Here is a 144,179-nt window from a genome sequence, read left to right on the forward strand (position 1 = left end):
CACATTGTTGGAGGTAGGTGGCATGAATCCCAGAAGGAAAAGGCTAAGAATGATAAGCGTTTGAAAGGTGCCAAGAAAGGCAAATGCTCATTCAGAAACAACACCACAGAAGTTTGGTCTCCATGTACCAGGATCACTCCAGGCTTTGGCACTTTTCCCAGAGGACAATACCAGACATTTTTTCCCTTTATGTCAGAAGTGGGCAGGGAGATATTATATGTGGGACTTCTGGTAGAGCCCATAAGAGGAGCCCTACTTCAGTCCCCCATCTAATTTCAAGGAGGAGATCACCTTGTTTATGGGTGGGCCTTCTCTTAGAAAGGTTGGGGAAATACTATACCAGGGGCTACCCCTTTCCACAAAGATATAAGGATGCCAAGCCACCTGGGAGGGGGATACCATTTAAGTCTCCAAGGTGGGAGGTCCTGTGACACTCTTAGGACAATATCCGTATCCTGCTAGATGGGTCGCAGTCCTCCTTTCAAGACTTGTACTTTTAAGGTCCTAGCTGATAGAGCAGGTGCAGTCAGTGTCTCATAAATAGGTGTATAGCCTGCTGTGGGTTGCAGTGTTTAATAGCTGGATGGCCTCTAACAGTCGTGAAGACCATCCTCTTAAAGACCTGTCCAGAGAAGTCTTCTTCAATGTCTCTTTCAGTAACCCATTAACTCTTTCTACCCACCTTGCTGCTGCTGGGTTATAAAGCAGATGGAAGGTTCATAAAATCTCACAGGCTTCTGCCTATTCTTGTACATCATGTCCAGTGAAATGGGTCCTTTGGTTGCTATCTATGTGAGTGGGGTCTCTTATACAGTTTCCAACTTGGTCAAACCCCTTGATCTGTCCATTCAGTTTGTAAAACCAGGTGGACAAAGAACAAGAGGATGGTGGTAGCCACACCATATGTTTATGTCTGGCCAACCAGGTATGATTTTTGTCCCTCTTTACAAAAAGGAGCAGTATGTCCCAGTTGATTATGTTTGGCACATAACCATCCCAGATTTGCTCTTTTACTAGCAAAGGATTGCATCAGACCAGAGGTGGTAATGTGTGTTTGTGTCTCTCTGATAAGGGTAGTAGGTCGATATAGTGCACTTTCCATCCAGTCACTGGGTCAGAGGCTCATTCACTGTGACCAGGGGTATGTCTCAGAGGTTATTGCTGCAGGTTTCAGTGGGGGCAGTCCCAATCCCATTTTTGTCCCTTTTTAACTAGAGAGTATAGAGGTTGTATTATTAGTGCCAGATGAGGTATGAACAGATGCCAATAACCTAGTAAGCCCCCCCTCCAAAGATTGTAATTCCTTGACCAACTGTGGAGTGGGCAAGGCTCGGATTTTATCAATAACTTCAGCCAGCGTAACTTTTGTCTTACCCAACCAGACAATTCTGAAGAACTTTACTGATTGCTCAGGTCCCTGGATCTTGTCAGCGTTTATTTCCCATCCTTGGTTTTGGTTTGTGTAAATGTGTCTGTAAAGGGGCAGCAGCTTAGGAGAGGAGAGATAAGTCATCACAGGTTAACATAATGTCATCAATATAAGATAATTCCAACTCAGAGTGGGGCTTTTGCCAGATTTCCAGGTCCTGGGAGACCATACCGTGACAAATGGTGGGACTATGTAAACAACCCTGAGGCAAGACCTGAAAGGTCCCTTGCCTCCTGTCCCAGGTGAAGGCAAATTGATCTTGAGGGCTAGCATCCAAAGGAATTCTGAAAAACGCATTAGACAGGTCAAGCATACAATAAAACATTTTCATCACAGAGATATTCTAAAATAGTAGCATTATTGGGACCTGCCAAATGGATGGGAGGGACCACCTTATTTAATTGGCTATCATCAACAGTCATCCTCCAAGTCCTGTTGGGCTTCTTTAGCAGCCACACTGGGCTATTATAATTGCTGTGGGAGTGTCTGATAACTCTCACCCTTTCTAGTTCTTTAACAGTAGCAGTAATCTCTTCATAGCCCCTAGGCAGCCTATACTGTTTGACATTAACAATACAGTGGGGTGTGGGTAAACGGACATGCATGGCCTACCAACATTGGTGTCACCATTCTGGTGTGAAGGCGACACTCTCCAGTGGTGGTGGTCAAATCTAGGTCTTGTAAAACATCAACACCTAGGATATATTCTGGTACCAGGGAAATGTATACGTGGAACAGTCAGGTTGGCAAACAGACAATTTGGAAATATAATCTGATTTGTCTTATTTGAATAGTTTGACCCCCATGTCTGTCTGTAGCCCATATTTCTCCCTGAAATTTAGAGGGTTTGCCATACAGCAAGGTACACTCAGCTCTAGTATCTACCAATGCTAAGACTGTTTGTTTATGTGGGACCAATAAACTGTCAATTCTACATGAAGCCTCCAGTCACTCCCACACTGCATGCACTACAGGGAAACGTTGGCCCTACACCTAGTTCCTCAGTGAGAGGACAATCCACCCCTGGCATTCTACTTTTAGTGGGGGACACTGGGATGCATTGCCACATGTTTATTGTCAGTAGAAAGAGGAGTAATTTGTTTGTCTTCTGCTAGGGACTTCCACAAAGATGACAGGACTGAATTAGGTTTTCTGTTCTTTGGTTTTGCTGTTGTTGCTGTTGTTGTCATTGTTTTATCACTGTTTTCCTTTGGAGTCCCTGCTAACATTAAATCCTGTCAAAGTTGTTTATGTGATACCTGGGTTGGTCCTTTCCCCGCTTATTCTCCACCCTTTGTTTGTTTATTTTTGTCTACTTTTCTATTTCCTCCATGGAGGACTCTTTCTGTTTCACTGAGATCTGCTATAATGGCAGCTACAAGAGCTATCACTTTACTGAATATAGGTGCCAGAACTGATACTAAGGTGTCATACCAAACTCCAGGAGCAGACTGTAAGATGCAGCCCTTCATACCTGAGATAAATTATTCTTCATCTGGCCCCATAAAGTTGTCTGGATATATAGCATGTCTCATTCCCAGTTCTCTAATGATGTCTTGTAGTTCTTCCATGGAGTTCCAGTGTAATGGAGGAGATGGGACATCTCCTTTGTTAGGCCAGGGCAGCTTTACCCCAGCCCTAATCCAAGTAACCAAGTCAGCCACCATCCTCAGTTCCCTCCCATTCCAGCAGCATATAACCTTTGTCTCAGGGCTGGCTGTGCTGTCACCAAATCCAGTTTAGATATCTCCAGGCCATTTAGCATGATACTATCTGTTCCTCTGTCCCACAGGCAGAGTAACCATGCAGTTACTCCTTTCCTGGTCTTTTGTTTGAACCTGGCTGTCAACTCAACTACTTCTGCAGAAGAATACTCCCTCATAGTTATCTTTTGGCTAGTTGGTATCACTTCTTGTTCATCTTTGGGCTCACGGGTTGCCTGAGTCTTTGTTTGAATGAGGGGGCAAGCCCTTAGGTCATCTTCCCCTTCAACAACTATATTTCCCTTCTCAGAGAAATCATTACACCATAGATCCCATCATTTGGGATTCCAATTTTCCTGTGAGATAATGGTCCTCACCCTGTTGGATGGTGCCACCCTTGCATTTTTGCCACTTTGCATACCATGACCTCTAGGTGTTCCTCTTGTTGTTGTACCTTTTTGGCTAGTAGGTCTGAATTAGAGAAACAAACACTCTTAGATCCTTTTCTAATGCCAGGGCCTCTTTAGTTTTCCCCTAGTTCCTGCCTGAGTCGGAGTTCTTTTTCTGCACTCAGTCACAGGGCCCAAAGCAGCAGCCATACTACTGCGGCTATAACATGTTCAATTTCCTACCTTAGCTTCTCTTTACCTACTGCTTTGGTTAGAATCTCCAGTAACCCTTATAGCGTTTTGGGGGTGTCCCTGTACTCACACACTAGTCTGAAGCGTTCCAAAAACTTGGCTAAGTCTACCCACATGGAAGAGGCTGGCCATCCTGGGATTTCCCCCACTGACAACAGGCTGTCTCCCAACATGGTCCCCTTACCCATGCCTATTTCATTTTTGGTCTCCTGGCTGGCTCGCCAATTCTTTGAAGACAGGGTTACTGAATAAATCCCCTGAACTGAGAAGAAACTTTGAGACTGAAAAACAAAGCAGGCAACTCCATAAAGTGCAATTATGAAGTTTATTGTGGGTAGGTTACATACAGGTAGGATCGGGCAGATTTCAATCCGGAATCATTCACAGCTGCACTATACACCTCCAAATGTGGTACAGGATTATTTAAAGGGGCCAAAGCTAAGGATAGAATCTGACTACTGTTACCAAGCCAGATTCATTTGCCTGTATGCAGCAAGCCAAACGCTGAGATGCCAAGCTTTGTAGTAGAGAAAAGCTTTACTCACAAGGCAGCCAAACAAGGAGATGAATCTCAAATCCACCTCCCAAAGATAGGTTTTAGGAATATTTATGGGATAAAGAGGCAGGATGGTCTGAGGCATGGGGAAAGGTGATTGGAAATAAGAAAAGCGAGGTAATCAGTGATCTGTGCAAGTGTAGTCAAGCTTCATGGTTCTTCATAGGACACATGTTCAAAAACTGGCAGTGTTAGCATGTTCTGAGGGTGGAGTTTTGGGCCTTCTGATGTTAAAAGGTCATCATGCAGGTCCAGTTAGATTGTCAGTAGTCTCAACCGGTCTGAATCGGGCAAGAACTAGCTCCAAGTTCCTGAAAAACAACTTAAGCAACCATTACTACAGTGACCCATATGTCAGGGATGTTATATATAAGGAAGCTAGTGGGAGTTTAGTTTAAAATCAACTAAAAGCAAACTAAAAGCAAGTGAGGCAGGTTAAATTTGGTGGGCCTACTCAGGTTAGCCCTCTGTTTCACTACTAAGGGATAAGCACGTCCATGCCAACGGGAACCAGGGTTTTTTCTCTCCCCAGGGGTCTCAGGACTATTATTCCTCACAAATCATTAACCATCTGCGTCAGCAAAAGGCATTCTTCGAATTTTCATATCAGATGAAGGCAAGGGTAAAAGCTGATAGAGAACTTCTCTGGCGCTCGTGCATTCCTTCTGAGTAGGCTAAAGCTCCATCACAGAGAAAGGGGAGGAGGGTAGGACTGTGGGCCTATGATGGAACTGAAAAAATGGAGTCAGTGTGGTTCAGCCATACCGCACCTTTGGCTAACTTAATGTAAAGTGTCAGTGCTAGGCATCCCTGGTGGCGCAGTGGTTGAGAGTCCGCCTGCTGATGCAGGGGACACGGGTTCGTGCCCCGGTCCAGGAAGATCCTACATGTCGCGGAGCGGCTGGGCCCGTGAGCCATGGCCGCTGAGCCTGCACATCTGGAGCCTGAGCTCCGCAATGGGAGAGGCCACAATAGTGAGAGGCCCGCGTACCGCAAAAAAAAAAAAAAAAAAGTCAGTGCCATTTTGATGTTTGATCCTTTGTCTCAAAGTTGTACATAACTGTGCCTTCCATTTCTAACAGATGGAACAGTCCTCAGAGTTTTCCAAAACACTGTCTTTCAGATTATAATCCTCAAGTTGGCTCAAATAAAATTTTCTATTTCTTCTTTAGATCGACTATTGATTAATTTTTCCTTGACAGGAGGAACGGTAGAGCATAGGCGCGACCAACGTAACAGGCGCGAGAGGAGTGCTCTGGCACGACCCCAGCCTTCTCCGCTCCTCCCTCCCAGTTACTCCTTGTGGAGATCGCCAACCAACCAGAGACCAGGACCAACCCCAATCCCCCTCCTCCCCTTACGTTGGGACTGGAGAGCGCAGGCGAGAACGAGATGGACGGAGGGGCGCGAAGCGAGGTGCGCAGGCGCTGCAAGTCTCCGATGAGGCGCGGGCCTGAGTGGGACGTCGGCGCGCAAGCGCAGCAGGTCCCTTCAAAAGAGGCACGCTCCTCCACCGGACTCAGCACGCAGGCGTGGACTCTTCCCCGCTAAGGGTTCGCGCAGGCAGGGTATTAGTGCGCAGGCGTCCCGCCAGGGGGCGGAGCCCGAGAGTTGGGCGGCGGATATCCGGTTCCTGGAGCAACGAACGGCGGCGGCTGCGGCGGCGGCGGCGGCGGCGACGGCGACGACAGCTACAGCTTCGGAGGAAGCGGCTGCGGAGGAGGAAGCGGCTGCGGAGGAGGAAGAAGAGGAGCTGGTCAAGGCGAGAGCCACAGGCGGGACCCTCGCCATGGGTCAGCGGACCTAGAGCGGTGGAAGGTACCGGCCGGGAGCCGAGCTGGTGAGACAGTCGTGGGGGTGGAAATGGAGACCGCTCAGGCGGAGAATGGGGAAGAATTGAGGCTCAGAACGCTGACGGAGAGCAGTGAAGGGCCCTCAGGCCGATGAGTGGGAGGAATGGCGGCGTCGGAATATTGAAGGGGAGTAATGGGGGAATTTAGGGGAAGGACGGGGAGGAATGGGCTCAGAAGACTGACAGGTGGAAGTGTCGGGATCTTGGACGAGGACGGAGAGGAATAGGGGAGGATCCGAACGCTGAGGGCAGATATCGGGGCCTCTCAGGTTAAGGAGAGAGAAATGGGGGTCCAGAACGCTCAAGGGGAGAAATTAGGGGCTCTCAGGCTGATGACGGGGAGAAATGCGTTGGAATGCTGAAAGGGAGGCACGGGGGTCTCATATGGAGGACGATGAAAAATAGGGGGTCAGAGCGCTGACAGTTAGGGATGGCATGATCCTGGCCCAAGAGGAGAGGAATGGGGTGGGGGGGTTCAAACGCGGAAGGGAGAAATCAGGGTGTCTAAAGCTGATGGGAGGATGAGGACGCTGAAGGGAACTTTTTAGCTGCAGAAGAGCGGAATAGGGAGGTTTGGGGGCTTGGGAAGAAATTGTGGCTTAGAGCACCGACAGAGGGAAAATAAGGTGGGCGAGGTTGTCAACGATATGGAGGAGCTGGGGGCTCTGTGGCAGAGGACACAGAGGAAGTCGAGGCAGTAATACTGAGGTAGCAGGATAAGAGGACAGCAGACAGGGAAGGAATGGGAGAGTTAAAAGACTGAAAGAGAAAGATTAGTGACTCCTGGGTCAAGGAAGGGAATGAATGGGAGGTTAGGATACTGAGGGAGAGTTTGGGACCTGGGTCTGGGGACGAGTCATATGGGGGCCTCTTGCGCTGAGGATGGGAGGATTGAGGTCTCTCAAGCTGAGGCTGGGGGGGAATTGGGGAGTAGGACGCTGAGAGTGAGGAATGCATTGAGGATGGAGACCCTTAGGTTGAGGATGGGGCTACCCGGTCAAGAACTGGGGGGAATGACAAGCTCCTGGGCCCAGGACAGGGAAGAATGGAGTGGGGATGGGGTTTTTTCTCTTTCTTACATTGGCCAGTTGCTTGTGGCAGGTCCTAGATCTTAAACAAGCATTAATAGATCCGTGGGTTTGTGCGGCCTGGGGCACAACATGTTCCTCCCTAGAGCCTCAGTTTCTCCCACTGCCCCCTCCATGTTGCAGGCCGCTGCTCCTTCTTGTGGCCCCATGGCTGAGGACTGGCTGGACTGCCCGGCCCTGGGCCCTGGCTGGAAGCGCCGTGAGGTCTTTCGCAAGTCAGGTGCCACCTGTGGACGCTCAGACACCTATTACCAGAGGTACTGGGTGGGTTGTGGACAGAGTCAGGGGTTAGCGCTGAGCCTGGTTAGGCAGGGTGAAATCAGGGGGTGGGGTTAAATTATGCATATACAGTTGGTCCTTATTATTTGCAGATTCCATATTTGCAAATTTGCTTACTAAAATTTGTTTGTACCGCCAAAGTCATACTCACTGTGCTTTCATGGTCATTTGTGGATATGCACAGAGCAGCGAAAAATAAGTCGCCTGATGCATGTGTTCCCAGCCGAGGTTGTACGAGGCTTTCTTATTTTAGCTCTTGTACTGTAAACAAGTATCCTTTTTGAGGTCTATTTAGTGTCTGTTTTTTGCATTTTTGTACTTTTTAATGGTGATTTTGCTGTTTGTAGTTGCCCCCAAGTGTAGTGTTGAAGTGCTGTCCAGTGTTCTAAGTGCAAGAAGTCGGGGATGTGCAATATGCAGAAAATACATATTAAATAAGTTTTGTTCAGGCATGAGTTGCAGTGCTGTTGGCTGTGAGTTCAATGTTAATAAATCAAAAAGGCAGTATATCTAGAAAAAGAAGAGGAAATTTGCCAATTAGTACATGAGGCTGCTCCAGAAAGTGCTAAAGTAACATCTATAGTATCTGATGAAGCTAAGGAAAAGGTGTTAAAGTGGCTAAATTCGTGGAACCATGAGATGATGATTAAAGTGTAGTGGACAGCATTGTGAGGCTGAAAGCAAAGGACGTTGACAGTCATGTTACCCAGGGTTGTGAAAATGTTAAGCCTATCTCAGCTAGTGCTGGCTGGCTCACACGTTTCAGAAGGTGATACATCGTGAAAAGTGTTAAATTTGCAAGTGAGGCAGGTTCTGCAGATAAGAGACTGTGGAGGAATTTAAAAAACACCTGATAAGTGTTATACGGGAAAAGGGTTATGTAGAAGAGTAGGTTTTCAGTGCTGATGAGACTGGCTTGTTTTACATCGACAAAGGAACCTATATAACACAGATGGCTTCCAAAGCTCCTGGCTTTAAATCATTCAAAGGCCATGCAGTTAATTATTTGTAAGAGGACTGTATTAAGCAGGGTGTCTTTAAACAGAAACACACATAAAACAAGGTTACATACTGATCAGCTGACAAAATGTGACCAGAGGCTTACAGGAACCTAACCTGTAGTTCCATTAGGAGCAGTGGTCCTGTACTCACTAATTCAGTGTTCAAGGTGACTTTATAGAACAGATTACTGTGAATAATGAGAATTGACTGTAAATACATGAAAATACATTTTTATAAACCAGTTACATTTAAGGATTTAAGGTCTTTTAGAATATGTTAGTGATATAGTTATTAAATTTCTTAAACTTTTTTTGTATGTAAGTTGTTGTTTCCTTGGAGGAATATAGTAAAATTGTACCTACAATTACACTTATTTATATGTTTATAAATAAACGTATGGTATTTTTAAAATGTTTATATTAAATGTTTATATGTTTATTTATATTAGTTGTACGTTTATCCACATATTTACAATTTTCATAAAACTTTCAAAATTTATAAATATAAGTGCAATGATCAAGAACTGAAAAGGCCAGAGATTTTACCCTAATTAAGGCAAGATAGCAAGTGAATGTGTCGCGGTTCTGTGGATGCTAGTAGGAGACAGGAGGCTTCTGGTTCAGAGATGAAAGACAGTTTATTACTCACAGCATTAGCAGTATCCAGTATGTCATCGTTATTGTGCCAGTTCACCAAATGCCAGTTCCCACAGGGTGACATGAAGAGAGTAGTTAATTAGCACCTACACACGCACTGTGTTGTGTTGTAGGAGAGGAACCTTGAGCTTAAGGAATCCAGTCTTTTATAACGTTAGGACAGTAAGGATGCCTTCCCTTTGCTCTGGAAGGACACCCTATCTCTTGTCTTCCAAGGCTGATGCTGTACACATATCCTTGAAAAGATAGTTCATAACAAAGGATAGTCAATGCTGCTCTTGAAAGACATGTAGAAATATGAGAGACCTGTGGAATATTGTCTCCCAACATCAGTTACTTATACTTTGTTTTGTATGTAGTTGCATTTATTTGTTTACATATGTATTTGTATGTATATCTATATGTACACTTACATGTGTACAGTTGACCCTTGAACAATGTAGGGATTAGGGGTGCCAATCCCCTGTGCAGTCGAAAATCCACATATAACTTTTGATTCCTTAAAAAGTTAACTACTGGGGACTTCCCTGGCGGTCCAGCGGTTAAGACTGTGCACTTCCACTGCAGGGGCATGGGTTCAATCCCTGGTGGGGGAACTAAGATCCTGAGTGTCACGTGGCACGGCAAAAAAAACAAACACACAAAAAAATTAACCACTAATAGCCTACTGTTGACTGGAAGCCTTACTGATAACATAAATAGTTAACACGTATTTTGTATGTTGTATATATTATATACTGTATTCTTACAGTAAAATAAGCTAGAGAAGAGATTAAGAAAATCATAAGGGAGTTCCCTGGTGGCCTAGTGGTTAGGATTCTGGGCTTCCACTGCTGTGGCCCGGGTTCAGTCCCTGGTCAGGGAACTGAGATCCTGCAAGCCGTGCAGTGCAGCCAAAAAAAAAAGAAAATCATAAGGAAGAAAAAGTTCATTTACAGTACTGTACTGTATTTATCAATACCATAAGTTTACATCATCTGTTTACAAGATGAATTGCTTGTATGTCAATACCTACATCAATATTGTCTTATATGATACAAAACATTGTAGATATTATACATATTACTAATACCAGACATCAAAAATGAAAAGATAATTGAAAAACTTACGTTTACTTACAGGTATAACAATTCATGCATTGATAACTAAGAAGGAGCAATATGATTGCTTTATGGTAGGGTACGATAATTGATACGATTGCTTCATGGATTGCTTCATGGTAGCCTCACCTGTACACTAATGAATGAATTGTAAAATTTTTATGGCATACAGTATTATAATCATATTCATAATACAGTATTGGGAACATTGTTACATTTTTAAAAACCACTTACCTGTGACGATAGGCAGTTTCCCTGATTGCCAGAGAGAGAGGCATACCATATGGTAATGTAATTCTTTGAAAGCAAAGTTATAAAACAGTAAGAAAACTAACATGTTAAGTTTGTATTAAATATCACTCACCTTATGCCTGTGTAAGTATAGGCAATCCATTTCAAGTCTCGCACAGATGAATACGTGGGAGATGAAACGTCTCATACAGTTCTTGCCGTACAGTTGTTAGGTTTTCACACAAAGATACTCACGCACAAACACGATAGGTAAGTATTAACTGTACAGCCTGATGATTATTTACTGTTCGTTAAGTGGAAGTGGATCATCATAAAGGTCTTCATCTTTGTTGTCTTCACGTTGATTAGGCTGAGGAGGAAGAGAAAGAGGAGGGGTTTGGTCTTGCTGAGGAGGGCGGCAGAGGCAGAAGGAGAGGAGGTGGAAGGGAAGGCAGGAGGGCCAGAACACTCGATGTAACTTTACAGAAGTACATGGTAATTTCTTGTCTGACCTTTTTGCTTTTTCACTTTTCCAAAAATGTTTCTACACAGTACCAATCTTTCTTCCACTGTTTGCTTTAGTTTGTGTCCATATCATAGAAGGGTCCGTGTTGTAAAATAAGTCAAAGAATTCTTGAATATCGGAACCCTTCTGCTAGATTGTCTAATGTCAGTTTTTTTCTGGCACTCCTTTTTCTTCGTCTTCTTCCTCATCATCTGGCACTGGTTCGGCAGTGTTCATCTCCATCAGGTCGTCTTGTGTTAATTCCTCTGGTGTGGTGTCTGATAGCTCTTGAATCCAAGATCCATGTCTTGAAACCCTTCATCCCCTCCCCCCTTTTTGCCATATCCACAATCTCTTTCATGATATCCTTGATTGACTTGGTCGTAAATTCTGGGATGTCATGCACAACATCTGGACACAGCTTTCTCCAGCAGCAGTTATTGTTTTGGGCTTGATGACTTTTCACAGCCTTTTCTATAACGATGGCGTCTTCAGTGGTGTAATTTTTCCAGACTTTCATGATGTTCTGTCTATGAAGGTTCTCTTCCATAGTGTTGACAGTCTTTTCTATAGAGTACTGTGTGTAATGAGCCTTAAAGGTCCTTATGACCCCCTGATCTAGAGGCTGAATTAGAGACATTGTGTTTGGGGGCAGGTGGACCACTTCGACGCCTTTGGTGTTGAATTCATGGGGTTCTGGGTGGGCAGGGGTGTGGTCCAATATCAAAAGAACTTTAAAGGCTGTCCCTTACTGGCAGGGTACTTCCTGACTTCAGGGACAGAACATCAATGGAACCAATAAAAAAAAGGGTTCTCGCTGTCCAGGTCTTCTTGTACAACCAAAAGACTGGCAGCTGGGGTCTGTCTTTTCCCTTCAGGGCTCTAGGGTTAGCAACTTTATAGATAAGGGCAGTACTGAACATAAACCTGACTGCATTTGCACAAAGCAGTAGGGTTAGCCCGTCCCTTCCAGCTTTAAATCGTGTTGCTCACTTCTCTTTCTTACTAATATATGTCGTTTCTGGCATTTTTTTTTGCAGAATAGGGCACTTTGATCTGCATTAAAAACTTGTTCAGGCAGGTATCCTTTCTCCTCAATGATTTTCTTAATGGCGTCTGGGAACTTGTCTGCTGCCCCTTGGTTGGCAGAACCTGCTTCTCCTGTTATCTTGACACTTTCAAAGCCAAACCTCTTTCTACAATTATCAGACCATCCTTTGCTGGCATTAGATTCTCTGGCTTTAGAGACTTCACCTTCCTTTTGCTTTAAGCTGTCATTATAGTGACTTCATTTTTTCTTGAATTATATTGGAATTTATAGGTGTGGCTTTCTTATAGCAATCCTGCATCCACATAAGAGCTGCACTTTCAGTGCGAGATAAAGGTGTTTTGCAAAAAATACAAGGTTTTCGAGCTGCTGGTGTAGCTGCAGCGATAGATTCATGAATTTCCTTTTTTTTTTTTTTACAATAGTCCTTACAACTGGATTCATTAATCTTGAATTGGAGGGCAGCCACCTGCAGATCTCAGTCTATGGTACATGTCAAGCAACTCTGCTTTTTCTTGTAATGTCACGACTTTTTTCTGCTTCTTGGGAGCACTTCCAGCATAACTAGTTACACTTTGTTATGGGTCCCATGATGTTATTCAGGGTTTACGGTATTGAGCTAAACGCGATGAAAATGACGTGAGAACCACCGCAAGGGGTCACTTTCTACTGTGACGTGCAGTTTACTGGAGAAGCAGCCTGCTCACTCGGGGACGATTAGCCTTCCGTGGCATTTTAAGCAGATACTCGCAACACTTGAGCTCACTGCAGTAGCAACAGGAGGTGGCTGTTAGATGATTATAGTAGTACAATATGTACTCTAGTTAATTTTATGCAGTTATGGTATAATACTGCATCTTTATGTTTGTTTACATTTCTCTTGACTGCGAACGGTACCACATACAGTCTTTAAGTGTGTGATAAATAAGTTTTGATGTTTAAACTTTTATAATAGATTTATGTATATTTTACGGTGGTAAAAGATGAAATAGACTAGTACTACATATATTTTATGCATTCATGACACACCTTTTTCTTAATTTTTTCAATATTTCTAGGCTACGTGGTTCATTGAGTCTTTTTAAATAGTCACAAATCTCCAAAAAATTTTCCAGTATATTTATTGAACAAAATCTATGTATAAGTGGACCTGCGCAGTTTAAACCTGTGTTGTTCAAGGGCCAGCTATATTTAAAACATTTGTTTGTGTCTTATATAAGTTTTCTTTGTCTATGTATTTAGTATGTAATGCTAACACAGTTACATTATTCAGTGTATTTGTGCTCCTATTTGTGTTTATTTTCACTTACATAGAATACCACTAGTAGCACACGTTATAAATACATGCACATCTGTTTACATTTATATTACTTATTACTGTTTGTATACTTGCTGGTATTTATACACCTTTTATCTTCCTGCCGTTCAGGATTATTTGGGGTAGTTACTTGGTCGGGGCTCGTAGGCTGATCCCAGGCTGCCTCCTGTATCCCACCAGCTCTGCAGGCCTATTCAGCAGCCCAGTGGGAGGGTTGTGGGGGTGGAGTGGCAGTGGTTCCACCTAGGTACCAACCCGTCCTGGCCCACCCCCAGCCCCACAGGAGACAGGATCCGAAGCAAAGTTGAGCTGACCCGATACCTGGGCCCTGCGTGCGATCTCACCCTCTTCGACTTCAAACAAGGCATCCTGTGCTATCCAGCCCCCAAGGTACTGTACAGTGTGGGATACCCAGGCAGGAGTGGCTGAGCCACCTAACATCCACCCGCTGACTTACATCTTCCTGCCCTTGCTCTTATCTCCAGGCCCATTCCTTGGCCATCCCCAGCAGGAAGAGGAAGAAGCCTTCGAAGCCAGCCAAGGCTCAGAAACGTCAGGTTGGACCTTCGAAGAGTGAAGTGAGGAAGGAGGCCCCAAGGGATGAGACCAAGGCTGATGCTGGCACAGTCCCAGCCTCACTTCCTGCGCCTGGGTGAGTGTCAGCCTCAAGTGAGCCCGGTCCACGAGGGCTGTGGTTGGGGGTGCACTCGGCCCCACGCCCATGTTTCCTGTCCCAGGTGCTGTGAGAACTGTGGAATCAGCTTTTCAGGGGATGGAACCCGACGGCAGCGGCTCAAGACTCTGTGCAAGGACTGCCGAGGTGAGTGGCCCCTGGGGCACTGGGAGGTAGAGCCGGAGCAGGCTTGGCGTCAATCTAGGACACAGGTGTCTGGCTGGAGATTGAATGGTAGATGTCAGGATGGAGGCAGTCATGAGGTCAGGTATCTGATGCTCCCTTCACATTTCTGTTCTACTCCCTCCCTCCCTACAGCACAGAGAATTGCTTTCAACCGAGAGCAGAGGATGTTTAAGGTAAGCACGACCTGCTTCCTCCTCACAAGTGTGCGGTGGGAGCAGGATGTGATAGGGGCTGGTGAGAGTCCGAAGGAACAGTGATGGATCCACCGGGTGTCAGAGTCATTTTGTAGGGAGCTAGCTACAGTCAGCTGACAGTAATGGGAGTTAATCAGTAGACACAGTGACGAGGTTCACAGGGGAACAGTAGACATCGTTATGGCCTCAGTGATGGTGGCTAATCAGTAGTCATCAGACAGTGAGTGATGAGACAAATGGGGGACGAGCAGACATGATGGGGGCCAGTGTGGGGTCAGTAGACACACGAGGGGCAGTGCTCCTGGAGCCACTCTGCCTGGACCTGTGACCTTGCCCCGCCCATTCCTGGCAGCGTGTGGGCTGCGGGGAGTGTGCGGCCTGCCAGGTAACAGAAGACTGTGGGGCCTGCTCCACCTGCCTTCTGCAGTTGCCCCATGATGTGGCCTCGGGGCTGTTCTGCAAGTGTGAGCGAAGACGGTGCCTCCGGATTGTGGAAAGGGTGAGTCGGGCAGGTGGGGTGGGCCTGAGGCTCACCTGCACTCCTGACCCTCATAGCCCTGGCCCCATGCGTCACACCTCCGGCCCCCCACAGAGCCGAGGGTGTGGAGTGTGCCGGGGCTGTCAGACCCGAGAGGACTGTGGCCGTTGTCGAGTCTGCCTTCGCCCTCCCCGCCCTGGTCTCAGGCGCCAGTGGAGGTGCGTCCAGCGGCGTTGCCTGCGGGTGAGTCAGGCTGGAGGGGCCGGCGCTGGTGGGCCGCGGCAGAGCTCATTGTACTGTTACAGCTGCCGCTGCTTTGTCCCAACCTGGCCTTGCCCACCTCATGTCTTCTTTTCTCCCCCGTCCCGTGCTCACCTCCTCGGCCCCGCCTGCCCCTGTCTGCCAGCACCTTGCACACCGCCTCCGCCGCCACCATCAGCGATGTCAACGACGCCCTCCCCTAGCTGTGGCTCCCCCTGCTGTGAGTGCCCCGGCCCACCCTCTGTCTGCCTGTCCCACATGCATGCTTCCTGCACACCTCGGGGGAAGCAGGTGGTCCTGTGTCTACCTGGTGCCACCAAGCCTAAACTGTCCTTCTGGCTTTCTCTCAGGGTAAACACGGCCGCCGCAGGGGAGGCTGCGACTCCAAGGTGGCTCCCCGGCGGCGCCCCCCCCGAACCCAGCCACTGCCTGCACTTCCGCCCTCGCAGCCTCCAGAGTCTCCAGAGCTGGTGAGGCCCTGGTGGGCAGGGGGAAGGCACAACCGTAACCTCACCCACTACCTGCCCTGACCCCACCCCATTTGCCTCTGCAGCACCCCAGAGCCCTGGCCCCCTCGCCACCTGCTGAATTCATCTATTACTGTGTAGACGAGGACGAGCTAGTGAGTGGCCTCACCCTACCTGGACAAGCCTAGACTCTCCCAGGGCACTTGGTTAACCCCAAAGAAGCAGATGCTGCCATGGGCCTAATAAGGGAATAGTAAGGCACAGTGATGGGTGCTAGTGTGGGATGAACAGACAGTGGGGTAGGCACTAATATGGGATCAACAGGTGCATTGACAGCACCTAATGTCGGATGAACCAGCACTCTAGTGGGACTAATAGAGGAACAGCTGGCATGGTGACTGAAGTTCACGCAGGATGAGCAGATGTTGCAGGTGCCGTGATGGGAGCTAAAAGAGTGTCAGCAAAGTCCTGCTGGAGGTGGGGTCAAGACATTGTCTTGGTAGCTAGTGGGGGACTAGCAGATAGAACGATGGATACCGTGCTGGGGCAGCCACAGTCCTCGTGGTATCAGGGGCCATCCGGTACAGTGATACTGCCTGGTGCTCGACTAGCAGACACTGAGGTGTGACTAGTGGGGAGTCAGGCTAAGACCAGTGTCCAGCCAGTTCCGTCCAGTGGGGCTAGTGGAGGAGTAACAGGAGCAGCATTGTAACTGTCCTAGTGACAGCATCCCCTGTCCCTCTGCTCCCCAGCAGCCTTACACGAACCGTCGGCAGAACCGCAAGTGTGGGGCCTGTGCGGCCTGCCTGCGGCGGATGGACTGTGGCCACTGCGACTTCTGCTGTGATAAGCCCAAATTCGGGGGCAGCAACCAGAAGCGCCAGAAGTGTCGTTGGCGCCAGTGCCTGCAGTTTGCCATGGTGGGTGCAGCAGGATGGGTCAGGTGGGTGGGACGATCAGTGCCAGGCCCCCCGGTGCCTGAGAGGGATGGGCCGGCCTGGTAGGTGGGTGGGGAGCGGCCAGATGGGTCCTGCAGCTTCAGAGTGGTGGGTGGGGCAAGGGGTTCGGCCAGCAATTAGCAGACATTGTGCTGAGATAAATGAAGAATCTGGGTGGCACTGGCATTGCCAACAGGAGACTAGCAGGCTTGGTGACGAGGGGCTCATACCTGAGGAGACTCTGTGCTGGGATTAAAGGGGGTGGGGGAAGCGGAGTCACAGGCACATTGATCGGGGCAGGGTAGTGTGGTTGGCCATTGTACCCAGCGGCCATAACACCCCATCTCTCCTCACAGAAGCGGCTGCTGCCAAGTGTCTGGGCAGGTTCCGAGGATGGTGCCGGGCCACCTGCACCTTACCCGCGTCGAAAGAGGCCTGGCTCTGCTCGAAGGCCCCGTCTGGGTCAGACCCCGAAGCCTCCCTTGGCCACGCCCATGGCCCAGCCAGACCGTGCCCAGACTCCAGTGAAGCAGGAAGCAGGCAGTGGATTTGTGCTGCCCCCGCCTGGCACCGACCTCGTGTTCTTACGGGAGGGTGCAAGCAGTCCCGTGCAGGTGCCTGGCCCAGCTCCAGCCTCCACAGCGGCTCTGTTACAGGTGAGGGTCCCACCTTATCCTGCCCTTCCCGACCCCACCCAGCCTCGTGTGGGGAAGCTGGGACCAAGTCTGCTGCCATCCTCCTTCACGCAGGAGGCCCAGTGCCCTGGCCTGAGTTGGGTCGTGGCCTTACCCCAGGTGAAGCAAGAGAAGGCGGATGCCCAGGAAGACTGGACACCGGGCACAGCCATCCTGACTTCTCCTGTATTGCTGCCTGGCTGCCCCAGCAAGGTGGGGGTCAGTGGTGGGTGGTCTGTGAGCAGAGTGACGGTGAGCCATGATGGTGGTTCTGAGAGCAAAGTAACAGTGTGCTGATGACAGCCTCTCACAGAATCATCCCGCCTGTCTGACAGGTGCCCCACCCTCCCCAGGCAACTAGTTTTGCCTGCTTTGCTGCCCAGCTAACAGAAGAATGGAAGTCTGTGAGGAATGGGAAAGGTTTGTAGGCAGAGAGATGGTTTTTCTGTGCTCAAGTGTGACAGAAGTGGGATTGTCAGCACAGTGACATGTTGGCTGATAGAGACACTTTCCTCAGGCCAGCCCTACCCTTCTGACAACTGCCCGTTTTCCACCTCCCCCAGGCAGTAGACCCAGGCCTGACACCTGTGAAGCAAGAGCCACCTGACCCTGAGGAGGACAAGGAGGATGAGAACAAGGATGACCCCACCGCTGACTTGGCCCCAGAGGAGGAGGCAGGAGGGGCTGGCACGCCCGTGGTCAGTGCTGGGGGACACCTCACTCTCCTGACCCTGTTTTAGCCCCACCAGCCATGTTGACCCTGGTGTTAATTCTTCCCCAGATCACGGAGATTTTCAGCCTGGGTGGAACCCGCCTCCGGGACACAGCAGTCTGGTTGCCAAGGTGTGCCCTCCACAGGGAGGGGTGGGGATGGGATTGGGTGGGGTGCCTGTCAGATGTGGGCCCTGAGTCTTAAAAGTACACTCAGCATTTTGGCATGGTGTTGTGGGAGGTAAAGGCCCCACACCACTGCTCTTGTCACAGTCAGTGACGGGGTTTGTACAGGACCTTAGAGATTTCTCCTGAGGTCCAGGTCAGGGCTGTTCTTGAGGAGGGTTACGGGAGGTGATGGGGGGAGAGGATTTGGTGACCTGTGATGAGATTTGAAAGAAGAAGAAAAGGAAAGCCTTGTCCCCATATCCCTAAGAAAATCCACAGAGGTCAGGCTTAATATATAAGTTCTTATTCAGAGAATTATCATTCGGGGTCTTGAAGGCCTGTGGAGTCTCCAAAAGATGAATGGGTGGGCTGGGCAATGGTGGGTGGGCAGGAGACCTGGGTCCTAAGATGGCTTTGTGATCTGGGTCCACATACAACTGGAGTATCCTCTGTGGACGGGATTAGGCTGTGTTTCTTCAGCCTTTCCAGAGCCCGTTGAGGTCATTTACTGTTTTAGCTGCTGCACAGGACTGTCCCCACAGGCGTGGCAGTAGAAGGCAGGATAGGTGCCTGTAAGGACTGGGACGGTGGGAGGAGGACAGGGGGATGCTGCCTCCTGCAGAACTGCTGACGGCCCTGAACAGAGCCCCAGACACAGGCAACAAAAACCTGTTGGCCTAAACTCCTGGATTCCTTTGTTCCTGCAAACTAGTGTCTGCAGGCCAGAGACTTCTCCACCTGCACCTGGGCAAGTACTGAGGTACTGATTGCGGCCCTTCTGGGTACACTGCAGTGTGGCAGATACAGTGGTGAATCAATGACCCTGGAAGGCTTATCCTTCAGAAGATACAGGATTTCTGCCGTCAGGGAGCTTATAATCCAACTGGGGAGACTTATTTCCCCTGTGCATGAAGTCATTACATATTACCGGAGAAGGTAATGATGTGCTTGATGTGCTACATTGTCTGTAATGGAAGATTTTAGAAGAGAGAAGGGAAAATTAAGGGGAAATTTAAGAGTAGGGAATGGTTTGTGATGCTCCATTTTGCACATAGGGAACCTCATTCAACATACAGACCTGCTCCCTCTTCTCTAGGTCCAAGGACCTTAAAAAACCTGGAGCTAGAAAGCAGTAGACTGGAGGCTTCTGCAGACTGTAGGACTCAAGGTGATATTTACAGACCGACTTTATGAGAGACAACACTGATCTGCTCAGAGGCTGGACCATAGATGGATTGCCAGGGCTTGTGTGGGAGTCAGTAGGAACTGGGAAAACCTACCACCAAACCAGAGGAGCAGGCCTGTTCAGTACTTTGAGCTTATAGAGGAAGTAAGCAGAAAAGGAAGGAAAGGAGTAGAAAGTTGGTGCACCTGCTCCAACCGGTGCAAATCCCAAGAGCCTGAGAAGTGTGGATATTAAGGATGGGGGAGTTGGGATGGGATGTAATTAAAACCACCTTCAGCCTAAACAAGCCATCATCATAAATAATTTTAAATACATTTGGATGAGACCTGGCCGTGACTCTAAACATTTCCTCAGGGAGACAGCAATTGGGAATGTAATGTGAATAAATGAGGAAAGGAACTGCTATTTGGTGAGTTCCTCCCATGGACCTAGTTTAGTTCTCAGAAACATCTTTCTAGAAAGGCATTGGTTTTGCCCATTTTTGCAGACAGGAGAACTGAGATGCAGAGAAACTACATAACTTGTCCAGTGTTGAACAGCTAATATTGATAGAGCCTAGAATCAGACCCAGGTTGTAAAAGCCTTGTCCTAAGTTAAGCCACTAAACTGTTAACTATAACCTATATCTAATAGTGTGTAATAATGTTATATTAACGCAAGTTTCCAGTGACCTTGAAAACAAGGTGGATTACTCTAAGCTTTATAACAAATCCCTTAACACTGCTGCCCTTAGGGTGGTTTAGGGAGCACCAGGGCATTGTGGATGGTGCCACCTTATCAGAGCACCCACGACTCCTGAGACTGGGTTCTTCCCAGGCCTTGGGTGCTGCATAGGATCCCTCAAACCCAAAGGGCATCTTCCCCCATTGGCGCTGCTTGTTACCGTCACTCCCCGTCCTCAGCCAAAGCAGCCTTCAGAAGTAAAGCTCCTGGCCTGGCGCATCATTCCTCACAACTCGAATCCCCTGTCCCTTGGTGACCTTTGTGCTTGGTTTCTGCTCTCAGCCCCTATCTACTAGGTGTCTGAGTTCCTGCTACAAGTCCTGCCTAAGGGCCAGTCTTGGCTCAGCCCTGCCTCACTTTCCAATTCTGCATAAAGTGCCAAGAAGATTAGACCTGTGATTCGTTACTTAGTTAGCTTTACAGTGGCAGGACTGAGTGCATGCCTCCCTCCTTAAATTTTGTAGCCTGTGTGCTTTGCTTGCCTTACTCTAGTCCCAGCCCTGCAGCTTTAGATAATTCAGATGTAGATTAAACTTTTCTCTAGTTTAACTCATTATATAGCCCTCTGCCACCCTCCTCTGCTCCTTCCGTTGCCTCACCCTGCCTACTTCAGCCAGAGGCAAGACTGGATAATTTTATTGATACTGTTTTGCTCCCCCCCCAAGGATCCAACCACTCAACCCTAGTATTCTAGTGGTATTTTGACAGTGATGTCCTAAGTGAAGTTTATTTGAATAGCATTCTGATTCATGAGATAAGAGTTTGGTTATTGTGTGTATGAGGATACAGTCAGAAAAGCAGCATCACTAATATAAAGATTTTATGTGTATATGTACATATAAATATGTATATTAAAAGATTTATTGTAGGGATTTGACCTTATGCAGTTGTGGGAGCTGGTTGAACAGTCTCTGTAAGGCTGTTGTTTTTACATCTAATGCTGGAGCTTGAAGTCTGCAGGGCAGGCAATCGGGAAGGGAAGATGGATGTAAAGAGTGGGAGACCGAGGAGACACTGGCGCCCACGAGCACGAGCTGCAAACCACGCGGATGGCCCGGAACCCATGTCAGCCTCTCACCACCTCCAACTTCGATGATGTGGGTTTCCTGCAGAAGAAGCTGGTGCCCTTCATCACAGAGTTAAATATGCATCTGGGCCAGGAATTAGAGAAGCCGAAGGAAGATCCTGGGGAAGGTGGAGCAGCTGCAGGCCTGGCTGCAGGCCTGACTGCTGCCCCATACCAACGAGGTGAGCCAGCAGATAAATGACATGTGTGAACTGCAACAGTGCCTGGTGCCCCTGCACCAACCTTCCGAGTGTGCTGCTGCTTCACTTCTGCCCTCCAGATATCACGCAAAATGTCTCTTGTGGCCCATCCTAACCGGAAGCGTACGGGGAAGGGAGTACTGGGAAACGTAGCCTAGTCAAGGTGACACGTTACAAAGCCACCCTGCCATGAATCAGCTCCCAAGGGTCTCACTACTCAACTGAGGATAAAGGATAACTTGATAAAGCTGCGTTGCTGAAAATGCAAAGCTGAAGACCATGGATTTCATGGTGACCCCAGCAAGTACAGAAATTCTGTCAAGCCCACCCAGAAAAAACTTGCTGGTCTCGGCTATTTTTGTGTCATTCAAGTATTGAGAACCTGGCCCATGGTAGGCACTGTACTTAATACTGGGATTCAGGAATGAAAAAGATATAGTCCATGCAGTTTTATTAAATACATCAATATGTATTTACAAATGGTGAATGGATTTCCAACTTTATCGTGGAATTTAATGGTGAAAACACAGAATTCAGGAAACTGTTGGGAGGACAGCCCTTGCGTGAACCTTGTTGGGGCACGATAGGCATTGGAAATAATATAAATAGTTTCTATCTCTATGCTGTTCTATTTTAAAATTATTTTTAAATGATTTTTATTGTCCCGTTTACTGATTTATACACTTAGTGTTTCTTTTGGAGAGTCTTGATGGTGCTTAAGTGTTGATTGACTGCCTCTGAGAAAGTGGTATAGTGGGTGGCAAGAGCAAGGTCAGGTTCTGTCCATGGACCTTGGGTGAATCACTTCTCTTAGGCCTCCCAGGAGGTTGAGACTTGGTTGGAAGCCTCGTCTCACCGGGCTTGGCGCCTGGCCCAGCCCCTCCACCCACTGAATAGGCCCGCCAGGGAGCTCCGGCGCCCGGACCGCAGTCCTCCCACCGGGGCTCGGGAGACGCTGCCCCTCACCCGCCTGCCTGGGCGGCCCTGGGGCGTGGGCGTGGCCTCTGCTGGGTCCAGGCTTCTGTTCCCAAGCCGAGCCGTCACGGTGGGAAGCCGAATCCCCTCTTCACAAAGTGGCTCAACAGGTAAAACCGAAGCGGAATTAAGTTACGGGACACGCTCAGGGTGAGGGCGCGGCAAGACGAGCTCAGGACCAACGCTGGGATGTGCAGGGCAGCCGGGTATTGCCAAGGGTCCGCTTCCCCTGTCTGTCGCTGAAAACTCCAGGGTGTAGACCTCGGAGGTTACCGACGGGCGCCCAAGGATCTCAGTGGCTTTTACCAAAACCCGCTCCTAGGCCGAGGGCGTTTTCTTCGCCTCTCTTGCCCAAGGGTGTGGTGTCAGGGTGCTTCCACTCAGACCAGCCGGCGGGCCAGGCATCCGTGGGAATCGAAGATCAAGGAACTGGCCCTCAGGACCGTGTCCAGGGAACGGAGACAACCATCTAATTTCTTTCTTTTTTTGTTTGTTTCAGGCTACGTAAACTCTTAGCAGTAAATGAAAATGAGTATTTTTCCGAACTGCAGTTGAAGGAAGAAGCTTTATAGGACATAAAAGACAAAATGAGAGAATTATTAAAAGAAATTTTGAAAGAGAAGAGAGACACTGTTTTGTGGCTGAAAGCCTGAACCAGCAATTCAGGAAATGGAGTCCAAATCTAGAAACATTACTGCCTACAAAATCCGAAGTGGGCGCATTACAAATGATTAAGCAATGCTAATTTACCGTAAATTGCGGTCTTAAGATGGGGTGCACAGTACTAGTTGTACTTTGGTTATTACACGTCAGTGACCGACTAGGTGCTGATGTTTTTGTGTTGTGGTGTTGGTTCTATGTTCACCCCCACTGTAGAAAGAGTACCACAGTGTTATTTGGCTTTTAGGTATTAACTACCACCTTGCTCTTGACCAGAAATATAGCTGTGGTCTCCACCTGTGCTGAGGGCCCCTTCTAGGTTTCCTGACCTGTGTTGTTTTCCTGCCTGGGATCTGGAATCTCAGAGCCCGATCACCTGCAATTCTAATCCACATCCTACCCCTGGCCCTAGTTTTTATTGTGCCCAGCCAGGTCGTGTCACTGCTGTACCAGCCCATCTGATTGCCCCCCATCCTAGGGTACCTCAAGTCTAAGCCCCGGTTTCCTGATTTTATTAACAAATTTGTCATTACTGGTTGAGTTGGCTGACAAAACAGGCTCTCTCAGCTTTAATTGTTTAGCTGTAAAATGAGGATAATACCCGCTGTTCCATCAATCTTGTAAGATATTTGTGAGGCTCAGAGGTTTATGTGTGAAAATAACTTGTAAATTCCTGTAAAGAACTACGCGAATAAGGTTGTCTTGTGATGATTTATGTCATGAAGATTAACTTAGAGATGGCCTCAAATTTTAGCCTACCAACAAAATGCCCACTAACCTTTCTCATGCTTTTAGACCGATTACAAGATATAAATAGAAAAGTCAATTGGAATGTAGTTAGATCTTCGACTAAACTTCGGGTTAAGGAGGCTCTTTTTCTGCTATTTGATGAACCCTGGAAGAAGGGAGTGAGGTCGGCGGGAGGCCTGGCGGAGGGCGGGGAGAGGGCTGCGCAGGCTCAGCTTTTCCACTCCCAGAGGAAGTCGTGAGTGCTGGAGTCTATGGTCACCATGGTGACGGAAGCAACTTCCGCCCCACTCACCTGCCCTGATCCCCGGGAGGCGCACCATGGCAACCGGACCTCTGCGTCGCGGAATCTGGTCCCTCAGGTCGCTGTGGTTGGGGAAGCACGGCGGGTGCCGCCCCCAACCCGAGGGGACTCGAAAATGTACAGCCAGCGATTTGGCATCGTACAGCGGGAGGTTAAGGGCCCCACTCCCAAAGTGGTGATCGTGGTAAGCACGGGATGTGTGTGCGGGACCCTACCGCTTTCTGCATCTCCCCCAACTCAGCGCAGCCCACTCTGGCCCCCAACAGGGGCTCTCCGAGGGAAGCAGGTGCTTGATGCAGCAGCTTGAATTTTGAAAGAGGGAAGGAAATGGTCTCTTGCCTAGCTCTCGTACTCCGTCCCTCCCTACCCCCCAACCCCCCGCGTCATATAATATTTACTTTCTGTATTTGGAGAAACACCACTTTAGATCTTGAGAGTTTTCAGTCTTCCAAGACTGCTGAAAGAGGTCGTCCCTTTGCAATGCGGAGGGTGTGTCAAGGAAACGGTGCTGGGTCAGGCGGCAGGAAATCTGGGGTCTGGGCTGGCAGTGATGCAGCTGTACGGTCTTGGGCTAGTTCTACACGCCTAGGAAAATCGTCTGTTGAAGGAGTATTGGGCTGTGAGGGGTTGTGAGTGGTTATAGAGCCCTTTCTCTGCTGACTCAACCATAACAGAAGCGTCCCTGCAGGCCTGGGAATAGGAGGTTGGTTGCCTTTAAGGCAGGGGAGGTGGTAGGAGGCCAGGGGAATGCTGCGTGCTGCAGATCCAGCTCAGAACCCCAGACGCTTGGTCCATGCACCTTTGTTTCTACACACTGGTTTCTACAGGCTAGAAAACCACGTGTAGGCAGGCAATTATAGAGGTATTACTTGAGCCCCTGCTGTGTGCACAGCTCTGTGGAAAATACAGAGGTGAATACAGTGACCCTGGGAGGTTTACCCTTCTTTAGAAGTCTGATCCCTGCCTTCACGTTGCTTATCATCTAACTGCAGAAACAACTTGCTCATGCACAAAACCATCAAAGGTTAGCACAGTAGATAATGATGTGCTATACTGTCTGTGTTGGAACATTGTGGAAGAAATATCAGGGATAATGAAGGGTGCAGTTTTATTATGCTCCATAGTGCGCATAGCAGTTCTCAATGCCCCCTCTATTTTAGGTCCAGGGACTGTTAGGATCTGGGTTTGGAAATCAGTAGAGTGGAGTCTTTTACAGTCTGTACGGTTCAAGGTGATCATTATAGACAGACTTTATGAGGGACAGAAATTGATGTACTTTGGGTTCTGTATGCGAACACTGAGCTCAGGGGCTGGGCCATTGGTCAGGTGATATTACTTGTGTTGGGAACCAATAAGGATTTCCGTTCCACCAAATTACCACCAAATCAGAGAAGGAGGCCTATTGAATACTTTAAGTTTATAGAAGAATAAAGAGGAAAAGGAAGAGGTCAGAGCTGGTGTATCTCAGATGTCAGAGTGTGATAAGAAGTGTGGATGTTAGAGGTTGCAGAGTTGTGGTGGGAGAAGAATTAAAGCCACCAGAGATGAGACTTGGATGCTAAACAATTCCTCCAGGAGAAGTTGGTGAAAGATGAAATGTCTGAAGTAATGGAGAAGCAAAAGGAGCGGCTATTTGGTGAGTGCCTCCTAGGAACCCAGTTATTTACTTCTTGAAATAATTTTTTAGGAGAAGCAAAAGGAGCGGCTATTTGGTGAGTGCCTCCTAGGAACCCAGTTATTTACTTCTTGAAATAATTTTTTAGGAGGACATTTATTTTGACAGGTGAGAAAACTGAGACTTAAAAAGATTAAGTAACTTGCTCAAGATCATACAATTAGTAATCAGTAGAGGCCAGGATCAAACCTAGGCTGTAAGACATCATTCTTTAAGACATTAAACTGTAATAGTAGAAAGTAATTTGAGATGTTGCAGTAACAAAAGCCTTCAGTGACCTTGAAAGTACAGAGTAGTTATTAAACCCTTTGTTCTGAATTTAGTATGGTTTAAGAGTTGCAGTGTCCATTATGGTGGCCACTAGCCACAAATGGCTTTTGAGCACTTGAACTATGCGTAGAGTCACATGTTGAAATGATAATATTTTGGATATATTGGTTAAATAAAAATATATTATTAAAATTAATTTCCCCTGTTTCTTTTTACTTTTTAAAATACAGCTACTAGAAAATGTTATTAAATTATATATCTGGTTTATATTATATTTCTGTTAAACAGGACAGGTTTTGATTACATAATGCTAAGACTGCATGGATTGGCACCACCTCGTTGTTAGAGAACTCCAGATCATACCTGTTCATCCAGAGATAAGGTCCTTCCTGATCACAAAGTCCTACACAGGATGCCCAAGCCTTAAAGGGCTTCCTAATCCCCAGCTACTGCTCAGGCTGTTTCTCACCACCCTCCACCCCCATCCCCCTCTTCAGTCAAAATGTACCTCAGAACCTGGTTCTTGCCCTGACAATTTGACAATTGATTCCTTATGACCTTGGTGCTTGGTTCCTGTTCTCAGCCCATCTGTCTACTGGGAGTGTGAGTTCCTATGTATATCCTGCCCAGGGTGCAGTCTTGATCCAGCTCTGCTTTGTTGTCACTGAATCCACATTCATAAAATGTTTTATGTATTAGAGAACAGTAGTTTGTTAACTAAATCTAGGCTCTAAATAATTTGGATATGAATTAGCTATTTCCCATGGTGTAACCCTCAGTATCATCTTTTGTCTCCAACCTACCTCAGTTTTGTATTATCTTATTCAACTAATCTAGGTGTGTGTGTGTGTGTGTGTGTGTGTGTGTATATATATATATATATATATATATATATATATATATATGTATATATATACCCTGAGCCCTGAATCTTTTCATGAAGCTATCTTCAAATGTTGATTTTCTTTCCCTAGGAGATTCCCTTACCAAGTCCCAATTCTAAGTGTAAATGATCAGATTGACTCTGCCACATGAGTTAAAAGTTTTGTTACTGGGCTTCCCTGGTGGCGCAGTGGTTGAGAGTCTGCCTGCCGATGCAGGGGACACGGGTTTGTGCCCCGGTCCGGGAAGATCCCACATGCCGCGGGGTGGCTGGGCCCGTGAGCCATGGCCGCTGAGCCTGCGTGTCCGGAGCCTGTGCTCCGCAACGGGAGAGGCCACGACAGTGAGAGGCCCGCGTACCGCAAAAAAAAAAGTTTTGTTACTGTGAATCAGCACACCAGAGCCTCACTACTCACCTAAGGATGATTTGCTAAAACTGGCTGAAAATACAAAGCTCAAGACCATGGATTTCATGGTGGCCCAGGAAGAGCAGGAATCACATCAAGCCCACCCATAAACATTGTTTCATTCATTCATCTTTCCCATTCATATTGAGAACCTGATGCTGGTAGGCATGTTCATTGCTAGGAATACAGAAATGAAAAAGATATAGTCCATATGATTTTATTAAATGTGTCAATATGTATTCACAAAGATGTATGCATTTCCAACTTTCTGGTGGAAGTTTGTATAAAATGAACATATTTACAGAAATTCAATTTACCCCAAAATGTCAGGAGCACAGCTCTTACATTAAACTTCTGGGCACAATAGAAATAGGAAAAAAGTTCTACCACTAGGGTTTTTTTTTTCCCCCCTTTTCTTTTCCTTCTTTCCCTCCCTCCCTTTCTATCTTCCTTGCTTCCTTCTTAGTAAAGGGTTTTTCATTGTCACAACTTGTTATATATTGATATATCCTTACACTTAGATAGTAGTCTCTTAATTGAAAGAATTTTTATGTCGGTAACTATGTTGTCCACCCCTGAGAAACAATGTGGGGTAGTTGGTGGCAAGATTAAGGTCAGGAATTAGAAGACCTCTAATTCTTGTTCTATCCAGGTCTGCCCTAACTATTTAAAGCACTTTGAGCAAATAACTTATCTATTGTTAAGTTATAACTTATCTAGATAATCCAGAGATTATCTAGTCAATTATCTATTGACTAGATAATCTCTGGAGCCCTGTTCAAATTTTTAACTATAATTCCATGAACTTTTACTCAAATGGCATTTGAGAAATATTTGAGACTGATTTGATGACATCTTAGGTATAGGTTCAAAGAATCAAACAAGTTACATCTTAGGCACCTAAGTTGTTTGCAGTTGTAGCAGGATGTATTAGTTTTATATACCAAGTTTTGATTAATATGAGTGTTGGTGGAGGTCATGATTAATTGAAAATATGCAATTGATTTTGGGTCTATCATAAGTGATAGTTGCTATTTGTTTTCAGAGAGCCAAGCCTCCCAAAGGCCAAGGGGCTGAACATCATCTGGAAAGAATCCAACGCAGCCATCAGAAGCATCATGCTATTTTGGCTTCCATTAAGTCAAACGAGCGGGATCGCTTGAAAGTTGAGTGGGACCAGCACAATGACCGCAAGTTTGTGGACAGTCTTGTGAAAGCAAGAGTCAAGGATGCCATGCAAGGGTTTATCATCAATACTGAAGAAAGACGAAATAAGTAAGGCTCGTAAACCAGCTGATCCAGACTCTGAAACATTCCTAAAACCACAGTTTGAGATTGATCAATCAAAAATCAAGTGAATTTTTACAGTAAGGATCATGGCTGAGCTATGCATATTCCTACCAAACCAATAGCTATTGCTTGTTTCTATTTTCACTTGTGATAACCTATGTTTGATAGAAAGCAAAAGAACATATTGTTTCAGATTTCTTTATTTTTAATTAAAATCTGCTCATTTTGCTTTTTTGTTGAAGATATACATTACATATCTCATCTGTATGTGATCAAATAAAACATGGCATAGATCAGTATCTTTATTGCTTTAAATGGCAACTAGTCTTATTTTATGGAATACTGTAATGATCTTTCCTTCTTACAAAATTTATGACTGAACGTGTACTTCTGAAATCAGATTTAACAAAATAAAAATCAGTTAGTGAAATGGTACATGTGGCATGATAGTTTTAATTTCCTTTTCTCTTGTCATTTTGTTTTGTGAACTTAGGTTACGTGAACTTTTAGCATCAGAAGAAAATGAATATTTTATTGAAATGCAATTGAAAGAAGAAACAATTGAGGAGAAAAAAGATAGAATGAGAGATAAAATCAGATTATTAAGAGAGAAGAAAGAAAAAGAGAGACAGGATTTTGTGGCTGAAAAGCTAGACCAGCAATTCAGGTAATGATATCAGAAAAACACACACACAGAATCTGAAGTTGGTATATTAAAAATTATTTAGGAAAGCTAACTACAGTAAAGTGTAGCCTTAAGAGGGTATACACAGTTGTTGCACCTTTAAGTCTTGTTAATTATATATACATCATCGCATAATGCAGATACTGAGGAGTTTTGTTTGTTTTGTGGTGAGAATGCATAAGATTCACTCTCTTAGCATATTTCAAATATATAATACAGTATTATTGCCTGTAGTCACCATACTGTATATTAGATCCCCAAAACTTATTCATTCGTCTGATAACTGAAAATTTATATCCTTTGACCAATATGTTCAGATTTCTCCCACCCCATAACCCCTGAGAACCAGCATTCTACTCTCTGTTTCTATATATTCAACTTTTTTTCTTAGATTCCACATTTAGTGAGATCACACAGTACTTGTCTTTCTCTGTCTGGCTTATTTCACTTAGTATTATATCCTCCAGGTTCATCCGTGTTGTCTCAAATGGCAGAATTTTCTTTTTTATGCTGAATAATATTCCATTTCATACTTTCTTTATCCATTCATACATCAATGGACACTTAGTTTGTTTCCATATGGTAGTTCTGGTTTTAATTTTTTGAGGGATCTCCATACTGTTTTTCAGAACGGCGATACCAATTTATATTCCCACCAACAGTGTACAAAGGTGTCGTTTTCTCTACATCCTTGCCGACACCTGTCACCTCTTGTCTTTTTTATAATAGCCATCTGAACAGGTGTGAGGTGATATCTCACTGTGGTTCTGATTTGCATTTTTCTGGTGATTAGTGATGTTTTCACATACTTGTTGGCTATTTGTATGTCTTGGAAAAATGTCTATTCAGGACTTTTGCTCATTTTTTTAGTCAGATTATTTGGTTGTTTTTTTTTTTTTTGCTATTGAGTTAAATGAGTTTCTTATGTATTTTAGATATTAACCCTTTAACAGATATATGGTTTGAAAATATTCTCTTCCATTCTGTAGGTTGCCTTTTTATTTTGTTGATTGTTTCCATTGCTGTGCAGAAGCTTTTTAATTGGATATAGTCCTACTGGTTTATTTTTCATTTTGTTGCCTTTGCTTTTAGTGTCATATCCGAAAAATCATTGTCAAGACCAATGTCAAGGAGCTTTTTCTGTATGTTTTCTTCTATGGGTTTTACAGTTTCAGGTCTTATGTTTAAATTTTTAATCCATTTTGAGTTAATTTTCTTTTTTTTTTTTTTTGCGGTACACGAGCCTCTCACTGTTGTGGCCTCTCCCGTTGCAGAGCACAGGCTCCAGACGCGCAGGCTTAGCAGCCATGGCTCACGGGCCTAGCCGCTCCGCGGCATGTGGGATCTTCTTGGACCGGGGCACGAACCTGTGTCCCCTGCATCGGCAGGCGGACTCTCAACCACTGTGCCACCAGGGAAGCCCTTGAGTTAATTTTTTTGAATGGTGTATATAGGGATGCAATTTCATTCTTTTGCATGTAGATATCCAGTTTTACCAAGACTGTTTATTGAAGAGACTATCCTTTCCTCATTGTGTGTTCTTGGTCTCCTTGTAAAAGATTGGTTGACCATATATGGCTGGATTTATTTCTGGGCCCTCTATTCTGTTCCACTGGTCTATGCAACTGTATTTATGCAGCTACCATACTGTTTTGATTATGATAGCTTTGTAATATAGATGGAATCAAGTATGTGATGCTTCCAGCTTTGTTCTTCTTTCTCAAGATTGCTTTGGCTATTCATGGTCTTTTGTAATTCAGTTGGAATTTTGGGATTTTCTTTTTCTGTTTTTGTGAAAATGCCATTCGAATTTGGATAAGGATTGCATTGAACCGGTAGATCACTTTGCGTAGTATGGACATTTTTAAAAATTAATTAATTAATTTTATTTTGTTTGTTTATTTTTGGCTGTGTTGGGTCTTCGTTGCTGCGTGTGGGCTTCCTCTAGTTGTGGCAAGCAGGGGCTACTCTTCATTGTGGTCCGCAGGCTTCTCATTGTGGTGGCTTCTCTTGTTGCGGAGCACAGGCTCTAGGGTAGACGGGCTTCAGTAATTGTGGCTCAGGGGCTTAATTGCTCCGTGGCATGTGAGATCTTCCCAGACCAGGGCTCGAACCCGTGTCTCCTGCATTGGCAGATGGATTCTTAACCACTGCACCACCAGGGAAGCCCCAGTATGGACATGTTAAAAATATTAATTCTTCCAACCCAAGGGCAAAGGATATCTTTCCATTTATTTGAGTCTTCAATTTCTTTCATCAGTGTCTCATAATTTTCAGTGTACAGATCTTTAACCTCCTTGGTTAAATTTATTCTTTCGTATTTTATTGCTTTTGAAACTGTTGCAAAAGGGATTGTTTTCTTAATTTCTCTTTCAGATCGTTCATTATTAGTGTAAAAAATGCAACTGATTTTGTTTGTTGATTTCAAATCCTATAGCTTTACTGAATTCATTGATTAATTCTAACAGTTTTTGATGGAGTCTTTAGGGTTTTCTATATGCAAGATCATGTCATCTGCAAGCAGATAATTTTACTTCTTCCTTTTCATTTTGGATGTCTTTCATTTCTTTTTCTTGCCTAATTGCTCTGACTAGGATTTCCAGTACTATGTTGAATACAAGTGGCAAGAGTGGGCACCCTTGTCTTATCCCTAATTTTAGAGGAAAAGCCTTCAGTTTTCTACTTTTGAGCATGATGTTAGCTGTGCACTTGTTATATATGGCCTTTATTGTGTTGAGCTACGTTCCTTCTATAAGTAATTTGTTGAGAGTTTTTTTAATCATGAATTTGTCAAACCTTTTTCTGTATTAAGATGATCATATAATTTTTATCCTTCATTCTGTTAATGTGGTATATCACATTTATTGATTTGCATATGTTGAACCATCCTTGCATCCCAAGGATATATTCCACTTGATCATGGTATCTGCTTCTTTTAATGTGCTGTTAAATTTGCCATGCTAGTATTATATTGAGGATTTTTGCATCTGTGTTATTCAGGGATATTGGAAGTGTTTTCTCTTCTTCAATTTTTTTGGAGGATTTGAGAAAGATGGGTATTAATTCTTCTTTAAATATCTGGTAGAACTCACCAATGAAAGCATCTGGTCCTGGACTTTTCTTTATTGGTAGATTTTTTTCTTTTGCAGTACGTGGGCCTCTCACTGCTGTGGCCTCCCCCGCCGCGGAGCACAGGCTCCAGACGTGCAGGCTCAGCAGCCATGGCTCACGGGCCCAGCTGCTCCTCAGCATGTGGGATCCTCCTGGACCGGGGCACGAACCCGCGTCCCCCACATCGGCAGGCGGACTCCCAACCACTGCGCCACCAGGGAAGACCTATTGGTAGATTTTTGATTACTGGTTCAATCTCCTTACTCATTATTGGTCTTTTCAGATTTTCTATTTTGTCATGATTCAGCCTTGGTAGTTTATATGTGTCTAGGAATTTATCCATTTTTTAGATTATCTAATTTGTTTGCATATAATTGTTCATAATAGTCTTTCATGATCCCTTGTATTATTGCAGTGTCAGTTGTAATGTTTCCTCTTTCATTTCTGATTTTATTTATTCAAATCTTCTCTCTTTTTTCCTTAGCTAGTCCAGCTAAAGGTGGTCAATTTTGTTTATCTTTTCAAAAAACCAGCTTTAGTTTCATTGATATGTTTTATCATTTTTCTAGTCTCTACTTCATTTATTTCTGCCCTGATCTTTGTTATTTTCTTCCTTCTGCTTACTTTGGGCTTAGTTTGTTCTTTTTATAGTTCCTTGAGGTTTAAAGTCAGGTTGTTTATTTGAGATCTTTCTTTTCTCTTAATATAGATGTTTATTGCTATAAACTTCCCTCTTAAAGCTGCTTTTGTTGCATCCCATAAGTTTGGGTATGTTGTATTTCTGTTTTCATTTAAGGTATTTTTTGATTTCCCTTTTCATTTCTTCTTTGACCCATTGGTTATTCAGGAGTGTGTTGTTTAATTTCCACATATTTGTTAATTTTCCAGCTTTCTTCCGGTGTTTGGTTTCTAGTTTTATGCCATTGTGGTCAGAAAAGATACTTATATGATTTTAATCTTTTAAAATCTGTTACAACTTTTTTGTGACCTAGCATGTGATCTATCCTGGAGAATGTTCCATGTGTACCTGAGAAGAATGTGTATTCTGCTGCTATTAGATGGAATGTTCTGTGTATGTCTGTTAGGTGCATTTGATCTAAAGTATGGTTCAATCCAGTGTTTCCTTACTTATTTTCTGTCTGGATGATCTATGCACTGTTGAAAGTGGAGTATTGAAGTTCCCTACTATTACTGCACTGCTGTCTGTTTCTACTTTGATATCTGTTAATATTTGCTTAACATATTTGAGTGCTCTCATGTTGGGTGCATATATAGCTGACCCCTTGAACAACACAGATATGAACTCTGCAGGTCCACTTAAATGTGGTTTTTTCAGTAAGTGCAGTACTACATGATCTGGGATTAGTTGAATTCGCAGATGTGGAGGGCTGACTACAGGACTTGAGCATCTGTGGGTTTTGGTATCTGTAGCAGGTCCTCAAACAAATCCCCTGCAGATACCAAGGGATGAATCTGTATTTATAATTGTTATATCCTCTTGATGAATTGCTCCTTTTATCATTATATAATGACTTTCTTTCTCTCTTATTACAGCTTTTGAGTTAAAGTGTATTTTATCTAACATAAGTGTAGCTACCTCTGCTCTCTTTTGGTTTCTACTTGCATGAAATATCTTTTTCCATCCCTTCACTTTAAAGATATGTGTATCCTTAAAGCCGAAGCAAGTCTCTTGTAAGCAGCATATTGTTGGATATTGTTTTTTATACATTCAGACACGCTGACTAGATAATTTCAAATTACCTGTCTTTGAGTTCTCAGATTTTTTTCCTCTGTTTTGTTTGTTCACGCCTGATGTTGATGCTGTCTCTTGGATTTTTCGTTTCATTCATTGTATTCTTCAGCTCCGGAATTTCTGTTTGGTTCTTTTTGATTTCTATCTCTGTTGAATTTCTCATTTTGTTCCTGTGTTGTTTTCCTGATTTTGTTACATTGTCTATCTGTGTTCTCTGGTAGTTTACCAACCTTAAAACAATTGTTTGGAATTCTTCATCAGGTAATTTGTAGAGCTTTATTTCTTTAGGATTGGTTATTAGAAAATCATCATGTTCCTTTGTTGGTGTTTGTTTCCTTGATTTTTTGTAAGCTTCGAAGTCTTGTGTTGCTGTCTTTGCATTTAAAGAAGTATTTACCCCCTCCAGTTTTTACTAGCTGGCCTCAGGAAAGAAATACCATCACCAATCAGCCCAGCTAGGGATTCTGAGACCTTCCTCAGACCTTTTCTATGGATGCACCTGCTCTACACTTCTTGTTCTCTCGAGTGTATGTAAAGCATACCCTCACATCCTGTCTTTGGCAGGATCTGGATTCTCCCTACTGGCTGCTAGAGGAGAAGATGCTGTAAGGGGCAAAGGGGACACTGGGAAGTGAATTTCAATGGACCATTAATATATTTTCCACTCTCTAGTAAATGTTTTTTGACACAGTAATAAAAATGAAGTTTCATAAGTGGTTTGTGCTCTTAAAATACGTATTAATCTGGTAACAATTTTTACAGATTTCATAGAGAGATCTTATATAACTAAGTATACAGCTTCAAGTTGTATAACTTGCTAGTTAGATGAATTATTAGAATTTTTGAAGAAACAGTTATATCCTGCAACAATATACAGTAGCCCCCCTTATCCATCCCCAGTAAATGTCTGAAACTGGGGCGAGTACCAAATTCTCTATATACTATGTTTTTTCCAATACATACAGACCTATGATAAAATTTAATTTATAAATTAGGCACAGTCAGGGATTAACAACAATAATGAAATGGAACAGTTATAACAATATACTGTAATAAAATTCATGAATGTGGTCTATCTCTCTATCTCAAAATATCTTATTGTACTGTACTCACCCTTCTTCTTGTGATGATGTGAGATGATAAAATGTCTATGTGATAAGTAAGATGAAGTGAAGTGAATGATGTAGACGTTGTGATGTAGCATTAGGCTACTGGCCTTCTGACCACATGTCAGAAGCAGGATCACCTGCTTCGGGTGATCCTGGATCATTGATCAATGACGATGTTGATGGTTGATGTCAGGAGCAGAAGATGTTGACGGTTGGAGATCCCAAGTGGGTGCAAAATTTCATTACACTACTTAGAACAGAGTGCAGTTGAAAAATTTATGAATTGTTTATTTCTGGAGTTTTCCATTTAATGTTTTCAGACCACAGTAGATTGTGGGTAATGGAAACTGTAGAAAGTGAAATGGTGGGTAAAGGAGACTACCATAATTCATTTGAAATCCAACTGTTTTTAGTGTTTTTAATGTAATACCACCAACTCTTTAATACAGAGCAGCAAATATAGTTTTAATTCATTATAACGGTGAAGGGGCAGTGTTAAATTTTGATCAAGGATGCTAAATCAGGCCCCATTACTGAAAATATAATTGAAGCTTTAATGTATACATAAAGTGAGATGAAATTTTTCCTCTTCCTCTCCTTTCCCTTCCTCTTCCTTTTAGTATTCCATTGTGTGAATATACCACAATTTATTCATCTTCCAGGTTATAGGCATTTCAGTCATTTCCAGTTTATTCCTATAAATAAAGCTGCTGTGGACATTCTTGTACATGTCTTCTGGTAGACAAGCACATTCATTTCTTTTAGGTATATTCAGTGGCATACCTAGAATATTTGACACTCTAGAACGGATCATTTTTATTGCTCCAGGTCTTCCAAACAGCAAAATTATTTTCAGTAATAATAATGAAATGAAATGAATAACAGTGACAAGATAACCAGTGATTTTAAATTTATTTATTTATTAATTTATTTTTTGCGGTACGCGGACCTCTCACTGTTGTGGCCTCTCCTGTTGCGGAGCACAGGCTCCGGACACGCAGGCTCAGTGGCCATGGCTCATGGGCCTAGCTGCTCCGTGGCATGTGGGATCTTCCTGGACCGGGGCACGAACCCATGTCCGCTGCATCGGCAGGCGGACTCTCAACCACTGCACCACCAGGGAAGCCCAAAATTATTTTTATTTTTAAATAATTATATATTCACAGAAATTGAAAAGATAGTACAAAAATCTCATGTATTCTTACAGTCCCAGTTTCCTCCAATGGTTATATCTTATGTAACTATAACACAGTATCCTACAAGGAAATTGACATTGGTATAATGTATGTATATAATTCTGTGCCATTTTAGCACATGTGTAGATCCATCTAATCCGCCACCACAATCAAGATACAGAACTGTTCCATCATCACAAAAGTCTCCCTTGTGCTCCCCTTTATAGTCACAACCACCACTGTCACCCCCATCATTCCTAACCTCAGGCAACTTCTAATCCCTTTTCCGTCTCCATAATTTCATCATTTCAAGAATTTTATATAAATGGAATCATACAATATGTGATCTTTCGAAATTGGCTCTTTTCAGTCAATGAATTGCCTTTGAGTTTCATCCAAATTGCTGCATGTATCAATAGTTTGTCCTTTTTATTGCTGAGTGGTATTCCATTGCATGGATGTACTTAAGTTTCTATAAATCATTCACTTATTGCAGTACATTTTGATTGTTTCTAGTTTTTAACTATTATAAATGAATCTGATATGAACATTTGTGTACAGATAGTTGTGTGAACATAATTTTTCCTTTCTCTAGGATAATTGCCATATGCTGGGTCTTATATGTATGATTAATTTTGTAAGAAACTGACAAATTGTTTTCCATTGTGGCTGTACGATTTTATATTTCTACCAGTAATGTGTAAAAGATTAAGTTTTTCCATATCTTTGCCAGCTTTTCATACTGCCACTAGTACAGCAGAGGTGTGTAATGATATCTCATTGCCACCTTTACTGGCATTTCCCTAATGGGTGGTGGTGTTGAACAACTTTTCATATGCTTATTTGCCATGTGTACATTCAATTTGGTGAAGTGTCTCTTCATATCTTTTCCCATTTTCTAATGGGATTAGCTGTTAAGTTTTGAAAAGTCTTTGTATATTCCAGATATGAGTCCTTTGTAGGATATGTGGTTTAGAAATAGTTTTTCCTAGTCTGTAGCTTGTTTTTTTTTTCCTCTTAGGGGTGTCTTTCACAGAGAAAAAGTTGGTACATCATGAAAAAAACTTTTTAAATCCCCTACCCCTGTATTGCCTTTCCCCCCTTCCCTCTCCCCACTGGTAACCACTAAGTTTGTTCTCTGTATTTCTGAGTCTGCTTCTTTTTAGTTATAGTCATTAGTTTCTTGTATTTTTTTGGATTCCACATGTAAGTGATATCATGTGGTATTTGTATTTCTCTGTTTGACTTATTTCACTTAGCATAATGCTCTCCAAGTCCATCCATGTTGCTGCAAATGGCAAAATTTCACTCTTTTTTATGGCTGAGTAGTATTCCATTGTATATATATGCCATATCTTCTTTATCCATTCATCTGTTAATGGACACTTAGGTTGCTTCCATATCTTGACAATTATAAATACTGCTACTATGAACATTGTGGTGTGTGTGTCTTTCTGAATTAGTGTTTGTTTTTTTATTTTTGGATATGTACCCAGGACTGGAATTGCTGGGTCATATGGTAGTTCTGTTTTTACTTTTTAGAGAAACCTTCATGCTGTTTTCCAAAGTGGCTGCACTAATTTACATTGCTACCAATAGTGCAACATCCTTGCCAACATTGTTATTTATGTTCTTTTTGATGATAGCCATTCTTTTTTTTTTTAACATCTTTATTGGAGTATAATTGCTTTACAATGTTGTGTTAGTTTCTGCTTTATAAGAAAGTGAATCAGCTATACGTATACATATATCCCTATATCCCCCCCTCTTGCATCTCCCTCCCACCCTCCCTATCCCACCCCTCTAGGTGGACACAAAACACTGAGCTAATCTCCTGTGCTATGCAGCTGCTTCCCACTAGCTATCTATTTTACATTTGGTAGTGTATATATGTCCATGCCACTCTCTCATTTCGTCCCAGCTTACCCTTCCCCCTCCCCGTGTCCTCAACTCCATTCTCTACGTCTGCATCTTTATTCTTGTCCTGCCACTAGTTTCTTTGGAACCATTTTTTTTTTTAGATTCCATATATATGTGTTAGCATACGGTATTTGTCTTTCTCTTTCTGACTTACTTCACTCTGTATGACAGACTCTAGGTCCATCCATCTCACTACAAATATCTCAATTTCGTTTCTTTTTATGGCTGAGTAATATTCCATTGTGTATATGTGCCACATCTTCTTTATCCGTTCATTCGATGATGGACACTTACATTGCTTCCATGTCCTGGCCATTGTAAACAGAGCTGCAATGAACATTTTGGTACATGACTCTTTTTGAATTATGGTTTTCTCAAGGTATACACCCAGTAGTGGGATTGCTGGGTCATATGGTAGTTCTATTTTTAGTTTTTTAAGGAACCTCCATACTGTTCTCCATAGTGGCTGTATCAATTTACATTCCCACCAACAGTGCAAGAGGGTTCCCTTTTCTCCACACCCTCTCCAGCATTTATTGTTTGCAGATTTTTTGATGATGGCCATTCTGACCCGTGTGAGCTGATACCTCAATGTAGTTTTGATTTGCATTTCTCTAATGATTAGTGATGTTGAGCATCCTTTCATGTGTTTGTTGGCAATCTGTATATCTTCTTTGGAGAAATGTCTGTTTAGGTCTTCTGCCCATTTTTGGATGGGGTTTTTTGTTTTTTTGTTATTGAGCTGCATGAGCTGCTTGTAAATCTTGGAGGTTAATCCTTTGTCAGTTGCTTCATTTACAAATATTTTCTCCCATTCTGAGGGTTATCTTTTGGTCTTGTTTATGTTTTCCTTTGCTGTGCAAAAGCTTTTATGTTTCATTAGGTCCCACTTGTTTATTTTTGTTTTTATTTACATTTCTCTAGGAGGTGAGTCAAAATGGATCTTGCTGTGATTTATGTCATAGAGTGTTCTGCCTATGTTTTCCTCTAAGAGTTTGACAGTGTCTGGCCTTACATTTAGTTCTTTAATCCATTTTGAATTTATTTTTGTGTATGGTGTTCAGGAGTGTTCTAATTTCATACTTTTACATGTATCTGTCCAGTTTTCCCAGCACCACTTATTGAAGAGGCTGTCTTTTCTCCACTATATAGTCTTGCCTCCTTTATCAAAAATAAGGTGACTGTATGTGCGTGGGTTTCTCTGTGGGCTTTCTATCCTGTTCCATTGATCTGTATTTCTGTTTTTGTACCAGTACCATACTGTCTTGATTACTGTAGCTTTGTAGTATAGTCTGAAGTCAGGGAGCCTCATTCCGCCAGCTCCGTTTTTTGTTTTCAAGATTGCTTTGGCTATTCGGGGTCTTTTGTGTTTCCATACAAATTGTGAAATTTTTTGTTCTAGTTCTGTGAAAAATGCCAGTGGTAGTTTGATAGGGATTGCATTGAATCTATAGATTGCTTTGGGTAGTAGAGTCATTTTCACAATGTTGATTCTTGCAATCCAAGAACATGGTATATCTCTCCATCTATTTGTATCATCTTTAATTTCTTTCATCAGTGTCTTATAGTTTTCTGCATACAGATCTTTTGTCTCCTTAGGAAGGTTTATTCATAGATATTTTATTCTTTTTGTTGCAATGGTAAATGGAAGTGTTTTCTTGATTTCACTTTCAGATTTTTCATCATTAGTGTATAGGAATGCCAGAGATTTCTGTGCATTAATTTTGTATCCTACTACTTTACCAGATTCATTGATTAGCTCTAGTAGTTTTCTGGTAGCATCTTTAGGATGTTCTATGTAGAGTATCATGTCACCTGCAAACAGTGACAGCTTTACTTCTTCTTTTCCGATTTGGATTCCTTTTATTTCTTTTTCTTCTCTGATTGCTGTGGCTAGAACTTCCAAAACTATGTTGAATAAGAGTGGTGAGCGTGGGCAACCTTGTCTTGTTCCTGATCTTAGTGGAAAAGGTTTCAGTTTTTCACCATTGAAGACGAACTTGTCTGTGGGTTTGTCACATATGGCCTTCATTATGTTGAGGAAAGTTCCCTCTCTGCCTACTTTCTGCAGGGGTTTTATCATAAATGGGTGTTGAATTTTGTCTATAGCTTTCTCTGCATCTATTGAGATGATCATATGGTTCTTCTCCTTCAATTTGTTAATATGATTTATCATGTTGATTGATTTGCGTATATTGAAGAATCCTTGCATTCCTGGCATAAACCCCACTTGATCATGGTGTATGATCCTTTTAATGTGCTGTTGGATTCTGTTTGCTAGTATTTTGTTGAGGATTTTTGCATCTATGTTCATCAGTGATATTAGCCTGTAGTTTTCTTTCTTTGTGACATCTTTGTCTGGTTTTGGTATCAAGGTGATGGTGGCTTCGTAGAATGAGTTTGGGAGTGTTCCTCCCTCTGCTATATTTTGGAAGAGTTTGAGAAGGATAGGTGTTAGCTCTTCTCTAAATGTTTGATAGAATTTGCCTGTGAAGCCATCTGGTCCTGGGCTTTTGTTTTTTGGAAGATTTTTAATCACAGTTTCAATTTCAGTGCTTGTGTTTGGTCTGTTCATATTTTCTATTTATTCCTGGTTCAGTTTCGGAAGGTTGTGCTTTTCTAAGAATTTGTCCATTTCTTCCAGGTTGTCCATACTATCCGCATATGGTTGCTTGTAGTAGTCTCTCATGATCCTTTGTATTTCTGCAGTGTCAGTTGTTACTTCTCCATTTTCATTTCTAATTCTGTTGATTTGAGTCTTGTCCCTTTTTTTGCTGATGAGTCTGGCTAATATTTTATCAATTTTGTTTATCTTCTCAAAGAACCAGCTTTTAGTTTTATTGATCTTTGAGACCGTCTCCTTCTTTTCTATTTCATTTATTTCTGTTCTGATCTGATCTTTATGATTTCTTTCTTTCTGCTGACTTTGGGGTTTTATTCTTTATTCTTTCTCTAACTGCTTTAAGTGTAAAGTTACGTTGTTTATTTGAGGTGTTTCTTGTTTCTTAAGGTAGGATTGTATTGCTATAAACTTCCCTCTTAGAATTGATTTTGCTGCCTCCCCTAGGTTTTGGGTCATTGTGTTTTCATTGTCATTTGTTTTTAGGTATTTTTTGATTTCCTCTTTGATTTCTTCAGTGATCTCTTGGTTATTTAGTAGTGTATTGTTTAGCCTCCATGTGTTTTTAGTTTTTACAGATTTTTTTTCTGTAATTGATATTTAGTCTCATAGCATTGTGGTCAGAAATGATACTTTATACTATTTCAGTTTTTTAAAATTTACCAAGGGTTGATTTGTGACCCACAGTATGATCTATCCTGGAGAATGTTCCATGAGCACTTGAGAAGACAGTGTATTCTGTTGTTTTTGGCTGGAATATCCTATAAAATATAAATTAAGTGCATCTGTTTAATGTATCATTTAAAGCTTGTGTTTCCTTATTTATTTTCATTTTGGCTGATGTGTCCATTGGTGAAAGTGGGGTGTTAAAATCCCATATTATGATTGTGTTACTGTCGATTTCCCCTTTTATGGCTGTTAGTATTTGCCTTATGTATTGAGGTGCTCCTATGTTGGGTGCACAGATATTTACAATTGTTATATCTTCTTGGATTGATCCCTTAATTATTATGTAGTGTCCTTCTTTGTCTCTTGTAATAGTATTTATTTTAAAGTCTATTTTGTCTGATATGAGAATTGCTACTCCAGCTTTCTTTTGATTTCCTTTTGCATGGAATATCTTTATCCATCCCCTCACTTTCAGTCTGTGTGTGTCACTAGGTCTTAAGTGAGTCTCTGTAGACAACCTATATATGGGTGTTGTTTGGTATCCATTCAGCCAGTCTATGTCTTTTGATTGGAGCATGTAATCCATTTACATTTAAGTTAGTTATCGATATGTATGTTCCTGTTACCATTTTGTTAATTGTTTCGGGTTTGTTATTGTAGATCTTTTCCTCCTTTTGTGTTTCCTGCTTAGAGAAGTTCCTTTAGCATTTGTTGTAAAGCTGGTTTGATGGTACTGAATTCTCTTGGTGTTTGATTGTCTGTAAAGGTTTTAATTTCTCCGTCAAATCTGAATGATATTCTAGCTGGATAGAGTAATCTTGGTTGGAGGTTTTTCCCTTTCATCACTTTGAATATGTCCTGCCTGTGCCTTCTGGCTTGTAGAGTTTCTGCTGATAGATCAGGTGTTATCCTTATAGGGATTCCTTTGTATGTTATTTGTTGCTTTTTCCTTGCTCTTTTTAATGTTTTTTCTTTTTATTTAATTTTTGATAGTTTGATTAATATGTGTCTTGACATGTTTCTCCTTGGAATTATCCTGTATGGGACTCTCTGCGCTTCCTGGACTTGATTAACTATTTCCTTTCCCATATAGGGAAGTTTTCAACTATAATCTCTTCAAATATTTTCTCAGTCCCTTTCTTTTTCTCTTCTTCTTCTGGAACCCCTATAATTTGAATGTTGGGGCATTTAATGTTGTCCCAGAGGTCTCTGAGACTGTCCTCAGTTGTTTTCATTTTTTTTTTTTTTATTCTGCTCTGCGGTAGTTATTTCCACTATTTTTATCTTCCAGGTTACTTATCCGTTCTTCTGCCTCAATTATTCTGCTATTGATTCCTTCTAGAGAATTTTTAATTTCATTTATTGTGTTGTTCATCATTGTTTGTTTGGTCTTTATTTCTTCTAGGTCCTTCTTAAACGTTTCTTGTATTTTCTCCTTGTATTTCCAAGATTTTGGATAATCTTTATTATCATTACTCTGAATTCTTTTTCAGGTAGACTGCCCATTTTCTCTTCATTTTTTTGGTCTGGTGGATTTTTACCTTGCTCCTTTATCTGCTGTGTGTTTCTCTGTCTTCTTATTTTGCTTGACTTACTGTGTTTTGGTGTCTCCTTTACATAGGCTGCAGGTTTGTTGTTCCTGTTGTTTTTGTTGTCTGCCCTCAGTGGCTAAGGTTGGTTCAGTCGGTTGTGTAGGCTTCGTGGTGGAGGGGACTAGTGCCTGTGGTCTGGTGGATGAGCCTGGATCTTGTCTTTCTGGTGGGCAGGACTGCATCTGGTGGTGTGTTTTGGGTCGTCTATGAACTTTGTATGATTTTAGGCAGACTGTCTGCTAATGGGTGGTGTTGTGTTCCTGTCTTGCTAGTTGTTTGGCATAAGGTGTCTAGCTCTGTAGCTTGCTGGTCATTTAATGGAGCTGGGTCTTAGCATTGAGATGGAGATCTCTGGGAGAGCTTTTGCTGTTTGATATTACATGAAGCCAGGAGGTCTCTGGTGGACCAATGTCCTGAACTCGGCTCTCCCACCTCAGAGGCACAGGCCTGACACCTGGCCAGAGCACCCTGTGAACCACATGGCTGAGAAGAAAAGGGAGAAAAAAAAGAAAGAAAAGAAAGAAAGAAAGAAAGAGAGAAAGAAAGAAAGAAAGAAAATAAAGTTATTAAAATAAAAAAATTTTAAATTATTAAAAATTATAAAGTAATTCAGAAAAAGAAAGAAAGAAAGAAGAGAGCAACCAAACTAAAAGTCAAATCCACCAATGATAAAAAGTGCTAAAAACTGTACTAAAAGAAAAAAGGGACAGACAGAACCCTAGGACAAATGGTAAAAGCAAAGCTATGCAGACAAAATCACAGATAGAAGCATACGCATACACACTCACAAAAAGAGAAAAAGGAAATATATATATATATATATATATATATAGAAGGAAGCAAGCAACCAAATCAATAAACAAACCTACCAATAATAATAAACTCTAAATATTAAACTAAGATAAACATAAAACCAGAAATGAATTACATGCAGGAAGCCAACTGCAAGTCTACAGTTGCTCCCAAAGTCCACCACCTCAATTTTGGGATGGTTCGTTGTCTATTCACGTGTTCCACAGATGCAGGGTACATAAGTTGATTGGGGAGGTTTAATCCGCTGCTCCTGAGGCTGCTGGGAGAAATTTCCCTTTCTCTTCTTCATTCACACAGCTCCTGGGGTTCAGCTTTGGATTTGGCCCCGCCTCTGTGTGTAGGTTGCCTGAGGGCAGCTGTTCTGCACCCAGACAGGACAGGGTTGAAGTAGCAGCTGATTCGGGGGCTCTGGCTCACTGAGGCGGGGGGGGAGGGAGGGGTATGGAATGCGGGGCAAGCCTGCAGCGGCAGAGGCTGTCGTGAGGTTGCAACAGCCTGAGGTGCACCGTGTGTTCTCCCCGGGAAGTTGTCCCTGGATCACGGGACCCTGGCTGTGGTGGGCTGCACAGGCTCCCAGGATGGGAGGTGTGGATAGTGACCTGTGCTTGCACACAGGCTTCTTGGTGGCTGCAATAGCAGCCTAAGCATTTTATGCCCATCTCTGGGGTCCGCTCTGATAGCCACAGCTCACGCCTGTCTCTGGAACTCGTTTAGGCGGTGCTCTGAATCCCCTCTCCTCATGCACCCCGAAACAATGGTCTCTTGCCTCTTAGGCAGTTCCAGACTTTTTCCCGGACTCCCTCTCGGCTAGCTGTGGTGCACTAGCCCCTTCAAGCAGTGTTCACGCAGCCAACGCCAGTCCTCTCACTGGGATCCGACCTCCGAAACCCAAACCTCAGCTCCCAGCCCGCACCCACCCTGGCGAGTGAGCAGACAAGCCTCTCAGGGTGGTGAGTGCTGGTCGGCACTGATCTTCTGTGTGGAAATCTCTCCGCTTTGCCCTCTGCACCCCTGTTGCTGCACTCTCCTCCGTGGCTCTGAAGCTTCCCGTCTCTGCCACCTGTATCCACCAGTGAAGGGGCTTCCTAGTGTGTGGAAACTTTTCCCCCTTCACAGCTCCCTCCTAGAGGTGCAGGTCCTCTTCCTATTCTTTTGTCTGTTTTTTCTTTCTTTTGCCCTACCCAGGTACGTGGGGAGTTTCTTGCCTTTGGGGAGGTCTGAGGTCTTCTGCCAGTGTTCAGTACGTGTTCTGTAGGAGTTGTTCCACATGTAGATGTATTTCTGATGTATTTGTGGGAAGGAAGGTGATCTCCACGTCTTAATCCTCTGCCAGCTTGAAGGTCTCCCCCGATGATAGCCATTCTGACAGGTGCAAGGTGATATCTCATTGTGGTTTTGTTTCTTTCATTTTTTTTTGGCCATGCCTCGTGCATCGTGGGATCTTAGTTCTCCAACCAGGGATTGAGCCTGGGCCCTCAGCAGTGAAAGCATGGAGTGCTAGCCATTGGACCACCAGGGAATCCCTTCATTGTGGTTTTGATTTGCATTTCCCTGATGATTAACCATGCTGAGCATCTTTTCATGTGCTTTTTGGCCATTTGCATATCCTCTTTGGAGAAATGTCTTCAGTTCTTCTGCCCATTTTTTAATCGGGCTTTTTTTTTCTTTTCTTTTGATGTTGAGTTGTATGAACTGTTTATATATGTTGGATATTAACCCCTTATCAGTCATATCATTTGCAAATATTTTCTCCCATTCAGTAGGTTGTCTTTTCATTTTGTCGATTGTTTATTTTGCTATGCAAAAGCTTTTAAGTTTAATTAGGCCCCATTTGTTTATTTTTGCTTTTATTTCCCTTGTTTAAGGAGACAGATCCAAAAAAATATTGCTATGGTTTATGTCAAAGAGTCTTCTGTCTATGTTTTCCTCTAGGAGTTTTATGGTATCCGGTCTTACATTTAGATCTTTAATCCATTTTGAGCTTACTTTTATATACGTTGTTAGAGCATGTTCTGATTTCATTATTCTACATGTAGCTGTCCAGTTTTCCCAACACTTATTGAAGGGACTGTATTTTCTCCATTGTATATTCTTGCCTCCTTTATCATAGATTAATTTACCATAAGTTCATGGGTTTATTTCTGGGCTCTCTATTCTGTTCCATTGATCTGTGTGTCTGTTTTTGTGCCAGTACCATACAGTTGTGATTATTGTAGCTTTGTGGTATAGTCTGAAGTCAGGGAGCATGGTTTCTCCAGCTGTATTCTTCTTTCTCAAGATTGCTTTAGCTATTTGAGGTCTTTTGTGTTTCCATACAGATTTTAAAATTATTTGTTCTATTTCTGTGAAAGATGCCATTGGTATTTTGATAGGGGTTGCATTGCATTTGTATATTGCCTTGGGTGTGGTATGATCCTTTTTTAACAATACTAATTCTTCCAATCCAAGAACACAGTGTATCTTTCCATTTCATTGTGTCATCTTCAATTCCATTCATTAGAGTCTTTTAGTGTTCCAAGTACAGGTCTTTTACCTCCTTAGGTAGGTTTATTCCTAGGTATTTTATTCTTTTTGATATGATGGTAGATGAGATTGTTTCCTTAATTTCTCTTTATGATAATTTGTTGTTAGTGTATAGAAATGCAACATATTTCTGTATATTTATTTTGTATCCTGCAACTTTACCAAATTCACCATTGAGCTCTAATAGTTTTCTGGTGGTGTCTGTAGGATTTTTCTATGTATAGTATCATGTCATCTGCAAACAGTTTTACTTCTTTGTTTCCAATTAGAATTCCTTTTATTTCTTTTTCTTCTCTGATTGCTGTGCCTAGGACTTCCAAACTGTTGAATAAAAGTGGGCATTCTTGTCTTATTCCTGAGTTTAGTGGAAATGCTTTCAGTTTTTCACTGTTAAGTATGATGTTAGCTGTGGGTTTGTCATACATGGCCTTTATTATGTTGAGGTATGTTCCCTCTGTGCCCCAGACTTCTTTTTAAATGTCCTATATTTGTACACAGTGATTGGACCCCAGATTAAGGAAGGAATTTTTTTGGCTTTTTAGTATTTTGTGGTGTTTTTATTAAATGAATATCCTAGGATGTGTGGTCAGAACACTTGATGATATAATGAAGTACCAAGGAACTCCAGGACCAGACTGCCAGGTCTTCAGTCCCTGCTCTACTACATATTGAATGTATGAAATTACGTAAGATACTTAACAGCTCTGTGCCTTCATTTCCTCATCTGTAAACTGGGGATAAAATAATAATAATAATTAGCTTACAATAGTGTTTGTTGCAAGACTGGTTGTTATGAAGATCATAAGAGTTCAAATATGTAAAGTGCTTAGAACAGTGCCTGGCAAATAGTAAGCACTTAATAACTGTTGCTAATAATATTACTACTCCTGGCTCTGTGGCTTGGAAAGATACTTAGGCTCCCTGAGTTTCTATTTCTTTCTTTCTTTTCTTTTATTACTATTTTTTATTTATTTATTTTTGGCTGCGTTGGGTCTTCGTTGCTGTGCGCAGGCTTTCTCTAGTTGTGGTGAGTGAGGGCTACTCTTCATTGCAGTGCATGTGCTTCTCATTGCGATGGCTTCTCTTGTGGCAGAGCATGGGCTCTAGGTCCACGGGCTTCAGTAGTTATGGCACACGGGCTCAGTAGTTGTGGCTCAAGGCTCTAGAGTACAGGCTCAATAGTTGTGGCACATAGGCTTAGTTGATCCGCAGCATGTTCCCAGACCAGGACTCGAACCTGTGTCTCCTGCATTGGCAGGCGGATTCTTAACCACTGCACCACCAGGGAAATCCCTCCTTTTAAAAAAATTTTTATTTATTTATTTGGCTGCGCCAGGTCTTAGTTGTGGCATGTGGTATTTTCATTGCCGCATGCAGGATCTTTAGTTGCAGCACGTGGGATCTTTTAGTTGCGGCATGCGGGATCTAGTTCCCTGACCAGGGATTGAACCCAGATCCCCTGCATTGGGAGTGTGGAGTCTTAACCCCTGGACCACCAGGGAAGTGCCAGGTTTCGATTTCTTTAACTCTAAAATGGGGATGATACTTGCTGCCCCATCTAAGTTATAAGGCACTTATGAGGATGAAATAAGATTTTATGTGTGAAAGTGCCATGTGAAGCACTGACAAAAAGTTTTCCTCTTATTAATGATTATTATCATTAAAATAGATAGATATTCTATTTGATGTTTTTTAGCTCATCTATTTTAATTTTTGCATATAAATAATTTATATGATATAGTTACATATTAATAACCTCATGTAATTTATAAACAATGTTGTGGGTGCTTAGAAGTTTTTTTACTGAAAGACATACATAATCAAAAAAGCTTGAAAACCTACTGATCTAAAGAAGTGTTTATGATATGAGCTCATTCATGCAGTGTTAACACATTATTGACTGAGGGATTTTTGCATAAACTAATGCCTGTGGCCAAAGATTTGTTTTGTAAGTGAATATTGAAACACCCACGTTTGAGTAAATATCAACAACTTTTTTTGCACTTAATGTATTTATTTGAAACTTTGTACATGTCTTATGAAAGCATTCTAATATTTTGTTAGAGTGTGATAGGCCCTAGCAGGCACCTCTGTGCAGGGGAACAGAACATCTATTACAAATATACCATGTTTCACTGCACTTTCCCCTGGAAGAGCAGACTCTACTTTCTGGTGACTTTTTTTTTTTTTTAGTCCTGTGGATATTATTTCCTCTAGAATACATTATTTTATTTTACTTGATAGTTGACAAGGTGGATCTTTGCAGGGGACTCTTTTAGAAACGCCACAAGAAGGACCAGGTGCGGGACTACCACTACATTCACCAGAATGGTCAGTTACCCATTCTCTAACTATTGCTAACAAAAGTTGCTTGTAAGTCATTTTATTCTGTGCGTTAAAGCTACAATTAATTTTAAACACATTGAATAAACCGCAATTACTCAAATAGAAACCCATTTTCTTATACCATTTTTGAGTTTTCCAGAGGATATTGAAGTTTTCCAGGCATTGATCAGATCGATCAACTCCTTATATATTTATTATACTCTATTAGACAAGTGGGCTTAGTTATCTGATGGCCACTCCTCCTGTCTTCCTTTCCTGTAGATGCTATGGAGGCGTCATGAATAACTGTCACCATGCGGACTAACCTCTTGTCTTTCCATGTAAGAAGAATCACTTCTCCCTTCCATAAGAATGTCATTTCTCCCCTCTGTAGATTTTTAGATTTATCCTTTAATTGGTTTGGTAGACCACAATTATCTCTTATAGTCCCACAAACTCTGGTTTTATTTTTCAACAGTATTTCAGATGTGGACACACTGTTGTAATAATTGTCTTGGTAAATATGGTGCCATGAACTAAGATAAGGTTGTAGGACTGAAACCATTTCTTGAAGTTTCTTTTCTTCACCCATGTAAATCTCAAGGTTACATATATATCCGGTTTCACTTTTGCTAACCATCCTGACCGAAATTCCATATTTTGTAAGTTTTCCGTAGGTTTTGAATCTGAGTCGTCCTCTCCACTTTATCATTGCCTCATCAAGTGATAGCTCTTGTTCGAGTATATAGATCAATTGAAATTTTGGTAGAAAATAATCCAAAAGAGCTTTAACTTTTGAAATTCTGTCTGCAAGAAGTGGAGTTTCCAAGTTATCGTTAAAGTGAAGAAATGTCATTATTTGTTTGAACCTTCTTCTGGTCATAATCTTCGGAAAGATAGGTTTCAAGTAAGGGATCAACCGACTATTCTTTCCAGTGTGACTTTCTTATTTGTCCCATCAAAATTATTAATCCAAGAAACTTCTTCATGTCACTATTGGTTACATCAGTCCATTTTAAAGCCTTATCATACTTTTTATATGATTTTTCATTCTGTTGGTGATACAAGTTTGTTTGAGAAGCGACCAACTTGAAAAAGTCATTACCAAAAATTAATTCTGTTATTTTGCTAATACTTTGCGTGTTATTACATTCAATAGTTATACCTGACACACCTCTAAAGTCTTCTAATTTTTGTTATGAAATGTTGTCCTCAGTCCACTCTTCTGTAGAAGCAAAGGAGCATTCTCCAGCACCGTGAGTTTCATTTTCACTTTCTGTATCAGAATCAATCACTAAGGTTTTTTGCCTTTTTGTTGGTCTAATATTCACATCATCTGAATCAGAACTGTATTCTGAAGAACTACCATCTTCTGAGACACTCGCATATATGTCACTCAGGCAATCAGAGAAAGTGTCTGCATAAAATTCACTGAAAAATTCTTCTTCACTCAAAATTTCGCAAGGCGTTATTTTTGAAAATTTTATGATAATAAACTTGCATTTATAATATACACAGGGTTGGAACAAAAACCTAACTGAGCAAAATGTGAATGATAATGACAGTCATAAGTTGTGATCAATTTTAAGCTCTAACAACTTCGCATGGTGATGTTAATTGTATCACTCTCTAAAACCATATTGATACGTCTCTGGTCAATAATGTTCGGGTAACAAAAGACGTATATTAATACATCTCTGGTCAATAATGTGTTAATTCTGGCATTCTTGGCAGCATGCATCATCAACTGCCTTAAGAATGTCTTTGTACTCTTAGATTTCATATTAAGGAAGGAATTACCTTAAGAAAGTCATTAGCAATAAACAGAAAGAGCTACAGAAACAATGTTCATTGCAACATTGTAATAAAAGTTAGACATAACCTATATGTTCATCAAATAGGGGAGTGTTTAAGTAAACTGTGATATATTTATAGGCTGTAGCCTGTTATGCAGCTTAGTAAACTATAATAAAGTTCTAAGGTTAGGAATTGTTTTAAAGAATATTTCATGAGGAAGCATTCCCAATATAATGGTAGGTAGAAAAATTAAGATACAAGGAGATATAGATATGCAGAATAACTCCAGTTCTAGTAAAAATGCACATACATAAGACTGGAAAGAAATATATTAACATGCTAATAGTGATTATCTCCTGACAGTAGGATTACATGTTATTTTTAGTGTCTTCATACTTTTCTATATTTTCTAGTTTTTCTGCAATGAACATGTATTAGTTTTATACTTAGGAAGAAAGAGTTGATTTTAAATAAAAATTTAAAAATATAAGCCATACTTATTATCCTTAGGCTTTAAATTTCCATTAATTGAATACCTTTGTTAGAGTATGAATCATAGGATTGGGAAGGACTTTAATAAGTTATCATGGCCAATTCTGAGAATTTCACTGATGAATTTCAGACAGCTGAATTCGTTTTTTTAAATGTTAAAGTGTATTTTGGGGGTTTCATTTTGTGTGAAATTGACCACTCTTGCAATAAGAGCTTAGACCTCATCTTTTCTTTCAGTCTTAACAACTCGAATTTCTTTAAAAGTTCTTTATTGAGCCTATTCTCCAAACTTTAGCTTCTTGGTGTAGAATTTGATTTAGAAACCAGGAAGACTTGATGTTTATAAAAAACATTGCCTTCCATCACAGTTCTCAAACTTGGCTATATGTCAGAACCATCTGAGGAGCTTTTAAAAAATACAGATGTGTTAAACATTCTGATTTAACAAGTCTGGTCTGGGAGGGGGTAGGGAGGAAGAGGAGAGTAGGGTTTTGAAAATATTCCTAAATAATTTCACAGCTCTTAAATTAAAAATGGGCTCAGTCAAGAACATTTGAAGAAATTTAAATTACTGAGGCTGAAAGAAAGGATGAGGTCCAAACACTTACTGAAATAGCATTTCTTCTTGAATGGTGACACAAGCCTGGTTGTAAAAAGGCAACAAGAGGACTGTTTTCTCAACTCTAGCAGAAACCCCTTCAGTGGATGTGTGCCCTGCCAGGAATCTAGATGCAATGGGGAAACATCACCATGATATGCTAACTCTATCCTTGGGTCTTTTCTTGGATGTACATGCAGGGTCTCTTTCTACCAAAGCCTTAATCTACTTGTAATGTTGCAGGGACTCATCCCTCTTCTATTTCCTCTATAGTAATAATAGTAGTTGCCATTTACTGAGTTCCTGTTACCTACTAGGTATTTATGTCCATCTATCTCTGATTCTTACCAGAACCTTGAAAGTCAGTTCTTTCACAGATATAGAAACAGGCTCAGATAGATCGAGTTTTTGATCTAAGGTCACATAGGAAATATCAAAACTAGATTTCAAAGCCTGCTCTGCTTGACTCCAGTGCTTGTGCTTTGTCTGTGGGATCATGGTGCCTGCCTCCTTGCTGCTCCCTCATGTGTTTCCGGTGTTCAGATGGCCTACATCCAGGTCTTTAACTTTCTTACTTCAGTGTCTGACTGTGCAGATTTGTGCCTACAGAGAGCAATGTCTTATGAAAGGCTGGGTTTCTTTTTAAAATTGTCCTTTCAGGGAACGCTGTGAGGAGCTCCGTGTTGAGTTGTCCTGTATCCATCAGAAGGCAGTGAGCAAGGATCGGAAAGCACAGATAGCATTTAATGAGGAGCTGAAAAGGCAGGAGCTGGTGGAAGAGCAGATGTTCTCAAAGCTCTGGGAGGAAGACCGACTGGCCAAAGAGAAGCGAGAAGCCGAAGAGGCGAGGAGACAAAGAGAGCTGGTGGAGAACACACGGCTGGGGCTGAATGCCCAGATCACCAGCATCCAGGCGCAAAGGCAGGCAGGACGGCGGCTGAAGGAGGAGGAGGCGCGCCTTGTGGTGGGTCTTTTGAAATGCTTGTGATAGGACAATGAAATCAGTGGCTAGAATACAGTTTGCCGGCCTGCTACTATAGTTTGCCTGATGGCCAAGGCTCATTCACAGAGCAACAGACCATGGTCAGAGCCTTGGATTTCAAGGCCCAGCTGACAGTGCCATCTCATTGTATAGGGCAAGTTACTTCACTACTGTGATTCAGTTTCCTCATCTACAAAATGAGGCAAAGGGCACTTGTCTTTGTTGTGAGGATGAAATGGGATAATCATCGGCAGTGCCAATGAAGCCTAGTGGCAATTTGGCAACATCCCCCCATTCTTTGATACGGATAATTGATAGTTTCCAAATCCTATATAAAGTGCTTATACAACAGCTACAGTGACCCCCCCAGACCACCAGCATCAATAATTTTGTTCCTACAAGATCACTGCCCCTAGAATATACAAATTAGAGTTGTCAATGGAAATGTGTGCAAGCACTCAAAAAGGTAGCAATTTTATACGTATATAAAGCTTTCAACATCTGATACTTTAATACCACTAAATTTAGGAAGATGGTAATATTTTCTTGGGGAATCCCAAGTATTGAAATTTGAAACCGTAAGAAACATCAAAGGTAAGGTACATGTAGAGCCCAGAAATCTTCTCTGGGTTTAAGATTGTTTTATTTTGAACAGTTTAGTATAAGATCTCTAAGAAAATCAAAATAGTGGCCCCCAAATGGCCTTATATATACCCCCTCCTCTGGTGTAAGATACTTAGTGAGCCAGTTTTACTCACAACACTTCTGACACCAAATGTGTGGGTTTTTTTCTCACATCAGACAATACTCTGATGCTCTGCAGACACTGATTAGGTGTCCTACAATTTGATTCAGTTCTGATACTATATGGAGTTAGTGTCAGACTCCATAAGTTGAAGGGCTTAGTCCCACAAGACTGCCCTCACTTCAGATACCCATCACAAGTAGTGGGTCCCTAGGTTACCCACACTTCTGTCCAGCTTGGCTACAAAGTCCAAGGTTCTCAAGACTCCCCCTCAGTTTCAGTAATTCACTAAAACAGCTCATAGAACTTAGGAAAGTGCTTTACTTACCATTACCAGCTTATTGTAAGATATACAACTCAGAGATGGTCAAATGGAAGAGATGCATAGGGGAAGGTATGTGGGGTGGTACACAGAGCTTCCATGCCCCCACCACCTTGATGCGTTCAATCCAGAAGCTCTCTGGACCTCATCATTTGGGGGTTTATGGAGGTTTCATCACATGGGCGTGATTGATTAATTCAATCACCATTGGTGATTGAACTCAATCTCTGGCCCCTCTTCCCTCCCTGGAGGTCAAGGGGTGGAGCTAAAGTTCCAACCCTCTGATCACATGGTTTGGTCTTTCTAGTTATCATCTCCCATCCTGAAGCTATCTAGGGGGTCCAGCCACTGGTCATCTCATTAGGCTACAAAAGATAATCTTATCACTTTGGAGATTTCAAGGGTGTTAGGAGCTATGTGCCAGGAACCAGGGACAAAGACAAAATATTTATTTTTTATAGCACACCTAGCTATCTCTATTTCTACCTTACTTTAAAAAAAATTTTTTTTGGAAATAACTTTAACAAGGAGTTGCCAAAAATATTAGAGTTTCTGTGTACCTTTACATGACAAAATATTATATATAGAGACTTATAAAGACTTATACTCGTATAATACTTTCAACTAAAGTTACTCCCTTATTTAACTAAACTAAAAAACCCTCTTTTGGATTTCACCAGCTTTTACATGCACTCTTTGGAGGAAGGGGTATAGTTCTATGAAATTTTACCATATGTAACCACTACATTTATGTAACCACTACTGAATCAGGATATAGAATTGTTCCATCATTCAAAAAAACTCCTTCCAGCTACTCCTTTACTGTTATAACCTCTGTCAAAGAAAATTCAATTAACAATCAAGTTAAGAAGGAAAAGAGAATTTTTTTCAAGCCAAACTAAGGATTATATAATACAAGAGACAGACTCTCAGAAGCTCTGAGAATTGTTCCACCTGTTAGTAGTTGAAGGCACAGTCATATACATTTTCAAGACAGAGGATCATACATCAAAATGACACACTGACATTTTACATAAGTTCACCAAAGATACATAGTCCGGGTAAGCACATACGAAGCAAGCAGTAAGTCACCATGACCCCTTACAGAGTTGGGAAAGAATATTAATCTTCTATAAAGTTCTATTGCTGGCATCAGAAGAAAGAAAAAAGAATTGATCTTTGCCGTGAAGTAGGCATTCCCATCTTTGAGGAGGTCTGGTTAATGTATAATGAAGATGCACATTGCACTGTAAAGGGGGAGGGAGGAGGCCCAAACAGAGAGAGAAAGAATTTTATGTTTACATTTTCATCCTACCTTAAAATATAAATTTTATTTCATCACCACCCTCAACCCTAACCCCTGGCAGCCACTGATGGGTTCTTTATCTCTATTATTTTGTAATTTCAAGAATGTTTTTACACCCTTTTTAATGTTATAACATTTGTTATAATTATAACAGTAATGTCATATTAAATAATAATATGAACATTTTCAAATGCACAGAAGTGGAGAGTACAATGATCATACTCATGTACTGATCTCCCAGTTTCAGCAGCTGTTGCATTTTGACATGTTGATTTCCTATATTCTACCCCCTTCTGTTTTTGTTTTAAAATATGTCCCAGGGACTTCCCTGGTGGTCCAGTGGTAAAGAATCCACCTTACAATGCAGGGGACGCAGGTTCAATCCCTGGTCAGGGAACTAAGATCCTACATGCTGCAGGGCAGCTAAGCCCGTGTGCCACAACTACTGAGCTTGCGTGCCTCAGCTAGAGCCCGCGTGCCCCAAACTACAGAGCCCACGTGCTCTGGAACCCAAGCACCACAACTAGAGAAGAGAAAACCCACATGCCACAACTAGAGAGAAGCCCGCATACCACAACAAAGAGCCCGCACGCTGCAATGAAAGATCCCGCGCGCCTCAGCAAAGATCCTGTGGGCCACAACTAAGACCCGATGCAGCCAAAAATGTGTGAGTGTGTGTATCCCAGACATGTCATTTCTCCCTTAAATACATCTCTAGTATGCGTCTCAACAACATGATTAAGGATATTTTCTTATACAATGCCAATATCAAACCTAAAAAAATTAATAATAATTCATTGCTATCATCTGAAATCAGCATCAAATTTCCATCACTGTCTAGGTTATTTGACATTTAAATCAGGATCCAAACATTGTTGTCCTCTTATAAGTCTCTTTTAGAATGAGTCACTGTTTATTATTCAAATCTGGTCACATTTGAGATTGAAAGGGGTGCATTTAATTCAGTACATAAGCGCAACGGTGTAAAATCAGAACTATCCTGGGGAAACCAAGACATATTAAACTGCTTTTAGGTCTCTTAATTTTGAGCAGTTCTCCCCCCATACCATCTTTACCTGCTTCATAGTCTGATTTGGCTGATTGCTGCCTCCTGGTATAGTCAACCTTACTTTTTAAAAAGTGTGGCCTGGAACTTCCCTGGTGGTCCAGTGGCTAAGACTCCACACTCCCGCTGCAGGGGCCCCGGGTTTGATCCCAGGTCGGGGAACTAGATCCCACATGCCACAAGTAAAAGTTTACATGCCGCAACTGAAGATCCCGCATGCCGCAACGAATGTCCTGCACGCGGCAACTAAGACCCGGTGCAGCCAAATAAATAAATGAATGAAAAATAAATAAATAAATAAAAAGTGTGGCCTGCTATCCCACTGGCTTTCATGTTTGATATCCATTGTTTTTCCTTAAATATTGCAGAGCATTTTTACTTTTATTGTCTCATTTGACCCTCACAATTCAGTGTGGAATTACTCTCATGACATTAATGGAAAAGTCTAGCATATAACTTCCCTCTCACAAGCCAGAAATCATGGCAGTCATGGCTGTTGTGAGTCTCAGTTAGATCAAGTCAATTGGGGATTATATCCCTCCTTACTATCAATGTGTCATCTCCTGTCCCCGCTGGGCAAGGACTTATCCCTCCAGGAGAGTGCAAATGCCTTTGACAGGAGGATTAATGCCTCAGTTTATACCAAGCTCACAGCACCCAACAGCAGTGGTACCCCAGTTAAAACTGATTGGTCAGGCAGTTAAGCTAGCCAGGAGGGTCAGATAGATAAGAAAATGAGAGGAATGGGGGAGAGCTTTTAAAGAACAACATGCTTAATTTACTTTTGTATATTTAGCTGATGTGGACATCTGCATTTCTGGACTCTTATTGCTGGTTAATAATGTATCCAAATCTAGATGTGCAGATGTGCATAGAAGACTAAAGTCTGGAAGGTCAATACACCAAAACGTTGAGAATGGTAGTGGGTGAATGGGTATTCAGAATAAAAGTGATTTATCCTTATACTTTTCTGCATTTTGAACTCCACAAGTATTTATTACTTTATAATCACACACAGACAGCAATTTCACAGAGCCGTATTGCTGATTCAGCAATGAAAAGGCAAGTTTTATTTCTTATAGTACCTTTTCACCCAGGAGTGTGTGTTTCCAAGAAACCATTTATTCTCACCTCTTAAATGAAATGCATTAACTTATTTGTTTTGTCCAACTGTACTGATACAGTATCTTCACTATTGTTCTGCCATAGGAAAATGACAAAACACAGGTGAAACTTGAGAATGAACAGGATAGGCTAAAGAAACAGAAGACAAAACAGGAAATAAGGGCTGCTTTGCAAAAAGCCCTCCAAGAGAAGATGGAGCATATTCAGCAGGAATACAGAGAAGATCAGGACTTGAACATGAAGCTCATGCAAAGCGCCCTTCAAAACTTACAGGAAGAGGCTGATAAAAGGAAGCAAAAAAGAGTAAGACATTTATTCAGTGCCTACTGTGTGCTGGATGAGGTTCCTTGTTGAGCTCTCAGTCTTACGGGAGCCAGCCATGTGTAGAATAAAGCATAACTGCTACTGTAAGTGTGGTCCATGAACCAACAGCATTAGCATCATCTGGGAGGATGTTAGAAATAGAAATTCATAGGCTTCAGACTCAGAATCTCCAAATTCAGATCTTGGCCAGGACAAGAAACCTGTTTTAACAAGTTCTCCCAGGTGATTCTGATGCTCACTAAAATTTGAGAACTCCTACTCTATAACATGGTATTAGTACTGTGATAGCAGGATGGGATCGCAGGAAGTGGAGTGACTAAGTATGTCCAGAAGTTGGGGACGACATCACTGAGAAAGTGGTGTTCAAGTTGTACTTTGAAGGATATGTAGTTTTGACAGGCAAAGAGAGTAGAGAAAATCATTCCAGTGTTTATTTAGCTGTTTCTTTAAAATTTGTATTGAACTCTTTCGGGTGTTGTTCTTTTCCTAAAGGTACTATGATTTGTTTTATTTTGTTTTGATAGACTTTATTTTTTAGAGCAGTTTTAGGTTCACAGCAAAATTGGGCAAAAAGTACATATACCCCCTGCCCCAACACATGCGTAGCCTTCCCCATTCTCAACATCCTCCACCAGAGGGTACATTTGTTACAATCGATGAACCTACATTGACACATTATCACCCAAAGTCCATAGTTTACATTGGGGTCCATTCTTTGGTGGTGTAGATCTATAGGTTTGGACAAACATATGATGACATTTATCCACCATGAGAGTATTATACAGAGTGATTTCACTAGGCTAAAAATCCTCTGTGCTCCACCTGTTCATCCTTTCCTCCACCCCAAACCCCTGGAAACCACTGATATTTTTACTATCTCCATAGTTTTGCCTTTTCCAGAATGTCATATCATTGGAATCATATAGTATGTAGCCTTTTCAGATTGGCTTCTTTCACTAACTAATATGCATTTAATTTCCCTCCATATCTTTTCATGGCTTGATAGCTCATTTACTTTTAGCACTGCATCTATTCCATTGTGTGGATGTACCACAGTATATTTATCCAGTCACCTTCTGAAGGACATCCTTGGTTGCTTCCAGGTTTTGGTGATTATGAATAAAGTTATTGTATACATTCTTAGGCAGGTTTTTGTGTGAACATAACCTTTGGGTAAATATCAGCATAACCTTTGGGTAAATATCATTTCGGTAAATATCAAGAAGCGTTATTGCTGGATCATATGGTAAGAGTATGTGTAGTTTTGTAAGAACAGCCAAATTGTCTTCCAAAGTGTCTATACCATTTTGCATCCCCACCAGCAGTGAATGAGAGTTCCTGTTGCGCAGCATCCTTTTCAGTATTTCGTGTTATCCGTATTCTGGACTTGAGCCATTCTATTAGGTGCGTGGTGACATATCATTGTTTAATTTTAATTTCCCTAATGTCATGTGATATAGAGCATTAAGGATTCTGAACCCAATTCCAATATGTAGAGTGGTATCCAAGCAATGCTCGGGACACGAGCTGGGTGTCCTACAATTCCGTTCAATTCTGACACTATCTACCCAGAGGTAGCATCGGATTCCGCAGGGAAAGGGCTCAGTTCTATAAGACTGCCCTCTACTTCAGTTGCCAGTCACAAGCCCAGATGGTTACCTGTGCTTCTGACCAACTGGCTACAAACTGGAAGTTCCAATGATTTCCCCCTCAAACTCAGGATGCCAATTGCAAATCCAAGTTGTTACTTGACAGACTGGCTGTAAATCAGAGGTTCCCATGACCCCCTCCTTGAGTTCAATTGATTGGCTAGAGCAGCTCACAGAACTCAGGAAACCAGTTTGCTCACTAGCTTACCAATTTATTACAGAGTATATTAAAGGATACAAATAAATAGCCAGATGAAGAGACATATAGGATGAGGTCCTGAACAAAGGAGCTTCTGTCCTCATGGAGTTTGGGGCCTGGCATGGTGGAAGTGTTCTGGTTCCCCAATTCTGAACCCTCTCCTTTGGGGTTTTTATGTAGGCTTCATTACATAGACATGATTGGTTAAGTCACTGGCCATCAGTGATTGATTTCACCCTCCAAACCTTCTCCCCTCCCCAGAGGTCAGGGAACTGGGGCTGAAAGTTCCAACCCTCTAATCACATGGTTGGTTCTCCTGGCAACCAGAGGTGTGGTCCAAAAGTCACCTCATTAACAGAACAAAAGACAACTTTGTTGCTCTCATCACTTAGGAAATTCTAAGGGTTTTAGGAGTTCTGTGCCAGAAATGGGGATGAAGACCAAATACATATTTATTAGAAATCATAACATCACGAGCATCTTTTTATATGTTTGCCATCTGTATATTTTTGATGCGGTGCCTGTTAAGATATTTGGCTCATTTTTTGAGTTGTTTGTTTTCTTCTTGTTGAGTTTTAAGAGTTCTTTGTATATTTTATCGCGAAAGCACCCTTCCTACCGTCTTGTTGTAGCTTCTTCTTTGTCTTTGGACGTAGAATATCTCTTCTGGTAGGTCCCAGTCTTTTTTTGTTAATGGTTGTTCAGCAGTTAGTTGTGATTTTTGTGTTTTCATGAGAGGAGGGGAGCTCAAGTCCTTCTGTTCCACCATCTTGTCTCCAATGCTCTCTGTATATTTTAGATAACAGTCCGTTATCAGATAAGTTTTTAGCAAATATTTTCTCCCAGTCTGTGACTTGTCTTTCATTCTCTTGATCAGAGCTTTCATAGAGCAAAATTTTTAATTTTAATGAAGTCTAGCTTATCTATTCTTTCTTTCATGGATTATGCCTTTGCTATTGTATCTAAAAGCTTATCACCAAACCCAAGGTCACCTAGATTTTCTCCTTTGTTATCTTCTAGGAGTTTTTTTTTTTTTCTTTTACAACTTCTAGGAGTTTTATATTTTATGTTTAGATCTTTGGTCCATTTTGAGTTAATTTTTGTAAAGGTGTAAGGTCTGTTTCTAGATACTATTTTTTTTTTTTTTGGCATGTAGATGTCCAGTTGTTCTAGCACAATTTGTTGAAGAGATTCTCTTAACTCCATTGTATAGCCTTTGCTTCCTAGTCAAAGATCAGTTGACTATATTTATATGAGTCTATATTGGGGCTCTGTGTTCTTTTCTATTGATCCATTGATCTATTCTTTCACCAATTCCATACCGTCTTGATTACTATAGTAAGTCTTAAAGTTGGGCAGGGTCAGTCGTCTGACTTTGATCTTGTCCTTAAATACTGAGTTGGCCAATTTGGGTCTTTAGCCTCTTCATATAAATTTTAGAATCAGTTTGTTGATTTCCACAAAATAATTTGCTGGGATTTTTTTTTAAATTACATTGAATCTATAGATCAAGAATGGAAGAACTGACATTTTGACAATATTGAGTATTCCTATTCATGAACATGGACTATCTCTCTATTTAGTTCTTTGATTTTTCTCATCAGCTTTGTGCTTTTCCTCATATAGATCTGGTACATATTTTGTTAGATTTGTACCTATGTATTTCATTTTTGGGGTGCTAATGTAAATGGTATTGTGTTTTTAATTTCAAATTCTACTTCATTGCTGGTTTATAGGAAATCAGTTGACTTTTGTATGTTAACCTTGTATCCTGTAACCTTCCTTTAATTGCTTATTAGCTCCAGGAGTTTTTTATAGGTTCCTTCAGATTTTCTACATAGACAACCAAGTTATCTGTGAAAAAAGGCCAACTTTATTTTGTTCTTCCCAATCAATATACCTTTCATTTCCTATTCTTGTCTTGTTGTTTCAGCTAGGACTTTCAGTATGATGTGAAAAAGAGTGCTGAGAAGGGCCATCCTTGCCTTGTACCTGATTTTAGTGGGAAAGCTTCTAGTTTTTCATCATTAAGTATGATGTTAGTTGTAGGTTTTTTGTAGATATTCATTATCAAGTTGAGGAATTCCCACCTTTATTCCTGGTTTACTGAGAGGGTTTTTTTTTTATTTTAACATGAGTGGGTGTTGGATTCGGCCAAAACTTTTTTCTGCATTACTTGATATGATCATGTGGTTCTTCTTCTTTAGCCTGTTGATATGATGGATTACATTAATTGATTTTTGCATGGTGAACCAGCCTTGCTACCTAGGATAAACCAATCAGAGAAGAAAAGAAATAAATGGAATCCAATTCAGAAAAGGAGAAATAAAGCTGTCACTGTTTGCAGATGACATGATACTATACAAAGAGAATCCTAAAGATGCTACCAGGAAACTACTAGAGCTAGTCAATGAATTTGGTAAAGCAGCAGGATACAAAATTAATGCACAGAAATCTCTGGCATTCCTATACTCTAATGATGAAAAATCTGAAAGTGAAATTAAGAAAACACTCCCATTTACCATTGCAACAAAAAGAATAAAATATCTATGAATAAACCTACCTAAGGAGACAAAAGACCTATATGCAGAAAATTATAAGACACTGATGAAAGAAATTAAAGATGATACAAATAGATGGAGAGATATACTATGTTCTTGGATTGGAAGAATCAACATGGTGAAAATGACTCTACTACCCAAAGCAATCTACAGATTCAATGCAATCCCTATCAAACTACCACTGGCATTTTTCACAGAACTAGAACAAAAAATTTCACAATCTGTATGGAAACACAACAGACCCCAAATAGCCAAAGCAATCTTGAGAATGAAACGTGGAGCTGGAGGAATCAGATTGCTCCTTGACTTCAGACTACACTACAAAGCTACAGTAATCAAGACAGTATGGTACTGGCGCAAAAACAGAAATATAGATCAATGGAACTGGATAGAAAGCCCAGAGATAAACCCACGCACATATGGACACCTTATCTTTGATAAAGGAGGCAAGAATATAGAGTGGAGAAAAGACAGCCTCTTCAATAAGTGGTGCTGGGAAAACTGGACAGGTAAATGTAAAAGTATGAAATTAGAACAGTCCCTAACACCATACACAAAAATAAACTCAAAGTGGATTAAAGACCTAAATGTAAGGCCAGACACTATCAAACTCTTAGAGGAAAACATAGGCAGAACACTCTGTAACATAAATCACAGCAAGATCCTTTTTGACCCACCTCCTAGAGAAATGTAAATAAAACCAAAAATAAACAAATGGGACATAATGAAACTTAAAAGCTTTTGCACAGCAAAGGAAACCATAAACAAGACCAAAAGACAACCCTCAGAATGGGAGAAAATATTTGCAAATGAAGCAACTGACAAAGGATTAATCTCCCAAATTTACAAGCAGCTCATTGTAGGGCGTGGCTGGATAGCCATTGCGCATGCGCTAAGTATGCCGCTAGGGCGCATGCACCTAATATGCTAATCAGGTTTTGAAGCAGTGGCCTATCCAAAGTCCGGCTTGCGAAATGCGATAACCATACGGACGAATCAGGGACTTACACGAGTCCTTAAGCCCTTATATAAGCAGACAGGCTCGAGCGTACGGGGTCTTCCTTCCATCCGCCCGAAACCAAGCTGTACTCCAATAAAGTGTGATGCGAGAAGAATCTAGCGTGTGGTGATTCGTCATTCTGCTGGTCAGAAGCGGCTCGCCGCAAGTGGTGCCGAAACCCGGGAACCTGCGCGCCCCGCATGGAGGACCGATTCAGAACTCGACACACGGAGTGAACCGCCGTTAAGTAGTCCAGTTTAGGGGATCTCTTTGTGTTTTTCCACAGGATCAAGATCCGATTTGGGTCCTGACAAGGTTAACAAGAGTCGTGGAAGATAATCCCAAGAACGATGTGGAGCGCTCAAGGAGTGACACTGGGCTGGATACTGTTGATGAGCTTCCCCCTGCTCAAGGCGGAGATCAAGACGTTTTGGGGAATTAGCCGAACTTGGCCAGTCCCCATCCCCGTTCATTCTCAAAGTACCGTTCTCCCAGTATTGTATTCCACTAGCTGTGAGATGAATACGGCTTGTGCTAGGCCACTAAGCACAGATTGGATGCTCTGAATAAGAGCAAGCAGATTGGAGAATTCCTAAAGGGAAATTGGTCCCGCGAGGCGGAGAAGATGATATTTAAGCAGAAGTTGAATATCCTGCAGCTGAATGCAACCAGAGTGGATCCAGTGACTCTTGGAGAATTTACCGCATGGCTAGCTAGAGCATTTTCCTTTTTTAAGGAATGGGTGGGTGTGGGACTGTTCGCAGCCTGCTGTTTGTTTGGGATAGTGTTGTGTCTCTGGTTGGTCTGTCGTATTCGCATTCGAACCCGGCGAGATAGGATAATGCTCACTCAGGCGCTTGTGGCCATCAGTGAAGGCGAGTCCCCCGCAGCCTGGCTCTCCACCCTAAAAAAATATGATCGCCCTTGCACAGAGGGGCCTTGCCGCCATTGCACCTCTATAGGGGATCGGCCCTAGGGGCTGCCTTTGCACGGAGAGGTCTCGTTACCATTGCACCTCCATGAGGAGCCCATGCCACGTGAAGACAGCCCTTGCACCCTGCAGTTCGATTGCGAGCATTGCACGCAGGAGGGTGTCTGCGAATGCAAGCGGAAACTACCGGTACACCGTGTACATACCCCGGTATGAGCACTGGTACAGGTCAATGTCCGCTGCAATGGTCGAAAAGAAAAAAGGGGGAGATGTAGGGCGCGGCTGGATAGCCATTGCGCATGCGCTAAGTATGCCGCTAGGGCGCATGCACCTAATATGCTAATCAGGTTTTGAAGCAGTGGCCTATCCAAAGTCCGGCTTGCGAAATGCGATAACCATACGGACGAATCAGGGACTTACACGAGTCCTTAAGCCCTTATATAAGCAGACAGGCTCGAGCGTACGGGGTCTTCCTTCCATCCGCCCGAAACCAAGCTGTACTCCAATAAAGTGTGATGCGAGAAGAATCTAGCGTGTGGTGATTCGTCATTCTGCTGGTCAGAAGCGGCTCGCCGCAGCTCATGCAGCTTAATAACAAAAAAACAAACAACCCAATCCAAAAATGGGCAGAAGACCTAAATAGACATTTCCCCAAAGAAAGAATGCTCAATGTCATTAATCATTAGAGAAATGCAAGTCAAAACTACAATGAGATATCATCTAACACCGGTCAGTATGGCCATCATCAAAAAATCTAGAAACAATAAATGCTGGAGAGGGTGTGGAGAAAAGGGAACACTTTTGCACTGTTTGTGGGAATGTAAATTGATACAGCCACTATGGAGAACAGTATGGAGGTTCCTTAAAAAACTAAAAATAGAATTACCATATGACCCAGCAATCCCACTACTGGGCATATACCCTGAGAAAACCATAATTCAAAAAGAGTCATGTACCAAAATGTTCATTTCAGCTCTGTTTACAATAGCCAGGACGTGGAAGCAACCTAAGTTTCCATTAACAGACGAATGGATAAAGAAGATGTGGCACATATATACAATGGAATATTACTCAGCCATAAAAAGAAATGAAATTGAGTTATTTGTTGTGAGGTGGATGGACCTAGAGTCTGTCATACAGAGCGAAGTAAGTCAGAAAGAGAAAAACAAATACCATTTGCTTACACATATATATGGAATCTAAGAAAGAAAAAAAAAAAGATCATGAAGAACCTAGGGGTAAGACGGGAAAAAAGACACAGACCTGCTAGAGAATGGACTTGAGGATATGGGGAGGGGGAAGGGTAATCTGTGATGAAGTGAGAGAGTGACATGGACATATATACACTACCAAACGTAAAATAGATAGCTAGTGGGAAGCAGCCACATAGCACAGGGAGATCAGCTTAGTGGTTGACCATCTAGAAGGGTGGGATTGGGAGGGTGGGAGGTAGGGAGACACAAGAGGGAAGAGGTATGGGAACATATGTATATGTATAACGGATTCACTTTGTTATAAAGCAGAAACTAACCATTGTAAAGCAATTATACTCGAATAAAGATGTTAAAAAAAAAGATCAGCTGTTATCCTTATGGGGATTCCCTTGTGTGTTATTTGTTGTTTTTCCCTTGCTGCTTTTAATTGTTTTTCTTTGTATTTAATTTTTGATAGTTTAATTAATATGTGTCTTGGTGTGTTTCTCCTCGGATTTATCCTCTATGGGACTCTCTTTGCTTCCTGGACTTGATTAACTATTTCCTTTCCCATATTAAGGAAGTTTTCAACTATAATCTCTTCAAATATTCTCTCAGTCCCTTTCTTTTTCTCTTCTTCTTCTGGGACCCCTGTAATTTGAATGTTGGTGCATTTAATGTTGTCCCAGAGGTCTCTGAGACTGTCCTCAATTCTTTTCATTCTTTTTTCTTTATTCTGCTCTGCAGTAGTTATTTCCAGTATTTTATCTTCCAGGTCACTTATCCATTCTTCTGCCTCAGTTATTCTGCTATTGATCCCTTCTAGAGTATTTTTAAATTCATTTACTGTGTTGTTCATCACTGTTTGTTTGCTCTTTAGCTCTTCTAGTTCCTTGTTAAATGTTTCTTGTATTTTCTCAATTCTGTTTCCACGATTTTGGATCATCTTTACTATCATTATTCTGAATTCTTTTTCTGGTAGACTGCCTATTTCCTCTTCACTTGTTAGGTCTGGTGGTTTTTTTCCTTGCTCCTTCATCTGCTGTGTGTTTCTCTGTCTTCTCATTTTGCTTAACTTACTGTGTTTCGGGACTCGTTTTCACAGGCTGCAGTTTGTAGTTCCTGTTGTTTTTGGTGTCTGTTCCCAGTGGCTAAGGTTGGTTCAGTGTGTTGTGTAGGCTTCCTGGTGGAGGGGACTCGTGCCTGTGTTCTGGTGGATGAGGCTGGATCTTGTCTTTCTGGTGGGCAGGTCCACGTCTGGTGGTGTGTTTTGGGGTGTCTGTGGCCTTATTATGATTTTAGTCAGCTTCTCTGCTAATGGATGGGGTTGTGTTCCTGTCTTGCTAGTTGTTTGGCATAGGGTGTCCAGCACTGTAGCTTGCTGGTCGTTGAGTGGAACTGGGTCTTGGTGTTGAGATGGAGATCTCTGGAAGATTTTCACCATTTGATATTATGTGGAGCTGGGAGGTCTCTTGTGGACCAGTGTCCTGAAGTTGGCTCTCCCACCTCAGAGGCACAGCACTGACTCCTGGCTGCAACACCAACAGCCTGTCATCCACACGGCTCAGAATAAAAGGCAGAAAAAAAAAAGGATGAAAGAAAGAAGATAAAATAAAATAAAGTTATTAAAATAAAAAAGTAATTATATTAAGAAAAAAAATTTTTAAGTAAAAAAACGGACAGACAGAACCCTAGGACAGATGGTAAAAGCAAAGCTATAGAGACAAAGTCACACACAGAAGCATGCACGTGCACACTCACAAAAAGAGAAAAAGGGGAAAAATATGTATATATCGTTGCTCCCAAAGCCCACCTCCTCAGTTTGGGATGACTTGTTGTCTCTTCAGGTATTCCACAGGTGCAGGTACATCAAGTTGATTGTGGAGAATTAATCCGCTGCTCCTGAGGCTGCTGGGAGAAATTTCCCTTTCTCTTCTTTTTTTGCACAGCTCCTGGGGTTCAGCTTTGGATTTGGCCCCGCCTCTGCATGTAGGTCGCCTGAGGGCGTCTATTCTTCGCTCAGACAGGACGGGGTTAAAGGAGAAGCTGCTTCGGGGGCTCTGGCTCACTCAGGCCGTGGGGAGGGAGGGGTATGGATGCGGGGTGAGCCTACGGTGGCAGAGGCTGGTGTGACGTTGCACCAGCCTGAGGCGCGCTGTGCGTTCTCCCGGGGAAGTTGTCCCTGGATCACAGGACCCTGGCAGTGAGGGGCTGCATAGGCTCCCGGGATGGGGTGCGTGGATAGTGACCTGTGCTTGCACACAGGCTTCTTGGTGGCGGCAGCCACAGCCTTAGCGTCTCATGCCCCTCTCTGGTGTCTGTGCTGTTAACCGTGGCTCACGCCCGTCTCTGGAGCTCCTTTAAGCAGCTCTCTTAATCCCCTCTCCTCGCGCACCAGGAAACAGAGGCAAGAAAAAGTCTCTTGCCTCTTCGGCAGCTCCAGGCTTTTTCCCGGACTCCCTCCCGGCTAGCTGTGGTGCACTAGCCCCCTTCAGGCTGTGTTCACGCCGGCAACCCCAATCCTCTCCCTGGGATGCGACCTCCGAAGCCGGAGCCTCAGCTCCCAGCCCCCGCCTGCCCCGGCGGGTGAGCAGACAAGCCTCTCGGGCTGGTGAGTGCTGGTTGGCACCGGTCCTCTGTGCGGGGATCTCAACGCTTTGCCCTCCACACCCCTGTTGCTGTGCTCTCCTCCGTGGCTCCAAAGCTTCCCCCCTTCGCCACCCGCAGTCTTTCCCCGCGAAGGGGCTTCTAGTGTGTGGAAACCTTTCCTCCTTCACAGCTCCCTCCCACTGGTGCAGGTCCCGTCCCTATTCTTTTGTCTCTGTTTATTCTTTTTTCTTTTGCCGTACCCAGGTATGTGGGGAGTTTCTTGTCTTTTGGGAGGTCTGAGGCCGTCTGCCAGCATTCAGTAGGTGTTCTGTAGGAGTTGTTCCACATGTAGATGTATTTCTGATGTTTTTGTGGGGAGGAAGGTGATCTCCGTGTCTCACTCTTCCGCCATCTTGCAGCTCCTCCATAGATTATTGATTTTAGATCTTTTTCTTTCCTTATATGTATGTGTGTGCATATATGTATATACGTGTGTGTATATTTATATATATATTCTAGAGGAAGTACATGGCATGCCTTCAGGGACCACAGATGGTAGTCAAAGCAGAGTGCAGACAGAGAGAGGCAGGACCTGAGGCACATGCCTTTGTTAGGATCCATGGGTGGAGTACTTTGTGGTTCCCAGGCTAAGGCTGGATTGGTCAACTCAAAAGTGTGGGGTTTCAGTAAGCCCCACAGGGGTCTTATCTAAGAGGTATATAAGGGGAAGATGTTGGGAGGTGGGGCACTGTTGATCACAGGGGCTCTTGGGGAAGTCATATTAGGAACTTACATTAGCTTGTGATTCTGTGGACTGCTATCTAGAGCATGCACTTGCATGAGGGCTTGTGTCAATTTGAGATCCCTGCAGGATACTTAGCCAAACAATATGGATTCAGAGGCAGCGATGCAGTAGAGTAGCTTAGCTAAACTCTTTTTTTTTTTTTTTTGTGGTACACGGTCCTCTCACTGTTGTGGCCTCTTCCGCTGCGGAGCACAGGCTCCGGACGCGCAGGCTCAGCAGCCATGACTCACAGGCCCAGCCTCTCTGTGGCGTGTGGGATCTTCCCGGACCGGGGCATGAACCCGTGTCCCCTTCATCGGCAGACAGACTCTCAACCACTGTGCCACCAGGGAAGCCCTTAGCTAAACTCTTGACAGTCTATCCTGTGATTCCTTGTCATCAGGAATAACAATCACTTGTGTAGTGGATATGTTAAAGGACATAGGTATTGTTTTCTTTCTTTTAAAAAATTTTTTTTTTGACCATGCCGCATGGCATGTGGGATCCTAGTTCCCATACCAGGGAGCAAGCCTGCACCCCCTGTGTTGGAAGCACAGCGTCCCAACAACTGGGCCACCAGGGAAGTCCCAGTATTGTTTTCTGAAGCCACCTTAAGGCACATTTAACCAAGGCAATAATGATGAAGCCTATGATAAATAGACTTGCTACTGTTTGGAATCCAGGTCTTAGCCATTGCCCTCAGGTGGATGTCAAGAGCCATGAGAACAAATCAGGGACCTCGGAATGTGGGAATTTGTTGAAATACTTTAGTGATATTAAGCATGACCTGTATCTCTTGACATCTGGAGGTTGGCCTGTAACAATGTTACAATAATAGGGATCATCTCCATGGATAGCTTGCAGACTGGGCAGAGTCAAGTAGACCTGCTCCAGCCCCTTGAGTCAGATCCACAACAGACTATGAATGAGGTGTTATTCATCATTAAGAGGCGATGAGTATACAGGGTGAGGTCCAGCCTTTGTGTTTGAGTATAGTCGGTAGCCCTCAGAAAGTACTGCAGTTACTTTGATGCCTACACACAGGGTGCCATGTGTAGGGTCTAGATTAGGGGTTTGGTCCAGCCTAAATGAGGCTCGAGGTGTTTTGGAGGGAATTAGTACAAGGGTCTGATAACCAGGAAGAGCTATAGGATATGTAGGGACATGGGGCTGTACATCTTGCCCTGAGTGCTCACAGACCCAACACCTTTTTACTTGCAAGTCCTGAGCTGCCACCTTGCAGGTTTGTATGAATATATTTGTCATGTAGGATCTAGGGTTGTGGTGTGGGGCAGGGTCGTGGCATGCAGCAGGAAGGAGTTGTGGATGAGATGTAGAGAGGTGTGGAGGTAGCTTTTTGGGTATGGAGGATGTGCTGGCAGTGGTGGTGGTGCTGGGAATAATGAGGGGAGTAGGCCTGTTGTGGATACATCAGGTAGAAAGCAAAAGCTGTCATCTAGTCCATTGAGCAGGGAACACAGCACTGAGAATTCCCTGACCATGGGGTCTAGGCAGGTCAGTCAGGCTAGAGGTGCCTCATTGTGGCTCATATAGTTTAGAATACATTGTTTGGCTTGCCATAAAGGTGAAATGATGTCTAATGCTGCCAGGCAGTCAGCAGGGGACTTATAGATTTTCAAGGGTTTTTATAGAGGCAAGGGTCATGAGGCAAGCAGTTAGCTATTTCAGGAAAATAGTACTCTGTAGAGTCTTCTGGGTTGATCAACTGGAGGCGTTTTTGCATCTTGGCCTTGAGGTTAACAGTCACTGTCACCGAACTGCACTTGGGTTGGCTCGCCCAACACATGCAGCAAAGCCAATCTACTGACGCGGGATTGTGGTGAAGGAAAGTACAGTGTTTATTTGTAGGGCACCAATCAAGGATAACAGGTGGCTCATGCTCAAAAGACCTAAATTCCCTGATGGCTTTCAAGGATGAGTTTTTAAAGACAAAGTGAGGGAGAGGGTCATGGGTAACATGATCAGCTCGTACACAGTTTTCTGACTGGTGGGTGGTGAGGCAACAGGATGATGTTTCAGGAACCTAAATCATCCGTCTTCTGGCTCCCCACAGTTGGGGGTCTCTCCTATAGTCGGGGGTCTATGTGCTGGTGGTCAGGATCTGGTGGGGTGCTGGTGTCTATAAAAACAATTCAAGAGTGTGTATCAGATTGCTATCTGGATCCCTCAGGGAGGAACCACAGTCCTCTGACTCTGTTTTATGGCTGACTTATTGTTTAAGTTACTATTACTTTTCTTGCTTGACTGCTTTTTCCTTGTTTCTGCATTACCCCGATTCTCTAATTATTAACTTATTGAGCCTGGTCTTTAAAACTCAAGAGGATGAGGAAACCAAAGCTTTTCCTACAAAAAAGAAGCAGGGGACACAGAGAGCTCTGTGACCGGGAAGGTCCCATAGGGTCCTGCTTGGTTTCAACAGCCTTGAGGTTAACAGTCACCACAGTCATCACCCCCTGGTGTGGAGGGGATCTGGGAGACAAAAGTCCCAACGTCCAATGAGGTTGGGGCACGTTGTCTCCCTCTTTGTTCTGTTGGGTTGTTGTGTTGTCACCTGAGGTACAGTCATGTCCAGCAGTGAGCCCTTGGTCTGGGGCTATGTTCTCTGCAGAGCTAGTGTGCTTCGGGGTGGCAGAGGCTAGCTTGCACTAGCCTTACACTAGCCTCTTCCCAGGTGGAGAGTCATGAAGGGTAGGAATGGCTGGTTGGTGTTAAGTTCTGAGTATAAATGCTAGAGGCCTGACTCAGGACGAAACTACAAGTATGCGCTCTACTACTAGTTGAGCAGATTCAGTGAACTCCACGGGGTCATCAGGGGCATACCTTGCTAAGGAACACTTGGTGTCCATGACCAAGCTTTGTGGGGACTCTAACCACAATGTGTATAGATTCTGGGCACAATGATAGGCTAGTCCTAGGGACATTTTGTGGATGGCAGCTTTGTAATCCAGAGATCACCCCATTAAAACTATAGTAAGATCATTAGAGCATGAACTTGCCAGCCAGAGGAGTCTGATTTGGTTACATTGAGACGGCCATTCTGCCTGGGATATAATTTGAGGCATGGTCTAAAAGGGAGTGACTCACTTAAGCATCGCTTCTACTGGCACCATTTAATGTAGAGGGAGGTGAACTCTGGGTCAGAATCCATGCCTGCTGGCAAACTGGCAGAAACTCTTCTAACAGGGCCTGCCAGCACCTGGTGCTCTGCTATCCAGTTGCGCCCCTGGCTGGTTTTGTTCCAGCGTATCTCCTGAGACGTGGTTAGGCCTGAGGGGTCTACTGGTAATCCTATTACCCATGCTGTACACAGTAAGAGTAATAGGCACATCTAAGATCATTTACATTTGACTGACTTGCAGAGGCCTCCTTTGGGGCCAGCAATCTGGATACTGACCAAAGGTGGGGTATAGTTGCTTTGGAGCATGAGCTCATTTACCTCTTCATCTAAGGTTAGGTAGGGACCCAGCCCACATCTGCTGATAGAGGCTGCTAGATCCCAGGGTCCTTTTTGGATTTCATTTCCTAATGTGGTTGACAACCACTAGGTTGAGGGCCACTTTTCCTCTCTCTGAGATCCACACAGCTCAGCTAGTGGGTCCTGGAGCTATAATTTCAATCTCCAGCAAAATTTGTGATGAATTTGTTTTAATTAACCAGCCTTTATAACCCAAATAATGAGTCGTAGCTGGTGGCCCTAGATTCGTGACTGATACTGAGTCATCTTCTGGGTCAATAAAATCTGTATAATCATGATTCTAAGGAATTTGGTAGGAATTTGTCCTCTCAGGCTTTCAATTATAAGTGGATCATATTGCACAATCTGCCCTTGACTGGGTTGCCAGTGTGTGGAAGACAGAGAGACAATGGAATAATCAGAATGGTAAGGGGAGTATTCACCTGGTGAGTGGATGTGAGTGGCATCCTCTCTAATGTCAGAGGATTGGGGGATCCCTTTTAGTACTAACAGGGGAGTCTTTGGAGGAGACTGGTAGTACGTGTAGTGGTGTTTAGAGACATGAAGCTGGGAATTAAGTAGTATTAGAGCCTGGGGCCAAATTTCTGTCCATTTGGGGGACAACACAGTGTATAAGAGCTTGAGGAGTATATCTATGTGTAGGCCATTGTGTCTTTCTGTAAGTCCAGCTGCTTGAGGCTGGTAAGCTAAGTAGAATTCCACAAGATTCCGTATTCTAGAGCCCATGATGGAACAACTTGGGAGGTGAAATGGGTACCTTGATCTGAATCTACTCTTGGTGGGGCAAAGGGGATGAGCACATACTTGATTAAGAAGGAGGTCACATAATGGGAAGCAGCCAGCAGACATCCAGTGAAGGTATGGATGATGGTGTTTGCATACCTATTAGATCTCGTGGAGGGCAACAGCAGCCTGATAAACTCCATATGCCATCTGAAGTAGAGTCTGTCGCTTGGGGCATGTGTCCCCACCAAGCATCTTTCCAGAGTTTTGTTCGGGAGCAAAGGAAGCAATTATCTACCACCACTTTGGCTAGAGCTGGAGTAAAGGGCATACACCTGTATGCCCAGTCAGTAAGTGCTGTCACTCCCCTATGGCCTGATATAATATGGGCCCACTCTGCTAGTGGGTATGGCACTGAGGAATAGTTGTGTCCAGGGTCGCTTTTGGTACTCCGGGAGGGGGCTCATACATGTAATTTAGATGAGTCTGTAACGTTACTATATGCTTCTGGTGTTTGCTGTGTGTGTGTGTGCAGAGACGAATGACCCTAATCGGCATGTGTGAGTTGGCTATTTCTTTCCAAATGGAGGCACCCCAGATGGGCTTTCCCTGAATCATGAAATTATCCTTTTGCCATTGTCCAGACTAGACTGTGAATCCATTGGCTACCTCCCAGGAGTGAGGGAAAAATATGTGCCCTTAGAAATCTCATTTGTATGATCTGTCGTAGATCAAGGTACACTGCCTCTAACTCTGCCAGTTGGACCGAGTCAAGAAAGCTGTCCTATACTAGGGATGTGCCATGGCCTATGTGTACAATGGTGGTGCTGCCAGTGGTGGTGCTCCCTTTCCATGTCAGATTTTGTCTGCAAGGAAGGGCCTCCCCAAACTACTAGATGGGCTGGCATGAGGGTGCCACTAGTTGCACCTCAATGTCAGTGAGCAAGGGGCTGGGCATGGGGAAACCACTTTCCTGTAATTTGGAAAGACCCTTGATATCAGATTTAGCCCTTTTCTGAAGGTGCTATTTCCATTTTAACAGTGAGGCCTCAGTGGCCGTGCCGAGCCTCTGCCAGGTTGAACCCCTCACAAAGTGGAGGAACATGGCCTTGTAATTTGGGGGGGGGACTCCCTGTAAGAAGAATTATCTGGATCTGGGGTCAATTAGGGCCTCTTCAGGATTGGAGGTGAAATCTAGGTCATCTGGGTTGCTCTGTTCAAAGAAGTGATAGATCCATTGACCCATACCAGTCTTACAGAGAGGGAGTCAGGCCTCATCTAGTGTTTTCCATTGGCTTTGAACCTTTGTGGTAATAACCACAGTAAAAGGGTGATCTCAGTGCCAAGCGTTAAAAATCCAAGTAAACAGGGGAAGAGATTCTCTTTCTATACCTTTAGGGCTAGTGCCTTTGGGTTTGGACTCTCCCTGGTCATTGGAAGCCTCAATTATGGTGTTTCCCTTTTCCCACATGGAAGGCTAGAGGTTGCCCAGAGTTGGGTTTTTCCCTTCCCCCAGGTCAGTGAGGCTCTGATAAAACCCCAGCAGGTTAGGCTCTGGTTAAATACTTTCTCCTGGGGCTTCCCTGGTGGCGCAGTGGTTGAGAGTCCGCCTGCCAATGCAGGGGACACGAGTTCGTGCCCCGGTCTGGAAGGATCCCACATGCCACGGAGCGGCTGGGCCCGTGAGCCACAGCCGCTGAGCCTGCGCGTCTGGAGCCTGTGCTCCGCATCGGGAGAGGCCACAACAGTGAGAGGCCCACGTACCACAAAAAAAAAAAAAAAAAAAAAAAAAAATACTTTCTCCTGAGGCCAAACCTTATTAAGAAGAATAGAATGCTCTGGTGTATTTCAGAATGGTTCATTTTCCCCTCCCCTTGCCATAAGCATGAGGGGATTTTTCTCTGATATTTACTGTAGAACCTGAGGTAAGGTTTTGTGAGTTTACAGGAGGTAAAACTCACAAAAGTGTGGGGTCCCCCTGGATGATTGGGTCCCCTTAGAGTTTTTAACTCAGAGCAGTCCACACTGAGCCTCCAGCCAATCTCATTGTGTTTTCAATTTGCATTTCCAAAATAGCTAATGATGTTGACCAACTTTTAATGTGCTTATTTGCCATCTGTATATCCTCTTCAACCAAATGTCTTCTGATATCTTTTGCCCATTTTCTTATTGGATTGCTTATTTGATTTTTCCCTTTCTTTCTTTCTTTCTTACTATTTTTGCTATTGAGCTTTTTCTTCTCAATTGGATATTTTTTTCTTAAATTCTTAACAGCTTCATTAAGGTATCATTCATAAAACATACAATTCACCCATTTAAAGTGTACATTTCAATGGATTTTAGTGCAACCATCACCACAGTTGATTTTAGAACATTTTTATTATCCCACTTGCCCTCTTCCCCTCCCTCCACCCCCAATCCTAAGCAACTACTAATAGTCTGTCTCTATTGATTCCCTATTCTGGACTTTCATATGAATGAAATCATATATTATGGGATCTTCTGACTGGCTTCTTTCACTCAGCATAATGATTTCAAGGCTTATCCATGTTGTAACCTGTATGAGTAGTTTATGCCTTTATACGGCTGAGTAATATGTCAGTGTATGGATATACCACATTTTGTTCATACATTTGTCAGTTGATGGGCATTTGAGTTGTTTCTACTTTTTTGCTATTATGAGTAATGCTAATGTGAACATTCATATGTGAATTTTTGTTTGGACATGTATTTTTGTTTCTCTTGGGCATATACCTAGGAGTAGAATTACTGACTCTATGTTTAAGCTTGTGAGTGATCACCAGATTGTTTTTCAAAGTGGCTTCACTGTTTTATATTCTCACATACTTAGGAGGGTTCTGATTTTTCCACATGCTTGTTAACATTTGTTATTGTCTGTCTTTTTTATTTTAACCATCCTAGTTTGTCTAAAGTAGTATGTTACTGTGGTTTTCATTTGCATTTCCCTAATGAGTAAAAACGTTGAGCCTCTTTTTCTGTGCATGTTGGCCATTTATATATCTTCCTTGGAGTAATCTATCTAAAGGCTACTGAAGTCTTAAGTATATTCAAGTTATTTGCCCAGTTTTTAACTGGGTTGTCTTTTTATTATTGAGTTGTAGGAGCTCTTTTTATGTTCTAGACACAAATCCCTTATCACATGAGTGATCTGTAAATATTTTTCTCATTCTGTGGGTTGCCTTTTCACTCTTGATGGTGTCCCTTGAAGTACAAGAGTTTTAAGTTTTGATGAAGTAAAATTTATCTATATTTACTGTTGTTGCTTGTGCTTTTTGGTGTCATATCTAAAACACTCTTATTACCCCAAGGTCATGAAGATGTCCTGTTTTCTTCTTAAAGTTTTATAGTTTTAGCTCTCACATTTAGGCCTTTGATCCATTTTTTTTAAAGATTTTTTTGATGTGGAGCATTTTTAAGGTCTTTATTGAATTTGTTACAATATTATTTCTGTTTTATGTTTTGGTTTTTTGGCCGCGAGGCATGTGGGATCTTAGCTCCCTGACCAGGGATTGAACCCACACCCCCTGCATGGGAAGGTGAAGTCTTAACCACTGGACTGCCAGAGAAGTACCTGCCTTTGATCCATTTTGAGTTAACTTTTGTATGTGGTATGAGGTAGAGGCCTAACTTCATTCTTTGGCATGTGGATATCCAGTTGTCCCAGCACCATTTGTTGAAGAGACTATTTTTCCTCTATTGAATTGTCTTGGCACTATGTCAAAAATCAATTGACAGTAAATGTGAGGGTTTATTTTGGACTCTCAGTTCTATTCCATTAATCTATATATCCATTCCTAGGCCAATATCATGTCTCGATCACTATAGATTTGTAGTAAGTTTGAAATCAGGAAATGTGAATTTTCCAACTTTGTTCTTCATTTTCAAATTGTTTTGGCTATTCCAGCTCCCTTGAATTTCCATTTGAATTTAGGATCAGCTTGTCAATTTCTGCAAAGAAACCAACTGGGATTTTGATAGGGATTATTTTGAATTTATAGACCAATTTGGGGATAATTGCCATTTTAACAATATTGTCTTCTGATCCATGAACATCAGATATCTTTCCATTTATTTAGGTCTTCTTTAATTTTTTTCAGTAATGCTTCTTAGTTTTCAGAGTATAAGGTTTGCACTTCTTTTGTTAAATTATTCCCCAAAGTATGAAACTATGTATACAAGCCATTCTGAGGGTGCAGCTACACCCTCAGATCTTGCTAGTTCTACCTCAAATCTGTGATATTCTCAAAAGAGATCACAGATTGGATCAAACAGCACAAATACAATACCATGAAAGACAGAAGGCAACTGCAATTACCTGTGTTATAAAGCCTAGTTCACAGCCCTAGCTGCACAGTCAAATCACCTGGGGACTTAAAAGCTATTCATTAGATAGGAATCTCGAGGGGTGAGACTTAGTACTTTTTAAAGCTCCCCAGGTGATTTCAAAGTGTAGCTAAGATTGACATTTGCTGTTGTAAATTATCAACTAACTCATCTTCTAGTCAGAGACAGTGCTGTAATAATAGTAGTGACTTATTTTATCAGGTTGATATTTCATCTACCTAAATTAAAATAAAGTTGTATAATTGAAAATTATTTGGGAACTTCTTTGAGAAACAATTTGAGAAAGTATTTGAATTACTATTTGAACTGTTCAAAAATGTGTTATAAAACATTTCAAACAGTTGCAAAGAATAGTACAATGAACCCCCATGTGTCAATTTCCTAACTTCAACAACCATCAACCAATAGCTATTCTTGTTTCATCTGTCTCTCCCACCCATTTTCCACTGTCACCCGAATTTTTTTTTTAATAAATTTATTTATTTATTTTTGGCTGCATTGGGTCTTCGTTGCTGCACGCGGGCTTTCTCTAGTTGCAGCAAGCGGGGGCTACTCTTCGTTGTGGCGTGCGAGTTTCTCATTGCAGTGGCTTCTCTTGTTGCGGAGCACAGGCTCTAGGTGCGTGGGCTTCAGTAGTTGTGGCATGTGGGCTCAGTAGTTGTGGCTTGCGGGCTCTAGAGCACAGGCTCCATATCTGTGGCGCATGGACTTAGTTGCTCCGCGGCATGTGGGATCTTCCCGGACCAGGGATCGAACCCATGTCCCCTGCATTGGCAGGCGGATTCTTAACCACTGCGCCACCAGGGAAGCCCCACCCCGAACATTTTTAAGTAAACCCTGGAAATAATATTTTACAATATCTGTAAATGTCAGTATGTAATTCTGAAATATTGGAATTGTAGCTCTAAAAGATTATTTTAAAACTTACCCTCTATATCATTATTGCACCTAAAAGTTTTAACAACATGAGGTAATTTTTATGTTATGTAGGAAGATATGATAAGAGAACGGAAGATATATCATCAGTACTTGGCACAGCGGCGTGAGGAAGAAAAAGCTCAGGAGAAAGAACTGGACAGAATGTTAGAGAAGGAGAAGGAAAAGAAGTTTGCTGAGAAGGACAAGGAGCTGAGACTTGAAAAGGAGGCAAGAAAACAACTTTTGAATGAGGTCATGTATACAAGAAAACTGCAAGTTCAAGAAAAGTGTAAGGAAATGAATTATAATTATATTATATTTGGGCCTTAATTCAATTTAAGTAGCAACCAAAATATTTATTAAATAAGTATTATGTGTGAAATACTATGGAGAATGTAAAAAGGATTAAGGCAAGATCGCTGCTTTGCAGGGACCTTACCTAATTGAATACTTGAATATCTTTCTGCAGGTGTCTCCATACGTCCATACCTGCATGCCTTTGCTTGGGTAGTTTTCTCTCCCTATGATACTTTTGATCTTGAGAAATCCTGGACATCCTTCAAGGCCAGCTCAAATATCTCATTCCCTGAGAGGCCCTCTGTGTTCCTCTATTCATAATAAATCTCTCTGGGGTTCTCACCATTGCTTGTTCACATCTCTTAGCATACCACTGAATTCCCTCAGCTTCAGTGCTTGGTCACAGAAGGAAATATTTGTTGAGAGGATTTCTATACCCAGATGTAAACATTTACTAGTAGGGTACTATGGACTTCACACTAGCTGTCTTTGCAAGAGAAAGCTCATCTTGGTTCCACTGATTAATTCTCCACTCCAGGAATTATAATGGCAGTTGAAAATTGTTAAGCCAGTATTAGATGGAGTTTTAAGAAATGAAAAGAAAGCTTCTATGATAAAATGATTTCTGTATTGTCCCATGATAAATGTTTTAGAATATATTGAGAAAACATGGAAAATTTAAGTATTTGGAACCATTTATAAACAAGGAAATAAAATCAACCATAATGCACCACCCAGGAATAGCTACTGTTCACAACTTCCTGTATTTCCTTCGAGTATTTTTTATTATATATGTCATTTCCCCTCACAAATTAGGATCTTGTTGTATATATTTTTTAACAGCTTGCATTTCCCACTTATCATTAATATTTTTCCAGGTTATTTTTCTTCAATTGTAAGATTTGTAATGCTGCCTAGAAATCCATTATAAAAATGGACCATAATTTATTTTACCTAAACACAGCTAATGGACCTTCAGCTTGTTTTGAATCTTTTTCCTCGTGTGTTAGTACTGGAGGTGACTGTCTCTGTACATGGGTTTTTTGGCTCATATATGATTAAGATAAATTCCTGTAAATGGATTTGGGACCAAAGATATGTACATTTTAGATGTATATTGCCTGGTTTTATTTATTCTTTTGTGAACTCTGTTCTCTTTGTCATTTTTTTACCTACTGGGTTGTTTAAGTTTTCCTTATTTAATTTATAAGAGACTTACATACTGTTTTTCCAATACTTATTTTGTAATAAATAAAGTCGCCTATTAATATAAATGGCAATAGAACTGTTTGTCCTCAAGAAGAGAAAAGTGAGAAGTGTTCAAACAGTGGTAATCTGGTATGAAAAAGGCTGATCATAGATTTCAGTGACAAATGATTAAGAGAAAATCTCTGTAGATTGCAGCACATATGAATCTAAACCCTATTCTTTCCTTAAAGGAGATGACTACTTCTACCTTACTAAGCTAAGATCCAGCCCAGTGATTCTAAGCTCTGCCTTTCTAAAGACAATATGGCATCGATGCCCCGAAAGATGTCAGCAAGGCTTTTCTGAAAAAGTCATTCAGCAAAAATTACTTTTGTCTTTCTTAGTGCAACGCAAAGCAAAAGAACAGGAAGAACGTGCTATGGAACAGGAGCGCATAAATGAAGGTCTTAAAGAGCTTAACCGTGAAGAGAGGGAGGATTTTGCAAGGTATGATTTTGTTTTCTTTATTATTACTAACTAACCGAAAATAGGAGATTTTTAGCATAGAGGACAATGTGCCATAATTCATGTATTATTGATGTTATTTTACATCAGTCTTACATTTGTCCTAAAAGCTCAATTCAGTTTATAAAATTTCATATAAAAATAAGCAACAACCATTTTGGTAAAATTAAATTCTGTACATTGTGTAATTCTGATTATACACATTAGGTATTAAACTAGATAAACATCTTAAAAAATAAAACAAATTAGAAACATTTTTTATAAAGTAGGCACCAACCCTAAATCATAATGAAATAAGTTTTTTCCCCCATGAAATAAACCCGGAAATACAGCATGACCTAATTAGTTAGATTAACAGAAATGGCTTATGGGGTTATGATTCCATGCAAATGTCCCAGGAAGATTTTTTGTAGCCTCACTGAGCTGGAAAACTGAAGTACTCTGGGTGCTTTGAGATGTACCACTTCCCTCCTCGGGCAAGTGTCCCTCTGGTCACCATAATCAGGCTCAGGTAGAGAAAATTGGTTGATGCCTCCTTGCAGCCTTTCACAGATCATAGCAGTCCCTTCCCACTGATGACTATGACACCCAATTCAGGTGACCAGTGTGGTGGAGAAAGAGGACCTGGCTCCTCTAATTACTGGTCACCCTCCCTGTCCCTAGGGCCTGTTCCCCGGCTCACCCATATTTGGTGCATAGAAATAAGCTCTCTTCTTTATAGGAAGAGTATGGTTTATATACCTGAGCCTATTGTTACTTTGGGGGCACTACCAACAATATCTGGCTGACCCTACTGACTTCCTCTACTTGTTCTACTTTGGAGGTCCTTCCTTCTCACTTTTGAAAAGTCTGTTGTTGGAGATGTGAAGGGAATTTAATGAATAACAACTCTCTTCCCTGCCCAACTTTTATTTTTTCCTTATTTTAACATCTTTATTGGAGTATAATTGCTTTCCAATGGTGTGTTACTTTCTGCTATATCATAAAGTGAATCCGCTCTACGTATACATATATCCCCACATCCCCTCCCTCTTGCGTCTCCTCCCCACCCTCCCTATCCCACCCTCCCTATCCCACCCCTCTAGGTGCTCACAGAGCACCTAGCTGATCTCCCTGTGCTATGCGGTTGCTTCCCACGACCTGTTTTACATTTCGTAGTGTATATATGTCCATGCCGCTCTCTCACTTCATCCCAGCTTACCCTTCCCCCTCCCCGTGTCCTCAAGTCCATTCTCTACATCTGCCTCTTTATTCCTGTCCTGCCCCTAGGTTCTACTTCACTCTGTATGACAGACTCTGGGTCCATCCACGTCACTACAAATAACTCAATTTCGTTTCTTTTTATGGCTGAGTAATATTCCATTGTATATATGTGCCACAACTTCTTTATCCATTCATCTGTCAATGGACACTTAGGTTGCTTCCATGTCCTGGCTATTGCAAATAGTGCTGCAATGAACATTGTGGTACATGAGTCTATTTTCTCTTTTTTCAGTTTTGCTTCAGAATGTATTTATTTAGGTTTATAAAATATTAAATATATTTATAATATATGTAAATATATATTTTTTAATCTGAAATTCAAATTTAACCCAGTGCCCTTTTTTTTTAACACCTTTATTGGAGTATAATCACTTTACAATGGTGTGTTAGTTTCTGCTGTATAACAAAGTGAACCAGCTATACATAAACACACATCCCCATATCTCCTCCCTCTTGCGTCTCCCTCCCACCCTCCCTATCCCTCCCCTCTAGGTGGTCACAAAGCACGGAGCTGATCTCCCTGTGCTATGTGGCTGCTTCCCACTAGCTATCTATTTTACATTTGCTAGTGTATATATGTCCAGTCCACTCTCTCACTTCATCCCAGCTTACCCTTCCCCTTCCCTGTGTCCTCAAGTCCATTCTCTACGTCTGTGTCTTTATTTCTGTCCTGCCCCTAGGTTCTTCAGAACCCCCCACTTTTTTTTTTAGATTCCATATCTTGTGTTAGCATATGGTATTTGTTTTTTTTTTACATCTTTATTGGAGTATGGTTGCTTTACAATGGTGTGTTAGTTTCTGCTTTATAACAAAGTGAATCAGTTATACATATACATATGTTCCCATATATCTTCACTCTTGCATCTCCCTCCCTCCCACCCTCCCTACCCCACCCCTCCAGGCACTCACAAAGCACCGAGCTGATCTCCCTGTGCTATGTGGCTGCTTCCCACTAGCTATCTACCTTACATTTGGTAGTGTATATATGTCCATGCCTATCTCTCGCTTTGTCACAGCTTACCCTTCCCCCTCCTCATATCCTCAAGTCCATTCTCTAGTAGGTTTGTGTCTTTATTCCTGTGTTACCCCTAGGTTCTTCATGACATTTTTAAAATTAGATTCCATATATATGTGTTAGCATATGGTATTTGTCTTTCTCTTTCTGACTTACTTCACACTGTATGACAGACTCTAGGTCCATCCGCCTCACTACAAATAACTCAATTTCTTTTCTTTTTATGGCTGAGTAATATTCCATTGTATATATGTGCCACATCTTCTTTATCCATTCATCTGTCGATGGACACTGAGGTTGCTTCCATGTCCTGGCTATTGTAAATAGAGCTGCAGTGAACATTTTGGTACATGACTCTTTTTGAATTATGGTTTTCTCAAGGTATATGCCCAGTAGTAGGATTGCTGGATCGTATGGTAGTTCTATTTTTAGTTTTTTAAGGAACCTCCATACTGTTCTCCATAGTGGCTGTATCAATTTACATTCCCACCAACAGTGCAAGAGGGTTCCCTTGTCTCCACACCTTCTCCAGCATTTATTGTTTGTAGATATTTTGATGATGGCCATTCTGACTGGTGTGAGGTGATACCTCATTGTAGTTTTGGTTTGCATGTCTCTAATAATTAGTGATGTTGAGCATCCTTTCATGTGTTTGTTGGCAATCTGTATGTCTTCTTTGGAGAAAGGTCTATTTAGCTCTTCTGCCCATTTTTGGATTGGGTTGTTTGTTTCTTTGATATTGAGTTGCATGAGCTGCTTGTAAATTTTAGAGGTTAATCTTTTGTCAGTTACTTCATTTGCAAATATTTTCTCCCATTGTGAGGGCTGTCCTATTGTCTTTTTTATGTTTTCGTTTGCTGTGCAAAAGCTTTTAAGTTTCATTAGGTCCCATTTGTTTATTTTTGTTTCTATTTCCATTTCTCTAGGTGGTGGGTCAAAAAGGATCTTGCTGTGATTTATGTCATAGAGTGTTCTGCCTATGTTTTCCTCTAAGAGTTTTACAGTGTCTGCCCTTACATTTAGGTTTTTAATCCATTTTGAATTTATTTTTGTGGATAGTGTTAGGGAGTGTTCTAATTTCATTCTTTTACATGTAGCTGTCTAGATTTCCCAGCACCACTTCTTGAAGAGGCTGTCTTTTCTCCACTGTATATTCTTGCCTCCTTTATCAAAAATAAGGTGACCATATGTGCATGTGTTTATCTCTGGGCTTTCCATCCTGTTCCATTGATCTATATTTCTGTTTTTTTGCCAGTACCATATTGTCTTGATTACTGTAGCTTTGTAGTATAGTCTGAAGTCAGGGAGCCTGATTCCTCCAGCTCCATTTTTCTTTACAAGATTGCTTTGGCTATTTGGGTCTTTTGTGTTTCCATACAAATTGTGAAATATTTTGTTCTAGTTCTGTGATAATGTCAGTGGTACTTTGATAGGGATTGCATTGAATCTGTATATTGCTTTGGGTAGTAGAGTCATTTGCACAATATTGATTCTTCCAATCCAAGAACATGCTATATCTCTCCACCTGTTTGTATCATCTTTAATTTCTTTCATCAGTGTCTTATAGTTTTCTGTATACAGGTCTTTTGTCTCCTTAGGTAGGTTTATTCCTAGATATTTTATTCTTTTGTTGCAGTGGTAAATGGGAGTGTTTCCTTAATTTCTCTTTCCGCTTTTTCATCACTAGTGTATAGGATTGCAAGAGATTTCTGTGCATTAATTTTGTATCCTGCTGCTTTACCAAATTCATTGATTAGCGCTAGTAGTTTTCTGGTAGCATCTTTAGGATTCTCTATGTATAGTATCATGTCATCTGCAAACAGTGACAGCTTTACTTCTTCTTTTCCGATTTGGATTCCTTTTATTTCTTTTTCTTCTCTGATTGCTGTGGCTAAAACTTCCAAAAAACAATGTTGAATAATAGTGGTGAGAGTGGACAAACTTGTCTTGTTCCTGATCTTGGAGGAAATGCTTTCAGTTTTTCACCATTGAGAACTGTGTTGGCTGTGGGTTTGTCATATGTGACCTTTATTATGTTGAGGTAAGTTCCCTCTATGCCTAGTTTCTGGAGGGTTTTTATCATAAATGGATGTTGGATTTTGTCAAAAGCTTATTCTGCATCTATTGAGAGGATCATATGAATTTTCTCCTTCAGTTTGTTAATATGGTGTATCACATTGATTGATTTGTGTATATTGAAGAATCCTTGCATTCCTGGGATACGCCCCACTTGATCATGATGTATGATCCTTTTAATGTGCTGTTGGATTCTGTTTGCTAGTATTTTGTTGAGGATTTTTGCATCTATGTTCATCAGTGATATTAGCCTGTAGTTTTCTTTCTTTGTGACATCTTTGTCTGGTTTTGGTATCAGGGTGATGGTGGCCTCGTGGAATGAGTTTGGGAGTGTTCCTCCCTCTGCTATATTTTGGAAGAGTTTGAGAAGGATAGGTGTTAGCTCTTCTCTAAATGTTTGATAGAATTTGCCTGTGAAGCCATCTGGTAGGGGACTTTTGTTTGTTGGAAGATTTTTAATCACAGTTTCAATTTCAGTGCTTGTGATTGGTCTGTTCATATTTTCTATTTCTTCCTGGTTCAGTCTCAGAAGGTTGTGCTTTTCTACGAATGTGTCCATTTCTTCCAGGTTGTCCATTTTATTGGCATAGAGTTGCTTGTAGTATTCTCTCATGATCCTTTGTATTTCTGCAGTGTCAGTTGTTACTTCTCCTTTTTAATTTCTAATTCTGTTGATTTGAGTCTTCTCCCTTTTTATCTTGATGAGTCTGGCTAATGGTTTATCAATTTTCTTTATCTTCTCAAAGAACCAGCTTTTAGTTTTATTGATCTTTGCTATCATTTCCTTCATTTCTTTTTCATTTATTTCTGATCTGACGTTTATGATTTCTTTCCTTCTGCTACCTTTGGGTTTTTTTGTTCTTTTTTCTCTGATTGTTTTAGGTGTAAGTTTACGTTGTTTATTTGAGATGTTTCTTGTTTCTTGAGGTAGGATTGTATTGCTCTAAACTTCCCTCTTAGAGCTGCTTTTGCTGCATCCCATAGGTTTTGGGTCATCGTGTTTTCATTGTCATTTGTCTCTAGGTATTTTTTGATTACCTCTTTGATTTCTTCAGTGATCTCTTGGTTATTAAGTAGTGTATTAAGTAGTGTATTAAGTTTGGTCTCCATGTGTTTGTATCTTTTACAGATTTTTTCCTGTAATTGATATCTAGTCTCATAGTGTGTGGTCAGAAAAGATTCTTGATAAGATTTCAATTTTTTTAATTTACCAAAGCTGATTTGTGTCCCAAGATATGATCTGTCCTAGATAATGTTCCATGAGCACTTGAGAAGAAAGTGTATTCTGTTGTTTTTGGATGGAGTGTTGTATAAATATCAATTAAGTCCGTCTTGTTTAATGTATCATTTCATGCTTGTGTTTCCTTATTTATTTTCATTTTGGGTGATCTGTCCATTAGTGAAAGTGGGGTGTTAAAGTCACCTACTTTGCTTGTGTTACTGTCGATTTCCCCTTTTATGGCTGTTAGTATTTGCCTTATGTATTGAGGTGCTCCTATGTTGGGTACATAAATACTTAAAATTGTTATATCTTCTTCTTGGTTTGATCCCTTAATCATTATGTAGTGTCCTTCTTTGTCTCTTGTAATAGTCTTTATTTTAAAGTCTATATTTTCTGATAGTAAGACTTGCTAATCCAGCTTTCTTTTGATTTTCATTTTCATGGAATATCTTTTTCCATCCCCTCACTTTCAGTCTGTATGTGTCCCTAGGTCTGAAGTGGGTCTCTTGTAGACAGCACATATATGGGTCTTGTTTCTGTATCCATTCAGCCAATCTATGTCTTTTGGTTGGAGCATTTAATCCATTTACATTTTAGGTAGTTATCGATATGTATGTTCCTATTACCATTTTGTTAATTGTTTTGGGTTTGTTATTGTAGGTCTTTTCCTTCTCTTGTGTTTTCTGCCTAGGGAAGTTCCTTTAGCATTTGTTGTAAAGCTGGTTTGGTGGTGCTGAATTCTCTTAGGTTTTTCTTGTCTGTAAAGGTTTTATTTTCTCTGTCGAATCTGAATGAGATCCTTGCTGGATAGAGTAATCTTGGTTGTAGGTTTTTCCCTTTCATCACTTTAAATATGTCCTGCCACTCCCTTCTGGCTTGCAGAGTTTCTGCTGAAAGATCAGGTGTTAACCTTATGGGGATTCCCTTGTATGTTATTTGTTACTTTTCCCTTGCTGCTTTTAATATTTTTTCTTTGTATTTAATTTTTGATAGTTTGATTAATATGTGTCTTGGCATGTTTCTCCTTGGAATTATTCTCTGTTGGACTCTTTGTGCTTCCTGGACTTGATTGGCTATTTCGTTTCCCATGTTAGGGAAGTTTTAAACTATAATCTCTTCAAATATTTTCTCAGTCCCTTTCTTTTTGTCTTCTTCTTCTGGGACCCCTATAATTCAAATGTTGGTGCATTTAATGTTGTCCCAGAGATCTCTGAGACTGTCCTCAATTCTTTTCATTCTTTTTTCTTTATTCTGCTCTGCAGTAGTTATTTCCAGTATTTTATCTTCCAGGTCACTTATCCGTTCTTCTGCTATTGATTCCTTCTAGAGAATTTTTAATTTCATTTATTGGTGTTGTTCATCATTGTTTGTTTGGTCTTTATTTCTTCTAGGTCCTTCTTAAATGTTTCTTTTATTTTCTCCTTCTATTTCCAAGATTTTGGATCATCTTTATTATCATTACTCTGAATTCTTTTTCAGGTAGACTGCCTATTTTCTCTTCATTGTTTTGGTCAGGTGGGTTTTTTCCTTGCTCCTTCATCTGCTGTGTATTTCTCTGTCTTCTCATTTTGCTTAACTTACTGTGTTTGGGGTCTGCTTTTCACAGGCTGCAGGTTCGTAGTTCCCATTGTTTTTGGTGTCTGTCCGCAGTGGCTAAGGTTGGTTCAGTGGGTTGTAGGCCTCCTGGTGGAGGGGTTGGTGCCTGTGTTCTGGTTGATGAGCCTGGATCTTGTCTTTCTGGTGGGCAGGACTGCATCCGATGGTGTGTTGGGGGTGTTTGTAACCTTATTATGATTTTAGGCAGCCTCTCTACTAATGGGTGGGGTTGTGTTCCTGTCTTGCTAGTTGTTTGGCATTGGGTGTCCAGCCCTTGAGGTTGCTGGTCATTGAGTGGAGCTGGGTCTTAGCGTTGAGATGGAGATCTCTGGGAGAGCTCTCGCCAATTGATATTACATGGGGCCGGGAGGTCTCTGGTGGACCAATGTCCTGAACTTGGCTCTCCCACCTCAGAGGTTCAGGCCGAACACCCGGCAGGAGCACCAAGACCCTGTTAGCCACACAGCAGCTGTGCAAACTTGGGCAGCCTATTTTATTCTCCAGGCCTCAGTTTCTCCATCTCCAAACTTCTGGACCTCCACACTCCAGAGGCGCTCCTTTCAACGTGCTGCCTCTCCCCTTCTGTGCAGGTCCTAAGCCCCTGCCCAACTTTTGAATCAACTGAGAAATAAGAGAAGTAGTGTGAGCAGAAGGTATTACAGTTACCTACTGGTGTATAACAACTCACTCCCAAATTTGTGGTTTAAAGTGAGTTATGATTATGTCTCATGATTCTGTGGTTGACAAGGCTCAGCTGGGTGGTTCTTGCTTGGAGTCTCTCATGTGGTTCAAGTCAGATGCTGGCTGGGGCTACATTCATGTGAAGGCTCACCTGGAATGCACACCTAAGATACCTATTCATATAGCTTGTAGCATGTACTGACTGTGCCTGGGGATCTCATCTGGTATTACCAGCCGGAACACCTACACATGGCCTCTCCGTGTGGCTTGGGGTTCTTACAGTGTGGTAGCTGGTTTTGAGAGGGATAGTTCCAACAGCAAGCATTCCAAGAGACAGGAAGAGCAAGCTGCCAGGCCAATTAAGGACTACATCTAGGACTGCTATAGCATCACTTCTGTCATATTCTATTGGCCATAAAAAGCAGCCACACAGGGCTTCCTAGGTGGCGCAGTGGTTGGGAGTCCGCCTGCTGATGCAGGGGACACGGGTTCGTGCCCTGGTCCGGGAAGATCCCACATGCCGCAGAGCGGCTGGGCCCGTGAGCCATGGCCGCTGGGCCTGCGCATCCGGAGCCTGTGCTCCGTAACAGGAGGCCACGGCAGTGAGAGGCCCACGTACCGCAAAAAAAAAAAAAAAAAAAAAAAAAGCAGCCACAGGGCCCATCTAGATTCAGTGGGATGGAGAAATAAGCTCCACCTCTTGATAGGGGAGTAGAGGTTCACATTGCAGAAGAGCATATGGGAGGGGGCGATATCACTGTGGCAGTCTTTGGAAAATGGAATCTGCCACACAGAGGCGTATGCATGCTGTAATCTCTATTTCTGATAAAGTCTTATATTAATAATGTGGCTTATAGATTGTAAAATGGTAAAACTGCTATGGAAAACAATATGAAGTTTCCTCAAAAAATTAAAAATAGAAATACCATATGATCCAGTAATCCCACTTCTGGGTATAAATCCAAAATAAATGAAAGCAGGACCTTAAAGAGATGTTTGTATACTTGTGTTCATAGCAGCACTATTCACAGTAGCCAAGGTGGAAATAACCCAAGTATCCACTAACAGGTGAATGGATAAACAAAGTGTGGTATGTACATACAGTTGAATATTATTCAGCTTTAAAATGGAAGGAAATCCTGTCAGGTCCTACAGCATGGATGAACCTTGAGGACGTGCTAAGTAAAATAAACCCGGTCACAAAAAGACAGATGCTGTATGATCTCACTTACTTGAGGTATCTAGAATAGTCAGATTCATAGAGACAGCAAGTAGAATGGTGGTTGCCGAGGGCTGGTGGGAGGGGACAGAAAAGAGTTGCTGTTTAATGGGTATAGAGTTTCAGATTTGCAAGACGAAAAGTTCTGGAGATCTGCTTCACAACAATGTGAATACACTTAACACTACTGAACTGTACACTTAAAAATGGTTAAGATGGTAAATTTTACAGTATGTGTTTTTTACCACAGTAAAAAAAAATCGCTATAAATTTAAAAATGTGGCTTATATATTTTAACTGTGGCTTATATATGGAGGAAATCATCTAGTTAATACTGAACAGAATGAGTCAAACTTACCCACCCAGTCACCAGCAACCCACCCAGTCACCAGCAGTGCCAGACCACTGCAGGCCTCCCCTGCAGGGAGAATATGCCCCCTTTGATATAGAAAGCGGACAAGAAATAGGCAGAACAACTTGTTCCATTTTACCTTCTTCCTTGGAGGGGAGTGAGAGGGGATGGAGAGAGGCCAAGGGCTCTCTCCACATAGCAGTCAATATTTTGAATGAAGAAGAGACATTCCCTCGCTAAAATCAATTTGTTCTAAGGTTGTCTTAATTATTATTGGGTAATAAACACATTATTGAATTTTTCATCTATTTCTTCCCCACTCACCCTGATTTTCATGGGAATTTTAATTTGACTTTGAAAATTACATTTTAAGTGTAATGGCCTACATAAATCCAAATACTTACTTTGACAGTTTTATACTTTGACATTTCTGATACCTTAGACGCTCCAGTTTAGCCCAGGAGTACAGGAAGCAACTTCAGATGCAAATGTGCTCCCAACAGCAGGCCCGTGAAGCGGAGAAGGAGGAGGAACGCCGAGAGTTTGAAGCAGGGATGACAGCAGAGAAGAATTTCCAGGACAAGATCCAGGAGATCCTGTCCACCCATCAAGTGCTGCCCAAAAGTATTCATCCCATGCGGAGAGCATTGCCCTGATAAACTTCCACCATAGCTTCATAAACGTCAACCTAGCTTTTCTCAGTCCTTTACTATTTTAAACTATAGCATGCCTGTATATCCCTTTTAACTCATGGATAAACTGTTCTTTTATACTGAGTTTGCATAATTACATGCCACGAAATTTTCTTCTTACAGATTAAACTGTTCCTTTTTGAGATTTCATAGACTGACAAATCTGAATGATCTACTTCCTATCACATAGTTATTTTCCTTATTTATCTCCATGCCTCCCTTTCTTGTTCATTTATTAATAGCTTCACTTTCTTCCATCCATCTACCAATATGCCCATTTCCTCTTGCCTCCTTTCTCTTCTCTCTCACAGATATAATTCACAATATTAGCAGGGCATTTTTGCAGGCAGAGCTGGGACTATCAGCCACTTTCATTAACCTGCTTATTCAGTCATTAAACAAATGTTTACTGAGTGCCTTTCATGTGCCAGCACCATTCTGGATCCTGAGACTTCAGCAAGAACAAAGCAAGCCCCTTGCTCTCATGGAGATTACATCCTAGTGGAGGAAACCAGGTAGGTATTAAGTGCTATAGGCAAGAAGTGGCAGGAGTGCTACTTTATTTTATATGTGATAGTCAGAATAGATCTCTTTGAGCAGCTGATATTTGAATGAACCAGCCATGTGGCTATCTGGGGGGAAGACATCCCAGGCAGAAGAAAGAGCCAGTGCACGGGCCTCGGGGCAGAAGTGTGCTTAGTGCATATGAGGCTTTGCATTTGTGCTGGAATAGAGTGAGGAGAGAGTGGTAGAAGACTAATTGGAAAGGTAGTGGGGCCAGATGATGTAAGGCCTTGGAACCAGGGTAAAGACTGGCTTTTACTTCTATAGGAAGCTGTTATAGGGTTTTGAGCAGAGGAGCAACGTGATACGATGTAAGAGGCTTGCTGGCTACCATGTAGAGAATAGACTTCAAGGAGACAAGAAACAAGGATTCAGTTAAGAAGTGACCACAATATCCCAGGTTAGGGGTGATGGTAGTGTGGTAGCCAGCCTCCAAGATGACCCCTAATAATTCTCGATGTAGAGAATGTACACACAGAAGTATGTGTTTATGCCCTCGTATAGTCCCCTTCCACCCTGAATCTTGGGCACTATGTAAAATGTGTGCATGTACTGGTTAAAAAAGAAAGGTAGAAAGAAATCGACATGTTCATATTCCTTAAGTTCAGCATTATAATTATTTCTACTTCTTTGAAAAGTTCCCTCCAAGGCTTTTTTTATATGGATACTCATTTTTACATTGTAAATACTCTGCCATGTTTCTTCACCTATCACATTTACAAATGGCTACATAATAGTCTACTGTTTGTCCTATAATTTATTAGACTTTGAGTTTATTTCAAATTTGTCACTATTACAAATTTTTCTATACAACATTCATTTGAATTGTTTCCTTAGAGTCATGCAGTTCCCTGGAGTGGGATTTTTGGGTCAAAGGGGATAAACATTTATATACTTTTGCTTTCAAGCACCACATTTGCAAAAGAAGTTTTTAGAGTTGCAGACTCTTTAGGGAAATGTTTTCAGGGCCAGTTGGTATTCTCCCTGAAGGTTTAAAATGTATTTAAGCAAATTGTTTGCTAGAATCTCTGAGAGGTTTTTTCTTTAACCTTTCTACCCATTCATCCACTCTTAACCTCAGCTCTGGGAATCTAGCTCCTCCTTTGGATCCTTTCGAGCCTCCCTGCGGCCAACATTAATCTCTAATCCAAAAGTGGGAGTGGGAGTCTTGGCCACAAAAAAAAGAAGAAAAAGTCTATCATTGAAGTTTTGTTGAAAATCAACTGACCGTTAATATAAGGATTCATATCCAGACATGCTACTCTGTTCCATTAATTTGTCTGTCCTTACACCAACACAAAACTGTAGTGATGATCACTGTAGCCTTTAATAAGGCTTGAAATTGGTAGTGTAAGGCATCCAATGTTATTCTCTTTTTTTCCCGCCCAAAATTGTTTTGTCTATTCTAGTTTCTTTAAATTTCCATATAATCGTAAGGATCATCTTGTCAATTTCTACAAAGATGCCTACTGAGATTTTGATAGAGATTGCATTGTATCTATAGATCAATTTGGGGAGAACTGCCATCTTAACAATAATGAGTTTTCCAACCCATGAAGAAGATCTATCTCCCCATCCACTGAGGTCATGTTTAAATTTTTAAGCAATATTTTATGGTTTTCAGTGTGCAGGACTTGTGCTTCTTTTGTTCAACTTATTCCTAAGTGTTTCTCTTCAATGCTATTACAAACAGAATTGTTTTCTCAAATTCATTTTTGGATTTTTCATTGTTAATGTATAGCAATGTGACTGATTTTTGTATATTGAACTCGTATCCTGTGACCTTGCTAAACTCACTTATTAGTTCTTGTAGGGTTTTTTTGTTTTTTCTTTTTTGAGATTGTGTAGGATTTCCTACATTCAGGATCATGCCATTTGCAAATAAAGACAGTTTATTTCTTTCCAATTTGGATGCCTGTTGTTTCTTTTTCTTTCTTTAACTGCACTGGTTAGTGCAATATCAAGTATGATATTGAATAGAATTAGAATGCATAGACATTCTTGACTTGTCCCCAGTTTTAACGGAAAATGCTCATTCTTTAACCGTTAAGTATGATGTTATCTGTAGGTTTCTCATAGATGCCCTTTACCACGGTGAGGATGTTCCCTTCTCTTCCTGTTTTATCGAGAGTCTGTATATAAAGAGGTGTTGGAGCTTATCAAATGCTTTTTCTGTGCCTGTTGAGTTGAACATGTGATTTTTGTTCTTTTGTTCTATTAATATGGTGTATTACATTAATTTATTTTCAGATATTAACTAACCTTGCATATCTGCGATAAATGCCACTTGGTCATGGTTTATGGTTTTTTTTTTTATTAAGTTGCTGCATTTCATTTGCTAATATTTTTTTTTTGTCACTGTGTTGATCTTGGTCTGTTGTGTATCTTCCATCTAGGTCTCTTGTGATGTTGTCTGGGTCTGGTATCAAGATATTATCGGCCATATAAAATGAGTTGGAGAGTATTCCCTCTTCCTTTATTTTCTGAAAGATTTGTGAAGGATTGTTTTTATTTCTTTCTCAAATGTTTGATAGAATTCACCAGGGATGCCACCTGGGCTTTCTCTGTGGAAAGATTATTTTTTATTGCTAATTTAATATTTTTACTGACTTAGGTCTAATCAGATGTTCTGTTTCTTCTTGAGTCAGTCTTGGTAATTTGTGTTTTTCTACAAATTTGTCCACTTCATCTAAGTTGTCTAATTTAAACACATAAAATAGTTCATAAAATGTCCTTATAATTATTTTAACTTCTAAAGGGTCTGTAGTAATGTGCTCCTTTCATTCTACTTGGAATTTGGGGTTATTTTGCTACTCTGTGACCAGAAAATAACTGGAAAGTATGACCTCTCCATCCAGTGTCTTTCCCTGCCCCCAACCCAGAATAACTCTCTACCAGAGAGCGTTGCACTTTGATGATTGAAGCAATGTTTAAAAACAAAAGTAAAAATCACTTATTGTTGAATTATGCTGTTTATCTTTTTCTTATTTTTATGTAAAGGAAACTAGCCTTTTATCATATAGATGCAAACATTTTTTTCTAGTTTTTCTGCCCTTTTGATGGCAGAGCAAGGGTCTGGATTCCTGACATTTTATTATCTGGTAGGGCTGATTTCACCACTTTGGTCTCCTTTACGGTTTTTTTTTCAGAGCTATCATATTGGTTTTTTTTTTTTTTTCCCCAGATCAATACTAGTATCATTTGATTATCCCAGTAATATTTTCATTCAGATTGCATTGGGTTTATAAATTTGCTCAGGGATGCTGTCAACTTTACAATGTTGCATTTATTCAAGAAAATCCACTAAACCTTGGTGAGAATGGTGGGAGTCTATGGCATTTTGGCCTGGAGCTGCTTCCAGATCCCCCTCAGCTGCGTGGACCAGTGGTTCTATCAGGGCAGAGTAGGTTGTAAGGACCTACCTGCAGCCTCACTGCCACAGGGGGTTGACTTGATTGACAGCAAATTTGGAATAATCCATGCTTGGTACATTGTCAAAACAAGAGCAATCTTGGTGGCAATAAGTCAGGGAATGCCAACATCACAGCTAGCTTGAGACTGTGATACTGGTTGGAGCAAGCAACAGACAGACCAGCCAGAAATTTCACAGGAAGATCTGGGGAACATGACAGCTATTATGGGCTTTGATAAGCTCCCACATATTCTTGGTGATATGGAAACTGCTTAGACAAAAAACTACATGCATGCTTATGAGAAACCTAGCAGGCCCTCATAGTCTACTGATCCTTGGCCACACATGAGGCCTTGCACATACAAAAAGTAAAAGCTGGGGCGGATTTGCTAATGGCCTAAACTTTGAATGTGTTCCCCACCCCCTCACACATATCCATCAGCAGAAGGTGGAAGCCTTACTAGCTCAATCACTCACTGACCACCCAGGGCAACCCCTGGGAAGCCATGCTTAAAATTAAAAAGAGGAATTTAAGAAAATGAGCAGAGACATCAATGTTATTTTTCCAGGTGGTATAAAGCGTCACATGAAGTCAAGTATGTGTAAATGACTTGATTTACCATAAAATGTTATACATACATGGGCATTATTATCGAGTCCATTCACCTAGTGCAGGGAAATTGATAAGAAAAAGATAACCCAGTAGAAAAATGTATGAAAGACGTGTGCAGACACTTTGCAAAGGAGGATAGGAAGATGGCCAATGAACAGAGGAAGAGATGCTCAAAATTATTACTCATCATGGCAATGAAATTAAAACTACTGTGTGTCAGGAAGGGGAATATTTCCCCCTTTATCCATCTTGAGTTCTTGTGGCTGGACTAATAATAAAATTGACACAAGACAGATTAACAGAAGAAAAACACAAATTTTAATTCGTGCACACAGAAGTCTCATAGAAATGGAACCTAAGAAGTGGCCAAAGCAGGCAGTTTTCATATCTTTTAGATAAAAACAATAAATTTGTGAGAAATTGACAGGAAATTTGTGAAGAATCTAACTAAACAGAGTTTGGGATTGGGGTAGTAAATTCAAGAAGTAACAAGTTTTGTTTGTACAGGCTTCTTGGCCTGAATGCTCTATCTCTGGTGATAGGGTGTCCTTTTACCTCCAGGTGCCAGGAGTACACCTGTTGTCGAACCCAAGTTCATGTGCCTGAGGCACAGTGAGGCCAAACAAACCGAAATGTTGGAGTTTGGAGCAGAGAAAGGTTTATCGCCGGGCCATGCAAGGAGAAGGGGATGGCTCATGCTGAAAAGACCCACACTCCCTGATGGGCTTCAGGGAAGCATTTTTAAAGGCAAGGTGAGGGAAGGGAGTTGCGGGCTGTGTGACTTGCCTCACGCACAATTCTCTGATGGTGAGGTAACAGGGCCATGTCACAAGGGTTAACATTGTCAATCCTCAGACTCCTGTAGCTCTGGGGACAACATGCTCATGGTCATCAAGCAGTTTACTTCTTCCATTTGGTGGGGGTTTTAGCATCTATAAAATGACAGTTCTCCTGGCCCAACTGCTGTTTTTGTCACTATGTGTTCACATTCCTTCAATCATTAATTCTTGAGCCAGGCTTTTGTGACTCAGGGGAGGCCTGGGAGACTACGGCTTTTCTACAAAGAAGAGGCAGGCAGAGGATATGGGGGCAGGAGCCTGTCCCAGGAAAGCCCCATAGGGTCCTGCTCACTTACACACCTTTCACATGAGAGATTTATTTCCTACTTGCAGGGGGACAGAGAGGTGGGTTCGATCTCCGGGGCCATGGGGTGCAGTGGCTTGAAGCAGAATCTTAGTTCCCTGACTGGGAATTGAACCCAGCCCACAGTGATAAGAGTGTGGGATCCTAACCACTAGACCACGAGGGCCAGCAGGCTTGAAGCAGGACCTCTCTCCTTGACTCCTTTGAAGAAAGAATTCAGTAAAGAGACAGAGGCAGTGAAGCGGGTTAAGTGTTTATTAGAGGCGAAGTACATGTGGAAGAACACACAGGCGGGCTTGGAGTGAGTCATGCGCTTTTGGGGTGGCTTAAATTGCTTATGTTGGGGCAGTTTTCTGGGTTCCCTCTGGCCAATCATCTTGCTCCATGCCCATATTTGGTCTGACTCAGCACCCTCTCCGATGTCTGTGCATATCTTTTAGCCAAGATGGATTCCAGTGCAAGGGTTCTAGGAGGTTGGCAGGACGTATTATGGGCTGGCATCCCTTCCCTTCCCTGACTCGTGAGGATCTTTTCTGCATATATGTGGTCTGGGAGGTCTCCTTGACCCAAGAAAAATGTGGTCTCCTTATCTTTTACTCAATCAGAGTTCTGCTTCTGCTGTTATCTTCATCTTGAAGTGTCAACAGGAGACGAGTTCCAGCTGCTCAGCCTGGGGTCCAGCTATCTCCTGCCTCAGGTCAAAATGTCCCTCTTGCATCAGTCATTTCTTAACTAACTTTAACTCAAAACAATCAATATACCATTAAGTCATATGTTGGGATGGCCTGCCTTGGGCCTTAACACATGCAATAACTCTACACACTCACCAAAGTGGGTAAAATGAAAAAGGCAGGCAAGCATCAGTGAGAATGTGGAGCAACTGGAACTCTCATACAGTGATGGTAAGAATATAAATGTAAACAATCACTCCAGGCTGCTAAAGCTGAAAATATATGCGCACTGTGATCCGGAAATTCCACTCCTAGGTACTTACCCAACAAAAATGCATACATATATGCAGAAAATGACGTACGTGAGATTGTTCACAGCGGCACTATTTGAAAAAGACCTAAATTAGAACTAGTCCAAATGCCCATCCAGAGGAGAATGGAAAATATCAATTCTACACACCATGTATGTGAACGAACTTTGCTGCCTGCAACAGTATGGATGAGCCTCATAGCCAGAATGATGAGCAAAATAAGTCAGACGTAGAACAACATGTGCTATGTGGCTCCACTTATGAACAGCTCAAAAGCAGGCAAAACTAATTTTGGGTGCTAGAAATTAGGTCATTACCCTTTTGGAGAGGATGAGTGGAAGGGGGACTTGGTATTAGTGCTCTGGTTCTTGATTTGTGTGGTGGTTATTCAGTGTATTCATCTTGAGAAAATTCTTCAAGCTGTACATTTAAGACTTACGTGCTTTTCTGTACGTGTGTTATACTTTCATTAAGAGTTAAAAAGCAACCACCACCACCTTCACAAAATAGCTACCATTGGTCATTGTGCTGGTTTCTGGAGGTTTCCAGACTAAATCTCATGTTTGGAGACTGCTATCATGTGTCTTACCATTTATTCTCCAGGTAAACACCTCTGATTTGTCCATCTACTCCAGACCCTTCATCATCAGTTTGCCCTCTAGTGGTCTCACCTCATTTTTCTAGGTTTGTATTGAAACAGGATGCTCAGAATTAGATAAAAACAGTCCAGAAGAGGTCTGCAGAGCAGAATACAATGGGACCACCACCTCCTTCAATCTGTGCATTATACTTCATTTCATATAGCCCACAGGTGAATGTCCACCCTCTAACCACAATTGAAAAAATGTAGGTGTAATTGTCTTGTCCCTGGCAGGCCCTACCTGCCTGTTATAAACAAGGTAGTGAGAAGCCATGTTTAATACTTCAGAGGACAAAGTATTTTCACTAACTTTATCACCTTCTATTTGCACATAAGTTACCAGGGTGCTAACTGCTGGTGACTCAACTTAGTTATTAATGAAGACCTGGCAAAGCTGCTATCTGGCAACACTTTGTTAGTTCATTTGAATTACTTTATACATTTATAAACAGCACTTCATTTCCTGAGTCATTCTGACTTTTTCCTTTTTCAGGTTGACCTTGCCCTCTATCTTTCAGTTCTAATTAAAAAGATTAAATAATGACAACTAAACTTTACATAGGGCTTACTGAATACTAGCTACTACCCTACTGCTCTTTACATGTGTTTACTCATTTAATCCTCATGACATCTTTTTGAGGGAAGTACTATTATTTTCAGACCCATTTTACAGCTGAGGAAACTGAGACATGGCAGGTTAAGAAAACTTGCCAAGGCTACATGGTTAGAATAAATATTTGGTCTTTGTTCCCAGTTCCTGGCACAGAGCCCCTAAAGTCCTTGGGATTTCCCGAGTGATAGGAATGCCTTTTGTTCTCCGCAAAGAGCCCCTTTTGATCACACCTGAGTTTATGCTAATAAGGTGACTTAGGATGCGGCCCCTAGAAGCCTCAGGTTAGGGCTGGTCACCTGAAAGACCAAGTGATTAGAGAATTGGAACTTTTAGCCCCACGCAGAAAGGAGAAAGGCTCCAGAGAAAGGGGAGGCTAGAGACTGAGCTGCAAAACAGTTGTTTGATGTTCGGAGAGCTCTGGCTGGTGAACATACGGAGGAGCTCGGAGCAGGGCGCACTCAGAGAGGGTGTGGAAGTTCCCCCTCCCCCATACCTTGCCCTGTGTATCTCTTCTATTTGGCTGTTCCTGAGTTGTTTCCTTTCTAATAAACCAGTAAATGTAAGTAAAGAGTGTTCCTGAGTGCTGTGAGCAGTTCTAGCAAATTACTGAACCTGAAGAAGGGGTCGTAGGATCTCCTGATTTATAGCCAGTTGGTCAGAAGTACAGGTGGCCCAAGACTTGTGGCTGGCCTCTGAACTGGGGAAGCAGTCTCGTGGAACAGAGCTTTTAATCTGTGGGGTCTGTGCTAACTCCAGGTCGTTAGTGTCAGAACGGAATTGAATGGTTGAATGTTGGTGTCTGGAGAATCACAGAATTGGTGGCTGGTGTTGGAAAAACCCCAGTCAGTGCGTGATGGTGCTGGCATTTGAAGCCCGTCTCATCGCAGAGCCCATGGCTTTCAGACTCTCTGCTTTACTGCCTCCCCACAACAGGCAAAACTCAGTGAATTTCAGACTTTTAAAGCTTAAAAACCCACCACAAATACTTTAATTAGTTTACTTTGCAAATTAAGAGCCAGAAGTCCAAAGAAATCTCCTATCTATCTCTTGGTTCAGCACTTTTTCCATTATATGACATCATGATTTCTTACCAAAATCCAGTTTGTTATCAAAGCACCCTTAGTCACCAATATGCCCTTTTTACAGGCTTGCAGTTCAGGCAATATATAGCATGAGAGTATTTTCACTCCATTTCCATCACTTTGTGGTCTCTATCCAAACCTTTATGTTTGCTAACATAGCATTTTGGTGCAAGTCCATCAAGTACATTTATGCATACACATTGCATAAATTACACAAGGGCATGAATATTTTTCCTTCTATAAACCATTCTTCTGATATTTTGATTACCTTATATAAACTGGGCAAACAGCTTCTCAGAATACAGATGAGAGTTGCATTTAACAAAAAGAATAGTTTCCTATATAGAGAAGCCCCTAAGGTAACTGGAAAGGGTATTTTATCACACCTAGTACAGGTCACAGTAAAAGATGTGATTCTCGGGCTTCCCTGGTGGCGCAGTGGTTGAGAGTCCGCCTGCCGATGCAGGGGACGTGGGTTCATGCCCCGGTCCGGGAAGATCCCACATGCCACGGAGCGGCTGGGCCCGTGAGCCATGGCCACTGAGCCTGTTCGTCCGGACCCTGTGCTCCACAACGGGAGAGGCCACAACAGTGAGAGGCCCGCGTACAGCAAAAAAATAATAATAATAAAAAAAAATAAAAAGAAACCAGAATACTTATAAAATAAAATTAAAAAAAGATGTGATTCTGTTTATGTCTCCTGTGAAGCTGTTGGCTGGATCTTGGGCTCTGAGAGCCCAAATTCCTCCAGATGTCAATTCTTTAGAGAAACTTTAGAGAACTAAAGTTCTAAGATGTGTGTTTCGGATAGAAGCTGAGGGTTATTAGCTTAGTGCTTCCAAGTATTGTGATGTGGGACTTTTATCTGTAATGACTTTGTAGATGTGGTTCTGGGAAAACTGATAAAACAAGACAATTTCATGCTAAGTCTTTGCCCGAATGTGCCATTAATCAGCTGTGTGACCTTGGCAGGACTTTCTGGGCTACAATTCTCTTGTCTAAAAACTGAGGGGCTTCTTGAGCTAGAACGGACCTGAGAGGGTGTCTAGTCCAAATCCTTCACCTTATAGATGAGAAAGTGTCTGGGGTTTGGTGGCCTCGCAAGCAGAACCCATTAGGAGGACTTGGATGCAATTAGGTTCTTTGGTAGGTGACCCAGGAAGCAGAAGAATGGGGTGGGCAGAGTAGCAGGGGAAGAACTAGTAGAAGAACGTGTTACAGGGTGGTTATCACAGTAGGCAACTGGGTCTTAATCCACTCAGGAGCCTTCTGAAGAAATGTGTAGGCCTCACAGGTATCTACTGCTCAAGGTGGAGGCTGGGGCATTTATCACTCCCACCCCCTTTAGTTGAGGGGTGCCCCTACCGGCATTGACTTCCCCACCATAGATGGTAGGCTAAAGAGGCTGTGAGAAAGCCCTGGGACAATAAAGCAGAATGATGCAGGGCCTGCACCTGAGGCAGACCCTGGTGCCCTGGACAGAACCATGGCTGGAATCTGAGAGGCAGAGGGAAACAAAGCCAGAGAAGTGATGACTTATGATTTGACCTGCAGCACACAGCTAAAACTATGTTTTTTTAGGAGGTTTTTTTTTTTTTCATATTTTCGTGGTGTGTGTTTGTTTTCTTTCCAATTAGGCACTGTTGCTTAAAGCAGGTACTAAGTGTTAGACAACTCTGATGAATCCAAGCTTTCAGCAAAAGTTCTGCCCAGAGCAACCCCTCAGAGAATATTTCCTCATTTGTTCGGGGGGAAAAGAGGAAGGCTAAGTGGCCAGAGTGAAAGGGTGACCATAGAGCCTTCCTTCTGATTCTTCAGCACCCAGACCTAAGAGAGCCAAGCAAAGCTAAAATGGGATAAGACCAGAGGGAAGCCCTGAAATGGCCAGCAGCCAGCGGAGATGACAGGAGGCAGAGAACTGTGACGGTGAAGAGGCCAAGCCAGACCTGAAGCGGTGGGTGCTGGGCCAGAAGATGAGCCATCGGAGGTAGCAAGACTCCGACATTTCTACAGCTCCCAGTTCCGGACAGGAAATGGCTTTAGCTTCCGGAAGCACAGACATTGACATGGAGCAGGCAAAGGCGTGTAAGGTGTTTGTGCTCTCTCTCCCCTCTGGGGGAGCTAGAATTCACAGACTCCCATCTTGACCATGCACCCAAGGCTGGTGACCATGGCTCTCATCTGCTTTTTTTAAAAATTAAATTTGTTTATTTTTGGCTGCGTTGGGTCTTCGCTGCTGCGCGGGTTTTCTCTAGTTGCGGTGAGCAGGGGCTACTCTTCATTGTGGTGCGCGGGCTTCTCATTGCGGTGGCTTCTCTTGTTGCAGAGCACAGGCTCTAGGCACATGGGCTTCAGTAGTTGTGGCATGTGGGCTCAGTAGTTGTGGCTCACGGGCTCTACAGCACAGGCTCAGTAGTCGTGGCGCATGGGCTTAGCTGCTCCGCGGCGTGTGGGACCTTCCCGGACCAGGGCTCGCACCCGGGTCCCCTGCATTGGCAGGCGGATTCTTAACCACTGCGCCACCAGGGAATTCCCCTCTCGTCTGCTTTTGCTGTGCCACTAGATGCTTTCAGGGGAGAGACTCCTCAGAGCTGGGAGCAGGTTAGCCAGGGTGATGTGGAGAGAGTGGGGTTGAGGGAAAGGCATCTTGCCCCTTTGTGTCTTCTGGACACTGAGTAAAGGGCGCTCCTTTGGTGGCAGATTTCCCTCTGCCTCCCTGCAGGACTTCAGTGGGTTTGGGGCTGATCAAGGACCACAAGGCGGCCATAGCACACACAGCTTCTGGTGGGTGGTGTTTGGACAGGGTTGCTGGAGAGGTTACTCCTCACAGCACAAGACCATCCAGAGGCCTGCAGAAATCAAGGGCCAGCGTCCGGAAGGGCAGGAGGACAAGGGACCTCCCAGTGGGGAGAGGGACCGGGCAGGGGCTTACGTGTCTAGGTGATGCTGTGCAACAGCGTCGTGGGGATTCTCTGGGTGCAAGAACTCCCAGGGCGCCCTAGCGTTTGGGGCCTTATTACTGCAAGGTCCTATCTCATCGACAGGTAATAGCTGTTGGGTGAGGTTTCATGGGGTTTGCAAAGCAGGCAGTCTCTAAATGGCTAAACATTTGTGTGTCTGGGCAGTTTTTAAAATAATTGGATGTGTAAAAATTTAAGTTTGGCACTGACAGGCTTTTGAACTAACAGGTGTCTGCCTGCAGTGAAGAAGTACATAACCTAGGGGCTAATATGCAGAGGCCACGTTGGCTGTTTTATATAACATTCTCTGAGCATCAGGAACCCAGCTATGCAGAACTGAGAGTTACCGTTCCCCCAAACAGACACCCTCCCTCCTCCTCACACGTAGGCACTTTTCCCCACTGCTCTGCCTGGACTCAGAGGGTCCACATGCCCCTTGGAATTCCAACCTTTCCTTCACCATGAGCTCAACTCAAACAGCCTCTGTTGTGTAGTCCCCCCAGACTCCCTGGCGGTTCACCTCCCTGTTGTTCACCCCCAGCTCTCTATTTCTCTTTTCTATCACAGGGTGCAGGTTAGCTGTGATAGGCCTGTGTCCACTACTAGACTATGAGCTGTTTGAGGGAAAGAGCCAGGTATGAACTGAACTGTGTCTCCCCAAAATTCATGTGTTGAAGCCTTAACCCCCAGTGTGACTGTATTTGGAGATAGGGCCTTTAGGGAGGTAATTAGGTTTAATGAGGTCCTAAGGGTGGAGCCCTAATCGGATAGGGCTGGTGCCCTTATAAGAAGAGGAAGACACAGGGATTGCCCTCTCGTTGTGCACAAAGAAGCAGCCATGAGAGGACACAGCAAGAAAGTGACCATCTTCAAGCCAGGAAGGGAGTCCTCATCAGAAAACGACATGTTGGCACCTTGATCTTAGACTTCCAGCCTCCAGAGCTGTGAGGAGATAAACGTCTGCTGTTTAAGCCACCCAGCCTGTGGTATTTTGTTATGGCAGCCTGAGAAGACTAATACAGAGCCCCATTTTTTCCCCTGAAAATCTCTCACAGCACTTAGAACAGTGGCACATGGAAACCCCTTAACAAATGTTTACTGAATTGAACTGTAGTCCTCAAATGAGGCATTCATGGTGCTGGTGGTGCCCTGGGTCTGGAATCTCTGACAAACCCAGTGGTCAACCCTTCTCCTTGCACACTGTAGGAGAGAGACCAGCCCGCCAGTCTCCTCTGCAACGGAAATATCCACAAAGCTCTGAGACCAGAAAGTCTGATGCTAAGCCTCATTTAGCAGCAAAATCTGAGCTGAACAAGTATGAAACTACTTAAGATTGTCGCACTAGGGTTTACTACAGAACCATGAATGATTCTGACTACTGAGCACCACCCCAGCTCTGGCTAAATGCATTATAAGAGTTATGGCTTAGGCATCTACTACACTTCTAAAATCTAAAAACGTCAGAATTCCAAAACATATTTGGCCCCAGACTTTGGAATAAAGGATTGTGGACCTGTACTATATAAAGGGGTTAATACCAAGCCCACAAGTGTCAACTTGAGGAAGACCATGGGAGGCACTGCTTATCCGGTGTGTAAGTAAACCGCAATGGCTGTTTGAACAGAATGAGAAATAACTAACCTAAACTGGGGAGTTGCTTGATTGGAATGAAAACGCTGTTGATGTGCGTGCTACAGATGCCGGCATTGCTTTTGAGCAGTTTATTCCATCAGCCTACAGGATGTGCTGAGTACAGTTTTTAAAGATGCACAATGTTACCTAGGAAAATAGCAGCCGTGTAGTTTAAATTCCAATTGGCTTTTTATAAATTGTGTTTAACACCTGGAGAAATCAATAAAAATGAAATTATAAGACCACTCACAACTCTTCATTATGACTATCAGCGTTGCTACTACAAATAATATGAATAAAAAATTAATCTGCTGAATTTACAAAGTCAAGCATGTTTTTAGCAGAGCATCTCAAAGTGTTTAGTATCTAGACTCTACAAAGCCTACAATATGAGACTGACACTGTTTCTTCCCTTGAGGAATTTTTAGTCTTGTTGAAGGTCAAGACCCAGACACAAGAAATAATTGTGAACGTTACAAGGCAACATATAATCCAGTGCTGCGTTAAATATAATCAAGTACGTGGAACAGATTTACTGCTAAGCCTTCTTAAAGGCTCCAGAATGCCTGTGCAGCTTGGGCTGATGGGGGGCCCCTGCTTGGAAGACAGGCTTAGAAAGTGTGTCTTGAAACTGCATTTGAATAGCAGTGCACTGCCTCTGCTTAGATTTTATGGGGTTTTTAAAAAAATTAATGTTTAGGGCTTCCCTGGTGGCGCAGTGGTTAAGAGTCTGCCTGCCGGTGCAGGGGACACGAGTTCGTGCCCTGGTCCGGGAAGATCCCACATGCCACGGAGCGGCTGGGCCCGTGAGCCATGGCTGCTGAGCCTGCGCGTCCGGAACCTGTGCTCCGCAACGGGAGAGGCCACAAGAGTGAGAGGCCCGCGTACGCAAAAAAAAAAAAAAAAAAAAAAAAAAATTAATTTTTATTGGAGTATGGTTGCTTTACAATGTTGTGTTAGCCTCCACTGCACAACAAAATGAATCAGCCATACACATACAGATATCCCCTCCCTTTTGGATTTACTTTGCATTTATGTTTTTTTAAAAAAATTAATTTATTTATGGCTGCGTTGAGTCTTCATCGCTGTGCGCGGGCTTTCTCTAGTTGCAGTGAGTGGGGGCTACTCTTTCATTGCACTGTGAGGGCTTCTCATTGCGGTGGCTTCTCTTGCTGCGGAGCACAGGCTCTAGGTGCACGGGCTCAGTAGTTGTGCCTCGTGGGCTCTAGAGCGCAGGCTCAGTAGTTGTGGTGCATGGGCTTAGTTGCTCCGTGGCATGTGGGATCTTCCCGGACCAGGGCTCGAACCCGTGTCCCCTGCATTGGCAGGTGGAATCTTAGCCACTGCGCCACCAGGGAAGCTCCCCCATTTATGTTTAATTGGAGGATCTTGGAGGAGCTTTTGGCGAGTTGGAGGAGGGTGGTACCAGCTAAGCCATGCTTCAGATCAGAGCCACATCACTGCTGCTCTGGGTTTTTGGCAAAGCGAAAGGTGAACTATGGCTGGGGCAATCAAGGAGGCTTCCAGGAAAAGTTGGCATTTGAGCTGGACTTATAGGTCGTGTGGACGATAGATGACCTGGAGAAGGAGGAGGATCTTTGGAGAGGAGTCTGTTGGGGGCAGATCACAGTGAAAAGTACACTCGACTCAACTGGAGAATCTGTCTTGGGGGCAGGAGGTCAGAGAGTTCTGAGGCAGACCAAAAAGTCCCATTTTCCAAATGAGAAAAAGGAAAATCTGCTAAACGTCACCAGATTCCAATAGAAATGTATTGCCTTAGAATTCAGTAACTGCACAACCGGCTTAGGCGCGCTTCATGAGCGGACACCTCACCTCCTTTCCCACTAGGGGCACAGTCTTGGCGGTACGGATAACACCGTGTGACGGAATCGTTTGGAATGTTGACCTCAGCAAGAAGAAGGTGCATCAGTACGTGACAGGCAGTGGGTGCTTGACAAGCCTTGGCAGCTTTGAGAGTTGGGGCCTGGGTGTTTGACTGACTTCCAAAACCGTTTGAAAGGTCAGAGCTGAGGGCAGCAGGGGCAGCCCTCACCTTGACTGCTGGGGAATTAAGTGAGATGCTACAGGAAAGGGTTAGTGCTCAACAGACGGCAAGTGCTATAACTCAACATCAGAAATAGTGCAGACCCAACACGTACCCTATCCTTCCAGTGAAATGATGTAACTTCCCAGAAGCTCTCTGTTTCTATTCCAAGTCGAGGTACTTCTGGTCTGCAAGAACAACCTGGCTTTCTCGAGAATCTAGCATCTTTCTAACACATTATTATTACTTAACAATAACTGTTCGTACGTGTTTGCTGTTTTACAAGTATGTCCAGTTTTACTTGTCCTCACCATAGCCACAGGCATTTGACAGGGATTTTTTTTCTTTTTTTTGTAACTGAGATATAACGTTCATACAGTAAACTTTGTGAAGCACATGGTGTGGTGAATGTTTACATGTTTGCTCCTGTATAACCAGCAGCTCAAGATATGGAACATTTCCAGAATCCTGGAGGTTCTCGTGCCCCTTCTCAGTCAAGGCCCCTCAGAAATAACAACTATTCTGATTTCTATCATCACCCATTAGTTTTGCCTGCTCTTGGACTTCATGTAAATGGAATCTGCTATCTTCCACTCGACATAACGTGTATGTGATTCCTCCGTGCTCTGCACACATACCGATAGTTCATTCTTTATCCTCGCTGGGCACTATTACATTGTCTGAATGTACCACAATACATTTATCCATTTTCTCGTGGGCAGACATAATTAAACAAAGTTTACAAATGAAGAAATTCAGGGCCAGAGTGACTTAGTCCCTTAGACCCTAAGGTCAGGCCACGGGAAGGTCAGGATTAGAACTGGAGCTGTCTGTCTCCAAATCCAGGGCTCTTTCTAACATTCCACTTTGGAGCAGCCGTGTTTTCTAGAACTTTTTTTTAAGGTTTCAGAATTTTGATCTACTTAGTTCAAACTTCTGAACTAAGGAGTTCAATCAAAAAATAAAAGCAAACAATAAAATCCCCATTTTGTTGGGAATCCCCATGTGAAAATGTAGGTAGGTACTCAGCATGAACACCGTGCCCATGGCAGGCTTTGAAGAAATGCTTAATGGTTCCGATTCACATGGAAGAAGTCCTGGAGTGATGGATTCAGTCCTTCAACTCTCTGTGTTTATAGTTACAGTCTGAGTGAGACAGGAGGAGAAGTACCACTGTTTCCCTACAGAACACTCCGCACATGGTTGGCTGGTCCAGGGTGTGTGTGTGTGTGTGTGTGTGTGTGTGTGTGTGTGTGTGTGAATCTAGCATGCTGCTAATCGTGAAATTCCAAAGCCCTGCTGTGCACATAGGCACACACCTCTCCCTGCATCCCTGCATTGTAAACCCAGACACATTGCTTTTCCCCTGCAGGCCCCAGGCTCCCAGGACCTGGCTGTGGCCACTCTAGCTCTTTTTTTCAAAGGGCGAACTGCAGAGTCTTGCTCCAGCCCTGGGAAGCCAGCGTCTGGCACCTGACAGGGGGAGAGAAGCTGGACGCAGCTCAGAGTGATTTGTGCAAAACTGGGATGGGGAAAATAGAGCCAGATAAGGATTTGGAGCAATTAGACAAAATAACAAATCACTTCTTTGTAAATGCTGCAAATCAAATCCTAAGTCTAGGGCCAAGAACCTGTTTTCTGTTCAGCAAACAGGTTAAGAAGGGAACCACTCAGACTGAATGTGTTTTCTCCAAAATGGGTGCTAAATACGAGAGTCTGCACTGTCAGGAAGAAGAGTCTTTTCCATTTATTAGCAGAGAAATTACATTTCTTGCAAGAGGTGTCACCCAAGCCACCTTGGCTTACAACAGTAAAAAATTCAAAAATCAAGTTTTCTCTCTGGCAGTCGTGTGTCCACTTTCAGACCCCCTCCCCCCATGACATCATCTCTCCTCCCAGCCCAGCACCCGGTGGGCAGGGTCCCCCTCCATAACCGCCACCCCTGGACATGTGTGTCATGACTTTTTCTCCCACAAGGACACATAGCTACCTACCCTCCCCTCATCCACAACCAGCTCTCCTGTCTCTCTTTTCTGACCCCAGACTCAACTGTTCTCATGTGTGCAATGCTCTCCCCTCACCAGAGAACATTCTGGCAAAGTAACCTCTGAGATGGCTACCACCTAGGTTTGGACCGATATCTCCATGGACAAACCTTAGCGCTTCATGCCAGCAAGAGACTCCTGCAGCTGGGCATTCAGGTGGTTTCCAGTCTTTTGTTATTTCACATCATGGTGCCATGAACGAACTTATGAGCATATCAGGAAAGTGCATCCCAAAAATGGAATTTCTACGCCAAAGGAGATGTGCATTACTGTGTTTGACCATTATCGCCAAGCAGCCAGCAATCTTCCCATCCACACTACTGATTAACTTTAGAAGAGGAGGGGCTGATTGATGGGAGGATGTTATAAAAGGGAAGGATGAACCTGACCCTGTCATGTTTCTTGAACTTTAAAAGTATTAAACATAATATTTATTGAGGTATCGTTGATTTACGATGTTGTGTTTAATTTCTGCTGTATAGCCCAGTGATTCAGTTATACACACACATATATATATATATATATATATTCTTTTTCATATTCTTTTCCATTATGGTTTATCACAGGATATTGAATATAGTTCCCTGTGCTATACAGTAGGACCTTGTTGGTTATCCATCCTATATATACTAGTTTGCATCTGCTAATTCCAGCTTCCCAATCTTTCCGTCCCCCACCCTCTCCCCCTTGGCAACCAGAAGTCTGTTCTCTAGGTCTGTGAGTCTTTTTCTGTTCCGTAGTTATGTTCGTTTGTGTCATATTTTAGATTCCATATATAAGTGATATCATACCCCTAGGTCCATCCATGCTGCTGCAAATGGCATTATTTCATTCTTTTTCATGGCTGAGTAATATTCATTGTGTATATATGTACCACATCTTCTTTATCCATTCATCTGTCGATAGACGTTTAGGTTGTTTCCATGTCTTGGCTATTGTAAATAGTGCTGCTGTGAACATAGGCGTGCATGCATCTTTTCAAATTAGAGTTTTGTCTGGGTTCTTCAAATTTTTGTGTATGTTTCAAGTCATACTTTTAATACCAGAATATTTGTTGACACGTCTGAAAGTATCAAAAGACACAAAACTAGACAAGTCGGCGGCAGTTACAACACAGTCATTGCTGCAGCCACACAATGTGTCAAGGTGTCTGTAAAAGCACGCAGGCCAGCCCATGCTGTGCACGCTCTCCGGCATGGGGTAGAGCACTTGATTGCACTGTCCGCGCGCTCAGCCTGCGATGTGCCAGCAAACGTGTTCGCTCATTTCTTACCTCTCAACCACAGCAAATGGCATCCTGTTCATGAAAGTGTGTCTCTTCAAACAAACGTCAATTTTACATGATAATCAGAATTTGGTGACCCAACAGTGACAGTTCACGGTGCTGCCTCAGCGTGGCATGGGACACACTGATTAAGAACCACTCACCCAAAAGCCAAGCAGATCCCCCAGCGGGGAGCGGGGAGTATGGGAGGGTGCCAGCAGTGGGTTACAGGGATCTGACAGGTGAGGGACTCCCAGCATTGGGAATCTGGAAGTAAGATGTAGGCAAGTCCAGGCATCCAGAGGGAACTGCTGCAAATATTGGGACAAAGTCCTGAGACCTGAGCTTAAGGATGGGGTCACAGATCAAGGGAAGACTGTGGTGGGTGAGGCTGGGTCTCATCCCAGGAAAACCAGGATATGATGTAGGGAATTGGGTAAAGATGAGGGCACTAGGACAAAACAAGGATTCGGTTCCTATAACCAGAACGTGACAAGGCTTGTTTGCAAGGAAGCACCCAATTGCTGGAACCGGGATGCAGTTCAAGGCAAGACGAGCATTTAAGACTGAGTTGGACAATTTACTGACTTTGGGCTTCAAACTTGTGGCAGCCCCAGGGCCGAGCTTGCCTGCTGGTGGTAGCTGTGAGGAGTGGGGAGCTAGGAGCTGGACAGTTAATTTCTCCGGCCACTTGTGGAATAAGGTTTAAGACCAACTTAGGCAGGAGTGGCAAAACACTTGAGTCAAAAGACAACTCTGTATGTGAGAATTTTACAGCCTAATTTATGGAGTAACACATGTTGAAGGAGAAAGTAGACCGTAAACTTTTAGCTAGAGCATAAAGATGAAATCCTAAATGATATGCCTCCCCACACTGCAAAGCTGCCAAGGCTGGGGGTGCAAATATTATGGGAGGTGCCAGCAGGTGGCTGCTGACAGATGGCCATGGAGAGAAGGAGCCCCCTCTCACGCGTGGGCTTGCACAGGACCAAAACACCGGCAGTGTGATCACTGCTCAGTCGGTGCTGTCACGAGCCTGCGTGCTCCTTGCGGGAGGGGCTTGCCTGTCACTTTTTTGTCTCAGTGATAGCAAATGCCTGGCCCTATAAATCCTTGTGGAATAAATGGTGAAGACGAGAAGGAAGCCTTTGTCTCCAACCCCATGTCTTTGTCTTGATGGGACAGAACATCCACTGGACGAGGACATCCTGAGATGTCACCTTTAATGGGATGAATTCTGTTCCCTTCAAAAAATGATACGTTGAAGTCCTAATCCCCTCAGTACCAAAATGTGACTTTATTTGGAAATTGGTTCACTGCAAGTGTGATTAGATAAGATGGGTCACACTGGAGTATGTCGGCCTTTAATCCAATGTGACTGGTGTCCTTATAAAAAGAGGAAAGGACACAGAGGGACACAGACACACTAGGGAGAAGGCCATGTGACAATGAAGGCAGAGATTGGAGGGATACAGCTGCAAGCCCAGGATGCCAGGTTTTGCTGGGAAACCACCAGGAGGTGGAAGAGGCAAGGAAGCGTCCTCCCTTACAGGCTTCAGAGGGGTCATGGCCCTGCTGACACCTAGATTTGGGGCTTCTAGCCCCCAGAACTGTGAGGCAATATATTTCCATGGTTTTAAGTCACCCAGTTTGTGGTTCTTTGTCATGGCAGCCATCCTAGGGAACTAATACATCACCCAGACTACCTCTTCATGTTGGAAAGAACCAGAATTAAGTGAGGCTGCCCCTAGAAGAGAATAAAACAGCTTAACATTCGCACAAGGGGGAGAAACAATAAACAAATAAATATGGAAAAAATATAATATGCTATACTGTGATAATGGCATAGAGAAAAATAAAGGCGGGGGCGGGATATGGAATGACAAGGGGATGTGCAGGTTTAAATGAAACAGACAGGAAGACCTCATGGGAGAAGCCCTGAGGAGGTGAGGGGGTGAAAACCATGGAGATGGAAAAGGCACCCAAGGGGGACTGGCCTTGAGATTTGCCAGGGCGGGCAGGTGGAGCAGAGCGGGAGGGAGCAGAGCCAAGGCCACTGCGAGGAGGACCCTGGCTGGTACCTTGAGTGAGACAGGAAGTTGTCAGAGGGTTGTGCACGGGCAGATCTAGGGGACAGAAGGAGAGATTTGTGCTTTAGGAAGCGTGCAGAGGCAAGCAGGAGGCCAGAAGGAGAAGGATGGGGTCACACCCCATGAGGACTCTGGGTCCAGAAAGAATGGCGGTGATGACTGGGCAAGAGCCAGAAAGCAACACAAGACTCAGAATCACAGGCATTAAAATGCAAACTTTCACATCTGATGACTTGTTCCTGCCTTTTCCTTTAGAGGTTTGTATTTTAATAGTAGGTGCCTAGAAACACAAATCACCACCAGAAAAGGATGAATCATTTTCCTAGGACAGACCACAGGCCAAAGTATCTCTTAATAAGCTCAGAGGTGGTGGGAAAGGGGTGTTTTCTGCAAAGCTGGAGAGTATACATGTAGCTAATTTGAATGATGTGAAGTTTGAATATAAAATGTGTTTTCTGCGCTCTGACAGGAGTGCAACTTGTCTGTGCTCTGTAAACAGCTCTTGTTAAACTGGTAAAATTGGAAATAGCTAGAGGCTTCCTTTGAGTCTAATGTTCCATCTGGATTTGTCTCTGTGGGTCCTTTCAGCCACTGGATGCCCCCACCCCTCCCCAAGCCACAGAGGGCAGCTTGGCAGTCATAAGAGAGGGAACCTCAACTGGGTGCCCGCTTTTTGTGTCCACCCTGACAAAAATGCTTCAGTCCCCAGGCAGAGGCTCAAAGCAACTAACATTTATTGAGCAACTACTATGTGAGGGACACTCTTCTGAAGTCTGGGAGTTCAGCAGTGAATAAGATGGACACAGTTTCTGCTTTTATGAAGCTTATATTGGTTGGGAGGAAAGGATAGACAGAAAATAATAAGAATATGAATAAGGCAATTTCAGAGTGTGAAGTGATTAAACGAAATGGGAGGGTGCTATCATAGGCCGGGTGATGAGGGAAGCCTTTCAGATTCGGTGTTATTTGAGGTTAGAAAAATGAGAAGCAACAACATTTAAAATAGATAACCAACAAGGACCTACTGTATAGCACAGGGAACTCTGCTCAATATTCTGTAATAACCTAAATGGGAAAAGAATTTGAAAAAGAATAGATACATGTATATGTATAACTGAATCACTTTGCTGTACACCTGAAACTAACACAACATTGTTAATCAACTATACTCCAATATAAAATAAAAAAAATTTTTAAATGAATATAGAAAAAGAAGAAACAGTAGATTTTCTATGCTACTATAAAAGTTTGCCCATTACATTCCAGTCTTATAATTCTATAATGTGATGAAAAAGTATTAAAATCGATGGAATATGGATGCAAAAAAAAAGAAAGAAAGAAAAATGAGAAGCAACAGCCTTGATGGTTGGGGGACCAGGACTAGGGTGTGGTGAGTGAGGCACTAGCCTTGGGTGCAAAACTTAAGGGGCACCAAAAACTCAGTAATCATGATAAATAATATTTGTAAAAACCAAAATTCATGCCAAAAATCCATGAGGAATGAAATTTCAAAATTTTAAATAAAGGTCTGACAGTGCTGGGCTGGGCCAGATTAGAGCCTGAGGCCAAAGGAAAAATGTGTGTCCCTATATACATGTTTTAATGTTTTTTTTTTTTTTAATTTTTATTTATTTATTTATTTTTTGCTGTACGCGGGCCTCTCACTGTTGTGGTCTCTCCCGTTGCGGAGCACAGGCTCCGGACGCGCAGGCTCAGTGGCCATGGCTCACGGGCCCAGCCGCTCCGCGGCATGTGGGATCTTCCCGGACCGGGGTACGAACCCGTGTCCCCTGCATCGGCAGGCGGACTCTCAACCACTGCGCCACCAGGGAAGCCCTAATGTATTTCTTTAATAGTTCATTTTTTTTCCAGAGGTATATTTTGAAACTATTAGTGATAAGTTTGCTTCATTAAAGCCAGATTAAGTAAAAGAGTGTATTCTGTTTAGGGGATTGTTATAGTAAAGGGTTAAGTCAGCAGGCTCAGGGTGCTCAAACCCTACACATTCCAAAGAAAGGACTGGTCCTTGATCAGCTCCTGGGAGATAACCTATAACAACTCATTTGGACATTGGTGTGCTAATTAGCCAAGACTTGGTTATTGATTCAGATATGAATAGCAGAAGAACCTGTAGGCTATGTATGGGATGTGGCTTTTTCTGATATGCCAGCTGACCAAACACTGCAATGTAAATTCTTGGCTACCTGGCTACCCCTAGAATTAAAATGCAAAATAAGTACATGTACTGAAGAATTTCAAAGTATATTAAAAATATTGTCAATCCCAGGTACCAAATAGAATAGAAACATACACAGTGTATCCATGCAGTGGAGGAAGGCTTCATGGAGAAGGTGGGACAGGGGGTAAGACCAAAAGCAGAGGTTTAGTAGCTCTGCTTTAGAATTACCTGGGAGTGTAAAGACCATACCCCTGGGAGTGTAAACACCTCAGCTGGAGATTCTGGGATGAGATACAGGAATCATCCCTTTTGAAGTGATTCCTAGGTGATTCTAGCGTGTAGCCAAGCCCAAGAATCATGGTCTTAAAGGATGGGTAGAATCTGGAAGCAGACTCCAAGCAGTTTTTATTAATTTACAGGGTTGTGTAATTAATACAAGCCCTGATATCTATCCTCAGCCCACCCTCTGGTTCTGATTCCCTCTCAATCTCAGAACAGGAGAAAGTCTCATCTGGCATCAGACAGAAACTTGAGCCCCACAGTGAGATCTCGGTTTAATGGTTCAATTTTATTAATGGGCAAGAGGGGGTGAAGGGTATGCTTTGAAGGCAAATGGGTAGAGATTGGGAGTGAAATTCTCTGCTACCCAAGCAGGACTCGTGAACCCCTATCCACTTCCTAGTTCTTCCCAGAAATGTCCAGGCTAAGAGCAACTCAGCCACCAATCAGCAGTGTGACTTTGGGCAGATCTGTCTCCTCTGGGAGCCTCAGTTTTTTCATTTGTAAAATGAGAAGGTTGGATATTGATCTCTTTAAGGCTCTTCCAGTTATGACTTTGGAAGATCAGAAAATTATGGAATATTGAAAATGAGAGAAAAAGCAAAAATAAAACTAGCCGTTGGGAAAAGTGTCCAGAAGAGGGCGCAAGATGCTAGGGCTAAACTATACATGTCCCTGGGAATCCTCCGGAAAGGGATCCTTCAGCTGCTTACTTGAGAGCAAGTGACAGTGAGATGAGCAGTGATTGGAGGACTAGAATCTCAGGGTTACATTAGGGGGGGTTTATAGCCTGTGGGCATGCAGGTGGTTACATTGTGTTTACTGAGAGCCACACCACCTCATTTTTCTCCTGTTTCCTCTCCATCCGCGATTGGTCACTCCATCCTGGAGGGGGGTGGGGGGTAGGGAGTGGGAGGGTCATTACAGTTATTTACTCAATAGCCCTTGGGTCTTGGAAGAGCTTCCATGACCAGAAGTTTTGGAGATTCTGGGAAAGTGTAAACTCTACTCTTTTCTCTCCCACTTCCCCCAAGAAAAGAACCCAACCCTTTTGCGGCAGAGTCAGGATGCCCAGTAGGAAGTAAAGCCTTTCATTCCATTTAGGATTAAAGTCAAGCTTTAAATGAAACCCCCCTAATTCGGTCTCACTGAGTTGTAAAGCATTGCTATCAAACCTTCCCACGGAACAAGCTTTGACAGGGGGGTTTTCTTTGCTTGAGGTTATCAATACAGCATTTGTGACAACAGCTCTAAACTTTGTTTGATGTCGTGAGCCAGGTGTATGGAGGGCAGCCACAAGGGCACAGCCACTGACTCCCAGGGGTGGTACAGCTCACCCCCACCCAGTGGCAGAATCTACAGCATCCTTGGCAGTGATAATCCAGCCTCTGCTTGAATTCCCCCAGGAACAGCAAGCTCACTTTTCCATGAGATGCCTCTCTTAGACAGTCTTTATTAGAAGTTGTTCTTCATGGTTGTGCAATATCTATCACCCAGACACTGCCTCCCTGTGGTCTGGCCTCCAGTAACCAGACCCAGCCTAATCCCTCTTTCACATGACAGATTTTCAAGTGTTTGAAAATAGTTTTGATGTCCGAATCTCTCACCAGTCCTCAGCGCCCAGAGTCTTTTATTACCCAAATCAAACCAACCCAGTGGTCTTCAACCATCCTCATGTGTCACGGCTTCCTCCCTCATCACCCCCCACCTGCATCCCACAGAGGAGTGGCCGGTGGGAAATCCAGGCTGGGGTCTATGTCACTGTCTCTCCCTGACAAACAGTGACAGAAGTCATGGCTTAAATCTGCACACAGGCTGAGTGCTAACTCAGAACAGGTGAAAGATAAGTCTGCTTTGCCCTAAGAGGGACTCGGAGATGACCATTGAATGAACTGCAAAGGTGAAAGTGTTCCACAGCATCAGGCTCTTAACACTTTTTTAAATCCTGAATTTCTAATAAAGATCTAATTTGGGAGGTCGTGGAAGCAGATGCCCTTCACTCCATGGGCTTCAGACTTTCTTGTTCTCAAATTCTCTAAAGGAATTTTGAAAAACCATGTATGTCGTCACACATTTTTAGGTTAATAACTAACATTTTTAATAAGTTTAAATACTTGGAAAATATGTAATTTCTGGCATATCGTAAATATTGTCAGCTTAAAATAAAACATATCAAGTGAACCCAATGGACTCTAACTGCTATAACAATTTGATACCCTCCACTGCCCATTTAAAAACCACACAAATTCTTTAAATCATTCATTTTTTCCCTTGAGCCTGGAATTCTGTTCCACTTTCCCCACAGAATTTTATCCTACATTTTTTAATGCTAGAAACTCCTTTAATAACCACCATATAATACTTATCTATAGCAAAAATATGTATATAAATTAATATATTTTTAAAATTTGCAGTGGTCAAGTATTAAAATTATTCTGAAATGAATCATCACAAATGCTATTATACAATTTCAAAAATCTATTTGTATTTTTGTTATAGACATAAGTGTTATATATTTGCTTACATAAAAAAGTAGATGGTAAAGAAACTTTTGTTAGAACAGGGTCTCTTAATTCTTTGAATTCCTTCTGAGTTGCCAAAAATCACATGGTGATCCATCAAAAGGTTATTTATTTATTTATTTTTTTTTGCGGTACGCAGGCCTCTCACTGTTGTGGCCTCTCCCAGTGTGGAGCACAGGCTCCGGACGCGCAGGCTCAGCGGCCATGGCTCACGGGCCCAGCCGCTCCGCGGCATGTGGGATCTTCCCGGACCGGGGCACGAACCCGTGTCCCCTGCATCGGCAGGCGGACTCTCAACCACTGGGCCACCAGGGAAGCGCAAATGGTTATCTTTAATAAACTGTCAGGTGACAATGGCTAAGTTCCTCCTTCAATTTTGTTGATAACAAAATTGGAAACCACCTAACCTGAACAGAATGTGTGGTCCCTTCATCAGAGTCACTGTCAACAAGGAAGTTTTCCAATTGTCCTTTGTTTGGTGCCCCAAAGGCTTTTGCTTCCCAAGGAAAGAACCACACTACTATTCAGGAGGATTGAGAAATGTGTTTTCTTCTGCAAAGTGGGAGAAGAAGTGAGAAGGGCCATCGGAGATGAGCCCCCTAACTCAGGCTTGTTTTCTGGCAAAGTCGTGTTTAGAGTTGCCACTAGATATGGACACTTAGGATCTGGAAATTGATTTTCTTAAAACAAACTACAGACTAACAACTCCTTGAAAAGTCTTGGCATACACCAGTGGACCACAAACCCCAGTTTGAAGATGCTGCCTTAGCAGGTAAGAGCATTTGGGAAACCAACCTACCGTGAAGGGCAGGAGAGCAATTGCTAGGTTGAAGTTGCTCGTGAGTCAATCATCACAGGACGCTTTTTGTCTGTGATTTTATTAGTCATCTATTGCTGCATAACAAATTACCCCCAAACTTAGTGGCTTCAAACAACACACATTTATTATCTCACAGTTTAATTTAGACACAGCTTTTCTGGATCCTCTGCTTCTGGGTGTATCACGTGGCTGCCCTCAAAGTGTCAGCTGGGGCTGTGGTTCTTCAAGTCAAGTCTGAAGACTTGACTAGTGCAGAATCTGCTTCCAAGCTCACTCACTTAGCTATTAGAAGAATTCAGTTTCTCGAGGGTCTGAGGCCACCCTTAGTTTCTTGCCACGTGGGTCGCTCCATAGGGCAGCTCACAATATGTCAGCTTGCTTCATCAGAGCAAGCATATGAGAAGAGCCAGAGAAAATTCCAGCAAGACAAAAGTCACAGTCATATAACCTAATCATGGAAGTGATGTCCCATCATCACCTTTGCTATGTTTTATTGGCTATAAGCAAATCATTAGGTCCAGCCAACACACAATTCACCTACTGTTTCTTGAGTTCTATTTTGTGCAAGGCATTGTGTTAGGACGTGCAGAGGATACAAATATGGGTCAAGTGTGGTTCCTGCCTTCAAGGCCCTGAGAGCCTAGTGTTGAGGAGGAGCCAGGGATATTAGCACAGACATAACACAGGGTGCAGTGAGGGGAGCTTCTTAAGTGCAGATGAATGCTTTGGAAGTTCAGAGTTCTTCCTCATTTGTATATGATGGAAAGCCGCATCAGGAAGGAGGAGGAAGGAGACCAAGGCACTCCCAATGGATGTCTTCTCTTTAGTTTGAGACACCATGGAGCATAGAGCAGTGTTTCTTAAAGTATGAGCTCTATACCACCTGGGGTACTTATTAAACATGAGGACTCATGGTCCACATGTGGACCAACTGGAATAGCATCCCCTGGCCATCCCTTTCATCCTGATACCCACTAATGTTTGGGAACCACTGGCAAGTGCTTAGGCTCTAGAGTGGGATAGAGTTGGGTTGAATACTGGTTCTCTGACCTAGAACATCTCTCCCCCCACCCCCCAGCCTCACTTTGCTCATCTGTCAAACAGAGTTAATGTCCAAACCTCCTTTAAAGGGTTGCTCTGAGGCTCAGACAAGATCACAGAAGTAAAGCACTTGGCAAGTTTCCTGGCACAAAGTAAGTTTTCAAAATGTCTTTATTATTATTCAAAGGAGGGAAAGCCCATATCTGATTGTGGGGTTAGAGATCCACAAAGTTCTGGCCAAGAGTAATATGCTCCTCAAGGACATGATTCAGCTCAGTCAGCATGAATTCAGCTTTGAATCTGTGCCAGGTATGATGGAAGCCAGAAAGTTGGAACTGGGTTGGGGGTGGGAAGAAAGGATGGTAACACGAGTCGCAGGTTGGTCCGAGGGCCTAGCGGGATCGCTAACATTGCCTCTCTGGCAGGTGGAAAGGTGGGTCTAAAGGTTAGAACTGGATTTAGGAGTTAACATTGCAGTAAGAGGTGAAATAGGGGGGCATGGCTGAGAAGAAAGGTGAGATCTGGGAAATAGGCCACAGTTTTACTCAGGAACCAGGAAGAGAAAGCAGAAGGTGTGGTTAGCGAGGCTGGGAAAACAAGAGGAGATAAAATGAGAGGACAGGGGTGGACAACAGTGTGGGGAGAGTCAGTTACCACCCCATGCTTCAGAGGGAGAAGGCAATTTCAATAGGAGGGGGCTGAGAGGGAGCGGCTTAGGAAGGAATTAAAGCAGCGACTCTTAACCTTGACTGTCATTAGAACCACCTGAAAACTCTTAAAAAATCCCTTTGCCCAGGCAGCATCCCAGGCAAATTAAATCAGAATTTCTGGGAGTGGGAGCCAGACATTTGTCTTTGTAAATGTGATTCCAATGTGCAGAAGGTGTTGAGAACCAGTGAATTTCGTGGGACTGGGCAGTAAAAGCTACCACTTCAACAATTAAGCTGGAAAGGAGAACAGAGGAAAAGTCAAGAGCCAGCTGAGAGAGAGAGTTGCTGGTGGAGAGATGGGACCATGATGGACCACGGTGGTGAAGGCAAGGGGATCTGGAGCTGAGGTGCAGGTTGAGCCTTAGCGAGGAGTCTTTCTTAGTCTGAGAGGGAAGAATCCCCCAGGAGGTGTGAAAACACCCTGTGCTAAGCCCCACCTCCAGCCCTTCTGATTGAGTAGGTCTGCAGTGAGGCCCCCATATTTTGTCTTTCTAAAAAGTTCCCACGTGTTGCTGATGGCCCTAGGGGCCACACTTCAAGAATTATCAGAATATAGGGAAGGAAACTACGCAGACAGATTTTTGAGGGAGAGAGACATGATGGAATCCTTTCTGCTCTTGCCAGTGATATGAAGAGCTCCCTTTGAGATCCAAGAAGAGTTGCCCAAGCTTTGGTCACTGCATTTGTCAACACTGGAAACACAATCATTTAGAGTTATGGAGGAACTTAAAAAAATCAGATACTGGGGTCCCACCCTTCACCAGTGAATTGGAGTTCCTCAGGGTGGGGGTCCCTTCCTTGGAACTGTTAAAGCTCCCCAGGTGATTCTCACTGAGGAGGCATGGTTGAGAGGGTGGCAGGTGGATTAAATGGGGATCCTACCTTCCAAGTGGGAAGGTCTTAAATGGGATGAGTCTAAGAGTCACCTTCCCGGGAGTGGAGCTCCGGAACAACTGTAGAGATGGATGCTCTGACTGAGAACCACTTTCAGAGGCCATCCCTCATTCAGGTACAAATGCCACCTCAAAAGACCGTGTCTCCTCCTACAGCTCCTGCTCTCCCTTTACTGACTCCTGCCAATTATTTTCCTTTTTGGCTGAAATTTCTACTTTTTGTTGGAAGTGGAAGAGGGAGTGAAGCTGCCAAGCGTCACTGGCAGAAGCGACAAAAGTAAATGAGATAGGGAGCGGCAGAGGGATTGAGAGTGTGCGTGAGAGAGAGGGGAGAAAATGTGAGGCTTCCCAGAAAAGCAAACAATTCTCTGATGGGGGCGGCCAGGAGCCTAGCTGGAAGCTGTGGGTGAAACCCGCAAGGTGGAGAAGAGTTACGACTCCCACGTTCTGATCAGGATTTCAGCGCAGGGAGCTGTTTGGCGGCGACCATCTTTAGTATACCGAAAACGCCTTAGTAACAGTCTACACATAACTGAATTTTAATAATGAAAATGTTAATGCCCACGTAAAACCCAGAGAAAAATGTGTGGAGCCTTTCGGCCGCAGGCATCTCTCCTTTTTATTCCTCTTCTCCCTTCTCTGGTGCTTCCTCCTCTTTTTCTCTGGTCTCCAATGGGTCCCCGCCCAGCCTCCCAGAGCGCAGTCTGCGCAGAGAGGAGGCGCCGCGCGGCAGGTGTCGGCAGCCGGCGCGCACCTGTCCCGCGAGCGCCCGGTGTCCAGCAGGGGGCGGACGGCGTCCGCTCCTCGCGCGGCCCCGCCCCTGGCCGGGAGGACCCCGCTGCGGCTCGGGGCGCGAGAGGCGCGGCCGGCCCGGCCCCCGCAGGGCTCAAAGGCGGCAGCCGCCTAGGACGCGCGCCCGCCCTCTTCCTCCCGCGCCGCCTCCCATACCTGAGCGGGGAGCGGCGCCGCGCGGCCTCTCCCCCGCCCGCCCGCCCCTCCTGCCCTGCCGCCGCTGCGCCGCCGCCGCCGCGGGAGTAAAGGTCGCGCGGGCCGAGAGCAAGCCGGCCGCGGCGCCTCCAGGAAGCCGGCGGGGCAGGTCGGGGAAGAGAGAAAAGAACCGAGAAACTCTCGGGCAGCCCGGGAAGATGGCGCCAGACGGGCCGGCCGTGGACTGAGAGCCGCCGGGGCCGCGAGGAGCCGGGACCCGCCGCCCCCGGTACACGAGCGAGGGTCGCCCGCTGGCCACGGGGTCCGGGCTCGGCCCGGCCCGCGGGGGTCATGTCGGTCAGCGAGCTCTACAGCCAGGTGAGTGCGGGCCGCGCCGGGCCCGGGGTACGGGTGAGGGCTGCGGGGCGGGCGGCTCTCGGGGGCGCCTTCTCCTGCGGCTTCGCGGAGCTGGGAGCGGCGGGGGACGCCTCTCACGCTCCCCCTCATCGCCGCCTCCGCGCCCCGAACTTCGGGTGGCGGAGAAAGTTTGGCTGTTCCGGGAGCGCCCCGCGGTGACCGCTCGCGGCTCCCGCCCCGGCCAGGGCTGTCCCCCGCTCCCCGACGCTCTGCCGTCGCTGTCCTCGTCCCGGATCCGTCCGGCTGAGGTCCCCGAACTGAGGGGGTGTCCCCGCCAGCTCGGAGCCTAGGGCGCGGGCACCGCCCCCCGCGGTGGTCGCCTGCTCGTCGCCCCCACCTCGGTGCTCTGCAGCGTGAGCTCCCGAGGGCGACCCTCTCGAGTGCCAACGAGGGGGAACCCTGAACTTGGGGGTGGGGTATTCCTCAATTTGGGGGTGGGGAGAGAAGGGGACTCAACCTGCTGTGAGGGGCGCGGCGGCTCTTGGGTGGGTAAGCAGTGGGTAAAGGATGCTCGAGGGATCTGGAGAGAGCCCAGGGAAGCGCATTCTTACTTTGCCGCGGGTGGGCATTTTGAGGCGGCCCCTCTGGGTGGGCACTCGGTGGGCTTCAGTCATTGCGGGAGGGGGTCGGAGTAATGCTGACTCGGGGGTGAAGTGTGGATTTCCAGGATGTCCTCAAGGTCAGAATGGATGCGCAGGGCTCCTTCCTTAGAGTCGGGAACAGGTGCGGCCGCAGGATTCCCCGCTTCCGCAGCAGTTGCTGTGATTAAAGTTAGAGACCAGCCACCGCTTTCCGAAGCGCCCACAGCCGAGCTGCAGCCGCCCGGGCCCCCTCGGGTTTCAATTTGGCATTGAGGGGCGGTTGAGGGGGTGAGGGGCCTTTAAGCTACCCCTCCCCCCTTTAAAAAAAAATAAGTTTTGGATGTCCGTACACCTCGTCCGCCGGTTTTTCTTCTCTGTGGCCGGGACACGTTTGACAGTGCTTAGTGCCCACCGATTCGTTTGCAGAGGGGTGCGCGGTGCGCTCGTGGGTTGTGGGTGTGTGATTCCCAGGACTTGGGCCCGGGCCAACAGGTCTGGGAGGGGGAGGAAGAGCTACTTCCGCATCCTCACCTGGCGACTGCTCAGAGCTGCCCCCGCGCGTGGGCGAGCCCTTCAGCTGGGTGGGCTGGCCACCCCTTTTCGTTTGAGGAATTTTCGAATCCCTTCTTCCTCCTGGAGGGGGACAGGGCCGAGGCGGGAAGACGCGAGTTGGCAGTGGAGGGTGTAACCTGGCTGGGGGCGGGGTTACCTGGTGCACCTGCTCCGCCCCCACCAGGTCCCCTGGCAGCGACCGCTGATGAAAGACAGCTTCTGGGAGGAAAGGATGTGAGGTTCGAGCCAGGGGTGAAAACTGTGGCGTTTCTGGCTTTGGAAGAGCACCCTATCCCGTTTACCCGTGGGAGTCTTGGGAGGAGCCCTCGAAGTTGTTTCCCTGAAGCAGTTATCCGGAACCTCAACGGGAGGCTGGAAACCAGCGAGGCAGGGAAGCTTTGTCACACTGAAGTGCACAAAGTATACTGAGTGCACACTCAGTATACCTGCAATATATCGTAAAGTACCTTATCAGACAGTAACTAATTGCTGTATTATGTGAAGCTAATGGACAATTGAATAAACCCTTAAGTTTTGGATCCCTGATTTTGAAAAACAAGAACACTGCGTTGCTTTTAAAGACAACTTTCAGGGAAAACACTCAATGTGATTTTTAGTTAGAAATGAGTATACTGCATGTTAATTATTAGGAATGATGAGTTAGTGGGAGTCTGAGCTAAAGTTCCAGTGTACTTTTTCTTCTTTTAAAAAATTATTTATTTTGGTTGTGCTGGGTCTTTGTTGTGGCGTGTGGGCTCTTCATTGTGGTATGTGGGATCTTAGTTCCCTAACCAGGGATCGAACCTGGGCTCCCTGCATTGGGAGCACAGAGTCCTATCCACTGGACCACCAGGGAAGTCCCCCAGGGTACTTCTTCTTGACTTACGGATATAGGGACAAAAAGAGTTCATGAGGAAGAGGTCTTGGAAAGGTGCTCAAGGTGCTTAAGAAAAAACGTAGCTTCGTTGGTGTGAACGTTTGGCATACTTAGTCCAAAAAGAGTCTTAGAATTTCTCCCTAAGGCCCAGGAACTGTACCTCACTGTTAATGGGTTTCTAGTTCTTAATCATTTCTAGGTTTATGAATCTCAAATTGAGATTCTTCTGTGTCCCACGCAGTAGCTTCCAGCCAGATCGCATCTTGAGCAGCTGTTACTTTTTCTGGCAGAGTTGAACACACTTATGCTTTACTACGAGAAGCAGTTGTGTTGTTTCCTAACCACCATCACCCCACTTGCTATGCTGGATTCTCAGTATGCACATGAATCGTAAATTATACAGAGAAATCGTGCCTGTGACTCAGATTCACTTTGTCTCTTGGGAGAGATGATTTGTTCATTTTAGTGTATTATCAAAATATCCTTTTTATTTTTAACTTGCTAGTGGGCTTTTCTAACGTGATGAACACTGGATCCAGGCATGCACTTTAATGTATTATGCATGATGGAAATAGTGATCTATTATGCCAACAGCATTTATGAGTGGGATGGAAATTTTAAAGCCTTTTATTGATTATACCTGTTGCTTTAGTGACATGGTAGGAAGATATTGTTACTGGAATATGAGACACTTATTTAAGTGTATAAATTAGCCTGTAAGTACTATAAATAGTTTCAGGTAAGAATTTGGTATATTAGTCTATTCCCAGTTACCGAAGAAAAGACTTTCTTCTTTTCCTCCCTCCACGTTAACTGTTTTCTTGCTCTTCTCTTTGTCTATCTGTTCTCTCCAAATGGAGGCTTATATGCTATGTGGATTTTATTTTGGAGTTGATTTTAGTCATTGGCAAAGGGCACTTCCCATAACAAAGGCACTCCTGTTTTCGGAAGACCCAACCCCTTGCCTTTGAGAAATTACTTTCTTTGTACTGAGGTTTTTCTCAGTGGGAAAAGAGAATCAGAGTCAATGCTTTGAGGGTGATGTCAAGGTGAGTCAGCCTCATCCATCCTTACAGAAACGTGGTGCTGCTGATGGGCTCTCTTGTCACAGATGGCACGTATGTGACAAGTGTTAGTACTTTGCTTCCAATCCACAGGAGGAGACGATATTGTATAAATCAAATTAGCCCAGGTCCCAGGAAGGTTCCCAAACATGTGCAAGCATGGTAAACATGATTTGATTATGACAAATGCAGAAAATAGTCTGGTTTTTAAAGTATAAAATACATAACCTCTCCTTCAGGCTGAATGATACAACTCTTCTCTACACAAGGGTTATTCTCGATGAAAAATTTAAACACTGCTCTCTCAAATGATGAGGTTTTCAGGATGCTGCTTTGGTTCTAGCCAGCAGAGTGACTGGGAGATCACCAGGCTGAGACCAGCACCTTCAAATAATCCCTATCCTGGTTGGTTTTTAGTTGATAGGTGGTGTTCTGAGCAGTGGATTTTTGAGTGCTGCTAGGAGGTGACTTTACTAGTGGACATGCCCTTTGTGTGTCAATGATGGCTTTGAGCTCAGGGGCCTTTACGAAGGGTACTGTTTTGGGGCCAATCCCTTGGAAAGTAGAACTTGGGCTGGTGTTCTCTAACTGTCCCTTACCTGCACATCAGGTAGTGCAGACTTCTCCCAAGTTTCAGCCTGGAAGGCAGCCAGAGGCTCATGTTCCCTCTGTGCCCACCGGTAGAGACACGAGGACCTGGAAGCCAAGGGTGGCAGAGGCCGCGAGTGCTCTTCCGCCTGCCCTGTGCTGTCCTCCAGTGCACTGCCCGGCGCTGGCTTACTCCCAGCAGTCAGCACCTGTGTCACTGTCAGAGGTTCCTGGAGCCTGAGAATTGATGTCCCCCAAGGGGACAGTCCTTTAACCAATAGGCGTATAACAGCTGTAGCTTCCAGTACCTCCACCTTGGGAACGGAACAGCTCTCTGGTGAGGCCCACGCAGTTTCCAGAGCTCCCGTGCCCCAGGCCTCTCCACTGGGGCCGCTTGGGAGAGCTTGCTTTTCAGCTGCTAGTTTCTTCCCATTTCCTTTCTGTTGACGTGCTCCTAATACTTCATTTCATTAGCTTCAGGATGGCCGCCCGTTAGAAGGCTGTCTGACAGCTCCAGGCCTGGTTGGAGTCTATTATTGTGCTTATTTTGTTCGGCAGAGAGATAGCATTCTCTTGCTGTTGGAGGGCCTCTGAGTAGAAGCTAAATCGACATTTTAAATTCTGGCATGTGTGTGTATGTGTTTCGATACCGTCATTTTCTGTGGTACAAGTTAGCTATAAACTATACTGCTTATAATATATAAGTCCACATACTGCCCTCCCTAAGTGATAGAGTATTTGTCACTATCCATACAGGATTGTCAGGGTAAACTTGGATGGGTTTGAAATACTAGTTGACTTCTGTTTTGTAATTCAGTAGCTTCCCAAAAACCACATTAAAAAGCAGCCCATTTGGGCTTCCCTGGTGGCGCAGTGGTTGAGAGTCCGCCTGCCGATGCAGGGGACACGGGTTCGTGCCCCGGTCCGGGAAGATCCCACATGCCGCGGAGCGGCTGGGCCCATGAGCCATGGCCGCTGAGCCTGCGCGTCCGGAGCCTGTGCTTCGCAACGCGAGAGGCCACAACAGTGAGAGGCCCGCGTACCGCAAAAAAAAAAAAAAAGCAGCCCGTTTTAAAGTGAGCGGAGCATGTGTGCCCTGATGTATACAAAGCACATTTTGCATCGTCATTGGACAATAAAACCTAAATACACAAAGTTAACTAATAATCCAACATGACCCATGTGCCACGAGCAGAGAGCAGATACTCATAGTTACAGACATTCTATAGAACCGTCGGTCAGGTGGGCAGTGGGACATGAGTGGGTCCGGAAGAATGAATAGGCTTTGAATACACATGGTGACTGAGAAGGGCACTGTTAGTAGGAGATGGTAGAGTGAGTTTAAGCATGGACAGCCATGCGTAGTAACTACAGTAGTATTTTAAAACTCTTATGAAAATCTTAGCCTTACAGAAAAGTTGCAAAAATAGCAGAGTTCCTGTTATATATTTCCAGATTCCCGTGATGTTAACACCTCATAAGTAAGGTGCGGTCATTGAAAACAGGAGATGAACATTTGTACACTATTCACTTGTCCTCAAGCCTGATGGGAATTTCACCAGTTTTTCCACTACTGACCTTCCCTGGGCCAGGAGCGCATGTAGCATTCCACATTGCGTTTAGCATCACAGCTGCCTAGTCTCCTCTGATTGGTGACAGTTCCTCAGTTTCAGTTTCTCCTTTTGACCTTGGCAATTTGAGAGTATTGGTCAGTTATTTTGTAGAATGAACCTCAGTTTGGGTTTGTCTGATGCTCTCCCATGCTCAGATGGAGGTTATGAATTTGTGGCACAGAAGCGATGTGCCTCAGTGCCGCATCTCAGGAGATCTGTGATATCAGTGTCTCATGACTGACGGTGTCGCTTTGATCCCTTGGTTAAGGTGATGTCTGTCAGTTTCCTTTTCTTGAAGACTGGTATTTAGAAACTAAGATCTGGGTGCTAGGTGTGCTTATTATTGTTTATTAAATAGTCATTTAGGGATTACTGAGCCTAGAACTCAAATGTCTGATTATGCAGCCAAGGGAAGAAGAGTCATGTATGACCTTGAAGTTTCCAGCTTGAGGATGGACAGAAATAAAGAAGTCGAGATGGGGCGAGGATAATGCTTGATTGTGACACGTTTAGTTAGGGGTGACAATGGTTTGTCTAAGTGGAAATATTTACATCTGAGGATGTATGAACGTGCTTAGAGGAGAAATGGGTTCTGGGGTTCTTGCAAATAAAAGAGGCCCGGGTATTTGCTTTCCTCTAAGCAATGCAATTGTCTTACAGCATGATTTTAATAAAGATGAGATCATGACCTTGGCATGGGCAGTCTGGCCTCTTTGGTCATGATCTTGCTGTGGACTGTACGGGGGTAGTGCAGTTACGCATTATCAACTCTATGACACTTCGGAGCAGATACTTTCTGAGCCTTGATTGCTTCATCTGAAAAATTGGCATGGTACCTGCATTATAAGGTTATCGGAGGGTTATGTGATCTGACATACGTGAAGTGCCTGCCTAGCGCAGTGTCTGGCACACTGTATGCCCCTGGCAACTGTTCATCAGCTTATTTCCCCCTTCAGTCGTGATGCTGGATGGTGGCCTTTTCTCCTCACCCTCTCCTGCCATCCTGCAGGGGTATCGGTCATAAGGGGACTTGGCGAGAGAGAAAGGGAAGAATTGCTACAAATACATAGCTACCTGAGCAATAGACAGCCAAGGCATAGGGGAAAAGGTTCCTATCCCCCACGGCCCCCTGGGGAAGGAGAAAGAGCAGTTTGAAAGAAGCTTGAAATTTAAGCTGTGCTTCCCAGTCTCCTATTAGAGCTTTAAAGGAAAATTAAAACAATTTTTCACCATGTTCTTTTATTACTTTTTTGTTAATACAAATGATTGTTGAAACCATTCATACAATGCAAGAAAGGCAAAGGCTCTGTAATCCCATTCCCAGACAGCTCCTCTTAACCACTGATGTGTACTAGACTAGCACCCAGTGTCCAGTAGGGTAACCACATGTGACTGTGAGCACTTGAGGTGAGGCTGCCCTAAACTGGATGAGTGCACTCCAGATTTCCAAGATTGAGTACCAAAAAATGAATGTAAAATATCTCACTTCTGCTTTTTTTTTTTTTTTTTTTTTCTGTTTTTGGTACGCGGGCCTCTCACTGTTGTGGCCTCTCCCGTTGCGGAGCACAGGCTCCGGACGCGCAGGCTCAGCGGCCATGGCTCACGGGCCCAGCCGCTTCCCAGCATGTGGGATCTTCCTGGACCGGGGCATGAACCCGTGTTCCCTGCATCGGCAGGCGAACTCTCAACCACTGCGCCACCAGGGAAGCCCCTCACTTCTGCTTTTTTATGCTGATTAAATGTTCAAATAATATTTTGGATATAACGTGGCTACTAGAAAATTTTAAATTCCACATGTACTTTGCCTCATTTCTGTTGGGCAGTACTGCTTTAGACTTAGGCATGATGCAGGATATACTTATATGTATAGCATGATCCTATTTTTTATTTTAAATCTTAATCTACTATGGCTTTTTTCTCCCTGTAGCATATAAAGGCAGTTTTACCATTTTAATGGCTGCATAATTGGGCACTGTATGGTTGTGCTGTAATGTTTTTAACCATTCCCATTTTGATGAACGTTTAATTGGTTCCAATTTTTTGATATTGTGAAAAATGTTGCAGAACATTCTTGGAACCTTTCAGTATTTTTAGGATAAATTCCCCGAGGTGGAATTCCTGGCATGCACTTTTATGAGTCTTCATCGATAAGGCCAGTAGTTTCCAGAAAAGAACTGGTCTGTTTCTTCACCCCTCCCAGGTACTGGACATTGTTTCCTCTTTTTAAACGGACACTGAACAGTTTATTTTTGTTTAAAGTTGACTTACATTGGAGGGTTGAGCACCTTTTCATATGCTTGGTGTGTTCATTTGTAGTTTTCTTTGTATTTCCTCTGTTAAGACATTATTTATAACTCTGTTTTTGCTCATTAAATGATTATATTTTTAGACATAGGAAGTCGTGGAAACCAGAATGTTCAGGATAAAATATTACAAATACATATTTTAAATAAGGCACCTTGGCATGAGTTTCTCCCTCGCTTGTTTGGAGCTTACGTGTCTCTCAGCCCTACAATTGGAAAAGCACTGGTTATGATAGGTACCGTTTATCAACTGCTTTTGAGCCAGGTCATTTCTAAGAGCTGTATGTTCACTCATTTAATAATAACACTATGATGTAGGCACCCCCATCATCCTCATTTACAAACGACGGACCTCTGCCTTGCTTGTCCAAAGCCACACTCCTCGTCTGACCACTCTGCTGCCTTCCACGAGGTTCGGTCCCCGTGATGGTGGGTCTGGAACATCATCTGTGCATAAAAGAGGCCCTAACATGGAGCGTCCTTTCTACCAGCACTGCCCGCCAGCAGCCGGGAGAAAGGAGAAAGGAAAGTCTCTGAGTACAGGAAAAGGGCAGATGGTCTGACCCGTAGTTCTTCCCTCGGGGATCTGCTGCTTTGCCTTCCACCACCACACGCAGCCCCTAGACAGCCTGGTGCTTCTTAAAACTGCCCCACATTTACGCAGAACCATTGTTTTTGGCTCTCCTTAGGCCACGTAAGCCCCGAAAGAGGGTCACATCTTCAAAAAGGGGTAAATATCACAGTCAAAAGGTGTACATGAAACTCAAGCAGTGTAAAATTATTTGATTTTAAATCTAACCCTCCTTTCATCCCAGGGCACTGGTCTGCTTTCCAGCACTTTCCCTGTCTCCATCTCTTTCTGAAGCATCTACTTTCCTATCCTGCTTGATGTCTGATGGGCGTTTCATTCCCTTTCTGAGCTAAGATCAGGGAAGAAGGTCTGAGGCTCCTGGAAGCTCTCTCCCATCTGCCCACCTAGCTGAAGGTTTTCACATTTATGGGTGTGCCCTGCTCACTGCCTATTGGCTGGACAGGTGTTTGGAAAATGAGCTCGCCTTCACTCAGGATGTCAGCTTGACCATCAGAGACAAGGCCCCTTCCTCCAGCTTATGAGGGGAGGGCCTTACAGGAGGATACTCAGGACCCAGACCATTGCCTATTACAACTTTAGGTTCTTATCAGGGACTTTGTCAAAGCACTTTGGAAGCTCCTCCAAGCAGGAGCATTTTAGGTTTGATATGAGGAGGAGGTCCTCAAGTTGTCTGGGTCCTGGTGTAGGTGAGCACTGCTATATCTTGCTAATTTGTTGTGGGAATGATCAAGCTTATGTATCTGAGCTCCAGGTTAATGGCATATAATGTTCCTCTTAAAGTTTATTCAGGGGCCTAGGCATTATTACTCTCCTTTGAACAATTCTAATAGTGACGTGGGCCCTGTAGGCTTTTCTGTCCTTTGCTGAAGTTTGGGGAGGAATGAAGAGGCCCATCAGGAAAGATACTTAATGATTTTCCTGTAGAGCTTTTGCCATTATAAAACTCAAATGTGTAGTGGCATGAAATGCTAAAAGGAATGAGAATACCCAGATGCCTTCTGCATGGAATTCAAAGACTTGGCTTATAATCTCTTCAGCACTAAGCAGTTCAGGTCCCCTGGCTTAGAGACTCCACAAGAAAAAAGGTACTGGGCACTAGGTTGTCAGTTCTACTGTATCGTGACATGGCTACTGTGTATTTACGGGGTAGATGAAAAGGTAAAATATTTGAATTGGTAAATTGTGCTGTATTCAACTATCTTTGTGTGCCCTGGCCTTTCAGTTTAGACTCTGGTTTAATTTCCTTTTGCTAACTGCCCACCCAGACTCCAGTGCAGTCCCACCAATGGTAAGGTGCATGCTCAGAACCTATTACCTGACTTCATATGATGCCCAGCTTAGGTATCACTTAAGGTGTTTCAGAGAGGAATCCACCACCATTTTTATGAATTTCTGAAATCACCAAAATGAACAGTATTGGTGAAGGACATACATGTGATAAAATGAGTAAAAACCAGGGAATGAGGGAAGAGGCAACTAGAATAGTAGGTATCCGGGGAGGGTGGGGCTGGCGGGGGAACAGAAGTGGGAACAGCACTGCTAGCGGGCTACGAGGTTTCCTGACGGGTTCACGGGTATTCATTTTATTGCTGTGCTTCATCATTTACATATTAAAAAAAGGTGATTCTGCAGAAAATAGAGTGAGTTACAAAGCCAAAGTTTAAAAAGCTTTGAGATTGTAGGTAGTTTTAGAATGTGTTTCACTGCGTGCAATCGATGGTTGGGTGTGTATATTTGCACAGCTGCTCTCGTTGCAGATGTAGGTTGAATCTTCTGCTCACATCCCTCACTTTTCCCAAGGTAGGGTTTTGTGTACTGTAGGGACTCAATAAATGCCCTTGAATTGGTTTAAAGACCACCTGTACTCCCTTCCTGTTTCCAGGCCGTAGCCCTTCGAGGAAAGCCCTTTCTTCACCAAGGAACCACGTGTACCGTCACGTTACCTGTCATTTTGGCTTAGAGTACCTGGTGGAAAGCTATCTGTATCCTCTGGCACTTGCCTGAATCTGTGGGACGTGGAGCCCCTGTCAGGAGATAGTTAAATGTTGTTTTTCTTTTTTTTCGTTATTGTGCTCAGAGGCTTGGCACAAGGTATGAACGTGGGTTAACAGCAAAGCAACATTTGTGGATATGAACGCTAATATAACTGCCTTGTTTTAGAATATCCTAATTTCACACAATTTTGATCACATATGTATTTTTTTGCTCTTACCTTGCTAAGGTTATCATTTACATTAAAAGCATAATAATTTTTTTCCCTTAGCTCAAGTTTTTATTAACAGTCTCATCAAGACTCATGGATATTTGCATGATTGGGTGGGGGTGGATATGGACTCCATCCTTCCTGTGAGAGCGAGCAAAGCAGGCAGCAGTGAGTCAGGGAGGAAACATCGGGTCGAGTTTGCTTCAGTCGTCTTCTCCCACAGGAGCAATAATAATACTCACGGTTTTCATCTGAAGATTCATACCATCTTTTATGTTCATCACTTGGCCAACACCTGTAGAGAGCACTTTCTACCTGCAGTGATGTGTCACCGCCCATGCGTGAGGCAGAGAGGAAGAGCCCATCCCTGCAGAGTAGTCTCTGACCTTGAGTTCTTCCAGTCCAGTGGTTCATTTGTTGTATGAATAAGTATTAAGGAGGTATTTGGACATTAAAAGGAGATAAATTGCTCTGTCTTGTTTCATCAGATTTAATCAAATTCTTGCTTACACTTGCTAATGAGAGCTAATGTGTATTTGTGAAATAAGGAAAATGAACGTCTCCTTAGCCACAAACTAGTGTTTCTTTGCTATCAAGCTGCTTGCTTTTTTAATGGTCATTTTACTGTGTGTACATGTGTGTAACTATGTAACAAGCTGTGTGCACCGAATTGGTAAGAATACCCTTAAAATGTGATTTTTTTATGACTAACACGTCTGATCCTACCTGTATGAATGCTGGTTCCTTCGGGATGTTCCTTTTGGCAGAGGTACCGGGATACTGGAGCTCATCAATACTTCTTCTGAAATTGGCTTCAGATCTGATGATGCATTCTTTTTCCTTTGGATGGTGGCAAAGTCTGTGCCTGGAAGGTATGCTTTCTTTCTGGAAACAGCCAAGAGTTATTCAGAGAACTAGGCTGGTTGAGTAAGGTAGGAATTCACTGACTTATATTTCTGTTATAGGCAAAGTGTGACTTGCAGGTACTGATGACAGTTGTGTGTGGCCTCTTACTAGCTGTCGTCCTCAGGAGAAGGAGTCAGGCTTCAGATGCTCTCAGTGATCAATCAGTGTAGAGCCTCCCAGGCTGTTAGGAAAATACTCATTTGAATGTAGCAATTCTGGTTTGTTTGGTTAAAAACGTAAAGGCTCACCAAATTTTATAGTGACACTGATTTATAGTCCCATCTAAATATATATGTATGTTAACTTATTACATGGCATATAGTTGCCTCAGTGTTATGACAAGTATAATAACATTAATAAATACTTACTGATTTAAGAATCACATGGAAAGCCCATTCCACCTAATTTCCTAAAATGCTCTTTTGAGAGTAGATGGAAGGATGATCTTTTTAAAAAAATTAAAAAATTTTGCCTGCGTTAGGTCTTTGTTGCTGCACGTGGGCTTTCTCTAGTTGTGGTGAGTGGGGACTGTTCTTCGTTGCAGCGTGTGGGCTTCTCATTGCAGTAGCTTCTCTTGTTGCGGAGCATGGGCTCTAGGCACGCAGGCTTCAGTAGTTGTGGCGCACGGGCTTAGTTGCTCCACGGCATGTGGGGTCTTCCCGGACCAGGGCTCAAACCCGTGTCCCCTGCACTGGCCCACAGATTCTTAACCACTGCGCCACCAGGGAAGTCCCGAAGGATGCTCTTTGCACCTTCCTACCCCTGCTATGCGTCAGGCAGGATAAGAAAGGAAGGCAGAGCAGTATTATTTGCAATTGCCAAAAGGAGGAAGCAACCCAGTGTCCATCTTGAATGGGTGGATAAACGAAATGGGGTACATCCATACAAAGGAATATTATTCAGCCTTAGAAAGGAAGGACGTTGGTTCGGTCGGATCCTGGCACTGGCTGCAGTGACTCCTGTCTTTTCTGGCTCTCCTCGCTATCTCCCTTTCACTTATAGAAATGTGGTCTCCAGTGTGGCTGTCTCTGGTGTCATCACAGTGTTCAATGACATGAAGGTGAGTAAGTCGTCTTCGCCAGAGGATGTGAAGAAGCGCAAGAAGGCGGTGCTCTTCTGCCTGAGCGAGGACACGAAGGACCTCATCCTGGAGGAGGGTGAGGAGATGCTGGTAGGTGATGTGGGCCAGACTGCAGACGACCCCTATGCCATCCTTGTCAAGGTGCTGCCACACAAGGACTGCCATTACGCCCTCTGTGATGCAGCCTGTGAGACCAAGGAGAGCAAGGAGGAGGCCTGGGCCCCTGAGTCTGCACCCCTGAAGAGCAAAATGATCTATGCCAGCTCCAAGGATGCCATCGAGGAGAAGCTGATGGGGATCAAGCATGAATTAGAAGCAAACTGCTACGAGGAGGTCAAGGACCACTGCACCCTGGCAGAGAAGCTGGGGGCCAGCGTTTTCATCTCTCTGGAGGGCAAACCCCAGACCTGCCCACGGGGGTTGCAGGCTGCCCCCTTCCTGCCAGACCAGAGGGGCTGGAGGGGTCCCAGCAGGGGGCGGGCAATCCCTTCACTCAAGTTGCCAAACAGCCTCCCCACCTCCTGGACCATCCTCCTCCCTCCGTCTCTGAAGGTTCTGGCCTCCCCAAACTGCTTTTTTTTTTTTTGCGGTACGCGGGCCTCTCACTGTTGTGGCCTTCTCTGTTGCGGAGCACAGGCCCCGGACGTGCAGGCTCAGAGGCCATGGCTCATGGGCCCAGCCACTCTGTGGCACGTGGGATCCTCCCGGACTGGGGCACGAACCCGTGTCCTCTGCATCAGCAGGCGGACTCTCAACCACTGCGCCACCAGGGAAACCCGAAGAACTGTATTTTTTTAACACTCCAGTTCCCCATCTGTTCCTTCCCTTTCCCATGCTGCCAACTTCTAATAGCAGTATTGACTCTGTCCTTGTGTGTTTAGTTCTGTATATAAATGCAGTGTTGTAGAGATGACCCCTCCCCGTGCCGCCTGGTTCCCCTTCCCTTTTTCCCCGGTCGTGGCCACTCATGGAAGCAGGACTAGTAAGGGACCTTCAATGAAAAACAAACAAAAAACAAAGGAAAGAAGGACATTCTGACACATGCTAAACATTGATGAACCTTGAGGACATTATGCTAAGTGAAGTAAGCCGGTTATAACGTGACAGATACTGTGTAATTCCACTTACAAAGGTATCTACAGGAGTCAAATTCATAGAGACAAAGCAGAATGGTGGTTGTGGGAGGGAGGGGAGAGTAGAGAGTTGTTTAAATGGATGCGGAATTTTCAGCTTTGCAAGATGAGAAGTTTTGGAGACGTCTGGTGGTGATGGCTGCACGACAATGTGAATTGCTTGATGCCACCGAGCTGTATGTTTAAAAATGGTGAGGGTAGTAAACTATGTGTATTATACCACAATTAAAAACACTCTGGAGAAAAAAGGGCAGGGAAAATACGGTGGTCAAGAGTATAGCCTTTAGACTCGATAGATCTGGGTTTTGAGTATTGGTGTCCTGTCTGTGTCACCCTCGTACCCCGCCCACCCCGCCCCGGCGTTGACCAGCTGTGTGACCTTAGACAGTTGCTCAACTTCTAGGCTTCATTTGTCTTTGAAACGGGTAAGAAGCTAGTACAGCCCTCAGAGGCTTGTTGATGAGATAAAATGAGAACACGTGAACTGTTTTAGTTGGTGCTAATCCTGTTGCTAGGAGAAGGTCTTGTCCTTGGGAAGCCGCAGTCCAGTGCAGGACAGTGTGGGGTGAGAGCCTGAGGGGCCGCGAAGGTTGCTGTGGGTGCTGATTCACTGGTTCCAACTCCTGCGTGTGGGGCGGCCCGCCTTGGATTGGGTCCTCTCATTTAGCAGAGCACCAGCATTGGTGGAGAAGCTCTAGGGCTGTGCACATGCGTTTCCTCTTTCAGGTGTGGGGCAGGAAGGAACAAAAGGAGTCTTAAAGTCCTGGCTTTGTGGACCACCTATCATCTCAAATCTTCAACCCTAGCACTCCAGACCTAACTGTTCTATAGCTTAAAATTGTGGATGCCCCCGATTGTACCTGGAGGAGCATCCCACCTTGACACCACTAACAGGATGCCTGTATCTGTCTTTTGCTCTTCCTGGCACTTGGCGTACTAGGCTATTTTGGTTGCAAGGGCACTTCAAGATGTAGGCTCTACTCTAAGGATGCTCCCTTAGGAACCAGGCTTAGCTGATCTGAGCAGCCTGGCCTAAGAGATCAGCACAGTATTAGGATACCAGAAAGATGCTCACCCTTTCTGAGACTTTAGGGACCAGGTTATCGTGTCAGCAGCAGGGATGCATTTCCTTCCACGCCAGTGCCATTAATGTGACTCAGTTACTCTTGGCTCTGCCCTTTTCCCTGTCTTCTTACCACTGCCTTGGATTAAACACCCCTTTCTGAATCTCCAGTTCCGGTTTAGATTGGCTGTACTATCTGCTGTTATTTCCGTGTCACTAATGGCAAAAGCTTTAAAGCTTTTGTAGAAAGCAGACTCTTGATTGGCTGTTCCTAGGCAGGTACGCCTGGTCCAAGGAGCTTCTGAAGATGGATCATCACTGAGAACCATGTGTCTCCCTCAGAAGAGGCTGTGGATGTTACAGGCACTAGAGCTATGGTTTTCCCACTTACAGGTGCATCGGAATGACCCAGAGAACTAGCAAAAATGTAAATGCTGCTTCTCATCCCCGTAGAGTAGGATTTTGAGAATTGAGCCTGGGATTGGTTTCGTTTTTTGCTAGGTCATGGCTATTTGTGGTACTTGGATCCTTCTGCTTGAGTTTCTAATCTGGTTTTTGACTATTGTCAATCCCTGCCTTGGTTTCTGGTGGTGGTTTCCACATCTGACCTGCTATTAGACCCTAAAAACAACACTGGGATATGGGCTTTAACATCTGTTAACATAGATGTTAAAACAGCTGTTACAATAGTCCAATAATAGACTTTTTTTTTTCCTTTTTGGGTTTTGTGTGTCTCCTCTGCTAAAAGTATTCTACATCTTCTTTTTCTCCAAGTGCTTCCTCTACTTTCTCCCTCCTCCCTTGCCTCACATTCCTTAACCTTCTGTAATGCATCCTTAATAAAAGCTCTAGGGATTGCCCACTGCATTAATATCCCTGAAATCTGACCGGCAGTATGAAACCACTGCCAGGCTGCTAGGGTTACACAACACTCAGCCATGTAGAGAGCCCTTACTGAATGGGGCAGACGCTAAGGGTATCAGTATGAACTGTGCTCAAGTCGCAATGTGAACCATCGCAGAAATCAGAAACTGCCTTAAATGCTGGCCACAGAATAATGTGTCCAGGGCTATAAATAACTCCAGCAGCCCTGGAACTGTAGCCTATATCTAAAACGATGTAGCTAAGTGCCAGCCAAATAATTAGTTAGGCTATAATTGTTTTCCACTTTATCTCACTCAGTAAGTCAACTCTTGGCTTAATGCTGGAATTTGAAATCTCGCCTTAACGTTTCTTGTGCTTTGCCAGGGTGGGTCAGTGGTTGCAGTTTCCTGATGAGCTATGTTTGTGCATCTCCGGTTTTTCCTGTGAATTTACAGGGCACCTTAAGAAATTATAATTCTTCAGTTATTCGCTGTGGTAAACAATGGTTAGAATTTGAGTTCATGGCACTGAGATGGGAAGTTTGATCGTTTTCAGTCATACACTTTCTGGTTTAACAGCGTTACACAAGTGGGAAGTAGCACTGATGCTACTCTGTGGCAGTCTGGGCTGTGAACTCTGAGTCTGAAGCTTTATTTTGCGGAGATGTCCATTTTCAGCTTATCATGGTGGCCAGAATTGCCCTCACCCACAGCTGCAATGTCTTCCGTTCTTGGTCTCAGTTGGTTGGGCAGTGTTACGTAACCGATACAAGTATTTGAGACTCTTCTTGATGTCAGGCACAGCGCTGGATGTAAGAGGCGCATGGTCCTCATTAACTTACAATTACATTCCATGTAATAAGCGCCATCCAGGAGTAGTGAATGAAGGAAGTGTCTTACCGAGAGGACAAGAGTGGTAGGACGTGACCACCTTGTAGTAGGAAGTTGTTGAGGTTCTTGGGCTGTCATGGCAGCTCTTAAGACAGCGGTTTAGGAGGAAGTCTCACCTCTTCCCTCCTGTCAGTCCCTCAACCGGCCCTTCTGTCTCCTGCCTCTTAGCGTGGGGGAAGGGCATAGCCGTCCCCTGCCCCAGAACCACACTTCATTGGGTAGTGATGAAGCTCAGAATCGCATCACCTGGGGGCGTCCAGCCTCCAGAGCTGTTCCTTCTCTGAGCTCTGTCTTCTCAGAGCTCATGGAATGGGGGCCCCATTTGTCCACTTGGAAGACTGCTTTTCCTCCCTCCAGCCTCAGGGGCTCAAGTCTGCAGGTAGAACAGCTGGTTGGATGTAGGGGACATCCAACCAGCTGACTGGATGGGAAAGGATAGGGCTGAAGTTTGGTTTGTGTAGCCTTTTAAGATGGAGAAAACATCAAATAGTGATGTCAAAGAATGCTTCCCATAAATTACCATGCCATTTGAGGAGGAAGGTGAAGATGAGAGTATATAAAATCCAAACAAACAAAATGTTTATAAGCTGTTATAAGGGTATGTTTATTGTACTCTTCTTTTTAGAGCATAAAGATACAGTGTTACCCAAAGTATGGAAGAGTATTTGCATGAATCTTTTCAGAGCTGCCTCTAACGCTGAGCTGAACCTCTGCAGCTTATTCCTGAGAACAAAGTTAATTTAGCATCAACTTGTATCCATAAAACTTGGATTGTCTTGATTTATGTAACTGTTTTAGTTTTACTCTTTCCCCATTGTTTTAAGTGGGCATCATATGAAGTTTTCTCAAAGCTTGGTGTTCATCATCTCCCTTATAAAATAGTACTTTTAATCTTAACAAATAAGTGTTAACTATGGCTTGTCTGGTGCTGGTGCGCTAACTTGACTTAAGGTGATTCAAACATAACCAGAAATACAGGCAAGAAACCTGTGCCAATAACTTTTTCACCTGGGATGATAAACGATGATCATAAGAGTGCACAATTGTCTTCTAGGCAAAAAATTGTAGTTTCTTAAATTGTTGCAGGCTTTAGAAAAGGCTATGGATTTTGCGTACTGTAGTGAGATTGCTATCTCATTAACCTCTTTACAACCTCTTATCAAGACGATGATTTACAATAGTGAGTGTTCAAAATGGAAGTTTTGCAAAGTTCTGTGTGAACTTTGTGTGAACTGTGCCGGTGGTGGCTCTTGGTTGGCCATCATGAAGTATCAGCCTGAATTGTGGAGGGGAGGATGAATTTGCAGATGTGAGAAAACAGATGTCCTTTGAAGAGGACTGAGTAATGGTGGCGCAATCCTAGAGCCTGGGTAAATCTGGCTCATGGATACACCGAAATATCAGGTATTCGGCATTTGTGTGGGCAAAGGCAAACAACTGCCAAGAAACCAACCAACTGGAAAACAAAAAAAAAATCAGTTGCGTGAGTCATCACCCTGCTTAGTGAGGATGTGCATTGGGGCGAGGGTGAGATGGAAGGAGGGAATCTGTTTCCTGAGGCAGCTCGAGCCTCTCGAAGTGAGAGGCTCTGAAGCGAAGTGAGCCTCTTGAAGCGTCTCACTGTGATGGACAGTGTGAGAGATTTTCAAAGGTGATTTTGGTACTGCATGATTTTTGCTTTATTATTGACTTTAGAATCAAGCTTCCTCATCACCACCCCCCAAGATGTGACTCCCCTAACGTTCTGATGTTGGTGACATATTTTTAAGGGATCTCTAAAAATAGAGCTAGAGGTAGCTGCCTAGAAGAGAAAAGTGCCTGGAAACTATGGCACATGAAGAACGGCTTGGGGGCCCCAGGCATAGAGGCCAGAAGAAAGGAGATATAATCCTGGAATGTATAGGGCTGTCATGTGGAATTCATGTGTTTCCTCTCTGAGTTCATCTGAGGGTCATAGTGGTCTCAGTGGGTATGTGCAGGAAGGCGAGTTGAGCTCGGGGTCCAGAAGCGCGTGGCCCCCAGTGGTGGAGTGGGCTGCCTTGTGTGGAAGTGAGGGCTTCATCTCTGCAGGTATCTTAGCAGGCTGGGCACCGTCCAGCAAAGGATGCCCCGGGGGGTGCCTTGGAGTGGGAATTTGACCCACACGCCCGTAACTTCTTGCCCACCTTGAAAGGTGGCTAGCAATGGCTGCTTCTTGGGAAGGGAAAATATAAAACTAAGGTGAGAAGGGATAATTACAAATGAACAGTAAAAGGAAGGAAGGAGTAAACCACATGCGATTCCACTCATCTATAAAAGGAAACCTAAAGAAATTTGTTTTCTGATTTTTGTTTCTCTTAGAGAAATAAGTTTCCAACTCACTTGAATTTATTCTAAGAATGAGAATTACAAAGCTTTAATTGATTCAGTACAAAATAGTTTAAGACGTGCTTTAGTTCCATGTTTTGGTGGTGGTGATTCACTGGTGGGAGGTAGAAACACAGTGTAGGAGGACCACCTGTTACCTTTCTTTTAGGAAGAAGCTGTGTGTAGGTTGCAGGTTTGGATGCATACAGGAAGGCCGTGAGAATGAACGAAGGAGATCAGACGAAGGGCGATCAAGGTGGAGGGGGGAGTGTGAAAGTCGAGGTAGGTAGGCACAGCGTGGGCTCTGCCATGGGCTGGGCTGGTGCTCTGTGGACCCCTTCGCAGAGAATATTGCTCTGGTCAGTCCTAGAAGAAAGGCAGCTTGTAGCAAAGCGGGGTCAAATCCCCTGAGAGGCTGGCTGGGACCTGGTTTGCCTTTTTCAGATGTCAGTTTCTTGTAATGCTCTGGAAGCTGCTGATTTAGCTCCTCCTAGTGACAGATCAGAGACGTGCTGCTGTGGCGTGTCTGGCGTGGCTGGCTGCCTTCTGACTCCTCCGGCCGTCACTCTGCTCGCCACTTGACAGGAGCCCTGGCACGAGGCGTGTTCTTCTAGGAAAAGGGCCTGCTGTCTGAGGTCAGATGTCTTCTGGTGTCGCAGCGTGTCTGCATCAGGCAGATCACTAGCACCCTGTGTGAGGCATTTGTATGAGCAACTGAGAGAAATATCTATGGTGAGAGGCACAGAGACCAGCGTGTGATGGAGAGAGCACGGGACTCTCCGCTTGGAGTGATGTCTTACGTGACACTAACTGCCGCTAAATAGTGGCACTTCGATGACCCGCCCGAGTGAGACAGTGTCACGTACCTCTGGACCTCGGTCTCCTCACTTGCTGCATGAAGGGAGTAGGACCAGATCTCTTGCGCTTCTTCCCTCTCTAAGATTCTGTGAAAGTGTCAATCTCTGAGTCCCAATCTGTATGTTTAAAAAATAACGATGCTGCCTCTTCCAGATTTCTTTCCTGACCCACTCAGAGAGTGAAATTGTTCAACCTGGAAGTATGAATTTCCAAAAGTGACTGTCTCAGAATGAAAGACCCTTAGGAGCAAAGTTGTTTGTTGCTATTCCTTGTTCTCCCCATGCTCTCCGGTGTTCCAGTAGGTGGCGTGATCCAATTAATCCTCCACGGTTTAATCCTTAGGCCCCAGATCCAGGCATCTTCCCCTCAATACCCAGTCTGTCTGCAGGTCCTGTTGACTCAACTTCCAAACAGAGCCTGGAGCCTCACTTTTCACCCCCTCACTACCGACCTGTGCAGCCCCCAGGTCTCTGGCCTGGGTAGTGGCAACAGTCTCCTAACCGGCTCCCCTGCTTTTTCCTCTCTCTCCTTCCAGTCTGTTCTCCACACAGTAGTCAGGTCATTTTTGTAAAATGTCACTTGGATTCTGTCACTCCTTTGCTCGAAACCATCCAGCTGTTTCTCTTTGTGTTTGGAAGAGAATCCAACCCCCTGCTAGGTCTGCCTACAGGGCACTATCCATAATCTGGTTCCTGCTTGTCCTGATGCATTAGTGTTCCGTCTTCCTCACTGGCTGGTTCCATCCCTGCTGACCTCCTCCTTGTTTGCTCACTGAACACTGCAGGCTTCTTGCCACCTCGGTGCCTTTGCCCTGGTCCTTGTCCATTGATGTTCTCTCCCAGGTCTCTGCGCTGGTGGCTTCTCATCACGCACCTGCTCACCTGCTGAGTCAGGTCCTCAGACTCCTTCTCTGTCACCCACTCAACCCATTACCCTGTTTTATTTTTCTCTTTGTGCTTTTCAATACCTGGCTCTTTTGTTGGCTTGTCTTCCTTACCGAGATTCTGGTCCATGAGAGCAGCAGTTGCTTGCTCATTGCTGAATCACCAGGGCCTAGAACATGTGTAGCACGTAGAATGTGCTTGAGAAACATTTTTTAAACAAATAAAATGACATTACATTAAAGATGGACTTTATAAAGTAATGCTGCAATTGGCCAACTCCCCTAACCTGTGTTACAGATCTTTCAGGATTAGAATGAGGGAGATGGACCCTATGACTGAGTAGGAGAGTCCTGCTTGGGTACTGAGCCTGGCCAAAGCTCACTGTGCTAGGACCCCCTGTATAGGAATATATTGGGAATTCCAGCTCCCTAGGCCTGGGTATCAGTGTGCTTTCTCTTCTGGGCCAATCTCTTTGCCTTCATTCGTTCATTCCCTCACACTAACATGTTGGAATGTCCTAGTGCAGTTTTGCTTTAATGAACACAGGCCCCCAGTGGTCGTTACAATGAAGGTCTTTGCTGACTGAACAGATTTGAGCAGCCATCCTGGTTAGATCCCCTTTAGAACCCACGTGTATTTTTTGGTAAATAGGCACAAGGAGGAGGATCTATTGCTGCGTTTCCAAATCTAGTTTTGGATTTGGTTGTTAGATGAGGAGCCTCTTCTGGTTCTTCCCCTGTAATCTTCTCTCTCAGGTTTGCTTCGAAGGTGAAATGCGTGGGTCCGCGCTCGGCACTCGCTGCACGGTGACCGTTTGTGACGGCTGGTTACCCATGTAGGATCATCCACACCCGCATTGTGACTTATTGACAGAAGTTTGGTCTTAACACAACCCTTCCCCCACGCAGCCATGTGCCTTGGGCTGAAAAAACACTAGAACCCACGAGAATTCTAGACTTCTTGTCATGAGAGATAGAAGCGTCTTTCTGTTTAAGCCGGTTTGAAGCCTCTCGTAGCCAGAGCATCATGACTGATGTACTATCAGTTGATCATTGCCTTGTGTGGTCCACTCTTTCCCACTGGCAGGATCAATCCACTCAGCGCCTTCTGAACATACCTTGAGCTTTTCTGCGTCCGTGCTGTATCTACCTGGAATATGCTTTCCCTCTCTAAGCTCATTCTTCCAAGACCAAGTTCAAACTTTAGCTTTTTCCATAAACCCTGTCTACTTCAGCCTAAAGGACATCTATTCTCTGTAATCTGAAGCAGTTACTGTAAGCGCTGTCCATCCGTAAGCACTGTCCGTCCGTAAGCGCTGTCCGTCTGTAAGCGCTCTCCGTCCGTAAGCGCTCCCCGTCCGTAAGCGCTCCCCGTCCGTAAGCGCTCCCCGTCCGTAAGCGCTCTCTGTCCGTAAGCGCTCCCCGTCCGTAAGCGCTCCCCGTCCGTAAGCACTGTCCGTCCGTAAGCGCTCTCCATCCGTAAGCGCTCTCCGTCCGTAAGCGCTGTCCGTCCGTAAGCGCTCTCCGTCCGTAAGCGCTCCCCGTCCGTAAGCGCTGTCCGTCCGTAAGCGCTCTCCGTCCGTAAGCGCTCCCCGTCCGTAAGCGCTCCCCGTCCGTAAGCGCTCCCCGTCCGTAAGCGCTGTCCGTCCGTAAGCGCTCCCCGTCCGTAAGCGCTCCCCGTCCGTAAGCGCTGTCCGTCCGTAAGCGCTCCCTGTCCGTAAGCGCTCCCTGTCCGTAAGCGCTCCCCGTCCGTAAGCGCTCCCCGTCCGTAAGCGCTGTCCGTCCGTAAGCGCTCCCCGTCCGTAAGCGCTCCCCGTCCGTAAGCGCTGTCCCTCCGTAAGCGCTCCCCGTCCGTAAGCGCTCCCCGTCCGTAAGCGCTGTCCGTCCGTAAGCGCTCTCCATCCGTAAGCGCTCTCCGTCCGTAAGCGCTCCCCGTCCGTAAGCGCTCCCCGTCTGTAAGTGCTCCCCGTCCGTAAGCGCTGTCCGTCCGTAAGCGCTCTCCATCCGTTACTTGGTCTTGGCACTTGCTCATATCTTCCTCTCATGCCTCCGCTCCTGTCATTGGTCTGCACTGTTGTTTGTTTTTTGGGTGGCTGCTTAACTTTTTACATATTTGCCTCATCTCCTTAACTTATCCAGGAGGACAGAGACCACGCCAAGGGCCTGACACCGTGTTATATGTAACAGGCACTTGGTACTTGCTCATTTGAAGAGCAGGGCTGCATGGAGATGAGCAGCCAAGCATTTGAGATTCTGGTGTTTCTGTAGAGTTTTGAAGGGCCTGGAACATTCTAACTGAGGGGGGACTGGCTGCCAGGAGAGTCTCAGGGAGGCAGGTGCGGTCCACTAGGGGTGCAGTATTTTTGTACCTCTTCACTTCTGAAACAGGAGTAAGAAGAGGATGATGGAGGAGTGCTGAATTTCCTGCAGACTCTTCCATTAGGTAAAATGTGTGCGTTTCTTCCTGCTTACTCTTTTCTGACCTCGTGTTCTAGCCTTTTATAATGTAATCTTTTTTTCAAACATCTTTATTGGTGTATAATTGCTTTACAGTGTCAGTTTCTGCTGCATAACAAAGTGAATCAGTGATACGTATACACATATCCCCGTATCCCCTCCCTCTTGCGCCTCCCTCCCGCTCAAGCCTTTTGTAGTATAATCTTAAAGCAAGACAGGAAATATTAAAAACTGACAGTGCTGTTAATGACATACTGTGTGGTTTAGGTGAAAGAACACCGGATTGGCAGTCAGGGCTCAGAATTCTTGTTAACGTTTATGCCA

General features: G+C 43.6%; 2 protein-coding genes and 1 pseudogene across 51 annotated transcripts; all 3 read left to right on the forward strand.

The window, feature by feature from the left end:
- The first annotated feature begins 7,416 nt into the window (after window positions 1-7,416).
- Window positions 7,417-23,274, forward strand: MBD1 (methyl-CpG binding domain protein 1). 50 transcript variants are annotated; one of them, XM_065890378.1, is made up of 17 exons: window positions 7,417-7,526; window positions 13,684-13,798; window positions 13,894-14,060; window positions 14,146-14,228; window positions 14,400-14,440; window positions 14,814-14,960; window positions 15,054-15,182; window positions 15,346-15,420; window positions 15,551-15,670; window positions 15,754-15,822; window positions 16,420-16,587; window positions 16,962-17,261; window positions 17,355-17,492; window positions 17,843-17,977; window positions 18,061-18,122; window positions 19,255-19,326; window positions 20,937-21,951. In XM_065890378.1, the coding sequence occupies exons 1-16, from the start codon at window positions 7,417-7,419 to the stop codon at window positions 19,292-19,294; spliced, it is 1,899 nt and encodes a 632-aa protein (XP_065746450.1). In that variant the 3' UTR covers window positions 19,295-19,326; window positions 20,937-21,951. The 50 variants fall into 50 exon arrangements, with proteins under 50 accessions (XP_065746450.1, XP_065746447.1, XP_065746455.1 ...); XM_065890375.1 differs by lacking the exons at window positions 19,255-19,326; window positions 20,937-21,951 and adding an exon at window positions 23,222-23,274 and having other exon boundaries at window positions 18,061-18,124; XM_065890383.1 differs by lacking the exons at window positions 19,255-19,326; window positions 20,937-21,951 and adding an exon at window positions 23,222-23,274 and having other exon boundaries at window positions 17,400-17,492; window positions 18,061-18,124.
- An 860-nt stretch (window positions 23,275-24,134) lies between these two features.
- Window positions 24,135-90,093, forward strand: CFAP53 (cilia and flagella associated protein 53). Its single transcript, XM_065890312.1, has 8 exons — window positions 24,135-24,203; window positions 28,299-28,528; window positions 29,037-29,210; window positions 52,386-52,689; window positions 57,356-57,574; window positions 78,076-78,292; window positions 79,893-79,995; window positions 89,880-90,093. The coding sequence occupies exons 1-8, from the start codon at window positions 24,135-24,137 to the stop codon at window positions 90,091-90,093; spliced, it is 1,530 nt and encodes a 509-aa protein (XP_065746384.1).
- Window positions 90,094-133,292: 43,199 nt separating this feature from the next.
- Window positions 133,293-142,238, forward strand: LOC136132507 (cofilin-1 pseudogene; annotated as a pseudogene).
- Window positions 142,239-144,179: the final 1,941 nt, after the last annotated feature.

The sequence above is a fragment of the Phocoena phocoena genome, chromosome 13, assembly GCF_963924675.1.
Source record: "Phocoena phocoena chromosome 13, mPhoPho1.1, whole genome shotgun sequence".
Lineage (NCBI taxonomy): Eukaryota > Metazoa > Chordata > Mammalia > Artiodactyla > Phocoenidae > Phocoena > Phocoena phocoena.

Excerpts from the sequence above, each read along its gene's own strand:
- CFAP53 (XM_065890312.1), top strand. The coding sequence starts at position 24,135 with ATGTACAGCCAGCGATTTGGCATCGTACAGCGGGAGGTTAAGGGCCCC. Across the intron at positions 52,690-57,355 it reads AGGAGGAGGCGCGCCTTGTG|GAAAATGACAAAACACAGGT; the intron begins GTGGGTCTTTTG and ends GTTCTGCCATAG. Across the intron at positions 57,575-78,075 it reads ATAAAAGGAAGCAAAAAAGA|GAAGATATGATAAGAGAACG; the intron begins GTAAGACATTTA and ends TATGTTATGTAG.
- MBD1 (XM_065890362.1), top strand. The coding sequence starts at position 7,417 with ATGGCTGAGGACTGGCTGGACTGCCCGGCCCTGGGCCCTGGCTGGAAG. Across the intron at positions 14,229-14,399 it reads TCTGTGCAAGGACTGCCGAG|CACAGAGAATTGCTTTCAAC; the intron begins GTGAGTGGCCCC and ends CCCTCCCTACAG. Across the intron at positions 15,421-15,550 it reads TAGCTGTGGCTCCCCCTGCT|GGTAAACACGGCCGCCGCAG; the intron begins GTGAGTGCCCCG and ends GCTTTCTCTCAG.